This window comes from Alternaria infectoria, assembly GCF_024043175.1.
Source record: "Alternaria infectoria strain BMP 0036 chromosome Unknown scaffold_23, whole genome shotgun sequence".
Lineage (NCBI taxonomy): Eukaryota > Fungi > Ascomycota > Dothideomycetes > Pleosporales > Pleosporaceae > Alternaria > Alternaria infectoria.
The window spans coordinates 1,905-123,800 of record NW_026250712.1 but is presented as its reverse complement, the minus strand read 5'-3'; the positions used below and the strand labels follow the sequence as shown (position 1 = coordinate 123,800).

At 44.9% G+C, this 121,896-nt stretch overlaps 29 protein-coding genes across 29 annotated transcripts; 13 read left to right on the top strand and 16 right to left on the bottom strand.

Annotated features, from left to right (window-relative positions):
- Positions 1-1,129: 1,129 nt before the first annotated feature.
- Positions 1,130-2,878, bottom strand: J4E92_009350 (uncharacterized protein; the record flags this gene model as incomplete). The annotated part of the gene is made up of 4 exons (XM_051500698.1): positions 1,130-2,163; positions 2,219-2,429; positions 2,512-2,602; positions 2,652-2,878. The coding sequence occupies 4 exons, from the start codon at positions 2,876-2,878 to the stop codon at positions 1,130-1,132; spliced, it is 1,563 nt and encodes a 520-aa protein (XP_051349045.1).
- A 908-nt stretch (positions 2,879-3,786) lies between these two features.
- On the bottom strand, positions 3,787-4,734 carry J4E92_009349 (uncharacterized protein; the record flags this gene model as incomplete). The annotated part of the gene is made up of 1 exon (XM_051500697.1): positions 3,787-4,734. One exon carries the CDS (start codon positions 4,732-4,734, stop codon positions 3,787-3,789), a length of 948 nt encoding a protein of 315 aa, XP_051349044.1.
- Positions 4,735-5,101: 367 nt separating this feature from the next.
- J4E92_009348 (uncharacterized protein) lies at positions 5,102-6,652 on the top strand (the record flags this gene model as incomplete). The annotated part of the gene is made up of 1 exon (XM_051500696.1): positions 5,102-6,652. The coding sequence occupies one exon, from the start codon at positions 5,102-5,104 to the stop codon at positions 6,650-6,652; it is 1,551 nt and encodes a 516-aa protein (XP_051349043.1).
- A 382-nt stretch (positions 6,653-7,034) lies between these two features.
- On the bottom strand, positions 7,035-9,485 carry J4E92_009347 (uncharacterized protein; the record flags this gene model as incomplete). The annotated part of the gene is made up of 2 exons (XM_051500695.1): positions 7,035-9,006; positions 9,055-9,485. 2 exons carry the CDS (start codon positions 9,483-9,485, stop codon positions 7,035-7,037), a joined length of 2,403 nt encoding a protein of 800 aa, XP_051349042.1.
- A 2,582-nt stretch (positions 9,486-12,067) lies between these two features.
- On the bottom strand, positions 12,068-13,951 carry J4E92_009346 (uncharacterized protein; the record flags this gene model as incomplete). Its single annotated transcript, XM_051500694.1, has 3 exons — positions 12,068-12,942; positions 12,993-13,536; positions 13,589-13,951. The coding sequence occupies 3 exons, from the start codon at positions 13,949-13,951 to the stop codon at positions 12,068-12,070; spliced, it is 1,782 nt and encodes a 593-aa protein (XP_051349041.1).
- Positions 13,952-15,449: 1,498 nt separating this feature from the next.
- On the bottom strand, positions 15,450-16,694 carry J4E92_009345 (uncharacterized protein; the record flags this gene model as incomplete). The annotated part of the gene is made up of 1 exon (XM_051500693.1): positions 15,450-16,694. One exon carries the CDS (start codon positions 16,692-16,694, stop codon positions 15,450-15,452), a length of 1,245 nt encoding a protein of 414 aa, XP_051349040.1.
- A 380-nt stretch (positions 16,695-17,074) lies between these two features.
- J4E92_009344 (uncharacterized protein) lies at positions 17,075-18,198 on the top strand (the record flags this gene model as incomplete). Its single annotated transcript, XM_051500692.1, has 2 exons — positions 17,075-17,077; positions 17,125-18,198. 2 exons carry the CDS (start codon positions 17,075-17,077, stop codon positions 18,196-18,198), a joined length of 1,077 nt encoding a protein of 358 aa, XP_051349039.1.
- Positions 18,199-18,856: 658 nt separating this feature from the next.
- Positions 18,857-19,648, bottom strand: J4E92_009343 (uncharacterized protein; the record flags this gene model as incomplete). Its single annotated transcript, XM_051500691.1, has 4 exons — positions 18,857-19,224; positions 19,383-19,452; positions 19,508-19,540; positions 19,598-19,648. 4 exons carry the CDS (start codon positions 19,646-19,648, stop codon positions 18,857-18,859), a joined length of 522 nt encoding a protein of 173 aa, XP_051349038.1.
- Positions 19,649-20,140: 492 nt separating this feature from the next.
- J4E92_009342 (uncharacterized protein) lies at positions 20,141-20,855 on the bottom strand (the record flags this gene model as incomplete). Its single annotated transcript, XM_051500690.1, has 3 exons — positions 20,141-20,466; positions 20,588-20,666; positions 20,802-20,855. 3 exons carry the CDS (start codon positions 20,853-20,855, stop codon positions 20,141-20,143), a joined length of 459 nt encoding a protein of 152 aa, XP_051349037.1.
- Positions 20,856-21,305: 450 nt separating this feature from the next.
- On the bottom strand, positions 21,306-22,036 carry J4E92_009341 (uncharacterized protein; the record flags this gene model as incomplete). The annotated part of the gene is made up of 4 exons (XM_051500689.1): positions 21,306-21,664; positions 21,747-21,825; positions 21,897-21,929; positions 21,983-22,036. The coding sequence occupies 4 exons, from the start codon at positions 22,034-22,036 to the stop codon at positions 21,306-21,308; spliced, it is 525 nt and encodes a 174-aa protein (XP_051349036.1).
- A 458-nt stretch (positions 22,037-22,494) lies between these two features.
- On the bottom strand, positions 22,495-26,646 carry J4E92_009340 (uncharacterized protein; the record flags this gene model as incomplete). Its single annotated transcript, XM_051500688.1, has 2 exons — positions 22,495-26,515; positions 26,567-26,646. 2 exons carry the CDS (start codon positions 26,644-26,646, stop codon positions 22,495-22,497), a joined length of 4,101 nt encoding a protein of 1,366 aa, XP_051349035.1.
- Positions 26,647-29,449: 2,803 nt separating this feature from the next.
- Positions 29,450-30,872, bottom strand: J4E92_009339 (uncharacterized protein; the record flags this gene model as incomplete). Its single annotated transcript, XM_051500687.1, has 5 exons — positions 29,450-29,932; positions 30,044-30,227; positions 30,386-30,394; positions 30,479-30,600; positions 30,747-30,872. The coding sequence occupies 5 exons, from the start codon at positions 30,870-30,872 to the stop codon at positions 29,450-29,452; spliced, it is 924 nt and encodes a 307-aa protein (XP_051349034.1).
- Positions 30,873-31,449: 577 nt separating this feature from the next.
- J4E92_009338 (uncharacterized protein) lies at positions 31,450-32,848 on the bottom strand (the record flags this gene model as incomplete). Its single annotated transcript, XM_051500686.1, has 2 exons — positions 31,450-32,410; positions 32,457-32,848. 2 exons carry the CDS (start codon positions 32,846-32,848, stop codon positions 31,450-31,452), a joined length of 1,353 nt encoding a protein of 450 aa, XP_051349033.1.
- A 1,479-nt stretch (positions 32,849-34,327) lies between these two features.
- Positions 34,328-36,127, top strand: J4E92_009337 (uncharacterized protein; the record flags this gene model as incomplete). Its single annotated transcript, XM_051500685.1, has 2 exons — positions 34,328-34,970; positions 35,022-36,127. The coding sequence occupies 2 exons, from the start codon at positions 34,328-34,330 to the stop codon at positions 36,125-36,127; spliced, it is 1,749 nt and encodes a 582-aa protein (XP_051349032.1).
- A 1,682-nt stretch (positions 36,128-37,809) lies between these two features.
- On the top strand, positions 37,810-39,859 carry J4E92_009336 (uncharacterized protein; the record flags this gene model as incomplete). The annotated part of the gene is given in 2 exon segments (XM_051500684.1): positions 37,810-37,817; positions 37,837-39,859. 2 exon segments carry the CDS (start codon positions 37,810-37,812, stop codon positions 39,857-39,859), a joined length of 2,031 nt encoding a protein of 676 aa, XP_051349031.1.
- Positions 39,860-40,744: 885 nt separating this feature from the next.
- On the top strand, positions 40,745-42,457 carry J4E92_009335 (uncharacterized protein; the record flags this gene model as incomplete). The annotated part of the gene is made up of 3 exons (XM_051500683.1): positions 40,745-41,051; positions 41,128-41,156; positions 41,204-42,457. The coding sequence occupies 3 exons, from the start codon at positions 40,745-40,747 to the stop codon at positions 42,455-42,457; spliced, it is 1,590 nt and encodes a 529-aa protein (XP_051349030.1).
- Positions 42,458-43,157: 700 nt separating this feature from the next.
- J4E92_009334 (uncharacterized protein) lies at positions 43,158-44,672 on the top strand (the record flags this gene model as incomplete). The annotated part of the gene is made up of 2 exons (XM_051500682.1): positions 43,158-43,526; positions 44,184-44,672. The coding sequence occupies 2 exons, from the start codon at positions 43,158-43,160 to the stop codon at positions 44,670-44,672; spliced, it is 858 nt and encodes a 285-aa protein (XP_051349029.1).
- A 430-nt stretch (positions 44,673-45,102) lies between these two features.
- On the bottom strand, positions 45,103-47,081 carry J4E92_009333 (uncharacterized protein; the record flags this gene model as incomplete). The annotated part of the gene is made up of 2 exons (XM_051500681.1): positions 45,103-46,983; positions 47,031-47,081. 2 exons carry the CDS (start codon positions 47,079-47,081, stop codon positions 45,103-45,105), a joined length of 1,932 nt encoding a protein of 643 aa, XP_051349028.1.
- Positions 47,082-48,496: 1,415 nt separating this feature from the next.
- J4E92_009332 (uncharacterized protein) lies at positions 48,497-50,224 on the top strand (the record flags this gene model as incomplete). Its single annotated transcript, XM_051500680.1, has 1 exon — positions 48,497-50,224. The coding sequence occupies one exon, from the start codon at positions 48,497-48,499 to the stop codon at positions 50,222-50,224; it is 1,728 nt and encodes a 575-aa protein (XP_051349027.1).
- Positions 50,225-53,495: 3,271 nt separating this feature from the next.
- Positions 53,496-54,400, bottom strand: J4E92_009331 (uncharacterized protein; the record flags this gene model as incomplete). The annotated part of the gene is made up of 3 exons (XM_051500679.1): positions 53,496-53,663; positions 53,713-53,930; positions 53,989-54,400. 3 exons carry the CDS (start codon positions 54,398-54,400, stop codon positions 53,496-53,498), a joined length of 798 nt encoding a protein of 265 aa, XP_051349026.1.
- Positions 54,401-56,680: 2,280 nt separating this feature from the next.
- On the bottom strand, positions 56,681-57,994 carry J4E92_009330 (uncharacterized protein; the record flags this gene model as incomplete). Its single annotated transcript, XM_051500678.1, has 2 exons — positions 56,681-57,727; positions 57,989-57,994. 2 exons carry the CDS (start codon positions 57,992-57,994, stop codon positions 56,681-56,683), a joined length of 1,053 nt encoding a protein of 350 aa, XP_051349025.1.
- Positions 57,995-58,413: 419 nt separating this feature from the next.
- On the bottom strand, positions 58,414-59,690 carry J4E92_009329 (uncharacterized protein; the record flags this gene model as incomplete). The annotated part of the gene is made up of 3 exons (XM_051500677.1): positions 58,414-59,373; positions 59,419-59,506; positions 59,557-59,690. 3 exons carry the CDS (start codon positions 59,688-59,690, stop codon positions 58,414-58,416), a joined length of 1,182 nt encoding a protein of 393 aa, XP_051349024.1.
- A 267-nt stretch (positions 59,691-59,957) lies between these two features.
- J4E92_009328 (uncharacterized protein) lies at positions 59,958-60,722 on the top strand (the record flags this gene model as incomplete). The annotated part of the gene is made up of 4 exons (XM_051500676.1): positions 59,958-59,963; positions 60,042-60,087; positions 60,144-60,418; positions 60,477-60,722. 4 exons carry the CDS (start codon positions 59,958-59,960, stop codon positions 60,720-60,722), a joined length of 573 nt encoding a protein of 190 aa, XP_051349023.1.
- Positions 60,723-61,197: 475 nt separating this feature from the next.
- Positions 61,198-62,056, top strand: J4E92_009327 (uncharacterized protein; the record flags this gene model as incomplete). The annotated part of the gene is made up of 2 exons (XM_051500675.1): positions 61,198-61,204; positions 61,263-62,056. The coding sequence occupies 2 exons, from the start codon at positions 61,198-61,200 to the stop codon at positions 62,054-62,056; spliced, it is 801 nt and encodes a 266-aa protein (XP_051349022.1).
- A 739-nt stretch (positions 62,057-62,795) lies between these two features.
- Positions 62,796-63,508, top strand: J4E92_009326 (uncharacterized protein; the record flags this gene model as incomplete). Its single annotated transcript, XM_051500674.1, has 3 exons — positions 62,796-62,828; positions 62,895-62,976; positions 63,111-63,508. The coding sequence occupies 3 exons, from the start codon at positions 62,796-62,798 to the stop codon at positions 63,506-63,508; spliced, it is 513 nt and encodes a 170-aa protein (XP_051349021.1).
- A 3,783-nt stretch (positions 63,509-67,291) lies between these two features.
- Positions 67,292-68,942, top strand: J4E92_009325 (uncharacterized protein; the record flags this gene model as incomplete). Its single annotated transcript, XM_051500673.1, has 3 exons — positions 67,292-67,339; positions 67,389-68,501; positions 68,595-68,942. The coding sequence occupies 3 exons, from the start codon at positions 67,292-67,294 to the stop codon at positions 68,940-68,942; spliced, it is 1,509 nt and encodes a 502-aa protein (XP_051349020.1).
- Positions 68,943-71,731: 2,789 nt separating this feature from the next.
- On the bottom strand, positions 71,732-75,104 carry J4E92_009324 (uncharacterized protein; the record flags this gene model as incomplete). Its single annotated transcript, XM_051500672.1, has 12 exons — positions 71,732-71,791; positions 71,841-71,991; positions 72,043-72,152; positions 72,579-73,150; positions 73,202-73,254; positions 73,441-73,474; positions 73,528-73,737; positions 73,791-73,819; positions 73,870-73,971; positions 74,058-74,671; positions 74,737-74,956; positions 75,004-75,104. The coding sequence occupies 12 exons, from the start codon at positions 75,102-75,104 to the stop codon at positions 71,732-71,734; spliced, it is 2,256 nt and encodes a 751-aa protein (XP_051349019.1).
- A 659-nt stretch (positions 75,105-75,763) lies between these two features.
- On the top strand, positions 75,764-78,907 carry J4E92_009323 (uncharacterized protein; the record flags this gene model as incomplete). The annotated part of the gene is made up of 6 exons (XM_051500671.1): positions 75,764-75,894; positions 76,366-76,643; positions 76,690-77,295; positions 77,348-77,459; positions 77,691-77,873; positions 77,923-78,907. 6 exons carry the CDS (start codon positions 75,764-75,766, stop codon positions 78,905-78,907), a joined length of 2,295 nt encoding a protein of 764 aa, XP_051349018.1.
- Positions 78,908-81,452: 2,545 nt separating this feature from the next.
- Positions 81,453-82,431, top strand: J4E92_009322 (uncharacterized protein; the record flags this gene model as incomplete). The annotated part of the gene is made up of 4 exons (XM_051500670.1): positions 81,453-81,555; positions 81,610-81,850; positions 81,937-82,211; positions 82,262-82,431. 4 exons carry the CDS (start codon positions 81,453-81,455, stop codon positions 82,429-82,431), a joined length of 789 nt encoding a protein of 262 aa, XP_051349017.1.
- Positions 82,432-121,896: the final 39,465 nt, after the last annotated feature.

Here is a 121,896-nt window from a genome sequence, read left to right as displayed (position 1 = left end):
CGGGTGTTCGGACCGATGGTGGTGTCGTCTTGAAACAAGTTCGCGCAAGGTACGTGGAGGGGAATGAAAAGATACATGAGTACTCCAAGATATCGAAATGACAGCATATAAAGGGAGTTATTGACCCTCTGCACAGGTCGCAGCATCCGCGACGAGCCTGCTCTGTAGGCACCGTCTCGAAGCCCGGGACTAGTGGGATAAGATCCTTGCCTGGTGTGAAGCATAACGGCTGTTCTTCCTCTGACGCGCTTAGCGGCCATGTCAAAAAGAGCTGATCAGCGTCGTCGAATCATCAAAGATAGCCGTGAGAAACAGTCTCATTGGTGCCGTGACACTCTTCCACCGGCCGCAGACACCCGCATACGAGCAAGGAGGAAGACGGCGGACACGAAGCCACAGAGCAAAGCCTCGTAGTTGACGTCCAGGTATATTTCTTGGCTACCTAATGACAGTCCAGGGACGCCTGCTGGGATCCTGGTGATGTCTTACCAGCGCACATGGCTTCGCGGTCACAGGACGGCTGGGGCGTGTGGTTCGTCCGGAGGGAGCAGAGCTGAGATTAGATGACCAAAAGGCAGCAACGGAAGTGCGCTACCGGCGGCATCCGTGCTGTGAGCACGGGCTGACGACGATGCTTCTCTCGTTACCAGAGGAAAGTGCCGATGCTAAACCAAACATTCCGGTGCCCAAAGTGCGCGGCGTGCAGATGCATGCGGCGTAGTGGCAAGAAGGATTCGTACGTCTCTCGATTAGCATCCTTGTGGATGAGCAACAAGCTTCGTGGTGTCGTGTGTGTGCAGGGGGTCACGATGTCAGACGCGACGGAAGTGGCATGAAGCACTGACCACCCGACGTCAGCCCTAACTTCTCTTACTAAGCAAAGAACTACCTAGGTAAATGCGACACTTCCGAGGTCAACCATCACGTTGTTCTTGTTGAGAGTTGATGTTGTTGGTATGGGAACTCATAAAAGCAGCCTTGCCTGCTGATCCACGAAGCATGTAATACGTCGAACTACAACTAAACACTCGCGAGGCGAATTAAACTCGCAAACATCCATTCATAAATTCGTGAATTCTCAAGATCGATCCTGTCATCTCAGACCAGCTACTCCCCAACCCGCAGCCCACTAGTAAACATGCCTCCACCCCCTCTCAACACCCGTATGCTCACTCCACCCCTCCGCCTCATCCAACCTCCTATTCAAACTCTTCGCCCTCATCTTAACCAACGTAGCACTAACAACACAAGCCGCACACCCAAAAAGAATCAACCCCCCACCGAGGCGATAAAACGGCTCCTGACTCGTCGGAAAGAAGTACGGACTAAACCAATGACTAGTCTGACTAATGCAATTCGCAATCGCAATAAGTGCCGCCTTCTTACTCCTAGGCGCGGGGACAAGCGTCGTCTCCCAGCTCAATTGCAGATTGAGGCCGGAGTAGGTGCCGCTGATGAGCAGGATGAGACCGACGTAGCGGGCGCCGATGTTGAGGGTGCCGATGAGGGCGGCGCAGCCGACGGCGGACATGACGATGGGGAGCACGATGTGGTAGTAGGATTCTTGGAAGCGGCCGGATGTGTATGCCATTCCGCAGGCGAAGGCGTAGGCGATGGCGTAGGGAGGGGCTTGGACGAGGTAGGTGGTTAGTTCGGAGAAGTGGAATGTCTTCATGATCTGATTCTTGAGGTTAGCCACTGGAATAAGGAGTAAGTGGTACTGGACATGGGGACGTACCGATGGCAGGAAATCCTTGAAGCTTTGCGCTGTTACGAGCGCGAAGTGCATCAGGCAGAAGTACCAGGTAAATGGATCTGCGGCTGCGGCTTTGACACCATCCCACGTGCCGCCGACACCCTCGTCATGGCCGCCGTTGGACACTTGTACGCGGTACATGGCCATTTCGCTCTCTTCCGGGGTCAGCCATTTGGTGTCGTGCGGCCACGAGGGAAGCAGGAAGTAGGCACCGGCGGCCACAAGAATAGATGCAGCGCCTTCGATGATGAAGAACCATTGCCATGCGTGGAGTCCGAGAACCTCGTCCATGTTTGTCAAGATACCGGCGGCCAAGAATCCAGACAAGATATTCGACATGGTGTTTCCTGCATGCCAGATAGCCATACGCATGGGGTTCTCCTCTTTGGTGTACCAGGAAGATGTCACTGTTGCCCGTCAGTTCCAGCTCATTGAATGTGGGTCTAATGCACGGGAACATACTCAGCGTGATACCCGGGAAGAAAGGCGCCTCAGACAAGCCGATGAAGAAACGACACACGGCGAAGCCAGCTCCACTGGTCATTGCTGGCATACAGATTGTGGCGGTACTCCATGCCATCATCATGGACGGCAGAAGCCATCTTGGGTCGGCCTTTGCGAGCCACAGGTTACCGGGGAGTTGGCCAACGAGATAGCCGACGTAGAAGGTTGACTGGAGGTAGAGGTACAACGTTAGCGTAAGCTCTCAACATCGTAGGCGTAGGGGTAAGCTTGGAGTGGTGGGAAGAACATACTATACCCGTATTCCAGATAGTGTCGCTCATGTGCAAGTCCTTTTGTAGCCCAGCCAGGCGTGCATTGGACACGTTGATGCGATCGAGGTAGCTAGGTTTGGTAAGCACAACAATGCAAGAGTACGCTTCGAAATTCTTACTTCATGAGAAACATCAGAGTGATGCATGGCATGAGTCTCCAGTCAAGCCGCTTGACAAGTCTCTTGTTCAACGCATCCATTTGTTCCTGGCTCAAATCTCTCAATGTTTCGAAGCGAGCCTGAATCTGCTGCGGTGTGATGGGTCCAGATTCAGGAGCTACCTCCTTGAACTCAGCACCTGCCATCTTCTCGTCGATGCTCGTCATCTTCTCGTCGGTGTTCGTCATGTTGCTGTGTCGAGTGCGCCGACGACCGAGCTGTGAATTGATGTTGCATCTTCACGACACCCACCTCGTCGTTATATAGACAATCGGCCATTTGAAAAGCCTTTGCACGATTGGCCGCGGGCTATCTCACGGATTCGGCTGCCAAAGGCGTCTAGCAAGCATACCAAGGGTCTAGAGAGGAGGCTAAGAATGCGAGCAGGCCTGGGGAATGCGGGGCCCCAGGAAACGGCGAACCATGGCAGTGGATATGCGCCACTGTCAGTCCCCGTTTGGCAACTAAGGCTGGTTCCAAGAAGCTAGAGCGAGGGGATGCCGGTACGCGAAGGATCTCGGAGCGTTGTTGACACGCCATGCCTCGAAGCGAGCCCTTCCTTCCCGCGGGTAAGTCGAAGCCGCATTCGTTGCCGCGGGATGTGTAGCCCATGCCGTCCCGCGGCTGGACTGTAGGCTGCAATTTTCATGGGGTTGCCTCTCGCATGATATTGCCGCGGGAGTGTGCAGAGCATCAGATGCGGCGTTCGTGAAAGACAGGAGAAGATGCGCCGTTGGCCACGTGCGATGAACGACGTTGTCCCAGCCCGTCGGTATCGGACCAGATAAGGCGCTCAAAGTGCCCCACCCTGGCACGTCGGATCGTGCACAGTCAGGGTGACTTTAATTTACTATCACAATACAACACAGCGCAAATATGTACTCTCTTGAAAGCCATTAGAGCTATGCAGCATAGCGCGTCTATACACAGTTGATTGATTATAATGTCACATGTAGTCTTCGGCTAGGGTTCAGCGGCACGCGATTTGATAGAGACAATGATGGCAGTAGTAGTAATTTATCGTAATACTAGACAATATGGAGCAAAGCCAAATTCTACGAGGATATAAATCAACGCCACTAAAAACACCCGATCTCTATAACGATGACGGAGTCATAAGAGCTGCGAGCTTCTCATATACAGTAAAGACTATGCCGCCACTGAAAACCAATCGGCCCAGTCGCATGGTACTTCCACTCCAGAACCCGCGAACACCAGCGTGTTGCATAACGCTCCAGAAAGCCTCCATTGTACTCGCGCCTTGTGCGCTCTGGGCGCGCGTCTTGATGGTATCGAAAGGCTGTGTTGCATAGACAGTAATGGTGCCGGCTATGGCACCCAGGCCGAACGTGACGAAGCTATTCTGCGGCAAGTTCTTCTGGCGCGCGACATCCTTCAAGACGTTGTAGGAGCCCATGCGGACGGCAGACGTGGCTGACTGCTTCATGGTAGTGGACACGAGCCCGCGATACAGGCCAGGTAGGCCGTGGGTGTGCAGGATCATCTGTGTGGCGTGGAAACCCCCGCGATAGCGCGCAGCACTGGTGCTCTTCGCGTTGTCGATCAGGGCCGTCTTGACGCGCTCTGTGGGCGTGACAGCGACGATGCTCTCGACGCTGCCGGCCAGCATTCCGGCCAGCACGCCGCGCGCGGGAGACAGCACGCCCTGCTCGTCGGCGAGGCGGTTGCGGATAGAGTCGAAGGAGAGGAAGCGCACGCCAGCTTTGAAGGCGGTGCCCACTATCAGCGTGGAGCAGCCTGTGTAGATGGCGCCGACGCCATGGGTGCGGGCGACGTGAGCGACCACGGCGAAGGGGTTCTTGGAGCCACCGCTGCCGGCCTGCAGTTGGGCGCGCGTCTTGGCAAACTCGAAGGGATAGGTTGCTGTGGCCTCGACGCCGCCCGCGACGGCACCGGATAGCAGCGAGACTAGGGCTGTTGGGGTCTGCTTCTTCGCGGCTGTCGAGGCACGTGACTTGGCGGGTGCGGGCGCGGGCGACAGGGCGCCGACGTCGACGCTGGGGGGTGCAAGTGTTGTGCTCATGGTGTGCGATGCCGGCCCCGAAGAGCCATGTTGCTATCTATATCTTCACACTCCCGTCACCATTCCCGTTACCACTCCCGTCATCACGGTGACCCGTCCGGCCTACTATGAGCGACCGCGGTACTAATGGCTACCCGTCTGAACGGGCCGGATACGCAAACGGGCGGTCGAGTCATGTACATTAAGCCGCAGGAGGAACGTAAGTCACGACAAAGGCGAGTGCAGCGACGTGTAGGATGAAGTGCAGTGCGGAGCACCCCACATGCGCCTGCGTCTTTAACAACCTGCACGTGGGAGAGACTAGAGGCGGGGCCTAGGCAGAGCCTATCACGCAACATTGTAGTAGCACAGTAAGTCATGAATCAATATGCCGCTCCGGGAGACGGACCCCGATTTTCAACGTGAACTCTTCGAACAGACCAAAGCAGCACTCAACGCCAAATACGGGGTTCTGCAATACGATCTCCCATTACCGCTCATCCTCGTCGATGGACAAGCAAGCCCACCACTACCATGCTGTGAACCCGCAGAGGAAACCCTGGCCATCAGTGCCCACACATCCGCACGCATTCATGCCGTTTACGAGCAGTCCGCTGCTGCGTGTATAGCGGTTGAGGACCCGCCATCCAGCATCGCCCTTAACATCGAAATCGAGACACAAAAGTTCGACACAGACGACCTGGGATGCCTGGTGTGCTACCATCGCAGACACCACTCGCACCGCCTGCAGCTACAAAACCCAGAGAAACTACCCGATCTACCCTTCATAAGCAGTCTCTCCATCAGATCAGCGTGCGGCTCCGACGCCGACACCGCAAGAGACATACGCCCTCTATCTCCCCTCGTACCACTGCAATGCCTCGTCCACCTGCCAGCAGTACAAGAATGGACCGCCCGTTGGTTATGGGAAAGACCCATGCCGTCCACCATTTCGAGCAAGGTGATGCGCGAGCATTGGACCTGGCCGTGGGAAGGTCCCTTACGAGACGCCCGCCACGAGTTTGGCGATGCCATCATAGACCAGGAGAAGTACCTCTGCGGCAAAAGGATCCCCGCCAGTCTGACCAGAGCCGCACTGCATTTCTATCCTTTCTTCTCACTCCCCAAGCACGACCAGTCCCTTGCCCGACCAAACCTGATCCACCCCGCAGACAAAGACCCCGTCTCCATCGGTCTGCGCAGACTCGGTGCCCAACTAACCCTATTCGACATCCGTGCCATGGTGACTCCCGACCTCTTCCCCCTTCCCAACGCACCAACCCCGCAGCAATGGTCACGAATGCGGCGCTTCAGACTCGAATTCCATCCCTTGCGTCCAGACGGGCGGTGGTACTTCATCGGGCCCCGAGGCGAGGACCCTCACGACTCTGAACAAGGAGGCTACAAGATCTCAGACACCGCACATTACCTCCGGGAGATCGACCGGGATGAGTGCGGGGATCTCCGTGGTCGGTATGATTACGAAGTCACCGACGGACCCGAATACGATGTAAACATGTTCCGCGTCCAGCCCTGCAGAGAGCGCATCGAGCCGCTGCTTGCGGCGTTTGCGAAGGCGCTGACGAGCGAGAATATGCCGGATCTTGAGGACGCGGAGGTATTTACGCACCTGTGGTGGTGCCCCTCGGACGAAAGAGAAGTGGAGGAGTATGGTTTAAGGATGAAGAAGGGGCATAAATGGGGTGTCAAGTTCATTGCTGGGCGTGGTAGTGAGACGCAGAAGAACGGCGATGCTGCTGCTGCGGCATTGAGACTACCGGTGGTGCAGTGGCAGGTTGGCGACTGGAGACCCAGCGAGGAGGTCATGAGTTTGTTTGAAAGACTTGGACAGCAGGAGTGGCTCGATCTCGAGTGGGGTAGGTATAGAGATACGGCGGGGCGCGATTTGCTGGGTAACAGTCAGTCTACACCTATATAGTCAGGCACACAACATAATACCGAACCATCTCTACATTTCGATCGACTTCAGCAAGGAATTGAGGCAGGACTTGAGAATGTCTATCACCAAGTCACCACATTTCCAACAACACCAGCAAACACAACCATATGAAGAAGTGGGGTATCTAAATTCCTTCTCCTTACTACGAAAAGAAGAGAAGAAAAAAACACGACATGTGCATACATGCAAACAAGCCCACAGCCGTAAGAAAAAAGGCCAGCGAAAAAGACGCGTGGCTGATAAAAACACTCGATCCAGTCGTGACTGTCGTAATCCTCCGCAGTTCAAATACAACATCCCATCCCATCCCATCCCTTTCCCGCTCCCCTTTGTCTTTGTACAATCTCTCCCATCCACCCGTCTACCTCCTCCTCCTCTTCGCACTCGCACTCGCACTCCCACCCCCACTCCCACTACCATTCCCCCTCCTCGTCTCATCCTCCACCTCCTCCACCGTCGCCGCCGGACTAGTACTATTACTACTCCCCCCACTCCCCGCACTCTCAATCTTACCCACGCCATTCACATTCCCACCATTCCCACTCGCACCCCCCGTCGCATCATCCACACCAAGCAACCCATTATCCTCACCCCCAATCCCATTCGCATCATCCGCGAAATCAAACCCACCAGTATCCCCATTCGCGGGATCAACATCAAAAGGCGTACTAGCATCGAATGTGAAATCAGGTAGACCACCGCCGCCGTTGGTACTGGTGTTGATGCCGTTAATCCCGTTTACGGTCACTTTTTGGTCTGCTGGGGGATTCGCGTCTGCGGTGAAGAAATCGTCGTCGTTGACAAAGTGGCCCATGTTGAGATCGAACCCGCCGGGTTCGCCTAGGCCGCCGTCGTCGCCGGTTGCACCGCCAAAGTACCCGTCGTTGCCTTCGCCAAGACCGGAGATCTGGCCTGTGGGGGATAGCGGCAGGATACGCTCGTGGATGTGTTGGATTTTGCTGTTTTGCTGGTCGGACAACTTTTGTAGCATCTCTAGTTGTTGCTGTGTCGCTTGGTACTGCGCTAGGTCACCCAGCAAGCGGTCCATTTCAGGCGGATGCGGGTTGGTGAGCGCGTTATTTGTGTTTTGGGCGGACGTGTTGTTTACGATTTGAGAAAGGACATCATTCCGTTGTTGTGGGGTGAGAGGGACGTGGCCGTCTTGGGTTTGGTAATTCGATAAAGCGGCGGCGTAGTCGAAGTCTGAAGGTGGGGGCTGAGAAGTGCCGGAGTGGTTGGTTGCTGTGGCGTTGGCGTTTTGGATGGCCGACATGATGGCGGAGTTGTCGGCTAGTGGGTTTAGGTTGGAGGCGGGGTCGGGTTTGACTTGGGAGGGGGTTATGCTGTCTCTGGCTTGTTGGGAAAATGGTGACGACTGGGACTGCTGGCGATTCATCGATACTGAGGGCCTGAACACCGATTGTCGACTGCCAGGCCGTGTGATGGGACTAGCGAGTGGCCGGGCTGTTGGGCTCATGGTCGTGGCGCGGCCTGTCGTCGTTGGAGCGAGGTAGTCCTGGTTCGGTGCTGGCGCTGGTAGAATGGCAAGCGGTTTCTTGTTCCTCTGCAATTGCGGTGACTTTTGTGCTTCTTGCATGGGATAGTCGTCAACATCCACGACATTGCCGTGATGTTGTTGTCGTGCTGCGGGGAACATGTCTGCCAGATTCATATTCGCATTACCCTCTAGACTCCTATTATAAAAGGTGGCGAGGAATGTCAAAATGGCGTTGATAGAGTTCTCGTGGCGGTCGTGCAGCGCTTGGAAGGACGTCGCTCGTGAATACAACTCCTCATTCTGGCGTTTGATCTGGGTAAGGACGTTGGAGATGAGCTTCTGTTGCTGCTGGAGTTCCCTGACTTCAACCCGCAGGCTGTTGTACTCGGATCGCGGGATCATGGCCATCTGCTCGTTTCCCCTGACGGCTACTTCCTCAACATAGCCTCCGCCCCCTGTATCTTGAATGTACTTGCGGTCTTCGTCGCTATCGCCCTTGTTTTCTTCGTCCCGTTTCCGCTTCGGTCCGGTAACAGGATTCTTCGGCTTCTGGATCAGCCACAACAACTCTTGTCGACCGCGCTTGAAGTATTTGTTGTAGTACTCGCTAGGTGCTTTCGCTTTTGTCTCGCTGGCTTTCATCGAATTGTCCGAGAGTCCGACCTTCTTGTGGAAGCCGTACATGTTCAGTTGCCGTACGAAGGACGCATAGTTGTTGTGCTTGAAAAGCTCGGGTATCAGGGTCCTCGCAAATTCGTCTTCGTCGAGCACGATGAAGGAGTTGCCGTCGTCCGACCAGCGAATGAGGTTTTCGTTCTTGTTGTTATCGAGGAAACTGTCAACGTCAGTCACGGTCCTGAGTACAGTCTGCAAAGATACTCACCTGCTCAACTTTTGCACAAACGGCGGGATCTGTTTCCGCTTCGCCTGTGCATCCTTCTTGGCGATAGCCGCCTTCTGCTCCAGCTCCTCATCGTCATCCACCGTCTCCCACTGTTGCGTCGGACTGGCAAATCCATCCCATTGATTCCGCCGTGGCGCAGGAGCAAGTTGCTGGTTTGTGTTTCGCCGTACCAATTGCCCCGCCATCTCCGCGCCGTCGTTGTATCCATCGAGCGACACAACGCGGCTGTGGCCTCCGCCCATGCTCTGGCCGTTGTAGTCGTACAGCGGCGGGTCGGTGAAGTTCATGTCTGCGCCAGCCGTGGGGTCATTCCAGTTCATGTATGAGTCGGTCGCGGGGATGTCGTGCTGGTACGCCTGAGTGGGAGCCTGTGGTGAAGCACCCGGCGCGCGCCGCTTGCGGTTCGACATGAGTGCTCGCGCGCCTCGTGTGGCTGGAGCGAGGGAGATGTTTGATGGGTGCGTCTACTGTGTGTATCCGGTGATCCCGCCGGCCTGAAAGATTCTTCGCGGGCCCTCGAGCGCGGCTATCAGCCTTGTCAATTCCGTGCAGATGCGAAGCCGTGGAAGTGCGAACAGACACTCCAAGTCAATGATGGAGTTTAATCGTAGGCCCTAGGTCGCGCGATTCCGTCACGATTATGTAGCGGCGCAGTCCAGATTGTTGTCTTGTTGTCGCAGTTTTACTACACCACCGGGTGATTGTTCGAAACAGTTCGTTGACTCGCACAAAGAATCGGGGGGTGTTCCAGCAAAGGGCGCAAATACAAACGCCTGAGGGGCGGTTCTGGAAGGTAGCGGCGTCGTGATCAGGAAGGGCGCCGCGAGGCAGACATTCGGCGGAGCAAGATGAGTCGGGTCGTTTAAGTTTTGGTGGAGAAATCCGGGGTACCGGCAACCAATGGGTGGGCAGGCAGGCGATGGCGCTGTCGAAGGGTGTGCGCAACGTGTTCAGATGCGGCGGAAGCCTGGCGGCGGGCGGTTGGATGGTGTGCAAGGCAGCGTCGGCAATGTCGCGTACGAACGCTCACGATGAGATCAGTAGACTTCACCGCACCGCCAGCGTCATTCGCTTAGCCTCGCGCTAGCATGACTCGCAACATCGTCTGGGTCCTGTCAGTAGTAGTAATGCTAACGTCCACTTTTCGACGCGACCTACAGCATCCTATACATACTCACTTGCATCTCTCAACACCGGACTTGCAACGACATAAGGGCGTCAAAACTCTGTCATCCCGCCCCCCAGCCACGTCGACCCATGACAGCCGGCATGATTTGCATTCGGCCCGTTTGAGGTGGAACGATGGCATTTCGCCTGCAATTCCCATGCTTTACTACAGATTTCCCATATTATTCTCCGATCAACAGCGCCACTCATCGAGATCCATCCTGCCGCCGGTGGTCTATCATGCCAGGGGCTCAAACGCTGAATGGTTCTGGCTTCTGTACACTTGCTCTACAGTATTCAACCACGCCTCGGATTCCTACCTGGGAATCCTTGAGAGCAGATGCCTCATACATCATCCGATCGACAGTGCATCTTGTCGGGATCTTTGGCAGTGCATGCAGTTGACCATCGCAGCTCACACCTGAATGAGATGGCCATTACCTCCCTCCTCCGCCCCCACCCGCCCAAGCTGACGACGTCCAACGAGAGACCTTCACCCCCTCCCCCACCCATCCGTGCCTTGACCTCCCCTGCTTTACGACAGATCTCCTATAATCCTCCGATCAACAGTGCGTCCCATCATGATCCATCCCAGCATGGCACCCCTTCATACCAGGGACTCCCCATCGAATGTTCTAGATATCACCTGATTTGGTATAATGTTTGTTGACTCGTACGTTGCAAGATAAGTAACGTGGTGTCAGATCGACTCAACAGCCAGGGTACAAAGTCATGCGCCACGCGGCAGCGCTGCGATAGGTAGAGAAAGCATCTCCGGAGAAGTGTGATATGTGAGTTTGGATTGGCCGGAGAGCGGAAGCGAGTGGCCAGAGCAACATCATACACAGAATGGTGTATCGGACATGAGCGGTACTTTGGCTTTGAGGTTTCCATGTAGTTGGGACAAAGTCTTTGCAGCGATTTGTAATACTAAGTAGGAACCCCGACTTAGAACACTGTGTCTAGAATGTGAGGAATAGCAACCAGCGGGGACAGTAGCACAGAAAATCACTTTAGCTTCTGCTTCTCGACTGCCGCACCAGGCACAAGCATGCAATGAGATGGGGCGATTACAAAAGCTAGACATGCACCTCCACCCTGCGCCTCTGCGAGACTGGAACGTGATTAGTAACTATGCAGTCGGATCAAAGTTTAACGCACAGCTAAACACACATTATACTCATAGCAAAACGCACGAACAACAAGGGTAAATCAATTCAAAAATTGCACACCTTCCATTACAATCCTGTCGCACCACCTGGGGGCCAGCACTATCCAAAAGACTATAGTAATAAAAGAATCGCGAATCGAAAAACTGAGAGGAGCAGGGGAAACGACAGACAAGAAAAACGAAACTATCAACCTGAACCCAGTTCGGAAAAAGAAACAGGTTCCAAAATGACAACAGCAGCAACAAACTACGACAACATGAAATCCCACATGTTCATGATCAAAAAATATGCTTTTTGCTTTGCGCAACCCAAATGCCAAATGTGGGAATGAATGGATGGATAGGAGGAGGGCGGAAAATTGATTTAGGGGGGCAGTGGGCCCATATGGGAAAGTTCTGGATCTTCTTGGTGGTTGTTATACTAATGTCTTATCTTTCTACCGTTTCGTAGCATCATTCTTCGTATGCATCGTAAAGGTTCAATCCAGGGTGTGTTTGGCGTGGTAGTGTAGCGTGGGCCGAGGGCGGTTCAAAGGCCGTTAAAGACGTTCTCGTGGTCGTTCATGGGGTGGCGCCATCGCACGTTTCGTTGATGTGATAGGAAGGAGTGAGGATACGTGCGTCGACATTCATTTTCGTCGTTGCGTGATTAAGCTATTGGCCTACGAGGATTTCGACGTTGGATTGACTCGACAGCTCATCGCTGTTGCGGTTCTGATGGCCGTTTTGGCGGGGGCGGCCGAAGCCCTGGCCGCGTTCAGGGAGGGGTCCACGGGGTTGGCGCGACGGACGGTCGTCGTAGTTTGTGCTGAAGGAGCGGTGGCCGCCAATGGGGCCAGGCGCGTCCCAAGACGTCATTTGGCGCAGAGCACGCGGGCTGCTGTTTTGCGGGTAGCCGGAGCTGAGTTGCATTCGGTTCATTTCGCGCTCGAGCAGGCTGTCGTCGCGTTGCGACATGGAGCCCGTCGTGGGGGTGCCGTTGGGGTTGGTCGAACTACCGCTGTAGCCGAGTCCTTCGAGCGAGATGCCGCCTGGGCGGCCGATGGGGTGGCTGGCGGTCGAGGGCGCGGGCGAAGGCGTGTAGGAGCGGAGGTCGGCGTAGGACTTGGCGCCGCGGAGGTTGGGCACTGCGTTCAGGCCGCCGGGCGAGTCGGGGAATCCGAGAAGACCTGATGGCTGCCTGTTGAAGGCGTTGTAGAATCCACCCTCGGCGCGCACATCACTGAAGTCAGTGGTCGCCGCGCGGTTGAGGTTGCGGCGAGGCTGCTCCATGTGGTTGCTGGGCATCTGCGGCATTGGGGGGCTGAGGCCCTGGTTGTCGTGGACCTTAAAAATGTGCACCTGTCGCTGTTCGCCGGTGCCCTTGGACACATGCGCGAGGCCTAGCTGATGAGCCAGAGTGTGGACGGTGCGGCGTTGGAGTGGCGCCAGATTCGGGGGGAACGTCATGCTGTCGCGCTCCTTGGTTTCCTTGAACAAAAGCAACTGCGTGTAGAATTGGAGCACTTGGGGGTCGTTGAGGTCGACATCTAAGTAGGTGTTAGCAATGTTCCCGTCACATGTTCCGTCCCCAACATACCAACAGTCTTTGATGCCGATCCAGCTCGCATGGCGGAAACTGGCGATGGCGATGTAGCGGGCATGTGCGAGGCAAGGGAGCCAAACGAAGCCTGTGATTGCAGACCGCCGCCGAGGGGCCGGTGCTGCTCCTCGAGCTGTCCGCGACGTTCACGCTTCTCCCGCTCAATACGCTCCCGCTCGGCCAATGGCAGCATCTTCTTGTACTCGACACGCAGCTTCCGGCCGTTGAGCTCAAAGTGGTTCATCGACTCGATGACGGCGGCCGTCTCCTCGGCGGTGGTGAAGTTGGCAAAGGCCAGGCCCCTGAAGACGCCGTTGTCGAAGTGGTAGTTGAAGGCATAGGGCAGGGGTAGGCGCAGTTCCGTCATGAGCGAGACGAGCTGCTCCTTCTTGACGGCAAAGGGGATGTTCTTGATGACGATGGCGGTGGGGATGAGCTCTTCGTCGACGTCGTGGCCGTAGCTCGTGTTCTGCATGGCGCTGAGGTTGTTGTTGCCCAGGGCAAAGCTGGGCAGGCCTTGGGGCTGCTGGTCCATCCATCCCTGTAAAGTCAGTACTGACTCCATTCATCTATCGAGTGTCGGGTGTGCTTACCGATGGCAGTGCGCTCCGCCCTCCGCCGCGCTGCTGCGACTTGATGCGGGCCTGCTGGGTGCCCCCGAGGGAACCCAGGCCCTGGTTCTGGGAGAAGGCGTTGGTGTTCCAGCCCTGGGGCGCGCCCATGTCGTAGCCGTAGGCGCCGGCGTGCATGGTCTGGTTGAGGCGCTCGTAGTTGCGCGGCTGGTCGTACCTTTGGTGATCGTCTTGCGCGTACATGGTGTTGGGCTGTTGCTGCTGCACCTGCTGGTAGGCGTCGAACTGGCGAGAGGGCATGCGGTGCAGGGTGCCAGAGTGGGGCTGGTTCCGTTGGGCAATGGGCGAGCGCGACGTCGACTGGTCGTACGCCGACGAGTACATTATATGTGTGCGGCGAGGGAGGGCCGGGGCGGTGTTTGGGTGCAGAGCAAGAAAATTAACAGCGGAGGTAAGAGTAGCACGTGGTCCAAGCTCGTAATGTCGTGAAATGAGCGGAAGGCGGCCGTCGCAAACAGGTCAGGTCGGATCGGAGGAGAAAAGGGGTCGGCGTGAGCTCGAGCTTGCGTGGTCGAGGTTGGCTGGCGATGGTAATAATCAGGGATGCCTGGCGGACCCAGCGCAGTCGTCCCCTTTCGAGCCGCACTTTTCGGTGGGACGCGAACAACAGGCTAGCAGACGTCAGAGGGCTTCAATATCGCTAACACGCGACAGGGTGGATGCGTAGCTGGCTGGATGCGACGACGATGCCCGCCGCTTGGAAGCAAAAGTTGTCCTGACACCCACTAACGGCGCGGGGAGACGGCTGCACACGTGCCCGCGACGACAGAGGGCAGCTGTTTCAATAGTCTCGCGCGCAGCGAACGGCTGGCCAGGTCAGGAGTCAGCGACTTATCCATCTTGATTGGCGGACGCCCATCGTAAACCATCTCCCGCTGCACTCTGCCTAGGTCGTGTTTGGTATTAAGTTGTGTATACGGCTTGTTCCTCCCGCCGTCTGAGGCCGCTACCTCTTCGCCGCCCTCTACCATGACATCTCTCTTAAAATACCCTCGTCCGCACAGATGCCCTGGCCAGAGCCCAACACCCCCCATTACTCATGCCCACCATGTCTGCCCACGCGCCACATCACCGCCCTCCCTGGACGGGCCAGCCTCACAAAAGGGCGACAGAGGGATGGCCCGGCGTTCTGGAAGTCGCCAGGTGGCGGGCCGTAGCGTTAGCTCCCTGCCAATAACGTGGAACAACACCAACTCTGCTTTTCTCTTCCATCAACGCCTGCCAGAAGTGTCTGCTGTCAACGGCGTCGAGACAGGCCAAATCTGCCCCGTCGTGAACTCGAGGGACCTGCTCCTTTGGCCAGAATCCTCCGAGACGCTCGGGGTGCATGATGAGCACACGCGACGTCGTCAGCTGCACCCTGCCACCGGTAATCTCCCCTGGTACGGTTCATCGTGCTGCACCCCAGATGTGCAACTGGAATAAGGCTGCATATTCACGGTCATCGCTTGACACTGCTTGTTCATATTCTATTGTGGTCTACACATAACTCTGTATAATCTTCATCCACGCTGCGCAGTCCACGCCGCACAGCGCACTCACTCATCTCATTTGACAGACCATCTGAAAGCTAGGCATATACTCGGCCATGGAAGACGATCAGGGTCGGCTTCCCGCTTTTATCAAGTTTCCGACTGGCCGAGCACAGCAGATGTGGTTTGTAGGATCGCTTAGCCTGCATGCATAGCTGATCATGTGAATCCGGCCACTGGGCCGAACACCACTCTCGGGCGCGACGTCTCGCCATCATCCCTTTTTCTGCGGACTGGTTACGCGACAGACATCGTGGCTGTGCTTATATCGGTCATGAATTGCATGCCCTTCAGTCCTCAAAGTCGAGCAGTCGCGAGAATTCAGTCTCGCCGACGCGTCGGAACTCGGCTCCTGCTGCGAACTGCCCACTTGCTTCCCACGCTTGCATGGTCGCTTGGTCGTATGGCCCATTAATCTCACCTTCTGGTGCGTTGAGCCAGTGGAACTCCCACTGCAGTGTCTCCGGGTTCGGGTTCTTCCAGTCCTCTCCAGTCTCACGCTTGTACTGCCGCATGATGGATTCGCGGGGCAGTTCGTAAATGTCCTCGACGCCCCGATCAGACAGCCGACTGGCGCATTCGGTTATAGAATCAATCACCTCCTTCGCCTTGATCGCTGCAGCATCCTGCGACGGATCTGAATCGACCTCCATATCCTGGTTCTTCTTCTTCTTGGCCCAGTTTTTGGCTGGCTTCTTCGGTGCTGCCTTGCCGTATCGCACGAGAGCCTCCATGGGTGTCTCGCCAACGTCCAGGTGCGTGATGAGGGTCGATAGAACGTCGCTGGTCACGATGGAGTCTTCGGCTCGTTCTCGTGCCTTTCGCTCGGCATCCAGCTTGTCTTGCGCCTCCTTTGCCTTTTTGATGTCCTTCTTCGATATGCCGTCCAACCACGAGTCTTGGGCAGCTTCAGGGTCAAAAGCCTTGCGCACAAAGTTTCCTGCTTCGTCAAAACGACCCTCTTCCTGCTCGGCGCTCATGTTGAAAGCATCCAGCTTGGGCGCATGCTTCTTCTTGCCACCTGCACCTATTTCCTCGTCGACGTCGGATGGGACGTGGTCGCGCAACTCGTCATCTCCCTCGTCGCTGCTACTCTCTACTTCATCGGTTCTGCTCTTCGGACCCTTGGTGAAGTCGACAGCTACGTGGCCCCCAGACTTGCTGTTCGCTTCCTGGCCTTCGATCTCGGCATCGTCCAGGAAGCGCAACTTCTTCTTCTTTGTCTGATCTCTGCGCAGTCCTTCGTCCATGTCATCGTCCTTGTCATCTTCGGCGAACATGTCGTCGTCATCGTCCTCGGTTTTGGGCGGCTCGTCCTTGTTGGGTCGGGCTTCTGCGCGCGCCTCGAAGTTCTCCGTGGAGCTGTCTGAGTCGTAGCCGTCGATGTTGACTGCGTTCCGCTTGATGCCTGCGCTTTTTCCTATCACGTCAGCCTCGAGAGCAGGATCGTCATCATCTTCTGCATCCGGAGCCAGCGTGGAGGGGTTGCGCGGGTCAAAGCGGGGTTTCTTGGTGGAATGTTCGTCGGCGTCCATGTGGTGGGTTCGCGTGAATTGCTCGCCAGCGCGCTTCGGTCGCGCAGGATTGTATGTTCCACTAGAGCTGGCCATGATGATTAGCGACGTTGCGCGATATTCTGGCGTCGAGGTTTGGCGATATGTGAGTCCAGGCGGCCAGGCAGTGACGTCGGACGCGATTAATTTGAAGCTTGGGCCACGACGCGCTAATCGGAGTTTAGCGGACTTCTCACTGGCTCAAACGGCCCGCTGTACTGCTACCAACCACGGTCGTCATCCCAGGCCTCTCTCATCGAAGACATATCACTTCCACCACCTGCCCGCCGTTACCTAACAATTCCTGACCCATTCACTCCCCCCCGGAAGACCCTCTGACTCACTGACTCCGCACACTTAAAATGGTAAGAGCGACCCCACCACCTTCTTTGTCCTACACTCACCAGTACAGTTCAACCCCAACTTTTACGACCAAGACGATCCCATGGCCATGTACCAGTCCCTCGCCGCACGTCGCGGCGGCGCTCCTCGACGCTTCGATGAGTACTTTCGATGCTATCCCATCGTCATGTTGCCTGGCCCGGAGCGCCACGAGGCAAACCACGGCGGCAAAGTGTTCCTCCCTCCGAGTGCTCTGGACAAGCTCACCAGGCTGCACATCACATACCCCATGCTCTTCGAGCTCATAAACGGCAAGGCGGACGGGAAGAAGACGCACGCAGGTGTGCTGGAATTCATCGCAGAGGAGGGCAAGATCTACCTGCCATACTGGCTTATGGAGACACTCCACCTGGAGCCCGGTGACCTGCTACAAGTCAAGTCGACCGACATCCCTCTCGGCACCTTTATCAAGCTGCAACCACAAGACTCGTCCTTCCTCGAAATCTCCGATCCCAAGGCCGTGCTCGAAAACGCGTTCCGCAACTTCTCATGCCTTACAGTCGGCGACATATTCACCTTTTCATACAACGACAACGTGTATAGCATAGCAGTGTTGGAGGCAAAGCCAGAACACCCAAGCAAGGCCGTGTGTACCATCGAGACCGATCTGTCAGTCGACTTCGCTCCCCCAGTAGGCTACCAAGAGCCCCAAAGGAACAGCGGCACAAGCACACCGCGCAGTGGAAAGGGCGTCATGAGCGGCAAAGGCGGCACACTACACGCTCAAGGCACCATGGCAGACGCGATCAACTACGCGGCTATCGCGCCATCATCGACGACCGCCGCCAACGGAGCCAAGGCCACCTCCTCAAATTTCCTCACCACCGGCCACAAGCTGCTCAAGAAGGGCAGCAAGGCGCCCACCCCACAAGCCTCCACCCCCATCGCAGGACAGTCATCAAACCCACCTCCGACAGTACGACGCACCAACGGCCCGCAGCCGCTCAGACTACCACCCAACAAACTGTTCTTCGGGTACGAGATCAAGCCACTCAAGGGCAAGGAGGAGGAGGGCGAGCAGAAGGATTCGAAACACTTCGAAGGGTCTGGGCAGTCTCTGCGCAAGAAGAAGGGCGACAAATGAGGTAGATACCCGAGCGGATGGTGCTGATAAGATTTGCAATTCGGATGTTCCTCAGAGCAGCATTGTGTGGCGCTGATAACGGGAACTGGGACAAGGACATGGCGTACGGCGTTTGATACCTACAATTCTAGTTATGTGTAAAATACATAAAGCACATATTTCATCCATCTTTTATGATATCCATCTCTGCGTATATGACCAGTTCACTAATTTGCAAGGATAGTCCCCACGTGTCTAATCTGCAGTTTAACATTTCTCAAGTCATACGTGCATCCGATTTTCGCTCCTCCATCCTAGCAAACACACCTCACTTTCAAATACGTCAAACAGCACAAGCATAAACGGATTCAAGAGTATTGTATCATCAATGAAATTTTCTTGCTCAAGCTAGACGATCAAGTCAAGTGCTCAGCGCATATGCACCGCCAAAGTAAATCCGGCAGAGGCAAGTCTGTCTCGCGTACCAAAGCCCCAGTGCCGTCGTCAGACTGTGCATATTCCGCTCAAAATGTCTGACGCAGCATGCACACTCGCTTGCGAAGCGGATGCAGAACCAGTGATTTCCCCTGAACTAGAGAACGGGGGAAAGAAACAGAGATAGTGAGGTGGAGAGATGGAGAGATGGAGAGATGGAGGGATGGAGAGAGGCCAAGACAGCCTAAACCATCTCATCAAGCTCCTCATCAAGAACCTCCTCTTTGACACCAATGTTCTTTCCACCATCACCTCCTTCACTACCATCTTCTTCAACACTCTCCTCCTCCTTCTTCTTTGCCTGAGTCTTCGCCTTCTTGGCTCTCGGTTTCTTACTCGGCGTAGCTACCTCGTCCTCCTCACCATCTGCGCCATCTCCAGCCTCAGCGCCCCTCTTCTTACTACCGGGTGTCTTGCGCGGCGTAGTAGCAGTCTTCTTCGCACTATGACCCGCCCCGCCCTCTGGCAGATCCCAGGCAAGGTCAAGGTAGAGGTCGCGTTGTTTGACGCGGAGTGCGGAGATGCGGTTGCGGATGCTGCCGATTGAGGTACCTGGGTGGAGGGGTTAGCTTGGGTGGAGGGGGTTGGGGGTTGGAGATTGGATGTTGGGAGGATGGTGGTAGTGGGGGAAAGGTGGTGTACCGTAATGTGAGAACAGCAGGCGGAGACGTAAGGCAAGAAGTGTAGATAAGAGAAGAGGGGGAACATACCAGGAAACGCAGAAGACAACTGAGGATACTCATCTGGCTTGACGTAGCGGCCTTGAGTTAACAGGAGGAGCTATCAAAATCATTAGCCGTGTTGCTGTGAGGTGGAGTATGTCGTGATGTAATACCTTTGTATCGTTTGGACCTTCCCATTTGAACGGCTGGAATGGTTGTCAGTTCACTGTACGCAAATGGGAGCTGAGGAAGATGTCACTTACACCACCAGCCTCGCCAACATCGCCGTTGGTAGCTGCCTTCTTGGGTGGCATGGTCGTTTAAGGGTATGTTGTTGTGGGGGTTGAGTTGGGAAAGGGTCCACGGCTTGCTGGGTTTCTGTGGTGAGGTGGATGGGGTAAGAGAGAGGAAGAGTGGGCGTGGAATCAGTCTAAGAGACTGAGTGGGAACGAGGAATTTATACGTGTGTCTCGAGCGGGAGATTAGGCGTGCGAAAGAGGAGAGGAGAGGTGAGAGTGAGATTCTGCTCGTTTTCCTTTTTGGGCGAGCAGTCACCTTCACCTTTTGCATTTGACTCACCGGGAAGAGAAGACACGGGAGATTCGCACTAGTCATCTTGGATTTTCAGGGTAAAAGATAAATCCCGCATAATTGTGCTGAATGATTCATACCGCCCCGGCGGGGCCAGAATGCGCAATAATCAAGGCACTCAGTCATGCTCTAGGTATCGATTCCTAACGAAGTCGTATACGTAGAAACCGACTTATTCTCGCCCCAAGTTTGTCGTCTCAGTATCCCAGAAAGATCTACATATCCTCATCAAGAACCTCATCTTTGACCTTCCCATCATCCTCCTCTTCGACTTCAGCCTCAACACACGCCTCTTTCTTTGCCTTACCCTTTGCCTTAGCCTTCCTGCCACGCGGTTTCTTCGCCTTCGGAGTCTCCTCCTCAACGTCATCTCCCTCTCCCGCCTCAGCTTCAGCACCCCTCTTCTTGTTCTTGCGCGGCGTAGGCGTCTTCTTCAGCACTGCACCGCCGTCTGGAAGTGTCCAGCCGTACTCATCGAAGAGCTTGCGTTGCTCGACGCGGAAACGGGAGACTTTGATTTTTACGCCGTTGAGGTTTGTTCCTGTAGAGGGTGGGGTTAGTGGGTTGTTGTGATACGGGGGTGTGGATGTGAAGGAGAAGGTGTATTGTGGGAGGGTAGGTGTTTGTAAGTACGAGGGAGAGAGGGGGAGTGGGAGATGTACCAGGGAAGACGCTAACAAGACGCTCGTAATCTTCGGACGTGAGGTAGCGGCCTTGGGTTAGGATGAGGAGCTGGTTCCGCTTTGTTAGTTCCAGGTTCAGTATAGGTAGGAAGGAGTTGGCTTGCCTTGTTTGCGTTCTCGAGTGTCCAGCGGAATGCCTAGTCGCAGACGTTAATCAAGTGGTTCGAAGAGTTTGGGAAAGTGAGTAACATACACCGCCTTCAGCCTCGCCGCCCTCAGCTGCTGCGACCTTCTTCTTGGGATGCATCGTTGGTGAAGTGGTTTGTTGGTATGGGGAACCGAGATGGGGGTGTTGGGTTTGTGTGGGTTGGTAGATGGTGTAAGAAAGTGGGAATGTGGTGGTGGTGGAGGAAGAAGAGGGGAAAAGGCAGAAGATATGAGGGACGTGTTAAGTAGACGATGAAAAGTGCGGGATTGAGGATAGTGAGGGTGAGATCCGAATCTGGATCTGTGCAAGATAAGGAATTTCAAGCTCACCTTCACCTTTGCACACTCAGCGCGAAAATGGAAAATTACAGAAGACTGATGTGGAAATGACTTTTGCTTGGCCGATTAGATGCCGCAGATGCTGCAAAGTGCATTTGTACTGCCAGTTTGCTAATGTTCGAGGCAGTGCTACTCAGATAGTTCGCATCATGGAGAATCAGTAGAACCCATCACACGCTCCCACGCCCGTCCTCCCAAGCGCCCAGAACGCCTAAACACCCTCTTCAACCACCTCCTCCTTGACGCCGCCATCATCCCCATTCAACTCACGATACAGCTCATCACCAAGCCCACCATCCTCCTCAACCTCCTTCTTAACGACCTCCTTCTTCCCCTTCCTCGCACGCGGCTTCTTAGCAGGCGACTCCATCTCACCAGCAACCTCAGCAGCACCATCCTCGCCCTTCTCCGCACCACCCTTCTCCCTCTTCTTCGGCGACTTGCCCGGAGTCTTTGTAGGAGTCTTCTCTGCGTCACAAGGGAGAGGCCAACCCAACTGCTCACAAAGCGCACGCTGCTCCTTGCGCATCTTGATGAAGCGCTGGCGGATGGCGTCCCAGTTGGTGCCTGCTGATCGTTATGTTAGTAACTAGATACACAGATACACAGACAGTGCGGATTGGGGAGTGTGGAGTGTGTAGGGGAAACGTACCGGGACCAGGGAAGGCGCCGACCATCTTGTGGTAGTCGTCTTTTGTGAGGGTGCCGCGGTTCATGGCTAGTAGGAGGAGCTAGGAGTTTGAGTTAGTGGGCTGTGAGGAGGGTTGAGGAGGGGGTTTGGGGGATGGGGGATGGAACTTACGGTGCGCTCGTTTTCGGCGGTCCAGCGGAATTTCTGAGGGGGGTTGTTAGTAAATGTGTATGTGAGTGGTTCTGGCGTGTACTTACGCCATCGCCGCCGGTGTCCGCACCGTCATCGCCGGTCTTCTTCTTTGGTGGCATGGTGGTTGTTGAAGATGGGTTGATCGTTGAGTGCTGTTTGACGGTTGCGTGCTGGATGCTCTGCTCAGATTGTCCGACAAGAGAACGTTGGAGGATGGTGTAGAGAAAGAGACAGAAGGTTGTGAGGAAGCAGTATTGAGACAAGCCACTAGGCAACCAGAGGTGACGAGGAAAAGTGAGAGTGAGATACCGTGCTGCGTTGCGCTGTGATACGGACCATCAACAAACAAGCGCGCCTTCACCGTGAAATCCAGCAGCGAAGCACCGGCGCAAAAAGAGCACGATGCACGAGGGACGAGAATATCTACATTCCAGTCAAGTCAAAAACAGCCGTCGTCAAAATCTCATAATATTCTTCTTATCTATCCAAACCCCAGTCCCAATATATACACACACACCCCTCCCCCCGCACCAATCCACCTCATCTCCACCCCCACCCCCACAAAACCCAAACCCCCTCACATCCTCATCCCCTCAGCAATAACCTTATACTCCTTCCTCTTCTTCTGCATCCCTTCCCCGCCAAACCTAACCTTCGCAACCCCAATCCACTTGCTCAGCCCCGGAAAAAGCATATTCTCCCCCACATACGCGGCCGCAAAATTACCCAACCCCAGCACCAGAATAAACACCTTGAACTGCGTATCTAGAAACGTGAGTTCCATCGCTTGCATAACCCACGCGGCGGGGTCGAACAGCATATACAGCGTAATGGCGAGGGTAACGAAGATAGTCGTGATGAACGGCAAATTGCGGCCCATGGGTTCGCGATACGGTTTCCCGACGCTGAGGACGACGGCGGAGAAGATGTATTGGAAACACGATGTAAGGAACAAGGCTGTGTTTTGGCTGTTCAAGCTGTTGCTGTGGTTGGGGTCGAGGACGGGGGGTTGATACCATTCCTGTTTCTGGACGTAGTGGAAAGCTATGAATTGGACGAGGATGCAGAGAACCATTTGGCCCAGTAGCGGCGTAAGTACCTTTCGTGATACGAGATTGGCGGTGGGCCGTTTGCGGCTGAGGATCGGGTAGGCGCCGGACCAGCCCATGAAGATGGCGATGGGCAGGATGAGCAAGAGGTCGATGAAGAGGAATTGGAAGTCGCCGAGGTTGCTCGCGCTGGCGTACAGGAAGGAGACGGAGCAGAATTGGATGGCGCTGTAGAGCGACATGTACTTGAAACAGCTGAAGCTTGTGACGAGGGCGGCGCGACCTTCTTTGATGACCTGCGGGACGCAGGAGATGTCGAATTGGCGGGATGTGAACGGTGCGGCGACCGAGGCCTCAGCTTCAGAGAGGGAGATACCCACGTCGGCTGCTTTAAGGGCACCGCAGTCGTTGGCGCCGTCGCCGCAGAAGCCGACGCAGTAGTCGATGGATTGAAGCTTTTCGACGAGTTCGTGCTTTTCGTCGGGGGACATGCGGGCGAAGACTTGGCCGCAGACGAGCATCTCGCGGAGGACGGATTCGGAGGCGAAGTCGACGATCCAGCGGAAGACGTCACCGCTGACTGCTAGGCTGTAGTTGCGGAGGTTGGATATGTCGTAGGGGAGGGATACGTCGGCTTCGGGTGGCGGCGGCAGGGGCTTGAGGGTGTTATCGTCGAGCTTGAAGACCGGGTCATCCACACTTTCCCAGCTGAGCTTCGACAATGCCGTCCGAGAGTCACCCTCTTCGAAGTGAGGCACGAAGCAGTGAGCAGTCTTGTTGATGAGGCCACACTCCCGAGCTACACTGATAGCAGTGAGGATGTTGTCACCAGTGCACATGACCTTGCGGATGTTGGCGCGTTCAAGCTCTTCGATGACAGGGGCCGTGCTGTCCTTGAGCTTGTTCTCGAAGATGATGAAACCGACAAAATCCAGGTCGCTCTCTGCTTCCTCACGCTTCATTTTCTGAGTCTTGAGCCAGTTGAGCTTGGGGATTGACTTCGTAGCGCAAGCGATGACACGGAATCCACGATGAGTGTAGAAGGCGAGAAGTTCCTCGTAATCGGTAGGAAAGCTGTCAGGTCGGCAGATCTCTTTCATGACTTCAGGTGCACCCTTGACGTATACTTGTCCGCTCTTAGAGCCGAACTGGCGGACGATGACACTAGCCCTTCGTAGCTGTGAGACGAACTCGAAAGCCTTGAGTACGCCAAGCTCGACTTGCTTTCTGTTTGCTTCATCTTCAACATCGTCGACGTCATATTCACGGCCTGGTGGAGGTCGAGCAACAGATGGCGAAAGCTTCTGCTCAGGGTCGTCGTCACCAGCGTTGCCGGCTTTCTGTTCTCCTTCTTCGTAACTCCAGCCGGTAAAGTCGAACATCTTGACATCGAGTGGGTCGCCTACTAGCTCATCATCGATCTTACGGAGTGAATGACAGGTGGCCATGGTGTACAGAATCGTCTTGTGTGCGAGGTATTCGACAGTGGGGTCGCGGTCGTGCTGCGACGCAGGGAGAATGTCGTAGGCATCTGGAAGCAGCTCACTGAACCTGTTCCTTGGTCGCTCGACTACGCGGACTCCCAGAACATCAAGACCTTCCTCGGTAAGGGTTCCAGTCTTGTCAAAGCAGACGACATCCAGCTTGCCACCAACGTTGACTCGCTGTGGACTGATACAGAAGATCTGCTTCTGCTTTAAGCGCGAGAGGGCAAAGCTGGTACCGATGGTGAGTGTGGCTGGGAGAGCAGGAGGAACGACAATGGTGATCAGATCGAGGGCTCGTACAACGATCAGATGCCATGCGAGGCCTAGGTGCACAAAGTTGATGAAAGACGCGACGAAGCCAATCATAGCAATGAATGCCATGACGGAGATGTACCGGAAGGAGTCGCGGTAGAACTTGAACCCAGATGGCTTGGGGAACAGCATCGAGCGGACCAGTGCGCCCTTGGTGGTGTTAAAACCAGTGCGCACAACCATAGCCAATGCAGCGGCTTCGTCATCAACGTGATCTTCGTGTGGTCTGCGAGCGCGGATGATCTTGGTTCCGCTGAACAGCATGTGTCGTGCAACTTCAGGATGGACAGCCGAAGCGCTGAGGTCTAGGAGGTCTAGAGCGTGGTTCGACATGGGGACCTTGGAAACAGGGATCGACTCGCCAGTCAGCATACTCTCGTTGACAATGCAGTCTCCAGAGAGTAGCAGACTGTCGCAGGGGAACAGAGCAAGGGAGGGATCGGTGACTTCGTAGACATCTCCAGGTACAAGCTCTGCAGAGTCGATGTGGGTCCAGAAGCCGCTGCGTAGTACACGAACTTCGCATTCGAACTTTGACACCTCACGCAGTCTTTTCATGGATGCCTTTGTCTCGATAAGTGTGGTGACAATACTGACGGCCGAGATGATGAAGATGGCGCAGGCATAGTAGTAGTACTCGTCCATGGACCAGAGAATCAGACTGGCGATCTGGAAGACGTAGAAAGGATGGAAGACCTCATCAACCAGGAGCTGACCGATAGTCTTCTCGGCGATGTCGATGACGTTCTTTCCGAATACAAGCTCGCGGTAGTCGCGCTCGTCGTTGTCGAGACCCTCGCGGAGGGCAGAGACTTCGGTCCAGGTGGGATCTGTCCAGGTGTTTGCGAGGACGAACTTGTCCTTGATGGGGTGGTATACGAAGCGGATGTAGCGGTAGTCCAGGCACCTAAGCTCGCCGATGAGCGGGTCGTCTTCTTCGTCCCATTCTCGTGGCCGTCCCTTTTCAGGGTCGCCGAACACAGTCGAAAGCGACCGGCCGTAGGTTTGCTTGCTGACATGCTGCACAGCAAACTCGCCCCATTGGTTTTCCGTGACTATCCAGTCGCACTCCTTCAGCGGTGAGCTCTTTCCTGTTATCGCGACTCTCCATCGTGGTAACCATCTGAACAGCAGCCAGCCGAGACCCAGCGTCACGAAGCAGAGCAGCGCATACAGCGCATAGCCAATGGGCGATGTTCTGAAGCCGGCGATGACAATGGTGAGGTCCTCGGTCATGATGTAGATCTTCTGGTTGGACCTGCGCCCTCTCCAGTCGATGCCTGAGCCTGCGCTGCCTGTGGAGGAGTGCCTGCGCAACAACGGCCGCTCGGATGACTTCCTGCTGCCACTCGACTTCCGCCGCGATGGTGACGGTGAATGCGATGTTTCCGACGATATGCCCGCCTCGAGGTCCTCCAGCTCCGATACGGTATAGCCATTGTTGTACGTGCTCTCGCCGTCCTCCAAAATCGCGCTATCCTCATCCTCACCCTGTGAATCCTGCTCTTCATCGTAGAATGCGAAACTCGTCAAACTCGCGCTCGAATCGGCGCGCGACCGGCGGTGGCGGAATCCGGAGACGCTCGTGGGGACGCTCTCGCTCATGGGGCCGGAGAAGACCTGGATTGTGGGCGTCAGCTGCTGGCCAGGCTTCCTTCCACGGGGGTTGTAGGCAGGACGGGAAGGAGGCATGGGGCCGAGTTCGAATACCTCATCTTGCGCCATCTCGACATCTTCCATGAAGCTTGCCCTGAGAAAGTCAATCAGTCGCGCCCGACGCTGAGCTGGCCGTCACACGTACTCGCTCAAGTGGGAGCCACGGCGGTACATGGCGCTCATCCGGCGCGGCCGCCGCCTCTCGGGGCTCTCGTTGTCGGCCATGGCGACTTTTGGTGTTGCGAGTGGTGGGCTATTGGGCCATGGTGAGCTTGTGCGACACCAAGTTTTCTTGTCGCGTCGCCTTGGGCTTGCGAGATAGGCCGTGCGGTGTATGACGTTTGAGCTAGTCAGGGATCAACCTCCGTTCCTGGTGCTCTCATCCCGACTCAACACCCAACACCAGAAGCCATAAGATCGAACACACAGTATGTGAAGGCTGCATCACATCGGCGGGCGCTGGATCTCATGTCAGCGGATAACAAAAATGTCGCTAACTCTACTGGGAAGAAGCTCGTGATCTCTCCGGTCAGCCAACACCAAAATCAGTATCCCCGGACTTCTGGCTCGTTCAAACACCGCATATATATGCACTGCGAATCGCGCATATGGTCTCAATGTCCACTATCAAGGATGAATTGTCTTCGTCAGATGATGCGGGTTGACCTTGCCTATCGCGTCCATGATTGGATCAACCATTCCCCTCACAGCCTCGCAGGATGCAGGATGCAGGCCTTGTCATATGCCGGTCGCCAGCCTATTCGCTATTTCAGTCACCACGCCGCTCTTCCTGTACATCACACGTCTTTCACTCATTCTTTCCTCATCTCCTGTCTTGATCCGACCCGCGCAGCATGAGTACACACGTGTACCAAGCACTGGAAGGTCCAAAACACATCAGGCTGATCGCACTGCACCCGGCCTCCTCCAAAGAAGAACCTCTAAAAGTTGCGTTTTTTTCCTCGACACTGGGGGATCTTGAGGGTCGCTATGACGCCATATCTTATACCTGGGGAGAACCAATTCTCGAGTTTCCATTGTATGTCGACGACGGCACTCAGATCTGCGTTACGCAGAATCTTGACCGAGCTTTGCGATACCTGCGCCGGTCCGATCGAGACCGACTCCTCTGGGCCGACGCTGCGAGCATTAATCAGGCCGATAACGCAGAAAAGGCCGTACAAATTCCATTGATGGTCCAGATTTTCCGCGGTGCCCACAGAGTTTTGGCCTGGCTCGATCCAGGCGGTGATACTTCTATCGAACAGCACGGTATGCGGACAATTGATCACCTATCTCGGATAAGCAAGCATAAAGAAACAGAGTCAAACGCAGACTTCGGTGCAGTCATGCGATTCTTGCATCTTCCGTGGTTCAACAGACTCTGGGTAGTGCAAGAGATCGTCTTCAATTTGGAAGTCAACTTAATCTGTGGCGACACAGAGATTAATCTTCTTCGCCTGGTTTCTGCGCTACCCGTCATACAGAACGGGGTTTCTCTTCTGGGTACTGACGACAGGGTGAGACTGGATGCCATGGCCACTATCGGGAGTCTCTGGACCCACCATTCGCTCTTCGGTACCAGAGTCCCGCGTCACTTTGGGAGTGACAGTAAGGACATCACAAGCCTGGTAGAGGATTTTGCGTCTTATGCATGCACAGATCCACGAGATCGAATATACGCACTCTTTAGTATGGCAGCCAACGTTCAACCAGCTGGATATATCTCCAATAATGTCGGCTCTAGCGACTCCGACAGCGACTCTGACGAAGAGCTAGCCAAGACGAAGAAGGCCAAGAAGAGCGGAAAGAAGGCTGCCACACGCTCGTCCTTAAGCGATTCTAGCTCCTCCGACAGCTCTTCGGAAAGCTCTTCGGACAGCTCTTCAGACAGCTCCTCCGACTCCGACAGCCCTTCAACGTCGCAAAAAGAGTGTGTTGTTTCCATGAACATAGATTACTCGCTCGACGTACGTGAAACATACAAGGCATTCGCGGTCAGTTGCTGGAAAAAAAGAAGAATGCATAGAGACATGTGGACAGCTTTGTTCATGCGTCAGCACTCCTCTCGACCGGACGATTGGCCTTCTTGGGTGCCAGACTGGCGGGTTCTACCAAAGAAAATCCTTCCCATCGATGACAGAATTTTTCCCTATGGCTTCCGAGTAATCAGTGCCACGAGAACCGAAATTTGTTTAGAGGCTGGCAGGTACAGACCTCGGCTGGACAAGGATAATGCGCAACCTTATACTGTCAGATCAAAGATCTCAAGGCAATCGGTCGGTTCTGAACACTCCATTGAGACACAGCTCTTTCAGCTGTGTTCAATGGCCAATGGACCGGAAACCGCGCGAAATCCCGAGCCTCCCACCGATGAAAGACAGCGCCCATCCTGGATGTCGTATGCTACGCGATTTCCCAACCTACTGTACAGAAGAGTCAGTGAAGGCGTACTTCATTTAGATTTAGATGTTGACTCCGAACTTCCCCAAGATGAACCACAGGGGGATCTCTTGCAGAGACTCATTGAGCACCTTTCGTCAGTAACGAGGGGGACCAGAGAATGGGATCCGCGATACAGCCCCACGTCGACAACATTCAGACGTCAAAACCATAGCCATCACTTAGATCGAGCTTCCGAAGATATTTCAAATCTTTTCGTGTTTCACGACCCACGTACTCAGGTAAACTCCATAGGCTATGGGAATGTAGCAACTGAGGTTGGTGATACCATTGTGCCTATGGGAGTTTTCGACAATGGCGTTCTTGTGGATGGAACAATAACGGTGATAATACTCCGCCGTATCGATCTGATGGAGATATCTACCACCAATACCCCGACCTATCGTTTCATCGGCAGCGGCTGCATATTTGACCCGACTATAATGCTCTGGGCGTTAGGAGAAAAGCTTTTTTATCCGGTAAACCGCACATATGTCAGTCAAAAGTTCAATATAGTGTAGAACCTCTCTAGAGAGTGCCATCAGGTACGTCCACTCTACACACCCCACCCCACCAAACTCCCCCCTCAAACCCCCATCTTCGCCCTAACAAACGCCTCAGTATCATCCAAAACCTCCTGCACCGCCCTAATAGTCCCCGGCGGAAACCCAATAAACCCATGCGGCGCCCCCCTATAAATCTTCACCACACTCTCCGCCCCCCACATCCCCCACTTCGCCCCCATCAACACACTATCATCCAACAACGGATCCTCACTCCCACACGTAAACAGCGCCGGCGGCAAGTTCATTCCTCTCAAGTCTTGCCAAAACGGACTGATGGAAGGATCGCGGCGCTCGGCTTCGGTGGTGTTGGGTAAGAGGGCGTCGATGTAGGATTTCATCACGTCGTAGTCGATTACGAGGGATGATTCGTGGTGCAGCACGTGGGGGAGGAAGGAGGACATGTCGTAGCAGCCGAAGTGGAGGAGGAGGCCGCGGAAGGAGAATGTGGGGAGCGTTTTTAGGAGGTGGAAGGCGACGAGGCAGGCGAGGTGGCCGCCTGCGGACTGGGGGGTGTTAGTATGGGTGGTGGGTTGGGTGGGTTCGCAAAAAAAGAAGGAGGGAGTAGTGCAGGGAGGTAATGGAGAGAGGAAGGAGAGGGAGGGAAAGACACATACCTCACCACCCGTAAACATCAACTCCCCACCAAAAACCTCCGGACCATTCTTCACCAGCCATTCCGCAGCGTCGTAGCAGTCTTCTGCGCCGGCGGGCCAGGGGTCTTCGGGCGCGAGCCGGTATCCGATTGATACGACTGTTACTTCGAAGTGGTCGGCCATGTATTTTAGGTAGGGGTCTTGACTATTCTCCTCGTTAGCTTTAGCCTCAAATCACATCCCCATACTCCCCTTTCCTTCCCATCCCATTCCCCCTTCCCATCTCCATCCACCCATGTACTCCTCCACCCCCCTCCACCCACTCACAACATCACAACAAGGAAAGAAATGAAACCAACTTACTAAGCCTCACTCATCAACACCCACCCCCCACCATGAATATGCATATGAATCCCCCTACTCACCACCCCTCCACTCGGCTTAAACACCCTATACGGTATCTCCCTTCCAGCGTCTCGAGAAGGGAGCGAGGCGTTGTAGCCTTCGGGGAGGACGACGGGTTTGGGTAAGGGGGTTTTGCCTTCCCAGCGCATTTGGCGGTAGGCTGCTGCGCCGACCTGTGGATTCTTACGTTAGCATGGGGGTGGAGGATGTAAGATTGGGTGGTGCGGGTAGAATGGTGTAGATATGAAGGGGGGGATGGAGATGGGATGGGATGGGGAAGGAGGGGGGATAATGGGTGGATGGGAGGGAATGGGCATACCTCATACCACCGCGGTCCATCCGCCCAGATCTTAATCAACTTCTCGTTGAACTCCAGGGTCTGTTTGTCGATGCCATCGCGATCGAACTTCGAGGCGTCGACTGTGACGTCTGATTTTGGATACATGGTTGTGACTTGTCACGGTTTCTTTGTGTCCTTGCTCTTTCTTCTTTGCCGGCAGGTTACTTGAACGTTGCGAAACGGCGCCTTCACAACCAACGTCTAAAAAATGTAGAATCAGGAGGTGAAAATCGAAGATGAGTCAAACAGAACGAGACGTATAGAAGTAGTAGTAGTAGGAGTGGTAACCATGCGATTACCACGTTACATCACCCATCGGCCGTACTCCCTCGTGTTCCTCCCTTTCGCACGTATCAAAGTGGGGGCGGGGTACACCTACCACGTCCACAACACCCATGCCAACGCCCAGAACGTCACTAGTGTCTTTGATATGGTTGGCCTACACGCTGTTATTATCTCCGAAGAGAGGTGTGTACCTGCATTTTCGGGTTACTGTTTCGGAAGACTCCGGATGTTTTGCGGTTGGGGTAAGATAATACAGGTGTTGTGGCCGGTATCGGCGCGCTGGACTCACTACCATCTTGGACATCATGCGATAACATACAACCCAGTTTACGCGCAGATAGGGCAGAGCTGGGGAGGTGGAGAAGGTGTTATTAAAGTATTAATAGGACGATATAGACTACCGCACAGGTTTCGATTGCATCCGACTCGTCGACATACCCGTATGCCCATTACTCTGCCCTCCCTTCGCCCTCCGTTTCGCCTGCCGCTCATCCCGGACAAACAGCGATTTAGCTACCGAGACTGCCACCGCTGCTGTGCGAAAGGGATACATGGCGATGTCCCAAGTCATCTGCAGCATGTAGCTGATAGTACCGGCTATCCAGCTCAGCGTCATAGCAATCACGCCCGGCCGCTGACCGGTTCTAGCAGCCGCAGCAGCTAAGGCGAGTGTGTCACCCAATCTAGCCTCTAGGTCTTGGAAGCGGGCTTCGATTTGTAGGGATTGCGCCATGTGACGTTTTTCGTAGCGCCTAACTGCGCGGTTCAGGGCGTCGAGTTGGAGTTGTGTTGTTTGGCGGACTTCGGCGCTGAGTTTCTCTACGTCTACCTCGTTGTTGTTGGCGGATGGGGGGCTATCGAGCCGTCCTTCTAGTTCCGAGATTCGCTGTGAGAGTTGCTGGGTGTCGGCTGAGCGGACGGGCTCTCTTGGGGCTTCTCGGACGATGCGCTGCAGGTGGAGGATTCGCTCTGTTCGCATCTTGATGAGGCGGTTTACGGGGGGTATCTCGGCGATGAGGAGGAAGATGCTGAGGTTCGCGTCGGATACTATGCCTTCGGCGCGCATGAGCTGGCCGCGGATGGTGTGCATAAGAAGGGCGCCGAGGAGGGGACCTAGGAAGCAGCCGACGAATGCCAGCATCTCTGACCGCTTTAGGGCTTCACGAGCCTCCTTCTGCGCTCGCGAGACAGGCGCATCGGTAGTGGTGGTGTTGACCTTTGAGTCTTGCGTCTCGCCTGCTTGCTCTTCTACAGCCTCTGGCGCATCCTCCTCCTCCTCGTGTATCGTGTCGTCATATGTCGCGTCATCCGTGTCGTCGTTCAAGTATCGTCGTTGTTGTGCCTCGTGGTACCAGTCCCTGCGTCGCGTCAGCTATGAATCTCACCTATGCTTGCTGCACTCACCATGGCACCTTGACGCTCCAATGAAGGAACCATCCCGCCAGTACCAATATCAACACGTCTGTCGCGACATCTGCGCCGTTCTCTACCGTCAATCCAATGATGGCAGGGACCACGGCGGCCACTACAGGCAGCGCAATCCATCGTGACGGCTCGTCTGGGGATGCATGTCGGCCCATGTCATTCTTCCCGCCCGCTCTAAGAAGATTGTCGCTGGAGGAGCGCAGGGAATAGCGCGAGTCGGAGAGGTCGGAGACGAGGGAGCTGCGGCGTCGAGGGGCGGCTGTAGGAGGAGTAGAAGGACGCGCACCCTCAGCAAAGGTGGCGGCGCGGTTCAGCATCCTCTGGCGCAGTTGAGGGTGGATGCTGGGACTGTCGACCGGCGCACCGTCCATGGCGAGTACCGGTTGAGACGTCGGGATGGAAGAAGCAACGTGGACGACGTCGCTGCCAATGGATGCCTAGACGCCGCTTCAAGAAGGCGCGATGTGGTAGAGATGCGAGTCACCTGATCGCGATGGGTGCAGGCGCCGCGGAAGCATCGCTGAGGCTCTGGTGACGCTCACACGTACTAACGCGACCGTCGTGTGCCGTAGTGGAAGACGCCTCGGCGAGTCGTTCGTCTTACGTCATGTCTCGATGCGGTCAATTGTAGAGCTGGGACCCTCACCGAGCTTCTTCACACATGCGCTATGGCCTAGCTTCCCATGGTTTGCAAGCGATTCACTGCGAACACCATCTCGACACCAACAGGTATCCTGTGCGCATCCCGCATTCACGGCCATTCAGAGCGTGACGACCATGCCACACGTGTGCAGGCCCTCCTGCTGTGCAACCAAGCCTACACCATGACCGAGGAAACGACCAAGCGCTGCAAAGGCTCGCACAGCCTCATGGACTATCTTCCATTCGATCAATACACAATCTCGCCACTTGTTGTTCCCCGATGCTTCACACTGGGACGCAGCCATCTGCCGTAGAGTACCCCATCGTCCCAACGCACTCGTTCGGACTCCGACAATGTAACAGATGCCCACCAAACCGGGCAGGTAAATACCGGTTCCTGGATGCTCGAAGCGGGTGAGTAGGATAATCTGGCTAAACCCGCCACGTACAACCCGACCTGCAACCATGCCGCAGCAGCGGGGACTTAGCACCTCGTCTCCCCATGATTCCCTCTCTGATTGCGCTGCTACTTATCACAGACATGTCTCGTCTCTTTCTCGTTGGTTTTCTATTCAGAAGTCCTCTTTTTCTATTCAGACCCAAATGCGGACAGGCAAAAGTCTCACTTCCACTACCACAACCATACCGCCGCAACCGAATATCACGGGTACCAGGCAGCGCCCTGTCCATGCGACGGGTCAGCCCGTTTCAAACAGACTGTGATTGACGTGGGCGAGAGCGTCTGCCGATATGCTGTTCTAGCGGCATACTCGTTTTCACCACTCAAGTGAACGTAAGTCCTATTGAGCCTTATTGAAGCTTGAGACACGCATTTGCTCTATTGAGGATTTCCATATACTCGGTATCGACGGGAGTGATGGGGCTTTCGAGGCTGCTTGCCGCCTGTCTATCTCTTCCGTTGCTTTTCGTTCTAATCTTAATCTTTTCCATATCTAAACCCATCAACACTACCTGACACTATCCTGGAGATAGCACAATCGACAGCTCGAATTCCACTTTATCAACGGCTACATTCCTGGACTGGATTCAGACCTGCCGCTTTGCAGCATCGAAGATAACTGCCCATCTTCGTTGGTTGCTCCCTCCTCTTGACATCCGCTACCATGTCAATGACATCTGCTGCTATGGCAATGACATCTACTGCTATGTCTTTGACATCTACTGCTATGTCTTTGACATCTACTTCTATGGCAACCAACACACACTCCTACGAAGCTTACTGGACTGGAGATGCGGCGGGGACGTATGAATACAGCACCAACATCACCATGGAGGAGATGAACGCACCCGTCTCCACTCAGGCCATCCTCTTCATCACCCTCTCCTTTCCAGCCTTCCTCCTCTGCGTTGCACCAATGATCTGGCATTTCCGTCAAGCCAACGTCGCAGCCGGGTCACTCATCTTATGGATTGTCCTCCACAACCTCTTCAACTGCATCAACCCGCTCCTCTGGCCCCGCGACAACCTGACTGAATGGTGGGACGGTGCGGTCCTGTGCGACATTCAGATCCGGCTCCAGGTCGGCAGCTACGTGGGATTGACCGCCTCGTTGGCCCTGGTATTACGCAAGCTCGCCAACGTTATGGATACACGCAATATCACTGTTTCGACCAGCCATAAGAGCAAAGTCAAAGCGAAGATCTGGGAAGTCTTTTGGTGTTGGGGCGTGCCGTTGTTACTGATGGGCATTTACTATGTCACCCAGTACAATCGCTATGCAATCGTCGGTATTGCTGGGTGTTGGTCTGTCCACGATGCTTCATGGCCTAGCATGGTCATTAGTTTCATGTGGTCAGCCGTTGGCATTGTGATTGATTCGTACTGGGCAGGTAAGTCTCATCTGCTTCCTCCATCATATCACCCTACTAATCATTCAATAGCCCTACTTATCTGGCGTCTTTACCGATACCGACGCGAATTCCACCGCCTTGTTGCAGCGCGAAACACCACGTCCTCACGCTTCATCCGCCTCTTCCTAGTCAGCCTGATCGTCATCTCCTTCTATCTGATCTACACCATCGTACTGCTCATCCAGATGGCCGGAAGACTCCACGACCATTACTCCTGGGACAGAGTCCATGATCCCGAGAGATGGAACAGAATCACAAGAGAGCCCGGGCTGGGTAAGATCAGTATTGAGAAGTGGGTCCAGATCGCCACGGGATTCATCATCTTCGGCTTCCTCGGCACGGGAGTCGATGCAAATGCTCATTACAGAGGTTTATTGGTCTTTATGGGAGCTGGCAAGATATGGCCCAGCCTACTACCCGGATCGGCCAACAGGAGGAGACCGACTAGTTTCACCGCTCCTCGTGGTTGGACTACATACTTTTCCAGCAAAGCAAAGAAGATGTCGTGGTTCGGTGCTTCTGACTCTACACAGTCGACATCAACGAGCGCGGATTTCAAGAACGATACTTGGACCGCGTCTACATATAATAACCCCGTGGCTCTCGATTCGATCCCCCGCTTACACAGCGTCACAACGCAAGATACCTTGATCTCACAGAAGAACGACGGAGACTTGCCTTCGCAGAAGCACGATCACTCCCCTTCTCCATCATCATCCCCAACAACTCCCCGCCCCCCATTCTTCTCCCGCTACTTCACCCGCCCCTCTCTAAACGGGCCTCTCCTCCCCTTATTCTCCTACCGCAACATCACCGAGATCGCTTCCAAATCCACCAGTCCTTCCACCCACCCAACCACCAAACCATCCAACTCTTCCACCACCCCCACCGCATCCACAAACACAAACACAAACCCCCCCAAACCCCCGACCCCAACCCTGCCCCCCGGCGTCCACACCCGCGCCTGGGCCGAAGACATCTCCTCCTCTCCTCCCTCCGCTGGCATGAACAATGAGGCACACGGATATGGAAACGGAAGGGGTGTGCATGTCGTGCGGGAGGTGCATCAGCAGCGGGATAAGAAGCGGGGAGGTGAGTTTGAGAGGGTGGGGAGGGAGATGAGGGAGTGGGCTTGAGGGTGGGAAGGAGGATGGAGGAGTGGATGGGTGGGGTGGGAGGATGGGAGGACGAGGGAGGTATGGGAGGTTGGAGGGGGGTAATGAGCATGGGGTTTATGATATCTTAGCTGGACTTTGTTATTTCTACTTTCGATTTTTAGGCTTGGTGAGGGAGTGTGGTGGAGGATGTGGGAGTGATGAGATCGCATGGGTTGGTAAATCCGTGGACTCGAATGAATATATTGGTATCTTGAGTATACGTATGGACTTGGTGATTGTTGTCTGATGGTAGTCTTCTGAAAGCGTGACGATGGAACATAGTGCGTGAGGTCATACAGCAATGAGTGTAAACACGATGCGATGTTGGCCCGCAGTTAAGCTACGCGATCTAACTTAATCACCAGAAGGCCCATCGGGTTTGAATGCGAAGTCTAGAACCTCACGCGTGTGGAGTGCGTATCAACATCGCCGGCGGGGCCTATTCACACAGCTGTCGGCTAAAACTTTGGTCGCGCACATTGCATCATGTCAACCTGGGAAGGGCTGTCGCGTTGGGGAACATCACGTCATATCAGTTTGATCACGCACAAAGAAAGCAATATTGTCGTGAAGCATTTTTGATTCCGTTATCGCATGTCCACATGGCGACGTATCAGTCAAAGGCAAGCCTCCACAAGAGGTAGCGAGCCGGTGTTAGAGTGACCGTCGTAATCGTGTTCAAGTAAACTCCCAGAGAACCCCAATGTGCCATTCAGGCGATTGACCAGCATTCCATGACATTCCTCAGTCCAGCACAGTCGTCACCTCCCGAAGTAGTAGTTGAAAGCTCGCGTGCCGCAGTCCGCCGTGTGACGTAGCTTGAGGGCCGAATCGCGCGGTGGAGTAGAGTGAGTTGCGAACCGGTCGGAAGGTTGTGCGTAGAAAACGTGTCGTTCAGTGATCATTTTCGTTCAGAACTGAGGTGGGTGATGCTGAGATTGAGGGGCGAGACGTTTATTTGCTGGGGGTTTGTTAGACGCGAGGGAGCAGGCGGTGGTAATGTGGTAGAACTTACGAACGAGCCCTAGTCTTTCTTCTCTTGCGCTTGAGACGGCGAACGCGCTTCTTCCTCCATTTGGCTCTCATCTTGTCGGCGGGCTGTGGTATGAGGTCAGCGGCTGCACTTGAGAGTGTAGAGGCGCCGGCGGGTGCAAGGACACTCGAAGAGCAACCATTGCACTCAATTGAGTGTCGCGAGCGCCGCCATGGCCTGGAATATAGAACTTACATTGCTGTCGAGATGAGTGTCGTGAGTGTAGAACAAAGGTAGGAGCTCAGCGAGTCGAAATACCTAGGTGGGTGCGGGGCTCGCTTAGCTAGAACGGCTTAGCGCCCAGCCCTGAGGCAGGCGCCAAGCGTTCACGCGCGCCGCGTCACCTGCCTTACGTCAAACCTCAGTCGCGTCATCACCAAAATCATTCCAGGGCAGTGTTATCGACGGCGGAGGAGTGTTGTACGATGGCAGGTGAAGCAGTGGCATGGCTGCAAATTAAAGTCGCGGGTGACGGTGCTTACGGTGAGTCGATGTCCTTCGATTCATGATCAACAGACTAACGCATGCAGGAACGCACGGAGGCAGGATCGAAGTGTGTGGGAATGAGCAGTTCAATCTCGGGAGGGATCCAGAGCTCTGGTCAGAGCACTGTCTTCCTCGCTGTGATATGAGCTTGTTCTAACCCTTCCCACAGTCGTTACTCATGGGCCGATGACCTTACCATTTCAAGGAAGCATCTTCGCATCCATTGCATTCTCTACGAACAAAACCCGATCGCCAAGATCGCACCGTTCGTCTATGCAACTGATCTCTCTACAAACGGCACTCACCTCAAGAAGAGCAATTCGGAGTACACGGCGTCCCAGGACGTGGGCATCCTGATGGGTCCCAAGAGTACATTTCTCCTCGAGGATGGGGATGAGCTTCGCGTTTCAGAAACCGTCACCCTGATCTACTGCTCGAACACGCCGGTAGAGCTTGTGAAGTTGACCGACATCCAGGAGCGAGAGCGACAGACGTTTGCTTCGCGTTACCTCCTCACCGGTCGCTTGCTCGGCGAAGGTGGTAACGGCAAAGTCCTCGTAGGCATCAATCAGGAAACACAGCGACAACTTGCGTGCAAGATCGTTCGACTAGACAACATGTATGACACCTTGGCGTTGTCGAACTTACGCCCACCCACCGGAAAGCGAGCGAAGCATCAGAAGTCGGTAAAGCAACAACTGCCGACCAGGGTTACCAACTGTTTCCGCGAGTTTGACATTCTCAAAGACCTCAGCCATCCGAACATCATCACCATCGAAAAGGTCTTTCGGAGTAACAATACCATCTACATCTTCGAAGAGCTCGTCACAGGCGGCGACTTATTCTCCTTCATCGAGTACAAGGAGGGTCAGATCGACAGTTTCCAGGCCGCCACTATCATCTACCAGATATTGAACGGAATAAAATACCTTCACGACCAAGACATCGTACACCGAGATCTAAAGCCAGACAACATACTCATGTCGTCTCTCGAGGACAGCGCTCGCGTCGTCATCACCGACTTTGGCAGTGCTAGGTTTCTCCCAGGGAAGAGCAGCCAAAATCCCGCAAAGGCCAACAAGTACCAACGTATGTTCTCGCTCGTGGGTACCTTGGAGTACATGGCGCCTGAGATTCACAAACGCAATAGGGCCATTCCAGCCGAGCACGGCTACTCAAGATCTGTCGACATGTGGTCCATCGGCACGATTGCAGCCACACTACTTACCGGAGACACGATGTTCACTGATCGCAGACACCCGGAGTACCACACGAATCCTCAAGCTGTGATCATGGGTCTTGCAGCAATCTGTGACCTAAGTCACCTGGACGACCCGCATCATCCTTCATGGGGCGGTGTCGGCGACCGACCGAAAGACTTCGTCAAGAATCTACTCATACTCAAGGAAGAGGACCGAATGACAGCGTCGGAAGCTCTTGCGCATGATTGGTTCTCCTCCTACCCCGAAGATCTTGAGGACATGTACGCGGACTCCATTGCAGACTGGGAACCTCGCGAAACAAGCCACGATCTGGTCGAGATGATTCCCAGGTCTATGGCGAATAGCGCCGCTGCAGGTATGACCGGCGGAAGTCAGGCTCCAGCGACGACTTTGCGCTACTTCGCTCTTCGTCAGCCTACAAACACGCTCCGGAAGCCTTCGTCCCAGCGCTGGCGTGCAAATACCCCGTTGCCGTCCATCATGCAAGACCATGAAGCAGCCCAGTTCGCTAGTCAGTTGCAGGCTCCGTCATACGACAACAGTGATCCATTTGATCAATACCGACAGCGTCAATCACTCTCGGCTATAAGCGCGACTGGAACAGGTATGTATCATTCACGTGAAGATGCAGATGATGATTCCGAAGGCTCCGAAGCGAGCTTGAACGGTGTTACGGACGACTACTCGCAGCAAGAACATTTCGAATATCTGCCGCCGCCTCCAGAGCATGATTCCGTTCTGGTAAACGAGACGCCCATCGACGTCTATCATCAACGACAGTGGAATGAGGATCAAGGACATGATTCGATACTCGTATATGAGACGCCGCCTGAATTCCTTCGTCAGCATACCCTTTCCTCAGATGATGACCTACCGACCTACGATATGTGGGCTTATGATGACGCGTCAAGTGTGCGCAGTGCAACTCATGTCGCAGGAAAGCGAAGGAAGCTCTCGCACTACGCTTGATGATATTATCTTCTTGATCTCGAACTAATCTACAGCGCCACTAACGCTAAGCAAAAGCAGTCATGGGTATATAATGTGATGTAGCTTTCTTACTCATGCCACGGTTTTTTATCGTCGTCGATGCACACTTCCTCACAGCCTCCTAGCGCCGTGACTGCCGACATGTGCCTCGTCCCGCGTGAAGGAGCCTTTGTTAGTAGCAGCTTGTTCATCGTTGCAAGCGCTTGCTAGATGGTGTTCAGCATGCTACATCAAACACTACACTGCTAACACTGGTAGACAAACATGGCTTCTCCCGAGTTTCCCTATCGCAAACCATTTGACTCTACGCAGGTCTACGCGTCCAGCAGAGGGGTGTACCGCTCAATCCGTACACCATAAAGATTATCTGAAGCTCGGAACCAATACTCTGCTCTATATATCGACAACGCCACAGCAGTGCGAATCCATCTTGGTAATCCTACCTTCCTCATCTTTTCGCATGATATACGTATATAGCACGAGAAAGCAGCGCGTCATTCCTACCCGGACTCCACTACACCGGAAAGCTCACGACCCTCCGCCTACATACCATTCACTCCAGTTGCAACAGATGCCATGGTTGCGTCTACACGGACCGCGATCTCAAGCAGCGCCACAGTCATTCACCACACGAAGGGAGTCATCACATGATGCGCTCAGCGGCACCCTAGGAGCATATAAACGCAGGCCAGCCGCCCGATGAAAGACCTTAACACCCATCGACCAGCTCAACCACTGCGATCATACTTTTCTATCTTCCATCTGCTATTGCAGTCTTTACCAGCGGAGCGCGCTCGGCACGATCTTTCACTCCGATCTTACGACCACCCACTCACACTACCACAAAACATCAAGAGCTTCACAATGTCTTCTTCGTCTAGCCACCAGACGATGAGTTCCGCTGAGCTTCTGCAGAGAGTCGGTGACACAGTCGCGCGTGGTGTCACAGGCCTTGCGACCAAGGCTGAAGTTGACGAGGTCAAAACTAGGCTGTCAAAGATAGAGTCCTTGCTCATGCAAGTGCTGCAAGACCGGACATCTGCGCATCATGCGGGACCAGATCGCGAAGCTCCAACGGTCCCTACGTGTGGTCTCAAAGTCAGTGAAGATTCTGCAACAAATGTTCCATCTGAGACGCAGACCGACGTAGATCACTCCATCGCTGCAGCTTGTAAGACTTCTTGCTAACCAGATCTAGTTTATCACACCTCAGAGAAATGTGAACAATGTGCATGCGGCGCATATAGCCTCCGTGTCCGAAGAGCAAGACGTACCGGTAAGTTCGTGATCACAATCCTTTCGCTTCGTTCTAACAGCTCCAAGCCTTCCTACCAGCCTGCGTATACTGCAACTTTCGCCGAGCCAGCAGCCCAGGGAACTAATGAGAGCTCTCTCCCTAACACACCTACACCGTCAGCACGGCCAGCGGAACCAAGCGCGCCTACGCTTAACGAAGAGACGGTCTCCGCCCAGTCCGCTGCTCAAGCTGAAGAAGACACACTGTCGGATGAGGAGCTGAGGGAACTTCGGCCGCTTCGTCAGCAATCAACACGTCTACTCTGCATTAATGAGGACTTTCGTTTCAAGACCCTAGTTGGCCTGTACTGCGCTCTCAAATTGAGGAACCCAGTTCAATCGTCATCCCGGACCCGCCTCCCCGAAAGCGAGCTAATTCATATGGCGCGCCATGCAGAATTCGACATTCTTCGAGCCATAGATCGAAGGGTCATAAGGAGGCAATTGGCTCCGGTCCCATCGCTCATACTCAATGAGTACTCAACTGGTCGGCAGAAGATGTGGAGCAGCTTCAAGAATAGCAGCAACTTCTCCAAGCTGATCCATAGATATCAGCGGTCTGTGCGTGAGGCCTTGAGGCAGAGTAGACGAGTCAACCGGTCGCAGTCTCCTCAGCAGATAGGAGCTTTCGTCACCGTTCCTCGTGGCCGTGCTGGATACCGCTATCGATCGGCGTCGAGGTCTGCGAACGATGACCGTGGCGGCAATGCACCGGTGACTGGTATAGATCAGGGCGTTAACCAGCCGGCGACAAGCAACAGTGACTTCTCCTTCCCGAGCGCTCCTACTCGGATCTTCTCCTCGAAAGCACTTGATACGCTGGTGGCGTACAGCGACATGCTCATGGACGCCGATCTGGCCATCCTCAAAGAGCCCACGTCGGCTAAGCCATACAACATCAAACTCGCCAATGAACTTCGCAGCGGTACTCTCGTCGACTTTTACGACAAGCTCGTGGAGGCCAACACCTTGGTATCCTATCTCAAGCACGACGAAGCCATTCAGCATGCACTCGTTGAGGTCTACCAGAGCATGGGCACAGCGCCGTTCTGGAATGACTTTATATCGCTCGATAGCCAGGATCTCGTCAGGCTCACGAAGCAAGTCGAAGATGACATTTTCGGCCGCCTGCTAATGGATATACGGGGTGGGAAGCTCGATGTGTCTCACGAAAACGCGTACATTCGATTGACAGCGAGGTATCGTCCGGGGACGGATGCCATGGGCCTAAGGAATTTTGCAGCTATGGCTTCGAAATTTTTCGACCGGATGGAGACATAGGGTGCAGAGTCTCTTCTTCGGATGCGCGGCACGCTACGGGGATAGCGCCAGCGCCGCAAACTCTAAGGCAGACCTGTTACCCAGGCGGGAGGGTAGAAAGGCTACGAAATGAGATGAATGGATCGATTCGTACGCAGCTAGTCGCAGCAAGAAGGAAGCTATACAGCAAGCGAACGGCGGAGCTCTCGGGTTCGATACAAGAGTGGAGTTTGGCAAAGTCTCGACGCGCGACGAGATTGGCGAGAATGACTATGTGCATGTTCGAGATGGCGGGACTTAAAGCGCGTGGTGCGCGGAACTACCAAGAACGACTCGTGCAAATATATCCCCAGACGATCGACGAGGCTATGCAGAATCATACAAGAAGGGAAGCCGTGTGACAGTCTGCTAAGCGCAGGCGTTCGCGCATACCGCTATGAGAAAATATGACCTGCGGCATTGCAACGAGATTCAATACGACTCGTTGCAATGAACATGCGTTCCAATAGTGCAACACGCGAGGCGCGTCAATAGAAAGGACTAGGAAGGCGCGTCGGACCAACGCGCACCATAGTAGTCGCGCTATGACGTATGCCAACCCAAGCGCCCATCCTCAACATCTTCCTTCTCGAACCGCACGATGACAATTCGCACTATTTTCGTAAGCTATAAAATTGATCACCATCAATAGAAATCATCAGATTGTTATAATTCCACAACCATGACGCCAACCAAAAAACGCCTCGAAAAAGAATACCAAAGCCTACGCAAAACCCCCGCAGCCGGCTACCACGTCGAGCTAAAACACGGCGACATCTTCGAATGGACAGGCACCCTCCACGGCCTCTCCGCCTCCCCCTACGAAGGCGGCACCTTCGCCTTCCACATCCAATTCACCGACGAATACCCCGAAGCACCACCCAAACTCAACTTCCTGACCAAAATCTACCATCCCAACGTTGACGCCAGAACGGGCGTTGTGAGTTGGAAGATGCTGGGCGAGGAGTGGCATCATAATAATACGATGGAGAAGGTGTTGATAGGCTTGAGGACGTTGTTGGATCATCCGGAGTTGGAGAGTGCGGTTGAGGTGGGGATTGCGAATGAGTATGCGAATGAGAGGGGGGTGTTTGAGAGGCATGCGAAGGAGTGGACAGGGAGGTGTGCTAAGGAGGGGGTTGGGGCTAGTGGGTGAACGTGAAGAAAGGGAGGGTGACTTGGCGTGTGGGAGATGGTGAGATGGAGAAGCTTGTTCAGATGCGCCTTTCTTGCGGAGAAGCGCATCTTCATGCTGTTATCCTTTTCGGTTGTGGGATATCCGCAATTACTCCGCAAGATATCATTTTCGGGGCTCATGCTGGTAGTGTATAATCGCTCTTATAGTATTATATAGCTACAGGCATTATCAAAGGCTTACACGAGGACCGTTCAAGGACCGCCCCTGGACGTCGCCTGATTGAGGTCTCAAACTCGGTATGGTTTCGCTCGGCTTCCACTCAACTTTCACTGCCTCACTGTCACCCCACAGAGATGATAGCTTTCATTCGGATACATCACCACGTTGTCACAATGGTGATGCGGAACGCGCCGATGACTACCACCAAGTAGCAGAAACATAGTGACTGAACAGTGCACCATAGTGTAGTTGTCCCACAGCAACAGAGTACCACCGTTCATAAGGTCAACAAACCCGAATCCAATCATCGCTCCACCAATTCACCCCTTCTCTTCTTCACCTCGGAAGCAGAACAAGTACAAGAGTCTGCCTCCAGAACCAGACTTACAAGGCCTTCACACTCAACCGGATTTACTCATCATGGACCAAACCCGCGCAGAGACAATCACCGATTTCTTCCAAACCCTCATGGACATCAACGTCAAGATTCCCAAGCTAGCTCGTGGCATGGAAGTAAAGCTACTAGCTGCATGTATGGATGCGGGTGTAGCTCCCTTCTGGGATGACTTCACTGAGCTCTCTCTACCGCAACTCCTTACTCTGGCTAGGAAGATGGAGCATGAGGCGGCGGATATGGTTAACGCTAGAATACAGGGCAATAATTGGGATAATGAGGATATGAGGGAGCAGAAGATGGAGTACCTCAAGGCTGTAGCAAAGGTTGGGCCTAATTGTACGCCGAAGGGGTTGGAGGAGTTTGCGGAAAGGTCGAGGATGATGGTGGAGATGGGGAAGATGGAGAGGGATATTGAGAAGGGTATGTCGGGATTAAAGGTGTGAGACGACGGGATGGAGATGACATATACGAAGGAAGGAATGATAGAAGCAAACAAAAGCTTTATCGACACTTTGTAGTGATGAAACGCGAGCACTAGTAGTCCGAATGTTCGTTCCTGCCAAAAGTCAATCCAATGCGATGTGAGGTTGAACAGTAGTGACTTACGGACTAACCTGAATGCGACGAAGGTAGCATCATTATCAACGACCCAAGCCACTTTGGTCTTGGATCATCAATCCAACTCGCTGTTTGAACATCCAAACACATTCTCCGCACCGCTTACACAGCGATAGTCGTATGCTGCTCCGCCTCCAAACACAATATTTAGCCAGAGCGTTGCTTACTTCCAGACCAGAGTTATAACATATCCCAGTTGCGCAACACAAGATCGATGGGGTTTGCATCGTAATCACGCCGTCACCGAACATGCCCTCAAGATGTCAACTGACGATACTCCTTGACCGTCTCACGAAAGCAGTGGGTATCTTGTATCCGTTGTAGACAGTGGTTGGCAGCTTGAACATATTCTCTCTCTTGCTCCTGGTATGTCAAAGGCGTGTCGATGTACTTTTGTTCAAGATCGCTCCGCATGCGAGCTTCCAGTCTAGACACGAGATCGGCTACCTCGGCGGGCTGGAGAAGGAGCTGGTCAAGGTTGTGTGTGATGCTCACGCTAGAGTTCATGGCGTTGATAGCATCTGTAAGGGCGGAGATGAATGAGCCCTTGATGTCTTGGTCTGGTCGAGGAGGGGGAGAGTGATACTCTGCATCAGCAGTATGAGCAGCACCGCTGTCGCAACGCAACCCAAACGCGTCGACAACATGGCCCTTCGCCGAAGAGATGAAGTTCCTCAGACGCCGATGGTAGCCCTTCACTTTATCCACGAACGAGTTGAGTCTGCCGCAATCACGGAGCTCAGACTCAGACTGGGCATCATACGCTCTTTCGATTGCCGCATCATCTCTCTTGAAGATTGAGCCCTGCATTGCGGAGTCGATGCGGTGAAGGACTGCGAGTTCGTCTTGATGAACCATATCCACCATTTCTGAAGGCTGTAACCGCTCTTTCTGCGCTGATCTTGCTTTGGCGTTCATGCGCTTCGCTTTGCGTAGCATACGACAGAGAAAGTGTCGGCGCTTGTCGACAGAGATTCCTTGAAGCGAAGATGGGGCTTTCAGAGGGTTGAGGGCGTCGAATTCTTCTTGGTTGAGCGTCGGATCGGCCCAGCTATCGTGAGCGGATACGTCGGCCATCTCGACGTCTCTGGAGTACAAGACCTCTTTTACTCTTGCTAGGAAATTGCTTGCTTCGCCCAGGGCGATAAGCTCCGTCTGCACCCCGTTTTTGTATTTCTCGTCAAGCCACGTGTCTGACGGAGGAGTAGAACGAGATGACACTTCCGTGTCTATGTCGTGGAGAACCTTGGCATCCAGACTATGCATCAGCTCGTAAAGCCCATTCTGATCGAGCAGCATGCCCTGAAAAGGGCTCAATTTGCAGTGCATTCTGTCCACTTCGTCATGGAAGAACTCCAGCCCTTTTTGGCGGAGCTCGTAAGAGATTCCGTCGAGGTAGCCGTGATCCCCTTGCCGTGGCGCTAACTTCGTGTGTGCAGGTGAAGTCGACTCCGGGGATGCATTACCAGGCTGGAATGTGAAGACAGCGCCAAGAAAAGGCGAGGTTCCGGATCCTGGAGCGTGATCGGTCTGGACATCTGGAGCACCATCGAAGTCGTAGTCCATGTCGTCCGATTCAGCTGCAGTGGTTGCATTACCCTCATGGCTGTCATTCCAGTTGGAGCCAGTTTTCATCGGAAGTGTGTTGGTCTGCCAGTGGCCAGCAGCCGAGCCCGAAGTCACATTCCGCTTGGCAGCGAGGATGGCTGCAGGCACAGGCACCCCCGAGCAATCACTAACCTTGGAGACGAAACGACCGATGAGAGCGAAGAAAGCCTGCTTGTCTGATATGTGTTCAAGCTCGAACTTGACAGCAGCGGTTAACTCCTTATACCGATCGTCGGTGATCGCGATGTCCGTGGCGGTGATGTGGTAGTCAATGGCTTTGCTCAGTATGCCCTCAAGCGAATCCAAAGCCTCTTTGTCGTTGTGGAAAATCGTCTCCCTGCGGAAGATGCTGTTCAGGGATGAAGCGATGTCTTTGACGCCTTGCTTGCGGACTCGCTTGGGAAGAGTAGAGCCGACGACGTATATGATAGTGGTGCGCTCAATGTTCTTGTCGATGGCGAGGTCGGTGAAGCCGCTGAGCGCTGCCTTGAGGTGGGTGAGATCATGGCTCGCTGGGGGTTGTGCAGGCTATGAGATGTTAATCACGAGTCTGGTTATCATGACGAGATACCAACCATAGACAAGCCATACGATGCGCCGGTAGCAAACATGGTAGCAGAGTCCATGGCTTTTATGATGTCAGTCTTGACCCATTGATTTAATGACAACGCCCTTACAAGACTGCGGTCGACAAGTCTGTGCTCGGAGGTGACGATAGTGGACTGTATACGCGTCTGTAATAAGGAGTGGCGAGGCAGGACCAGTGGGGAGTGATCTGTCTAGCGAAGACTGAAGTGCACAGCGGATGGAAGTCTATGATGGAAGCGATCAACCGATGGAAGCGCTGATGGTTCAGGGAGCGTGGGTACGAGAAGTGCGTCTGTGCCAGTGGTGTTGAGCTGGGTAGCAGAGGGGCGATGGTAGTTCACAGCGTCAGAAGCGGCGCGGGTTAAAGCATTATTTGAGTCGCCAAGACTGCCGGCAAAGCGCGCTGCGGACCAGGTGCTATTGTAGCTATTGTGGCAGGTATTCGTGGTAGTGAAAGTGCAAAACGGCCGAGCACCGGCGCAAAGTAAGCTGCAGAGCGTGGAATGCTGCTCCCAATCTTCTATTTGCTGAACCATTTCCACATGCTCACCCACAAGGTCACCAGTATGAGCATTTATCGATGGCAATGGTACGATTGGCATGATCTTCTTGGAGTTCTGATTTCTTGGCGCTGTCTGCGCGGGATATCACAGCTACCGGTCTTGGTTTCCGCATCCTGCGTCATCCATAGTATGTACATCCGCTATGCTTGGTATTTCCTCCTAGTCGCATTGATGATTCCCTACTCCTCGACTCCTGGTCATCAAGAGCTCAATGGTCCCATGGGTGCTTCCAGCCGAGGAGCGCTGGTCCGTCCTTCTTCGCGCGGTACATCAACTGCCATTGTCAGCGCTATGCCACCTTCAACCTGCTCTTTTCACATACGAAGAACCACATGGACGCGCCGAGGCCGGTGGCCATGAATCGGTATAGCGGTCGGACCGGGTGGATGTGGATGGGGTGGTTCGGGTGCGGCGCATATTTGGGCGGGCCCATGCGGGCTCGTGTGGGTTGCATGATGTTTGTGAGCCTGGTGGACTATCAATATCGTGAGGTATCTTCGGAGGGTAGTAAGGTAGCGTACCTGGTTGCTATGGGGTGCAATGGCCTGTTGACGTCTTCGTGATGGAGGTGTGGTTAAGGTCGATCGGAGGCTACGCTAGCGTGCGGCGCCAAGCCAGTGCCATCAACCGTGGATCGCGTTCTTTGCTCCTTCACCTACGATAATGTCTTCGCCTATCATCATGCACGCACAATAGCTTCTGCCTCCTAACTCCCGTTCATGGCAGCGCATGCCATCGCGACCACGTAAATCTCGCAACATCACGCCACCGGGTTCGAGAAATAGCCCGACTCCCCTGCGGACATCTGCGCCGAGGACCACTAGCAGCCGGTACAAAGCGTAGCCGCGAACATTCCATCGCGAACCCAAGCCACCACCACCGCCGCCGACATGGCGAACTCGGCAGGCGCGACGCCATCACAGACCCTGCAGCGACGGTTCAAAGGATGCAGCAAGATCGGCGAATACGAAATGATGAAGAAGCTTGGAGAGGGCACTTTTGGTGAAGTCCACATGGCGCGACAAAAGGCCACCGGCAGTATCTTTGCGCTGAAGAAGATCCTGATGCACAACGAGAAAGATGGCTTCCCTATTACGGCGCTGCGAGAAATCAAGCTGCTCAAGATGCTATCGCACGACAACGTCCTCAAGTTGGAAGAGATGGCCGTGGAACGACCGAAGACCGAGGGCAGGAAACGCGCCATCCTGTACATGGTCACGCCCTACGCCGATCATGATCTATCAGGTCTCCTCGACAACCCCGAAGTCCAGTTCAAGGAGGCGCAGATCAAGTGCTACATGCTGCAACTGTTCAAGGGCCTGCGATACCTCCACGATAACCACATCCTACATCGAGACATGAAGGCCGCCAATCTTCTCATCAACAACCGCGGACGTCTACAAATAGCAGATTTCGGTCTTGCGCGACACTACGACGAGGCGGTACCACAACGAGGTAGGGGCAACGGCGAAGCGAAGCGCGAATACACTACATTGGTTGTGACTAGGTGGTATCGGCCTCCAGAGCTTCTTCTGCAGCTCAGGAAGTACACCCCAGCTATCGATATGTGGGGTGCGGGTTGTGTCTTTGGCGAGATGTTCAAGCGCAAGCCCATCCTCGCCGGACAGAGCGACATTCACCAAGCCCAGATCATCTTCGAGCTTGTCGGATCGCCAAACGACGACAGCATGCCGGGGTGGCGCGATCTTCCTGGCGCCGAACCCATACGCGCATTCCCCGTTCACACCGGTACTATTGCTCAACGGTTCCGCGAACTCTCGCCCGTCGGACTATCGCTCATCAAAGACCTCATGAGGCTCGACTGGCGGAAACGGATTAACGCCATCGACGCTATCGACCACCCATACTTCCGAGAACAGCCACTTCCCATGCGCGAGGAAGACATCCCTACCTTTGCAGACTCACACGAGCTAGATCGACGGAACGCGCGAGGCCAGAAGCAAGCGCTACCACCAGCACCACAAGGCGGCACAGTAGGCGGCGGACCAAACGGCGAATGGACCGGCCAGGGCCCACCCCCACAATCATGGCAGAATGGCGACCGAAGATACGGCGGCCCGCAAGACCGCGGTCCACCAGGCGTCGACAGAGGCCAAAGAGGAGGCTACGACCGCCGCTACGAACACCGACCTCCACCCCCACCACCAGGCGGTGACCGCCGACCGAACTGGGGCAACGGCGCAGACAGAGGCCACAATGGCCTCCCACCACCCCCCGCAGACGGCCGTCACCCCCTCCCACCCGTCCCCCGCTACGGCCCCGATGGCGCAGACCGCCGAAGACAACCGCCAGCTGCCGCCGGCGGCGACACCTACATACCCAGCTACGGCGCAGAAGGCCCTCGCCGTTCCCGCGAACCAGACGATCGACCTCGCCGCGGCTCGCGCGACTCCGGTAACTCGAGAGAAGGATACACAGATGATCGCTCAGACCGCAATCGTGCGTACAGGGACCGTCCCGATCGGAATGACGCGAGAGGCTTTGCGAGGGAACGACGAGATGGACGGACACGATCACGCAGTCCAGACCGCAGAGATCAAAGACGCGATGGCCGGGACAACAGGGAAAGAGATGCGGATATCTACCGTAGACGATAGGTCTGCTACGGTTGCAATAACCGAAAAGCGCACGACGGGATCTACGCCATCGGTACCTGTACTGGCACAAGGTTTCAACAGACACTCGATGAGCGGAGTAAGACATGGCAGTTTGAGAGCTTCGTTGTCATGATGCGCGTGCGTGAGAGGTGGGGTGCTGCGGCTGTACCTGTGGTTTATTAGGATGAAGATCGGGTGGCTGCGGAGATGGGTATGGGCGTTTCTGGTTGAGCATTTTTATGGCGTATTTGACTTCTTGGCTGGGGGAGGGGGTTTTATTGATTCGATTATGGGCATGAATACCAAGTTCTAGTGTATGATAGGATGGACAGACAGACAGATAGCATGGCGTGGTTTAGGTAGTTTGGGGAAGTAGTGGTAAAGAAACAGATCACAATATCTTGATGCCTTTGTGATCTACCAGCTTCCAGTCTGTGATTACATCGAAGAATATCTCGGACTTATTCAACGTGCATGCGCATGATCATCAGCGTAATGTATGCATGATGGGTGGTGATACAGCCTCATTGTCCACCTGGGCAGGCAGCTTTTCGATTGTTGTCGAGCCTTCCGCGTCTGGTTCTTGGCGGGGCTGCTGGACAGGCGACAAGCGGGAAGCCGCGCCTCAACTTCACTTTGCCTCCTCCACCTGCATCATCACGCACAACAGCTGACGACAGGCCGCAGCTCAACACACAGCGATGTGGTGCCATTATTGACACCGATACTGATACAGCATGTCATGGGATTGATAGGGCGCCTGAAGATGCAGGCGCAGCAAAGGAAGCTTGGCGGGCTCAGCCTCAGCGTCTCGGTGGTGCACCCCGCGGACCGGTGAAAATGGCTGAGCCTTGTCTCTTCAAATCTCATGTCCTGTAACTCTACACTTACCATACTACAACTTCGAAATCTGCTACGCTACCGTCGGCATGGCCACTTCCTGATTCATCGATGCCAGCCTCCGCTTCTCGAACCGGCGATCACGATTCAGACGAAGACGCTCATACTCATCCCTTGAACGCGGTCTAGCCGTCCTACAGCCTTGTTGCTTCGACTGTAGATTTTTTTAGATCATTGGAGTTTTTCAGCTTTTCCGAACCGTAGCTCTTGCGGGATCAAGAGCATGCCTCGGTGCTACGAGTGCAGCAAGGTTGTTATTACGAACCAGTGGCCATTGGACGAGGGTGCTCTTCGCACATGGTCCTCTGGACCGGAACTAATCAGTTCTGCCGACAGTGGATGCGACCTGTGCTCCTTTATCCGGAAAGAGATAGAGAAGGTTTCGACCGCGAACCTAGCACGCATTCACGATAAGCCCCCGATTGTGCTCCGAAACCACCATAAAGCAATCGTGTTGGAGAAACACCAAATCTACTTCTGCAAATCCGACTTTTTTTCCCACCCCCTCCGTATAGCGTTAAGGTCGAGCTATCACTGGATTGGCATTCCCGCTCTGGAACCTCCCTGTGACCCGGTCCTGCGTGCTCACGAGCTTCTGAAAGCATGCATGCTTGGCGAAAAGGACGAGCATGACCTCTGTAAGCCATGCGAAGTTGATCCATCAGTGAAGGCGTCCTCGCTTCCACGTCGTCTGCTCGATCTCTCCCACAGCAATAGCATTCTCACGCTCGACACGCAAGATTGGATTGCTAGGAACCGCGCCACAATAGACGAGCTTTCCAAATACTGCACGTTAAGCTATCGCTGGGGCCGACAGCCACCACCTTGCATGTTGCGTACCCAACCCACTGCGGACCGGATCATATTTGAGGTTAGCATGCCACAGACGTTCCAAGATGCAATCGCTGTTGCACGAGAGCTTGGAATACGCTTTCTCTGGATTGACGCCTTGTGCATAATTCAACCCAGCGCACACGGCGATTACACTGACTGGAATATGGAAGGACCACGTATGTGGCTGGTTTATCAGAATGCGATCTGCACCATCGCTGCTACTTGCTCCGACCAACCCAGCGACGGCTTCTTGCATAAAGTCGGAATTGACTACAATCCGCCCTGTAGCATTCCTGAAGCAGGTATCACAGATAGAACGCGAGAGCCTTTGTTGATGTTCACGGGTGTCCGGACACAATACGCCTCTGTCGTCGCTTCCAATCTGAACAGACGCGGCTGGGTTACACAAGAACGCCTGCTTTCGCGAAGGATACTACATTTCTCTGAAGAGGGAGTCTTCTGGGAATGTAAAGCAAGCGGGAAAGAAGTTGAGGACGCAAAAGAACTCGATGACGATGAAGAACCCGATCCGGATAAAGATTATGTCGGGGGTGAGAACGGTGAGAACATAGGACCACATCACGCTTCCTTCATGGTGTTGGGCACTTGGCTAGCTTTCATTGAACTCTATTCAATGTCGAAATTCACATTGCAAGTGGACCGTTTGATCGCTCTGTCATCGATCGCAAGGTGTGTACCAACTGAACGGTTTGGACATGAATATCATGCTGGCATGTGGGGATCACAACTCCTCAGCTGCCTCTCTTGGAGCTCTAGAACTCCGTGTTCCGTAACAGCAAGAGAATCGTGCCTGACCATTGCGCCATCTTGGAGCTGGGCATCGGTAGCTGGTGGTGTTCGGTATCCCAGACGTAGTTTGGGTCCGCATTCGAAGTCTTTGCTAGAGATAATTGACGTGCAAACGTCACTAGCTGAAGCCAGCAATCAGTATGGAAACATCAAGAAGGGCGCTTTGAAGCTGCAAGCTATCCTATGTAATCTTTCTCTGCCTACAGATGGCAAACTTTCTTTGAGATTGAAGGGGCCAGCTTTTTCGGAATCGATATACGGCTACGGATCGCTGGCCTGGGATGAATGCCAGAACCATTCCACGGTGATCGAGGCATACAGTGTCATCCCGCTGGGCATATATCCTGAAGATAAATTATCCTCGTACGACGCCTTGTACGAAGCCTTGGTTATCACCCCACTACTACCAACAGGTGATGAAGTCACAGGCGATTCGTGTGGAGTATATCGGCGTATTGGACACATCTATTGGCAGCTCATTGAATTCAAGTGTGGAAGGGTAGAAGATCCAGGCGATGTGCGATCTAAGCTTTCTGTCTGGTTCGATGCTCTGTTCCCTAATGCCAAAGAGCAGACTATTGTTATAATATAATTCCGTGCGATATAGAGGTCGTCCATGTCCTATACGCAACTGGTAATTCTTTAAACAAAAGTATATGCTACACATCCTCTTAGACCTTTATTGTGCGCTAATTTGAGAGCGTGGTCTTTATTATTACCTAAATCACTACTTCGTGATTAACGACGACGTGTCATTTCTCAGATCACGCAGCGAACTACTCGACTCAAGGATCTTCAACAGCAGAGTCGGATAGTCCCATCCCAAGCCAGCAGCAGCCAGTGCCGTCAAACTAGCTTGGTTCTCTCTACCAGGCCTACCAGGACCCGTCATGTTCTGATCACACTTTAGCCATGTTACCAACAGCAGGTCTCAATTGACCTACCGGTTTCATGTTCACATCAAAGAGAGCGAATGGCGACGATCCATCCTCCGTGAACCGACGAGCGTCAACTCGAATAGGAGCAGTACATTGGAGCAGCTTTGCTACTTCAACACACTGTCGCTGTACCTCACCATACTGTGGATCGGCCAGGTGTTCGTCTTCGGAAAGACAGCGAGAGTTCTGCATAACAGCGACTGTGCCGTTGTACGGTGCGACACCTGCAAATAGTCAGTAGACATCGCAGACGCTTTTCCCAAGTCAACGCGGCGAACCCACCATCAGCGTGATTAAACCGTTCCACAACCGGCATCGCCCAATACCCGTCCTGTCCCGATGCAGGCGCAGGCGGCATCACAGTAACAGTGACTTCCTGACCCGCAAGAAAGTCCTCGACGATCACGTACACATCCTCTCCCAGTAGATCGCCGCAATGGTCGATCAGTTCGTCTTCGGAGCGACAAACTCTCACTCCATAACTCCCTCGTCCTCTAACCGGCTTAGCGACAACAGGATACCGAAGATCTTCCCACAGTATCTCCCTAAGATCTTCCTCATCAATCATCACATCCCGCGCATCCGGCAGCGTAAACCCACCACGAGAACGAAGAAGATCGTTAACAAACGCTTTATCGTCGCACAGCTCCACCAGCTTCGGTGGCTGTGCCACAATCTTCAACGTCTCAGCCATACTCGTTAGGTTTTCCGCCGTCTGAAGCGGATGCTTCGCAAAGAGTATAGTGTTAGCCCAGAGATGCGTCGCTCCCTTCTCCAGTGCCCACGCAATCTCAGTCTCTGTATCTCCAAAACACCACTCTTCATCTTTTTGTGGATCTGGGGCGGAGGCGGGCGTGATGACGGAGACGGGGCTGTGGTGTTGGTGGGTTAGTGCGTGGGCGATGTCTGCGCTGGAGTCGATGTAGCCTTGGTGAGGTCGTTAACGGTGCGGGAAGGGCTTGTGTATGGAGTAAGACCAAGTACCTCCGGGCTTCTTGGGCTTGCGCACCCCATTGATTAACGGTGGATCGAGTTCTTGGTATAGCACTGCTACGCGTGGCGCGGTGGTGGTGTACATGTGTCGACGGGTAGTGGGCACACTCAGACGGCGTCCAAGAGCTGATTTCGCACTGCGCTTCGTGAGACTGATCATGACTGATCAGCAAGCTAGAAGTATTAGGGAATGGTCGAAATGGTGGTATCGAAGAACAAGATCGCGCTCGGAAAGGTCCGACGAGCGTTCGGAAACGTTTCCGAGCATCCCGTGCACCAGAAGGTATCACGACTTCTGCACGGACTCGGGTCGCACAAGCAACTATGACTTCATTGTGGAACCAGTGAGTGCTCTCAATTGTAGTACGCACGTGGCTGGAAGGCCTCGTCCAGGCTAGATATTGCAGTGCAGCACTGTTGGGACAAGGATAGAGTGCCCGTTCGAGTCAAAGTGCGCCCGGCCAGGTTCTGGTTCGGGCTGGTCATTTGGATTGTGCTTTGGTATAATAACTACGTCGCGATTGCGAACATAATTCTGCAAAGAGCCGAATGACACGGAATGTTGCGCTTTTATGTTGTCAAAGCCGTTTCGGTCTTAGTACGTTGGTGTGACGGTCTCTCCCACGCTAGAGATTGCAGTGCAATCAGCTTCACCGGTGGGCTGCAGTGCCCGTCATCCTACCACCGTTTCTGCGCGTCCGTTCATACATAGTGATGCATGACAGGGCGGCAAAAGACGTGGATTATTGGCTGCTTCTTCGACAGACATACCCGCCCCTTCGCGCTAGAGATTGCAGTGCAGTAAAGGCTGGGTGGATTGATGAGCTGCGGACGTACGCATTGACGGGAATTCAATATTGCTGCTCCAATGAGGCCAAATACTAGTTAATTCGAGGTTTTTGAGTGGCCCAAAATCCCTACCGGAAGCTCTTCCCTATTGGCAGAGCAATAATGAATTTCCGCCATGGAGTATGCAACCATCACTTGACCCCACACCCTTACAGCTCCTCCATCAATGGAGGTTCACGTTCTTGTTATAGCACTGCCACGCGTGGCGCTGAAGTCACGTACACGTACCAACGAGCTGCAGCAACACTCAGGCGGCTTTGGCCAAGCAACGCTCCCTTCCCGTTAGATCCTCGCAGCCGAAGACGTCTAAAGCGCTTGAAGATAGTTGGGAAGCTGACGTTGAAGTAACGAATCGAGCTCGTATAGGAATGAAAAGCTCTGGGAATCTTTGGAGACATTTTCATGCCCCGAAGCACTTTCTACCCTGGTGCATATGAGGCTGAGAAGACTTCTTCCACGCTAGAGATTGCAGTGCAGACTGGGGTAGTGCCGCCTCATTTTTGCGCGTCTCTCCAGACCAATGGTTCCCGAAGCCGACGTGGTATGAACTCGTGTGGCTTGTGGCGGTGTTTTACAAGGCTGTGCAAAAAGAGCGTGGATTATTGGCCGCTTCCGCGAGATACATATCCGCTCCTTTGCGCTAGAGATTGCAGTGCAGCGTCGCCTGAAAGCGCAATGTTAATGCTGACCGGTCACTAACACAATCCGGTCTGGACATGCGTGTGGCTTCTTGTCATGACCAACTATAGTGCTCTGCGAAAGCCTTCTGTCAGCCTTCGAATCCTTAGAGAGCTGTATGGCTGGCTACTTTAGTTACATACCTTCTCTTCCACGCTAGAGATTGCAGTGCACCTGGAAAACTCTGCACCATGTGGTTACATCCTGAGAGAGAGCAGCAGGGTTGGCTAGCTTCCCCACGTACATGCTCGTCCACGCTAAAGATTGCAGTGCACTCGGGATGAAACAACATATCGTGCCGAGTATGTGGCACGAATAACATACCAAGGATTTGGCTACTTCTCTTACACGTTTGCTCATTCGCGCTAAAGATTGCAGTGCAAAAGATTAATCGCGTGTGATAACGACATGGATTATATCCTGCGCCATCCCACCCCCACGCTTACTCCCAACCTCACAGCCCCTCCCACTCCGGCCGACACCGACACCCCCTCCGCCTAACATGCAACACCCCCCTCTCCGCTGCCCTAACCATCCACTCCACCCACTCATTCTCATGTTCCACAACCCCACTCCACTCGCCCGTTGCAATCCTCTCATCCCTACTCTTAACCAACCAATCCCTCAGCCTCCTCACACACGCCTCTAAACTCTCCGCTACACTATCTTCCGTCGCACCCGGCTTCTGTTGCTCCAGATACATCATGCGTTCCATGCGCGTCAAGAGGGCGAGTTGGATAGAAGCCGACTCTGTGTATTTGGAGAAGAGTAAAGTGGCAGACGCGCGGAGGGCGAGCGCATCTTCGCGCGTTGCGGTTGTGCAAGGGAGGTGGCGTTGTGGGCGGGCGAGGTGGAAGGAACCTGGAGGGCGGAGGACGACGAGGTCGTCGAAAGAGGTGGTTGGAGTTGGGATTGTTGTTGTGGAATCTCGTGATGTTGGCCTGGTCGAGGACTGTGACTGTTGGGATAGGTGAGATTGTTGCACTTGCTGTGATCTCATTGTGCCGTCCCAGTTAAGATATGGATTACTATCCAGTGACCTCGTGGTGTGTAGTTCAGACGCTTGATCCTCAGCGTCCCCGCACTCCGTGTCGGGGTAGTCGTCTGAATCGTACATGAACGTCTCTGAGTAGCTGAATCCATAGCCTTCTCTTTTCTTGCCCGGTTTGATCAAGACCGGAGGTTGGTGGTAGATGGACGTTTGTGGTTGGATGGGTTGGACCGGCGATGCTTTGGTGGTAGATTGTGAACTCGAGGAGGAGAAGCTGGCACCGGGGGTCATCGTCAGCCCCGAGAAACTCTGGTTGAAGTTGTTCTCGGAGTGGAATTGTCGCTCGACATCATCGATGAAGGATTCGGAGAAGGAGAAGCGGAGTTGGATGTTTGATGATGGTGGTGGCTGGCTCTCTTGACTGCTCTTGAGATCACGTGCTGGTATCGATTCCCGTTGCGATGGCATGGTCGGCGCTGGCCTATGGGATAAGGGATTGTTGTTTTGCTGCTGCGGGGATATAAGCCTGGGTGGCTTTGCGCCATGTATATATAGTACTTACAGGCCCTCGCCACCTAGGCGGCCGCTTGCTCTTTCCCTCGATTGCTCGACGCTCTTGTAACTTTGTCTGTTCTACAGATACTGGAAGAGCAAGTACATCGATACTTCTACTTCTGCGCAGACTGACTTGTCGCTGTTTTGTTGGGCCTTCTCTTCTCTGTTTGACGTTAGTCCCATGATCGTTCATCGCGCAAGTTGACTTACCTTTACAGGCATGATGTGTATATGCATGCGCGTCGCGCGTTTTCGGTTATTCGATATACCAAGGTGGTCGCACGTGTTTCGTTTAGGAAGCAGGGACAAAATACCTTCGACTTTGGGGAACGCGACTAAGATAACTGTGTTGATTGTTGATGCGTCGTGTATATATCCCGGGGTACATCTGTCGGAAGGCGCGTCCGAGTCGCGTGGGTGTTGACTAGCGTGGTTAGCGCATAACACGGCTCTCGTCCTATCACCACGGTGATTCTGAGTATCCTGAGACATATTGCCCCACTTTCTTGTAGTGTATCATCACGGCTGCGATCTTTGGGTGGTGCGGATGTAATCTTGTCGCATTACTTTCGCGCATTCCAATGGTATCATTTCTAGCAATTCGCTGTTGTCCTCCTTTCGCAACTAGTGTCGCGAACGTGCTACTTCTTTCCAGTCTCCAACAACTCCACACCTGTTCTCACAACGCCGATCGCCGCACCGGTCTGTATGGCTTCGTTACCACCTCCACTCAGCCTATACTCGATGTCTGCCAGACCTGCCATCCATGTCACCATGACCTGCGGCGGCACGTCGTTGCTGACTAGCTCCTCGCTGATCGCCGTCAGGATATCTGCCAGCGCGAGTCCCTTCATGATCTTCAGGTTATTGACCGTGCGCAAGCACTCTGTCATATCATTCTTCGATAGTAACGTCTCGATGATATACTTGATGTCTGACGGGTGTGGTGCTGCTATGCAGTCGTAGATGGTCGTCTGCGTGATCTCGTCGCGCACGATCGCGGATGGGTCGGGTGCGGGCTTGCCGGGTGTCTGAAGCGGCGTGCTTGATGCGTGGCAGGCCTGTAGTACGTTAAGTGCTCGCCTCATGTCTCCTTTGCTGAGTGTGACGAGCGAGTCCGTCGCGTCTTGCGTGATGTTGACCTTCTCCTCCTCGATGACTTTGTCGACCAGATTCCTGATGTCCTGATCCTTCAGCGGGGAGAATCGGAACCTCGTGCATCGTGATAATAACGCTGGCGAGAGCTTGTGTGTGTAGTTGGCGATGATACAGAAGCGAGTGTTCGCAGTGTACTTTTCCATGATTCGTCGCAGGGCCATTTGCGCGGTCGCTGTCATGGCATCGGCTTCGTCGAGGATAATGAGCTTGAACGTTGCAAGCGAAGAGTCTCCCGCCTTGGGTGCTGCAGAGAAGATCTGCTTTGTGCTACTGAATGTCTTGATCTGCTCCCGCACAACGTCGATACCTCTGTCGTCTGAGGCGTTCAGTTCCAAGACCATCTGTCGCATGTTCTTGTTTCCGTATATGCGACGTGCGAGTGCGAGGACGGTCGACGTCTTTCCGGTACCTGGAGGGCCGTAGAGGAGGAGATGGGGTAGTCGCTGAACGTGTTAGCTTAGCTTCTTGGAGGCAAGTCCTGACCGTACATTTGAGTCTACAAACTTGTTGATGGTCGCTATTATGTCCTTGTGGCCTTCGACGTCATCGAGGGAATTTGGTCGGTACTTCTCTACCCTGTCTGATAGTTAGCAGGTATGCGAAAGACAAGACAGTTTTAGCCTCACCATGGCAGGGAATCCTCAGCTTCAACGGGTAGATTTGCAGCGCTCCTCTTGCCCTTCTTCTGGTCTCCACCGAAAGTAATCGAGTTGTCTACCGCGGGCGCATCCACGTCCATCTCATCTTCGTAGTCGGACATTGCGATAGCTGTAATGAAGATTTAAAGGGTCTCTGGATGGATTGAGGTCGAATTGAGGTAGCTAGAACGTCGATTGGCGGTATGGAGGCTGTTAGTAAGAAAATCGAGGGAGACGCGCCGCGCGCAGGGACGCGTTGATGGGGCGGCTTAGTCACCCCCCGCTGCTCAGCCCTACCAGCACACCTCACCGAGCGGAGCTGCGCCGTCACCTCCGCCGAGCTCCCAGAACACCGCCAGACACCAACAAGCTAGGCGACAACACTCAAGATGCCGGTGAGTTAGAGCATTCCCTCATTAAAACGATGCCTCAGGGTAGTATCGAATATGTTGAGCGACAGCTAACACACCCAGGCCTACCACTCCGTCTTCCTCGATGAGCCCAATCAGCAATTGATTGGTACAGCTACACCCTCCAGCTCCGGCATAGGCAAAAGTGACTGACGGGCGCATCAGGCAACTTCGCTCTCCTCCCCCTTCGTACACGCACCCGCGGCCCTGCCATCCAGCTGCCAGCTCTACCTGCCGATGTCACAGAGCTCACCATCGATGCCTCACACGAGTCGTACGATCCGCTAGACGAGATCCTTGCCCTCTTCCGCGCCAACACATTCTTCCGCAATTTCGAGATCAAGGGCCCCGCCGACCGTGTCCTCATCTATGGCATCCTATACGTTAGCGAGGTACTGGGAAAGATCAAGCCGGGCATGAGTCGGAGAGAAGCCGAGAAGGTATGCTGTCGGGAAGACGGATGAAGAAGGTGCACGCTGGAAGCTGACTACATGGCAGGCTGTCATGAACATTGCGCTGGACACGAACTTTGCGATTCCGGGCGACGCAGGCTTCCCGCTCAACCAGGCCTTCGAGGCGCCAGCGGACAGGAACGGAGCTGAAGTGCTGCGACAGTACATCATGCAGATGCGACAAGAGCTAGCGACACGGTTACTGAACAGGGTATACGCGGACGAGACAAACACACCCAGCAAGTGGTGGCTCAGCTACACCAAGAGGAAGTTCATGGGCAAAGCGTTGTAGATGAGCATGGACTTGGTTATAGCATGGTTGAGGTTGTGTGACAGATGTCGCAGTCAATAAACTAACAAGACATCCTCTGGTTTGCGGCAATGGTGTAGTACTACCTTCTCATCATGTTCATGTGTCGCACCTGTCAAAACGTCCTGGCCCAATCTCGACATCCCGTGATTTTGTATAATTCCCAGGGTCTAGTCACGCGCTGACGTCATGAGCTCTTCCAAGGTTGCCCTGCACTACCTGCGTTTGGGCAGCAGGCGCGGACGCTGGCGTTCTATTTGCTTGATCGCCTAAGCCTGCACTCCCGCCGCAACATCAACGCGCAACACCCATCTTCTAATTTCTAATTCTTTATTGTGCACGCACTCGATTCGGCGGGGTCATCTTCAGCTGCCCTTATCATCGCTCGCTACACATGCCCCGGCTGCCCTTTGGACCTAGCCACATGTCAGCTCCACCGATAGGCCAAACAACAGAGATGCAGGGTATGCCAAGAGTTCCGGAAGGCTTACGCCTGATGTTCAGCGCTAACACTTGTTGAAGAAGAAGATGAATGGACCGATGTGTCCGACGACATTGCTGGACTTGGTCTAGACGGCCATGGCAAGCCTGATGATGAGAGCAACAAACCACTTTCTGAGGAAGAGCTTGCGCTACTACCCAACAGTAGGTCTTTCCACCTCACGAACACCATTCCCGTGATAGCAAGCCCCGACGCACACCATTCCAGTTGGTTAGCTGACCGCGCAGTGCCTATTCTCTTCAGCAACGATCTACCACCATGCGGTCTACTGCCGCAACTTGCATACGAAAACACTGTCCGTCGGCTGCGCAAACTCTGGCTCGAGCGCGCCCACCAAGCATCCGCGAACATCCCCCTCCCGAGTCTCTGCCGCTTAGTCCTGGACGAACTCAAAGCCGAAGAAGAGGAGCTCCCAGCCGGTAGCCAGGCCGGAACCAAGAACCGCACTCCTTGGCGACGCGAAACAGTCTTCCAGTACGAACTCCGCTGGGCCAAGTACTTCGTCCGGGAAGCCGAGACTGCGGAGAAAAGAGTTACGATGACGGAGAAGCAGCTCGACAAGCAGGACTTCATGGATAAGATGTACCCGATACCTAAGGAGTTGAAGATTTATGTCAACAACAAGAAGAATCAGAAGATGGTGTCGGATATGTGGAAAGAGTGGCATCACAAAAAGAGAGGGACTGTGGAGCAGGAGAGTGCGGGGCTGGGTGTTGGGGGTGCGAAAGAGGTCGATGCTGAGCCTGCTGGGGATGATGGAGAGGATGGTGAGGAGCAGGATGGGCAGAGACAATTTGTTGATCCGACGGCTTAGGAGCTGAGTCGGCAGGAACTTCATGAATGGCTGCTGGGTTTGGGATTGTGAAATGTCTTGTAACATTATCTTGCTTTAGAGAGTATTCGGTACCTTAACAACTTGCTTTTACACCTTCTTCCGCACCCAAAAAATACAGCGCGAAGTGTTAGGCTCGTGTCTGTGTCTTTGTGCTTGCAACAAGGATCTGATTAAAAGAAGCCAGATATATTATCAGGGAAGCTTTGGCAGTTCTCCGGTGGTGAAGATGACTGGCCAACTGCTGCCAATGTCAAGTACCCTCAACACGCGCGGCCCACTCATCCATCTTCGCCAGACGATTGCGTTCCTCGCTCTTCTCAGTACTGTCCAGCAGCCCATGCTGTTCAGTTCCGCCTTCACCTCGCCTCCACCCTCATGGCTTATCATCAAGCGAGCTGTTAGCGCCATCTCCACTGCCAGAAATGTGCCAGTCTCTCACCTTCACCTCGTCTTACGCTCTACGTCCACAGCCCCGCCAGCAAGATATAAAACCCTGCTCTCCCACTTTCCTTCCCTCTCTCCCTTCCCATCCCCATCTCGCACCATTAAGCGCCCACAACGCATCTTTATCAAGCCTTTCTTTAGCTTTTGCTCTTGCATAGCACTCAGTTTCGCTCACATCTTATAAACGAAGTACCACAAAGTAAGTTCGTCCAACTCATGCTGTTGCACATATACTGACCGGTGCCGCAGACCAACCTTCAGCATCACCGTCAAGATGGTTAACTGGACCGCGGATAAGGATCAGATCGTAAGTTCATCTTGCGCGCCACTGGCTTGCCATCCACGTCCTCGCAGTTGCTTACTAGAATGCTAGATCCTGAAAGGAATCTTCAAGTTCCACGACATCAAGAGCAGCGCGCCGCTTCTCAAGTACCTGTCCGAGGAGATTGGCGGTGGTGAGTACATTCCAGCTCTTAAGTGCTATCGCACTGCTTGTGTCCACGCTCTATCGCACCCCCCGACTCTTCCCTCACAGCACTTTCGCTTCCCCTTCCACACAGAACATCCCCAGCTAACATGCAACCCTCAGACTGCACCCCCAAGGCTGTCTCCCACCGCCTCACCAACATCCGCAAAGGCGGCACCACCCACGCCGTCGCCTCACCCACCCCCGCTGCCTTAACACCCAAGACCCCTCGTTCCAAGGCCAAGCCCGTTCCGCGTAAGAAGAAAGCCGTCTCAGAGGAGGTCGACAGCGACGGTCCCCAAGGCCTCATGGATGACGATGAGGTTCTCTCTCCGTCTGCTGCCCGCGGCAAGCGTACCCTCAACGGCAAGCGCAAGCCTACCTATGACGAAACTAGCGACAAGGAGGACGAGGAGGGCGAGGTCGAGGATGAGTATGTTCCGATGGCTAAGCGGGTTAAGGAGGAGCCGGTTGATGAGGAGGATGTCGTCGTCGAGGAGCTGGTTGAGGAGGAGGTTTAGTCAATTTTCTGAGGGCCTTGGTTGGTGGCGTATGTTTTGCGACGCTGCGAACTTTGTCCACTGATGAGTTTGAGGAAAGGTTTCATGGTTTGCAATTCGGCGTTCGGTGGTTGGAATGACGGATTTATGAACTGGTGAGCACTTTCGGGCTTCGGCGTCGGGAGTTTGAGCTGGCGTTATCTAAATGGGCGAAGTCATGAGGCTGAATGGGCCTATATGGAGTGCATCAACGGCACGTATAGTATATGCGCATTCATGATTGACCAACTCTTTACGATCACGGACACAAAGCTTCTGAATATATCTCCTCCCGAAGTCTATTCGCATGAGTCTCTTACAGATAATGTGATCATTTTCATGATGTTAAAGGCTATAGAAAGGATATGTGGTAGGCTGAAGATAACTTCCGGGGGTGGAAATGCCCACAGCTGAGACTATTGTGCTGCACTGCAATCTCTAGCGCGAATGAGTTTGTGATGGGTGCCAAGCCCAGGTGCACTGCAATCTTTAGCGCGGACGAGCCTGTGTGCCTGTGTGCCTGGATGTAAGCTAGAAGTCATTGGCCAATCGGAAAGTGGGATTCCCCCGACCTTCAGCGTTCTGACTGGTGTGCACTGCAATTTCTAGCGTGAACGAGGGCTCAGGTCGCGCCTGATGTGGTCAGCCACCTGAGAGCAGCGACGGGGGCTTTTTCTGCGAGCCGTTCTGACTGGTGTGCACTGCAATCTCTAGCCTGGACGAGGGGTCAGGTCACGCGTCTTGTGATTAGCCATAAGCCATCGTGGGCCAGTGACTTCGGTCTGTGAGACTGGAAGACTCTGTGTGGGCTCAAGAAGAGGATTGCGCTTCATGACTTGCTGGGGGTATCGTTGGTGAACATCCTGTGGAAGTTGCGTTAGTGTTGTGTCCGGCGCGTGGGTTCCGTGGACTCCAGGGCTTTGACTACACTTCAGCCGCGCATTTGATCGTATGCGCCCCGCTACCCGATGCCGCTACCCAGATGAGGTAGGAGATGGTTACTGCACTGCAATTTTTAGCGCAGAAGAAGAGGCATCTGGAAGTAGTCGCTAACCAGATCCGGAATCGTTCTGACGTGCAAAGGGATCTGACAGGTGTGGACTGCAATTTCTAGCGCACACAAGTGCATATGCGAGAAGACGGCCCTGCAGCAATAGTTAAACGCTTACCGGGAGTGGCCGGGCGCCTGCACTGCAATTTCTAGTGCGAAAGAGCACTTGACGAGATGGAAGTACAGGGTGTGCTACATCTCTCGACCAACGTGCCTCGCCACAGTCACTAGCCGTATAACACCAATCACACTTCTTAGGTCTCTAGGGTGAGGGAAGCCTGGGGCGCAGCACGATGGAGGACTCTCGCTTCCAGAATGAGGCGCGCTCTTTTGGGCACAAATTGCTTCAGCCTGCTGTCATCTTGGGCACGCTGCACTGCAATCTCTAGCGCATATAAGTGAGTGTGTAAGGAGGTGGCCCGTTAGCCACAGCTAGAACAACTCCAGGCGTGCATTCTGCACTGCAATCTTTAGCGCAAAGAAGCACCTGATAAGAGGCAAGGCGCAGACATCAAACTTGGACTGGGCTTCTTACTTGCACTGCGTTTCTAGCTTAGACAAGGAGGACGTATGAGGTAGCTAAACGTTATGAGGCATCAAAGGCAGATATAATGTAACATCTAGTGCGAACGAGCACATCTGGATGTATCGGTTGCTGTTGAGCTAGAAACGAAGGTTACTTGCCTGAGGATAAGCCTGCACTGCAATCTCTAGCGCAGACGAGCGTAGGTAGACGAAAGAGATGCGCTTGATTGGCTGCCATGTTGCATCACCGGTGAACGTCCTCCAGCGGAACGCTCAGCCACCACCGTCTCGGCACGTAGGATGCGTATCCCTTGGGGCCTGGGCCATACGAATGTGACTGCACTGCAATGACTAGCGCGTACGAGTGTACGTGGTGGTAGAAAGGTTCGCTTGATTGGCTGCTGTGACACTGGTGAACGTCACGCGGCGGAACGCTCAGCCACTGTAGTCTCGGCGCGCAGCATGCGCATCCCCACCAATGTCAGCTCCGCGAGTGGAAGTCCTTCGCAAAGGCCCTCAAACCGGTCAGAGACTTTTTCAAGGGTGGGCGTTGCACTGCATTTCTTAGCACGAACGAGACAATATACGAAGTATGACGATGACGAATCGGCTGTTCAACGTAGCGCGTTCCTGCTGAAACGACAACCGGGGTTGAAGAAAAGGGCAGTTGGTAACGATAAGGTTGCGATTAGTCCGGACCTACGTGGACGGTAACGTTGGCGTGGGCTCTTGCACTGCAATCTCTAGCGTAAACGAATACCCATTTTGTGGGAGGAATTCACACCTTCCCACGTCAACGAGATGTGCATCATCATCAACGCGGTTTGACTGCTATGTATCACAGTCCTCAGCGAAAGCGTTGGTAAATGCGATAGAGCGGCCTCCCGAGCATTGCCTTGATATGGACTGGATCGTACGTTCGGCGCAGGAAAGGGCATCTGGGTCGATAAAAGGAGTGTGTGAGATGAATGGTACTCGTTCGGAAGTCATACAGTGCTGGTTTTGGCGTTGCGCTGCAGTCTCTAGTGTGAGAGGGGAGGACGCGGGTATGGACTGTTTTACCGCGGTGTCGCTGCACTGCGATTCTTAGCGTCGAAGAGCACATGTAAGTCACGTGAGCGGAGAAGCATGAGCTGGACCTTGGGAGCTGCCGGCTGGCCTGACTGATTTCGTCCGATAGCTACTGCAACGGCACTGCAACCTTGAGCGCGCACAGTACGTCTGCACTGCATTCCATAACGCGCCAGAGCACGTGAATACCTACCTTTGCATTGCGATCCTCCGTGCGGAAGAGCAATGATTGTTTTCCGAGACGCGAGTGCGCGATATTCTGGGTGTCTCGACCAATATGCGGCGACATAGCGACAAGGAGTTCACCCTGCGCGTACCGACGGGCTTTCGCACTGCTTTCCCAATACAGATAGATCACGTCTTCGTTGAGAAAATGACCGACGGGATGCTTGGTGGATTGCGAGGCTGAAAACACCTCGCGCGGAACAGATTTGGTGCGGTAGAGAACACATCTCCTTGGAGGCTGATAACGTTCGTCCTACGTACCGGCTTGGCGTTGGGCACAAGAGATTACGCCGATCGTGGGGTATGTAGAACCGAGCCAAAAGCTTGGCGCGACCGGATGGCTAGCAACGACATCCGTTTGGAAGCACTAGACGAAGAACGTACCTGCTACATCCCAGCTTAACACTCGCACTAAAACCTCCAATACGGTATATGCGCGCTCAACGACGCAACGGCGCGTGAATAAGGACGGAAGCCGGAGCAGTCGCGATCCGACCCTAGCGTTTCCCATCGGAGATTTTGGCAGATGTCACTCTTCGAGGCTAGCGCCCGGAAACATTCGAGATCCGACCGTTGTGCCTGGTCGTTCACCACAGGATCATCCTCTCGCGTACGGATGGGGTCCACGCAAGATGTCAAAGCGAAACGTCGGCAGGCATCATACAGTCTGTAGAAGCCATGGTTGAAGAGACAGGGTAAAGAGTCTTGCTACCCAGGGGGTTTTGCCGCAGGGCATATATAATGTCGTCCTCCCGTGTGGAGTAATATCGCCATCGTTCTACACATATCCGCATCACATCTCACGTCGCGGATTCGAGGATCAGGATTTCTGTCTTCCAAGCCGCCGTCGAAGTCACTCCACATCTGGTATCATCTTCAACCTGTCGACAGCGATGTCGTTTCAGAAGGCTGCAGCTGCTGTGCTGCTTCTAGTCGAAATTGTAAGTGTTCTCATCTCGCTGATGCAGTCACCCTCTAACGCTTTCTCAGGGTGTCGTCAGTGCAATCGGCATTGCAATCTATCGTCTCTTCTTCCACCCCCTTCGCAAGATTCCTGGACCGAAGCATTTCGCCGTTTCCGGGATCCCTCTGGCCATCGAGAACAGCATCCAAGGAACTTTCGCCAAAAAGGTCCTGAAGTACCATGAAAAGCACGGTGACATGGTGCGTACTTCGCCCAACTCCATATCCATCAACGGAACTATTGGATGGCCTGAAGTTTTCGGATTAAGTCGCAGTGGCCGACCCGAATTTGGCAGGTGGCATGAATTTTACCAGGGCGGAGACACTTCACGCAAGTCGATCTTCCCTAGCAGCAGAGAGGACCATCGACGTCAACGCCGTGTTATGGCACATGCTTTCTCCGATGCTGCTATCAAGGGTCAGGAGGCGTTGATCATGGAGTACGTCGACAAGCTCTTTGCCCACCTACATAAAGACGCCGCGCAACACACCCCGACGGACGTAGTCAAATGGTTCAATTTCACCACCTTCGACATCATCGGCGACTTGGCCCTGGGTGAATCGTTCCACTGCCTGGACAGCAGCGATTACCATCCATGGGTTTCCATGATATTCGCTGGCATCAGAGCTGGCGCGCAAATCGTTGCATTGATGAAGATGCCTGGCCTCAGCTGGATCCTACGGCTGATGATCTCTAAAGAGGACATGCAAACGCGTCATAACAACAGGATCATGAGTGACGAGAAGGTAGAGCGAAGGCTGGCACTTGGCGCAGCACCCGGCGGTCGGAAGGACATTATGACGTACATCCTTCGCAACAACGATGAGAAGGGCATGAGCCATGCAGAGATCCTGGGCAACTCCGAGGCTTTGATCGTGGCTGGCAGCGAGACGACAGCCACAACACTGTCAGGCTTCACCTACTTCATGTCAACGAACCCGCAGGCTTTCGAGCGGCTCCAGCAAGAAGTTCGGACGGCCTTCGCCAACGAGAAAGACATAACGATGTTGTCTACTGCGCAACTCAAGTACCTGCATGCCTGCATTGAGGAGACTTTACGAATGTACCCGCCCGTTGCGGATACGCCTCCACGTGTGTCTCCTGGCGAGTACGTTAACGGCTATTGGATTCCCAAAGGTGTAAGTCATTCCAGATCACTTCGCCTGTCATCCATCAGTCAGAAGAAGTACTTCGAATAAACATGGACAGTCACAGCTAACAACACCTCTCAGACTCTTATCACGATCTTCCAGTGGGCCGTCCACCACAACCCCAACAACTTCGTCCAGCCCGACTCCTTCATTCCCGAACGCTGGCTCGGCCCAGACCATCCTTACCACGACCCACAGTTCAACGCAGACAAGAAGTCTGCCTTCCAACCCTTCTCTTTCGGCCCTCGGAATTGCATCGGCAAGAATTTGGCTTATAACGAGCTGCGCATCATTGCTGCTCGCTTCATCTGGAACTTCGACCTTGAATTGCAAGTCGGAAGTCACGGTTGGCCGGATAACCAGCGGGCGTTCTTCGTCTGGGAGAAGGACCCGTTGTGGGTTCAGTTGAAGGAGGTGGAGAGGAACTAGAGGCGTGTATTTGAGGTTACTCGGGATGCGGAGTGTGTTGTCAGGTGTCGTTTGAGGGTCTCGTTAGATGTTGTGCTTATGTTTGGGCTGCGCCGCCTTGTGTGAGAAGCGTCGAACTCATCTCCTACTCTTGGGCTTTGTAATAGAAAGTAAATATACAGGTGTTAAACTGCTTCTTTAAATCTCAACGTACGACGGTAATCTTTTTGGAGGCAAGACTCGTCGCAGGAAGGCAGGTAGCTAGATTTACAAAACATGACAACGTAGAGAACGACTGATGGAAGCAGAAACACGTGTGGTGAGGTTATCCATCCATATGATCAGCTTCAGTGCGGAAGCCACTATGTAGCCGGGACAAGAGCGTGCGCTGCTGAGCAATGATCTCCGGAAAGGTACCTAGGTAGGTACGTTGGTCGGCTGATCCAATCAGGTCATGAATTTTTCGAGGATCTCACCACCTTTGCACTGCATTCTTTAGCGCAGATGAGTGCGTAGTCTAGGAGGAGTGAACAGTCATTTCAGTGCGATGACAAGGACTCAGGGCGCAGCATCGGCCCGCGCCGCTATTAGGCTTGCACTTCATTTTCTGCGCTAGGGATTGCAGTGCAAATAAGGCCACCAACTATGCCGGCGCTCGAGCACGAGGCTCTTTAACAGGGTAGATTGCTGTATGTGTTAGTGCGTCGTGCACTGCAATCTCTAGCGTGCAAGAAGGGGTATACACGCATGTCAGTCACTCCATCTCCCGCGCTAGAATTTGCAGTGCTGTTCACCCACCACACCCTCAGCCCTGACGCATGCTGGAGGCTGCAGTGCTTGTCCAATTCCGTACCAGCTCTACTGCGGGCGCGCATCGAAAGTCTTGCAGTAGCACTTTGCAGTCTTTGCACTGCAATCTCTAGCGTAGAAGAGAGGCAATACGCCTATGCGAGCGAATTTGCCAGGACGGAACAGCCCGTCTGTCGAGCCTGTCGCACCGAGAGAATACCATGAGTCTAGCTCGGAATCGAAGTTTACTGATGTATACGACGCGTTCGACTAGCTAATGGAATTGACGCGCACGCGCGAGTGTACTATGGTGATGAGTCTACACTGTAAACAGTAGCGTTGAGGATGGCCGAATGTGGAGTGTTATCAGCTGAGGCGGGGCGGCACGGCTCGCGGTCGATGGTGGGCGAAGCCTGGAACACCAACTATTTGTGCGACAGACCATGGATGGCGCCCGTCATAATGTGCATGTGCACTGCGATTTCTAGCGCGGAAGAGGAGGTAGAGCGCATGTGCGGCATGGAACAGCAGGGGGAAGGGCGCTGCGCGCTGCGCCCCAAATGCACCTGTGGACCTTGCACTGCAATCTCTAGCGCGGAAGAGTGGTGATCGGGTTGAGTTGATAGTGCAATGGTGTGCTCACGACGCTGAGATTGGCACTGCGATCTCTAGTGTGAAGAAAGGGGATGTCTACTCTCAAATGAGTGTCACTGTTAGCACGCTTGCTGCTTCTCATTCCTTGAGAAGATACCTATCCATAGATGCGCGAATAGCCTTGCGAGCCCGTCACAACCGCGGAATACTGCCAACGTAGCTGTGAACCAGAGTCTCTCCGTATTTTCGACGCTTAAGACTGCGCATCGAAGTAATCCCATGCATGCAAGTACAATATAGTAGGGTGTGCACTGTGACCATTCGCGTTGGAGTGACGGGCGGGCGAGGGCTGCGACAGCTTACTCAGCAGCGACGGGCCGCGGCCAGCGTGGCAGAAAGCATGGTGGGACAGCGCCTGAGCGAAGTTCAGCCCCCAAATTTGCACTGCAATCTCTAGCGCGTAGGACTACGTACTTACCCAGCCTGAGAGGCCAAAAGCGATGCAAACACGTGCAGGGCATTGCTTTGCGGAGCGGGCTGGACAGGTCAATACGAGCTGTCAAAAGTCGTCAGTGGAACGTTCAGAGCGCAGGCCGCATGTAGTGCACGGCAGCGATCAGCGCTGGAGAGAGGCCATGATCCTGTCATGAAGCTCGCCTTTGATGGCGATGGTATATGCGAGGTATCATCGTAATTTGCCGCGTAGCATGTGTGCTGTGACTGAAGCAGACACGCCGGAAGATAATGTTGTGAGACGTCATTCAATCACAGCAATTTATGAATCAAGAGTGCTTGTGGATCCATCCTTATTACTGAAGAGAAAGAGTGGCGATGCGATGTGCAGCGTGACCCAGTCTCGAGAAGAAGCGGCCGCAGCTGCTGTTGGAGCGCGCCGAAGGGGACCTCGCACATTATAAGATGCGGGTCTGCCCTGCACTGCAATCTTTAGCGTGGACGAGTGATTAGTGCCTGCACTCCGACTGGTGTCATCCGACCACCACTGGATCATTCGTTGCTCGCTCGTGGACGCCACACAAGCAGGACCGGTGGCGCAGCAAATACCGGTCAAGGGCATGTCAGCCTTGTGACTCGTCACACCCATGTGAGTTCAATACTCACCGGTTTATTATGCTATACACGGTGGCTTGCAGGCGTGACAAGGCATACGATGCATTGTGAAAGGCCGATTTAGTCAGAATATAGAGCGCGCACCTGCGGGAAGAAAAAACGCCTCTGTCAATTACAAGTCACTTCAAAGCCTATCCCGTTACCACATCATCTTATCAGGAACCGATAGCATGTAGCCAAATGATTTGATGGGGTCGTCAATAACACATCCACTGCATGTACAGTACGGAGCCCAGATCGTGCCAAGATGGTGCGAAAAGCGCGGAAGCGACCGTGGCGATGCGCCTGGCACACATCACTCAGCCACTTTGAATGAGATTGGCTCTTTCCAGTTTGGTGTCCTGCAATGCGCGCATGTCCTGCTAAAGTCAACAACAAATCATAACAGCAGTCCTTTGATGTGCTTACCTGCTCCACCGTCTGTTCCACAACGTAACGTGTGACCAATACTGCTTGCTTCTGTCCGAGGCGCAGGGCTCGTGCCACAGCTTGGTTTTCGACCGAAGGGTTCCACTGAGGCTCGACAATGAAGACGCGGTTTGCGGTTGCAAGATTGAGTCTGCAGGACGAAGTCAACGACGGCAGTCAATAAAAGGTGTGGCAGACTTACCCTACGGCGCCGGTGCCGGTGGTCATGATCAGTACTCGCAAATTGGGGTCCTCCGTGAATTGATGCAAGATACGTTCGCGTTTGGTCGTGGAGCATTCGCCGTCGATGCGCTCATGGGTCCACGTGTTATTAGACATGTAATGAAGGTAGCTCTCTAGCAAGTTCAAGGTGCGAGTCCAACAAGTGAATATAATGCTGCGAGTGTGTTAAGCTTGCCCTTCGTATGCGAGATCTCATCGTGCATACCTTTTCGTATCCCATATATCGACGGAGACGTCGTTCATCAAGACCTCCATCTTCGAAGACCGTCCGTTTGCTCGAAAGTAGGTATCTTCTTGTGATTCATCCATGAAACGAGGTGCTTGAGTAGATGTATTCCACAGGGGCTGACAAAGAGGGCATTTGGTGGGTATCTCGTCGTGACCACTAGGCGTGCTCTGGATTAGGCATTGCGAGCACAACACATGCCGGCAATTCTCGGTATAGCGATGAAACATGGAGCCGCTGTTGAAGGCGGGCATCGGTTGCCGGCATACTGAGCAGGTGATCTCACCGTCTCGCCCTAGTGAGATCTCCAAAGCCTCCCTCTCGTCCAGTAAGTGCAGTTTGCGACGATTCCAGGAGAAAGGTTGCTGCCAAGTACCATGGTTGCAGAGAATCCGTAGTTGAAGTTGTACCTGGAACATGCCCAGCGTACTCTTTTGATCGAATGTGCCATTCTGGTTGCGAACAGCTCGGAACATGATCTCTTTGGTCTGCTCGTATTGCAATCGCTCTTCTGTCGAGAACGGTACCTCTCTCACTCGGTGCTGCTCAGCCGGCAAATGCAGGACATCCTTGGTTCTGCGCAAGCACATGGAGTCCAGAAGGCGAGTGAAGCGCTCAATCGCAATGGTACGTCTCTTACCGCCCTCATCAAAAGGTATAGCAATCGTCTTCCGGAAGTTTGACAAGCTGTGAAACGGGTTTACTCTCAAGAAGGCGAACAAGGAGCCGATGTCCTCCAGGCGGTTTTGTATAGGCGTGCCAGTCAGACACCACCTCGATCGGGCCGCGATGTCAGCTACAGTGCGGTACAAGATGGTAGATTGCCGTCGTATAATGTGGGCTGCGAGATAGTCGTCAACGGTGAGCGGCCAACGTTCGATAACTTACTCACCTTCATCAATGACGAGACGATACCATTCAATATGCCTCAACTCGTGCTTGGTCCTGGCAAAATCTGACGCGAGCGTATGATAGGTAGTAATGACAAGGTCTGCCTCCATGAGCCTCTCTAGGGAAACGTGTCGATGAGGGCCATGGTACTTGATCGCTTTCAAGGCTTTACGAGTAGGCTCGTCAAAATGCCTTCCAAGGTGAGCAGCTGGAGAGTATGCAACGATCTATGTGACTTACTTATCTAGTTCCTGAAACCATTCATTGATCATGACTGCGCCGTCAGCCCAAAAGCACTAGCGTGTATCGCAAGGATGGTATACTCACGGTCTGATGATGCAACGATCAAGGTCGCTCCAGAGCGGCGTCTCTTCTTTGGTATTTCCGAAGTCGCATTGTTCAAATCATCGACGCGAATAGCCCAATCGTGCGCAGTATTTAGCGTCCGTAGTACAAGGGCTAGTACAGAGAGAGTCTTTCCCATCCCCATCTCGTCTGCCAGGATACCACCGCCGGTTTCCTTAGGCTCAACCATGGCTTTCGAATTCTTAGTATGCTTCAAACTCAGAGCGTGTAAAGAACGAACTCACAACGTCCTTTCGTCAGAACATGACGATAGCTGTCAGTGGTGTCAGCAGTATCATGCAAGGCCGTTTGCAGGATACATACCAGTGGACTCCATCTTCTTCGCTCGGCCTCCAGAGGGTGTACTCCTCTGGTATGGGCCCGTCTTCGCGCTGCATCATGAAAGAAAGTGCTGTCTTCTGGTGCCTGGGCCTATCAGCGGGCGATCGCGAAGCATCGATATTCGGAAATGAGAGCAAAAGGTAGACGGAGGCGAATTGAAAGGAACTTACAACAAAAGATCGGTGTTGAGGCGCTCGTCACCCTCTAACCCGTGCAGGTTGCGATCTCGCGTCAAAGAGGAATACACGTTTTGGAGGGTGCTTCTCAAGGTCTGCAGACCGACCTTGTCAGGTAAAGGTTCTTCTGCGATGGTTGGTATCTCAGGTGTCGAGCCTTGGAAGCCAGGGAGGGTGAGAATGTGGGGGTTCTCGTATCGATAACCATCTCGTATGTACACAGGGCGTTGCAGGTAGATCTTTTGCTGCGACAACTCCTTGCCGATGTCGCAAGCGGCTGTCGATGGACCGTACACATTCATCTGTACTCTTACTACGGCTTCTTTGTCCTTCGTGGCGCGACCTATAGTCTCCTGGATGACCACCGTTGGAGCAAAGACCTCCAGATCGATCTCATAGCCTTGCTCTGCAATGCTCGTTAAAGCTCCGTCTAACTGCGCGTTCACATCTCCTATAACAAATCCTTCCGGAAAAGCGACAACGAATTGGGCTTCGGGTTTGATGACAACCATTCGCGCATGGCCTGTGACCGGGGATGATGCAATGTTGTTGAGCTTACGATGGAGCTCCGCCATGTCACCTCGGAGGCGAATAGCGGCCCTGAAGATCTGAATGTGTGTCAGCTCGCTGCGAGATGTGACAACGTCTACGCGATTGTTGGTTCTCTACTTACCATGCCATAACAGATATGTTCCTGCCCAGCTAGATTTTGCTCTTCCATGGACTCATGCTGCGCTTGCCCGGTCGTCCATTCTTCAATATCGGCGCTCGTCTCTTGAAAAGAGCCATTTATGTCGACTCCATCCAGTAGTGGGTCACATTGAGCGTCTTGTGAGCCAAGAAGTTCGTCTACGTATTGATCCCAGGATTGAGTTGGTAGAGCTGCTGTAAACCTACGACGGTCAGCCTCGCCTCCGATCACCATTCTTCAATCGCATACTGATCCAAGGAATCTTGCTGGCACCAGTTCAGATACGGGCTTTGCCTCTCGTGGTGGAAATGGTCGACATCGTCGTCGTTGAGTAGGTGCTTGAGCGCCATGACGCGTGACGTAAGCGCGTTCCGTCCTAGCGGCTCGGCAATGATGCGACCCGAGTAGACGATCGGTTCGCGGAGAAGGGTCTACTTCAACCAACTTCTGGACTACACTCGAAGTCTGTGACTCAAGATCCGTGAGACGTGCGAAAGAGGCGCTGCTTGGTATGCTGCGGATATGTGGTCTTTTCAGCTCGTCGCACCCGGGAGGCTACGTTGCAGCCTTTCGCCGCGTCCTGCATGCCGATAAGCCACACGCACATCTTCAGCCTTGCTCCGCCCCCTCCACAGCAATGCAGCTGGTCAGTCGTGGTCTAAGCACACATTTTCGACTTATTATCAGTGCTGCCTGGCATGGCGGCACAACCATCCCATCTGTGACTGGCATACCCGAACTTCCACACGACGTTTGATGAGTAGGTTCAATGGCGGGCCCAATACCTTCGCAATCGGCTAGTCGCACTTCGACGGGCGCTCTATCCCAGCAACCGACCCTTGTCGGAGGGATCACCCCACCACGGCATGCGACAGGAACCGCCTTGACCCGTGCTATTACGCAGTTTCGCAACAAACTCACAGGCTCGGAACTCACGGAGTTTAGCACGACGACGTACGATCAGCTCTGCAAAGCGTTAATCCAGGTTCAACATGAGCAAGAGCACCGAATGGAAGCGATGAACCTCGCTCGTGTCAAATCATGTCTGGAGGCCATGCACCAATTCGGCCAAGTCATAGAGATCTTCCTCAACGTTTCAGACGCGGTCGCCTTCGTCTGGGGTCCTATGAAGTTCATCTTGTTGGTAGGTACACTGACGGTCAATGAGGAGCGATGCCTCAGCTAACGCATGGCATAGACGGCTAGCACATTTGCCGACTCATTCGAACAACTTCTGGACGCATATGAGAGAATTGGCGAACAGCTACCGTTGCTGGTCGAATACGAATCATTGTTTCACAAATCGCCCCATATGATTGACGCCTTGGAGATGATGTATCTGGACATCTTGGATTTCCATCAACAAGCGCTCAAGTTCTTTTCGGGCAGATGTAGGCTAGCCCTGCCGGATTTCCGCGCATGCTTTAGCTAATTTTGATACAGTATGGACTCGGTTCTTCAAATCCATGTCAGTATCCTGCGTGCGGAATCCAGGAGAAAATGGCGCTGATGCTTAATCTTGGGATACAGGTGGAAGAACTTCCATACGAAGTTTGAGGGAGTTTTGAGTAGTCTTCGCCGGCACAAAGACATAGTTGAGTGCCGTGCTAGTCTCGCCCAATACCGACTCTACCAGGACGACGTAGCCGACTTCCGGGCGAAACTGGAAGAGAATGTCAAACGAGAAGAGACCAAGAAGCTGATGCTCGTCAAAGACTGGCTGGCTGTTGGAGACTTACCTCGATTCGATCATGACAGCTTCTGCAAGATACGGAGCGAATGCGCGACCACTGCCAAGTGGGTAACACAGCACGAAACCATCAAACATTGGATACACTCCGATATCCCGAACAGTCCCGTCGTCTGGATCTACGGAATACCAGGAGCCGGTGTGTATTGTCACTGTGTCTGCGGTGTGACGCTGATTGACAACAGGCAAAACGATACTGGCATCGGCCATCGTCGAAGAGTGCAAGGCCAGGCCTGACTTCATCACCTGCTTCTTTTACTGTCACGATGGCGATCCAACGAGTAGCACCGCGGTCGGTATACTGAAGGGCCTGGCAGATCAACTACTAGACCATTATCCACAGATGCTGCCTCCCTGCTACACACGGCGTAGCTCGAGTGGAGAACCGTCCCTCAGATCTCTCAACCAAGCGAAGAGGCTTCTTGAAGACTTTTGCTTCACCATATCCAAACTCTTCATCATCGTTGATGGGCTGGACGAGTGTGAAGGGGCGGAGAGAGGCCAAGTGTTGGATATATTAACCGAACTCGTAGGTCAGCGTGATGCGGTTGATCCGGGCACTATCCGCCTTTTGATCGCGAGTCAAGACCACGCCGATATAAGGAGAAAGCTTCACGGCTCCGCTATTACCAAGATGGCGCCCAAGATTCTGCAGATCTCGGAAAAAGACAACGAGGGCGACATCAAGGCCTACACCAGGATGTGGGTAGATCGAATTGAGGCAAAGTTTCCATTGTTCACGGAAGACATGAAAGAATACCTTCGTAACCTTATCGTGGCTAACGCGAAAGGTGAGTCGCTTAATGAATCACTACACGCAGTCAGGGTCTAATTCCAAGGCAGGCATGTTCCTTTACGCCAAATTGGTTTTGCTCGACCTTCACGCGTGTATGACGCTAGCGGAGCTTTTGGACTATATCAAGACCGAGAACTTTCCTTCAGGACTCGCACAAGCGTAGGTACACACCGAAGGGAACCCGCGACATCTTCTGGGCCCGATATTCGTACATTCGTCACGGACATCCAGCGTTCATTAACCGCGTCGACAGATATGAGCGGATAGTCACACGCGTCAAAACAAGATCTGGCAGAGGATGGCCAAAAACCAAGCAATTACTCGGATGGTGTGTTGTCTTCTGATCCCATGATCTGCCTATTGTATTCTAACCACGACTTTGTCTTCTAGGTTAGTGTGTGCCAAGCGCCGGCTTACTTGGAAGGAGATACAGGTTGCACTTTCGATCGATGTAGATTGTCAGATCATCGAATACGAACACCATCATCTCCGCGATCACATCTACGAAACATGCGGCTCACTAGTGCTTGTTAATGGCGACCGAGTGTCTCTCGTTCATAGCACAGCTAAGACGTACGTCAATCAGTCTGTGTTCGTCAAGTCCTTATCCTGACGGGAACAGGTACATCACCAGTATCACGAAAGATATCCACGAGCCATCCATCGAATGCGAGTTGGCGACGTTGTGTCTACAGTACCTCACCTTTCCCTGTTTCGACGTCGACGACCCGGGTGATCAAGCGCAACGTCGACAATACGTATTGGACGGATCGATTGCTTTCCAGGACTATGCCATCGCGAAATGGTTCCACCATGTCAACGCTTGGGTAGGCCAAGGGGAGAGGTTCCTCGACGAGGCAAACGACGTGGCAGGTCAATTACAAAGCATCTTCAAAGCCATGGATGATTTCATGACGCGTTATGGCGACGTGGACTGGTCCAACGGCCTGGTGGACGACTGTAAGGCCAAGTGCAGGGTATTCGAGCATCTCGACCTCCACGATCATCTAGTGGGGCTCACTAGCCACATCTACACGTTCCAGCAGAAAGGCTTCGATGCACAACACAAGATCAGCATTGAAGACCTCTCGAAGGCCTTGGATCGGAATCGGAAGGCTCTTGAGATATTCCCCAAGAGCAAGCCTGGCCCAACTGCACACGAGAAGGAGGCATACAAAAGATTCTACGACGAGGAAAGGCGATTCAAATGCACGAGGATCACATGCAGGTACTTCTCAGAGGGCTTCAAGGATGAAAAGGCTCGCAACCGACACGTCAACATTCACGAACGACCGTTCCAGTGTGAAGTTCCAGATTGCCTGGGCGCTGAAGGGTTCGCCAACGCGAAGGATCTGGAGAGACACACACGCGCGTTCCATCCCGAGATGAGTGACTTAGCCGAGAAGTTCATCACTGCTACAACAAAACGCGAGGCATCGACCCACGCCTGCACGATGTGCGGAAAGACGTTTTCGCGCAACTTTCACCGCAAGAACCATGAGTTGAGCCATCGAGGGGAAAGGCCACACGAGTGCCCGGAATGCGGCAAGGCTTTTACGAGGCTGAACGATCTCAAGAGACACCAGAAGATACACGACAGAAAGTAATGAACCTGGCCACATGATGGATGTCGTACCTGTCGCTTCGCTGCACGCTCGCTACTAGCCGTCAGGCTGAGCCAAGTGACAGTTTCTCTCTGCCGTGAAGCTGATGCGTCGAGGACTCATTTTTCGTACCTTTTGAGTCTTCTTGCTATCAGACAACATACAAATTCCAAGTACAGTACAGGCTCTGAGCCGGTGAGAGCCGGCAAATGATTACCCGGGAGCGTGAGCGGGTACAGGCACCTCGCTTCTCATCATGCACCGGTCAACAAGGATCTGTGGCGTGATCCGTCCTTTGTACATCCGGGCCTCTCTTTCGTGCTAAGAATCGCAGTGCAAGGCCCGTTGTGGTAGAGTTTCAAGCTGCTTGTTGCCGGCATATGTACTCAGTGATCACCGCCGGGAATGACGATTAGTGTCACGCGTCGTCCCAAAAAGAACGACTTGGTGCTCGTGCGTCCCTCTTCCGCATTAAAGAATGCGTCGCAGCCGTGATGCAGAACTGTGGAAAGGCCACTATGCTCTGCGGCCTATGTAGCACGTAGCCGTGCCTCTGCTTCATTTGAAGGAAAATGCTATAACGCCACATCATGGCAGTTCCATGGGTATACGATTCCGGAGATATTCATGCCTTTGACAATCACCGGGGTCTTAATTCTTCTAACCGTAGCTGCTATCGGCAAAAGGCACGCAAGGCGGCCAAAATCCGATCGCCAATTTCCCCACATTTCCATCGGAAAATGGCACGAGCAGCGGGCGCGATAGAAAGTAATAATTTTAGCCACGGGATAGCCGAGACACCTGCATCTGCACTACTCGCTGACTACCACTCGTGATCAGAGCCGTTATGCATACAGAGCTTTGCTAACATGTCAGAGAGAACAGCCAATACCCTTCGCTGTGAAGCCAATGCATCATGTGTCATATCTCAGCACATGCTTTAGACTTACCTGGTGATAAATGCGCCGTGAATCAAGAAGAAGGTAATAGTCCTGGGACCGGTGAGAGCTGACGACCCATTGTCCGGTTGGCCCGTGCGAGTGCGGACAGCGCGCGTTCTGATGCTCAACATCTGACAGGAATATGGACTGTTCACACTTTGTACGCCTGCGAGTTGTCTTCCGCGCTAATGATTGCAGTGCACTGCCCCGTGCGATGGTGTGGGCGGGCTGCATATGTGCACATTTGCCGTAGTGTCGCACCTCATGTAATAGCGATTGGTGTCAGACGTCGTACCCAATAGAGTGTCGTGGTGCCTGCGCACTCCAATTCCGCACGGGAGGCTGTGATGCAGCTGTCATTCAGGGTTGAGAGAGGCTGACCGCGTTGTGAAAAGCCATACTTATCCCTATCTATATACTGTTGCTTGCAACACCCAACTCGATGAATTCAAAATACGCGTTGTGAAAAGCGTTGCGCCCGTGTCGTTGATGGCTTCCGCTTCGTTGCGTGTGAGGGTGCGGGATGCAAATGACATCACTCGATGCATCTCGAAAGACAGCATCGCAATTAGAATGATCAGACCCGAGATTTGTCTACCTTTCGCTGCGAATGAGAAAGGACTGCAAAGGCAGGACCTATCCGATCGCCGAACTCCCCACAGATCCTCATCGGAAGAGGACACGGGAAGCGGGCGCGGCGGTCTTGGCGTTCCGGTTCTCGCGGGCGGGAGGCTGAGCCGCCGAACAACGCTAGTTCACGCGTCCCTCGCTACGCGACGCTCGCTGCGCCCCAGCCGGTGCCAAATTCGCGACTTTGCCCATTCCTGGACCGCATGTCGTGTGCCTGCATATCTCATGCTTCGAGACGTGTCTGCTCTGCAGTGCGTGCATACTGTAGATTGAATTGTCAAGAGGGGAATGGGTCAGTCAAAAACAACGAGGTGTCTGTTGGGGGTTCGAGTGGTGATTTCAATATGTTCAAATGGTAGCGAAGGCAGCTGGACCATGAGTGAGAATTCCGTGACGCCAAAAGCAAACCCACCTCAGCGTGCGCGTAGAGAGTGTGACATCAGCGCAGTAACCATCTATACCCTCGCAGACACTAGGGACCCCCCATGTTTTCCGAACGTCCCTTCCGCGGACGCCAACAAGGACCTACCTGGTCGCGAGCAACTAGTGAACGCGCAATGATTGTTAATACGTACAGGTCACTCTCCACTGTTTCGAAATGTCATCACATCCACCGTACCACTGCTCGGGGTTTCGGGCACCGAGAGTGCCTCAGTGATGACCAAATCTAGGGGGCCTGAGTACGCTTGTCTCGCGTGATGAACCGGAAGGGGGTTAAGTCGCGAAGTCCACGTAAGTATCACTATAGGAATGTTTGAGATGCCATTTAGGATAGAGCGACTTTAGTTCAGGCCAAGATAACCGAGTGCGGGCTATGCGAGTTTGCTCATCTTACTGTGATGGAGAAAGTATAAGAGAGATCTCAAGCGGGGTTTGGTCGGATTCGTGCGTCCTCTTCTCATTCAGTGCGACAGTGCGACATCCTCAACTTACGACTTCTCCTTCACTTCACATACCGTTTCTTCGTATCGAACAAGATGACGCGCATCCCTTCTCTAGTCGTTGTCGCACTTGCAAGCGTTGGCTTCGTCAACGCTCAGGGCTCTCTCGCCAGCTGGCACCCAGCAGGTCCAGGAGAATGTACGTTTGATATCTTCCCAACTGCTCACCACAGCAAATACTGACATGTTCCAGCACGAGGCCCATGCCCAATGCTCAACACACTGGCAAACCACGGCTTCCTCCCTCGCGAAGGGCGTAACTTTACGCTTCCCCAAATCAAACACGCCCTGGGAAACGCCATCAGCGTCGGCGATGACATCTCAGAGTTGCTGTACAACTTTGCGCTGACGACGAACCCCGGCCCGAACACAACGACTTGGGGGCTTGACACGCTCGGCAACCACAACATCTTGGAGCATGATGCTAGTCTGAGGTAAGTTCTGCAGCCCTTTTCCAAATCCCCTGGTCGATATAAGCCTACACTGCAAAGCGCACGACTAACGCGACGTCACCATCTAGCCGCTCAGACAAGTACTTCAATGACGATGCCATCTCCTTCAATTCCACCATCTACGATCAAACCCGTGCCTACTGGACCGATGATCTCATCGACATCCAAATGGCCGCTAACGCCCGTCTCGCCCGCATGATCGATTCGGTCAAGTACAATCCCAAGTTCGCTTTGTCAGAGCTGGCTGCAGACTTCAGCGCGGGCGAAGGCGCTGGGTACATGCTCGTCTTCGGCAACAAGACGGAGAAGACGGCGAGGCGTGATTTGGTGGAGTACTTCTTCGGTATGTATTAGAACCTTGTGTACCGCTATCTTGTGCTAATCGTCGTGTAGAGAACGAGCGCTTGCCGACGGAGCTGGGCTGGAAGGCCCCTGACGAGGTGATCAGCCTGGACGATCTTTTGGGCTTTTCCGACGATATCTACAGTGCGACTTCGTACGACGCTCTCGAGACGAAGGAAGCCATAATGCGCAGGAACGGTATGGTGGGCAGGGTATTCTAGTGTATCAAGCGACGTGAATAGCATTTGCGCTACTTGATGGGCACACGAGAACCTCTCTTCCGCGCTAGAAAGTGCAGTGCAGGCAAAGATATACAAGGTCTCGAAATTTCCGTAGGGCTTGTAAAATGGGGACTAGCGGCATGTCAATAGACCTTGTGATCTATCGGACGTAATTTTTTAGCAAATGGTCATGTGGTGTAATACTGATGGGTTGTACCGTGCGCCCTGTGAGAGTGTGCTGATAGCACAAATCATTGTCAGACGAGGCGATGATGTAGCAACCACCGGTAGCCTGCGCCGTGGCCTGCGCGCACGAAATTTTGAAGCGTCGCACTGACAGAATGTGCCGTGCCAGAACCAAATTGACTCCTGAACGAGAGAGGATGTTGGTTTGCTGCTGTGCGAGTTGACTGAATATTTTCGATTGATGTGCAGCAAGCAGTTAAGACAGCTGCGAACATGTCATGCACGAGAGAATGCGATCATGTGGCTGTTTCATGCTCTGCTAGGGCTATGTAAATGAGGCGCAGTTGCGCCGCGGTCAAAGCGAGTGAAGAGGCGTGATCTCTGCCCAACCGGGCTTGCCGGTGTTAGTCGTACTCGCGAGAGCCTTCAGATTATGTATAGTGGCCATGGCGGATTCATCGCATTACCAGCATCCCGAGGTGAGTTCGTGTGATGCCCGATCAATTACCTTGTCACTCATCAAGTGCGAAGCCGCCAGCATGCGATCCACCACCGACTTACTCCGACCCAGCGACCGACCCAGCGATGGGCGCGCCAGTCCATGCTTCAGCTCAGTACATGATGGATTATGGAGCCTTTCCGGCGGCGCACTACGTCGGCTCACGACACATAGACCGCAGCTCCGACGAGTGTACTCCTTGTAGAATGATCTTTGCTGTACTCTGGCTGTTCGGTGCGATCACCGTGGTGATTCTCGCAATTCGCAATGTTGCATGGTGACGCTGAACGACGGCGAGACGTGGGGCGAAACGCAGCGAAGTGGACCTTTGTCTGCGGATGATTGATGGAGGACTAAAAGGGGTTTGGATTCGGGATACGATGTCGCGTCGGCGAGGTGGTGTAGGTTGGTCGACATGGGGCGGTGCTGAGGTCGAAGCCGCTCAATGACAAGAGACTTCGGTTATGATGCGGCGCACCCTCCGTATCTCACAACGCGTATGATGGATTGAGTCATCAATCCTAGACTCGCTCTCCTCGATCAGAGCCGGCCGGATGTTGTCGCAATCAATCTCGGGTCCCCTGGGCTTTCACGTCAACTGTCCACAGTACACCATGACCACCAAGTGTTATCTCAACGAGAACAATCCGTATATGCGCACACATGCCTTCGTCCGCAATGCCATCGGGCTCAGTCTTCGCTCGATGGGGCTGCGCCACGCCGGCTTCACAAACTGCGCGTTCGACCGACCATACGTGTGGAACGACCTATCTTGATTCCACTCCGCCGAGCTGTCGCTCCGTTGTGTGTATGGTATCGCGGAGTGGTAGAACGTGGTATTCGGCGATTCGGGGGCCGGGAGGGGGTAGGCATGACGCTTGTGATGGTAGGATGATGTGAAGCGGTCAAACTCGTGCTGTCAGACATGTCGCAATGCTAAATAGCCATGGTTCCGCCGCCCTTCTTGCCCATCTATGTGATGCGCTCATAGCGGAGGCAACTCGATCGATCGATGGTTTAGCGGAATAGATGTCGTCGCTGGATATCGGCGTGTATGCTGGCATCGAGGCAGTAGGAAACCGGCTTTCGCCCACTATCCATCCTGTCGCCGACATGACTATACGCGCATACGCCCTCTCCTTCATATACTACAGTGCGACTGCCTCAAGCTCCTCACACTGGTCTTTCTTGCCCTGTCGACTGAGAAATAGCATTTGCACCTGTCACTTCGCATCTTTCAGAGCTTATGGCGCTCTCATACGGCGTTATCGGGCGTAGGAAGACTGCAGAGAAGGTATGCGCCGAATATGCCGCCGGCGCGGAGGCTATCGAGGATGCTGTCTGGGCTGGGCGAGCATACGTCGAGCTCTCGGGCGGGTTACTGACGGACGGGGGCGGGCGGCGACAATGTAGGACAGACAAGCCCCCTACTCGTGATTTTATGTCGCGCTCGCCCGGTTATTGTCGCGCACGATGCTTCTAAGCTGCCAAAGACTGGTGTGGGCGAAGTGCATGCAGTTGCGGGGTGCGGTACGGAGCGCTGGCGCTGGCGGCGGAAGAGCGGGCTGCCCGGAGATTTATGTGCCGTGCCGAGTCCAAGCGCTTGCCGCCAGGTCAATTCAGTCACAACTACCACCATCACGACCATCACGCTCACGACCCGGTCCTTGATGCGCGCATGCGATAGCACGACGACAGGCATGCGCGATGCGCTGCCATTGATCTGTAGCTAACAACAGGCTGTGTACACGCGTCCCGCCCGTCCATACCGCGCCGCAGCAACCCGCCACTTCCAGCTCCCGCAGACCTCGTTATACTCCACAGCCTCCGCCCAATATCTTCAGCAGTCTCGGGCTTCGCAAGGGGGGCAGGACCGCCAAGGATTACCAAAGAGCCTGTTGTACAAGAACATGGCAAGAGCGGTCACCAGCTGGGAGAAGATGAATTTGAGCCACCACGTCGATCTCTCGCTTCGCAGTCCTGTTCCTACAATGTCGCGGTGCATCTGGTTCTCTTTATCCTTCGTCTTCGGATGTGTCGCGTCGTCGATGATCGTTTTGTCGTCCGACGGAGATTGCGCAGGCTGAAAGGCGTGGTCGCTCGACATGTTCGCTCTCTTTCGAACGGTGTTGGTAGACCACAGAATACGGGAGTCGGTGACCGGATGATATGTAAGTCGGTGTCTGACTTTGAATGATCCAGGCGATTCTTGCGCAGTAGTCACGGCTACTTCGTGTAGAGGTAAGGAAGCGTGGAGGAGGTTGCACGTGCGAGGATTTCCCATCGGTACGCCGCAGCATATCCACGGTACTCCATCTCGCCCGCAGATTACAACATCACTCGGAGATCCGCGCTCCAACACAAACTCTGCTCCTATGACGTTCGCCGTACCTTGACCTTGACCGGGCAACTCTTGCGAGGAGCCGTCATATCCGTTTGAGCCTCCCCATCTGGAATCGATCTGCATGTCCATGTCCTTTCCCGTCGCAACGATCGCAATCCGCATTCCAACACGACGCGAATGTTGGATACCCACATGCCAAGTTGGAGTCGATTGGTCAGTCCATCAGGCGACCAATCTAAGGGTAAGGCCGCCACGTCAAGCAAGCGAAGAGACGGAGCGTACCTTTGGCTACCGATAGATCAATGCGGCTCTACTTTGAGCCTAAGTCTAAGCGCCCACGTAATAGTTAGACGACATTAAGTCTAAAACTATAGCTACTAGAGCAACTACCGCGTTACTCTAGTATTATAGATAGAGCAGACCTATTGTATAGTAAGAAATAATCTAGACACTAATTCTAACAAACAAACTTTTAATAGGTCTTAATACAACGTCTCTATATACTATATATTATATTTCTATAAGCTAATAATAAATTCTTAAGAAGTATACTATTAGTTATTTAATAATAAAGTAGAAATATATTATTACCTATTAATTACTACTATACTTAGATTACCTAGTAGTCTCTTAGTACGTTAAGCTTTATAACTATCTACTACTACTTTTATAGAGCTAGTATCTTTTAGATATAAAGTAGTTTACTAAGTTATTTAGTAGCTATTCTTAAGAACTTTAGTTTCTATCTAATACTTATAAACTTCTAGTTATATTTAACTATAATAATAGAATACTATAGTAATATTTATAGATTAGAAAGAAAGCTCTTTTATAAATATTATATCTAGAAGTAATAAGTTAAAGTAATTAATAAGCTATAACTTAGTACTTATTAACTAATAGTAGCTAAACTAAGAATACTAAGTACTTTCTAAAAGTTAAATATATAAGCTAACTCTATTAGAATTCTAACTTCTATATCTAAAAACTATTAAAACTAGTTAAAGTATTTTTTCTATACTAGATCTAAGATAGTATAGTATATACTATAGTATAGACTTTAGAGTTAGATTTTAGAAAAAAATAAACTTTTTTTACTTTTTTTATAAGAATATTATAGAATAGTAGTATATATTATAGTATTTAATTTATTAGCTTTAAAAATTAAGTAGTTACTAAGATAAGTTAGAATAAAAGAAGTCTATACTTTTTACTAAGACTTTTTATTAATCTATTCTAGAGAATACTTTAAAGCTACTAGGTCTAAGTAATTTTTAGTAAAGATAATAAGTACTAATAAAAGATAGAGAGTAGCTCTAAAGTAGTAGCTCTAAAACTTTTAAACTCTACTACTAAAAAGCTTAGATAAAATCTAAGTAGACTATTTTATATAAAATAACTATATAAATTTAATACTTTACTTAGTTTATTAATAGCTACTTATATTATAAAGTTATAGAGTAAAAAGGTTTAGAGCTAAATTTTAAAGTTCTTTATATAATTACTATACTTACTACTAGTATAGCTTATATATAGCTAGAATTTAGCGCTTATAGTATAGTAGTAAAACTAGTAATATAATAATAGACTAAATAGCTATTAGACTTAAATTTTAGTATACTAAAGAAAGCTAAGTCTAACTATATTATATAAAGAATTAAAGTTAGATTCTTTACTTTTACTAATAAATTACTAGTACTTACACTAGCTATCTACTATATTTCTTTATTCTTTATAGCTATAATTATTTATACTTAACTATTAAAATATATCTCTAGATTTTAATAGTAGTATTATAATTATATACTATTATAATAGGTGTTTAAGTACCTATTAGGTTAATTATATACTTTTTCTCTTTTATACTAGTGTTTTACGCGCTTACCTATATATATTACACTACTCTTATCTAATCTAATAAGAGTAGTAATTACAATTCTAATTACCTAAATTTATTATTTCTAGCTTAATTTTCTCTATAGTTATAAGCCTAGCGCTTTAAAGTATAGGTTTTATTCTCTTTACGTAATAATAACACTATAAATAATATATTTAAATACTTCTCTAATTTTTATTTAACTCTTCTTTTTATAATAAGTAAAGTAACTAGCTATTACTAGCTCTCTACGCATTAACTATATATACCTACTATAGTACCTTTATATTAACTACCTACGCCTATAGTAGCGCTTCTCTCTAATATCTCTAAGTATATTAGTAATATATACGCTACTTACTACCTTCTCTATAAGTAGCTATAAGTAACTATAGCCTCTTAGTAAGCTTAACACTTATTCTAATAAGTAGCGTAATTCTTAAGAAATACTCTACTTAGTCTAAGTAGTTTATGTAGCTTAAATTTAACGCGCGCTCTCTAGAAGTATAAAAGAAAATTAATCTAGTAATACTTTTCTCTAGAAATAGCCTTTTTAAAGCTTCTAATTATTCTATCTATCTAGAGAAAGAAACTAGTAAGCGTAATAAGAAGGCGCTTTAGAATAGAGAACTAGTAGTATAGAAGCTTAAGTCTACTTTCTTAGTAAGTATCTAAAGTAGGCTTAGAAAGCTTAAGAAGTAGATTAATATAACTATTAACTTACTTCTACTACTTCTAGTATAGATTAAGCTAGCTAAGAGCTAAGACTAGTTTCTTTATATAATTATAAAGTCTTTTAAAACGTAACTATAGTTTTATAATAATATAACTAAGAAGTAGATTAGAAAAAACTACTATACTTACTTAGGTAAGGCTAAGCTAGTAAAAACTAATCTAGAGTAGTAGTACTATAAGTAGAACGCGCTCTATATACGCGTAAAGACTTATAAGCTTTCTAAAGTAAATAGTACACTTACTATCTATAACTTTCTTAACGCGCTAATACCTAGAATAGTAATAGACTAGGTAATTTAGATAAAGTATAATATAATTACTACTTAGACGCTTAGTGTAAAGATCTTTATACTTTCTTAGCTTAAAATCTTCTTTTTAGCGCTTATATAGTATTAGATAGCTTACTCTAAGTTATATAGAATTTTTACCTTTATTAGAGAAGCTCTATCTACTAATAAAGCTAGCGCTAAGTCTAAGTTACTAAACTAGACTAAGCCTACTACCTACTCTTATACTACTCTAGAATCTTAGATCTACTACTAGCTTATTAAAAAGTGCTATAATATACTTACTACTATTAGAGCTAAGTAGAAGTACTTCTAATAGCTTTTATAAGAGAATAAAAACACTATTATTATATACTTAGATATAAAGTACTTTAGAAAGACGCGTATAAAGCTTATTAGTAAGAGATACTCTATTCTAAGCCTTTTAGAAAGCTTATATAATAATAATAAATACTCTAGAAGTATAGTTACTACGCTTCTTAACTTAGGCATACTTTAGCTAACACTAGGTATTTACTCTACTATAGACTATAACGCTTACTCTCTTTTAGCTAGCACTATTCTTAATAATAAAGTAGTAATCTACTTAGTTAACTACTTCTCTCTATTATTAGACTTTAAACTAGCTAGAAGTTTTAAAATAGTTAAAGTAGGTATATAGACTTTTTCTATTCTTAGTTATAGTATATATATTCTAAAAGGCTTTATTAAGCTTATAAGTAGTAAACGCGTTAATCTTATACTTACTAGTATTATAGTTATAAAGCGCTTCTATATTAATATAGTCTTAGAAGCTTACTTTAATTAATCTAGAATCTAGTATCTAGGTCTTAATAATACTTTTTATACTAGCTTACTAGTAAAGAGTACTATAGTAGCTACTTTATAGTATAAGCTAAACTTTATATTTATAGAATATAAGCCTATTACTATTTATAACACTTTTATTATAAATATAATATCTAGAACTAGACTTAGCTTTACTTCTTAGCTACGCAGTAACTTAGAAGATCTTTAGTATACTTACGCTAGGTACTTAGACTCTAAGACACTTAAAGTACTTATACGTAATACTTAGAAAGTAAGAATTAAAGAGCCTATGTACGTATAGTGTAAGTTCTATACTCTAACTTATATAAAGTAAGTTATCTTTTATTAGCTAAAGAAGTAAGCTCTCTAACCTTTCTAGAGAATTATATAGAACTTTTTTAATATACCTAAAAAGTACTTAGAAAAGAAGTAGATTCTACTTATTAAGAATAAGTATAGTAGTAAAGTTTACTTTTATTTACTTTTCTCTAAGAAGATAGAGAAGATAATAAAAGCTCTTAAGAAGTTTTAAGCGCTTATTTAAACTTATTATTATCTACTTATTATAAGAATTAGCTTTAATAATAACTTTTTAACTAATCTATAGTGTAGTAACTTACGCTATAAAGTATAGATAAAAGAGTATAGTATTATACTAAAGCCTACTTCTTTATATATCTATAAGCCTAATAGAGTAGCTAAAAGAGCTAGATAAGAAATTATTACTAAATAGATTAAGATAAAAGAGAAAACTAATTTATCTAAGTACCTCTAGATAGAGGTAGCGCTTACTACTACTTAGCTTTATAATATAAGCTCTTTATATACTTATACTCTACGCTCTTCTAATAAGAAGTTAGAGTAGTAGTTTATAAAATACTTTAGATAGTATTAGTCTAAGCTTATAAGAAAAGCTTCTACTAATCTATAATCTAATTAGAGTAGTGTATATATCTATAGGTATTACACTTATCTCTTAAATAAGAATAGAGTAGCTAGACATAAGCTAAAGAGCTTTAAAACACTACTTAGAGAATATATTAGTTATTTAGTAGACTATTAAGCTTCTAATATATACTATATATAGGTTCTATTACTAAGAGAAGTGTTTACTATACGTAATATAATATTTAATAAGTAGCTCTTTTATAGTAGTAGAGAGTAGAAGCTTTCTAAGAAGAATACTTATATTATAGTTAATATTCTCTATAAGAATAAGTAGAAGAACGTAGTAGAGGCTTATAATAAGCTTCTATTACTCTCTTAGTAAGATAACGTAGATAATAGTAAGCTACTATCTAACTAAATAGATAAGCTACTTAACAGCCTATTAGAAGCTTATCTAGAAGAGTTAGGTTTTATATAAGTAGATTTCTAGGCTAAAGAAACGTAAAGAGTATATATAAGGCTTACTAAACGCGCTATAGAACTACTATTACTAAAAGCTATACTAGAGCTTTTTAATATAATAAGTATTACTAAGTAGCTTAGTAATAGACGTGTTAATTCTAGTAAGTACTAGTCTATAGTAACTAGATTAGTAAGCTTATTAAGTGCGTAGAGAGATAACTTCTAAGGTAATAGACTTCTATTATCTATAGTAATAAATATCTTTTAGAATAAAAGAGTACCTAATAGCTCTCTACCTAATCTATAAAACCTACCTACTAAGTATAAGTATATAAAAAAGGTTTATAGACTTTCTATACGTAGAAGTAAGTATTACCTAGATAGTTATAATAATTATAATAATCTTAGAAGTATAAATATCTACGTCTTACTATTTAACTCTAAGTAGCTTAATAACTTAGAAACCTACTATAGCGCTTCTAATTAGTTATTAGACTACGTGCACGTAATACTATATTATATTATTACTACTATAATTATAGATAAGTCTAATAAAGGCTAAGTCTATTAGAATAATCTTCTAGCGCTTCTAACGCTTTAGAAGTACCTCTATAACTATTTCTATAGAGATAAGTTTAAGATAGTAATATATTAGAAGATTAATACACTACTTATAACTAATATCTAGAAGAAAGTAGAGTACTTAAGTAGTAAAGAATACCTTCTACTACTTAAGTAGGTCTTTATATACAAAGTAGATAAGAATAGCTACTTTATAAAGAATAAGATACGCTTTATAGTATGTAGAGATATATAAACTAAGAATATACTCTACTTAATCTATACTACTACGCTTACTATATAATTTTTCTATCTAGTAATAGCTATTACTACTAAATTTAATATAGAGATCTAGTAGCTTAATATTATAGTAGCCTTTTTAAACGCTAAGATTAGTAGTAATAGACTAGTATACTATAAGCTTCTAGATAGCTTTTAGAGAAAGAGCTACTACACTAAGCTTAAGAAAGCTTTTTATAGTATACGTAAGAGCTCTCTTTTCTAGTATAATAACTTCTTAAATACTCTTTTAAAGCTTAGTCTATAAGCTAGTAAGAAAAAGCTTTATTTATACTATAACGCTACTTAACGCGTCTTTATACTCTTTTATATAAATAATATTCTACTTATATTTACTAAGTTACACTACCTAGAGGTAACTAAGCTACTTAGTAGAATTAAGAAGATCTATAAGATTAATAATAGAAAAGTAGTAAACTAGTTCTTAGAGATACGCGTTATACGTAATTACTCTATAGATACTATTTTACTACTTTATAATACTTATCTTAATAGAGTTATAAAGAAGTTTAGTTTTAAAGATAGTAGCTACTTTCTAGAGATACTTCTACTAGCTAGTAAGCTTCTAAAGTACTAAGAGAACACTTTAAAGTAGAAGATTAAGGCCTATTAAAAGTGTATTAGCTTAGTATTATACTCTACTATTATAATACGCTCTAATATTACGTATATAGTTTTCTAGCTCTTTTAGTTTCTAACTAATTTTTCTTTAGCTTACTTTAAAGTAGTAGAGTATTTTATTATATATCTATACTACTTATAATATAAAAGTATTATATATAGTAGAGAAGTAAGATTAGATAAGAAGCTCTAGATCTATAGAGACGTAAGCTTTATAGATAATACTAAGACGTGCTACTTCTTTTATAAGTTTATTATAATAATCTTTAGAGGCCTAATTATATAGTAGACTACTTACTAGTTAACTATTATAATCTTAACTACTAAGGTAAAGCTTCTTACTCTTAAAGCTATTACTAAAGAAACTATAGCCTTAAAGCGCTTATTTACTAAGTTTTAGCTACTTATTACTAGCGCTTAGTAGATCTTCTATAATAATTAATAAACTATTAAACTTATAGTAGAGAGTAATAAAAGAATCTCTACTAAGCTCTACTATATTAATATCTAGAATATATAGCTTTACTAAAAGTATAGTAAAAGCTCTTTTAAAGTACTCTATAAGCCTACTATTAATATATTAGTAGATAGACTTACTAAGTACTTATCTAAGTAGAAGTTTAAAGCCTTTAAGAAGTAGCTAAACCTAAGATAGATAGCTTATAAAGATACTAATTAAGGCTTATAGATAAGTAATAAGTATAAAAAAGATTAGTAAGTCTAATTATATATTTATAGAGTAGTACTAGACTCTACTCTAAGCGCTCTATAACTAGATAAAAAGATTTTACTTTCTCTCTAGATACTTACTACCTTTCTATATAGCTAGCGTAAAGAAGCTTCTATTAAGCTACTATATACTCTAACTATCTAGCCTTACTAGTTAAAACTAAGAGTATAGGTAGAGAAGATACTTACTTAGAGCTTTTAACTTTACTAAAAGCTATTAAAGCTACGTTATCTATCTTAGTCTTAGCTTCTATATAACTATAAGCTACTTTACACTACTTAGCCTATATTAGTAGAGCGCTAATTCTATAAACTCTTTTTTTATTTAAAAGAAACTTAATAGCTATATATAGTCTATTCTATTTCTACTTACTTCTAAACTAGAGAGAGTAGATAAACTTAAGAGCTATTAGCTCTATAATCTTAGGTTTATAAATAGTTAGTATAAGTAAATAGTAGTCTAGAAGCTTAAAGACTTATATAAGGTTATATAAGTACTTATAACTACACTACTTATACTAGATATTTTTCTTATCTATTTAGTTAAAGTAAAGTTTTTTACTATAACTAGTAAGTACGCTTTAGACGTATCTAATATAAAGTATTACTTTTAGTAGATATAATAGAGAGAGAGCACTAATAGAGAGCCTAAGCTACTTCTTCTTCTTCTCTTATTCTTTACGCACTACTATATCTAAGGCTTACTTCTTCTTATTCTAAGAAGTAGAGACCTCTTTAGTAGTAGTAGTAGTAGTAGTATTATAGTAAGCGTAGATAGCTTAGCTAGTAGCTATAGCTACTAGACGCTATTAAACTTATTTTTACTACTTATTAGCTAAAGAATTTATATAAATAGCTATAGTAAGCGTCTACTAATAGGTTAGGTAGCTTATAAACTAATAGGCTATTAGCTTATAGTTAAACTACTTACTAGAAGTAGTAACTAGCACTATAAGCGTCTAGAGTACTTTAAAGATAATTTTATAAGCTACTAGAGCTTTATATAGTAACTAGTAGACGCTTTAGAGTAAGATAGAAGCTTCTAGAAAGTACTTATAGTTAGTATTTTTAGTAATTATTAAAGCTAAAAATATTAGAAAGTACTAGCTTTATTATTATTACGCGTGTCTAGATACGTATAGCCTTACTTAATTACGTAATACTTACGTAAGTAGTGTATAGCTAAAAATAGATAATCTATATATAATATAGCTTATCTAGAGAGTATATTATAATAGGTATTTAAGTACCTATTAGGTTAATTATATACTTTCTCTCTTTTATACTAGTATTTTACGCGCTTATCTATATATATTACGCTACTTTTATCTAATCTAATAAGAGTAGTAATTATAATTCTAATTACCTAAATCTATTATTTCTAGCTTAATTTTCTCTATATATATACTTTCTTTTTTAATACTTACTATACTTTATATACTATTATATATTATTATTAGAGTTATACTACTATAGAAAGTTAAAGTTTATATATAACTCTAAGTAAACTATATAGATATTTTATAGTATATTAAAAATACTAAGTTTATATATATTATCTTTCTATCTACTCTTTAGTATTAGTACTTCTATATCTATTTTATAATAAGTAGACTTACTATATAATATCTAGCGCTTCTATTTACTAATTACTAGTCTTAGTATTATTATTACTATAGCGTACGCTTACGTTATACCTACTATCTACTATAGTAAGCCTATACTAGATATTATAGATTACCTCTATCTACTTAAGATATATCTTATCTTAGTGTAATAAATTAATACTTATAATACTTTATAGTTTATCTATATATAGTATATCTATTATTTTTCTTATTTATACTACTATATTAAATATATAGATTTTATTTTTTAGATCTATATAATACTATATAAATTACTTTATTTATATTATTATAATATTTATATAGATTACTCTATTTATATTATTATAATACTTATACTAGTTACTTTATTTATACTCTTACTACGCTTACACTATTATCTTACTTAAGTTTCTATACTATTTTTACTAGTTCTCTAATCTATACTTTTAAAATACTTATAGAGTTTATATCTCTTTAGTTTCTACTTTACTAGTATAGGTTATCTAACCTTTATTACTATATTATTATATATATTAGTATACTTCTTTTACTTTATTTTAACTATAAGTATTTCTATCTATATTATTAGAGTATATATATTAATTTCTTATTTATATTATCTAACGCTAGTTTATCTAGCGCGTAAGATTAGAGAATACTAATAGTTTTACTAAGATAATTATATTACGTCTTACTTTATAAAAAACTAAAAGTAAGTATACTATATTTCTAGAGAATAACTTAATCTACTATAATAAAGTATTAGAAAAATAATATATATAGTTCTTTCTTATAAGTTATCTTAACTATATAGATTATTATACCTATTTTATCTAACTATATATATAGATTACTTTTATACTATTTTTTCTAATTTCTAGTTTTCTATTATACTCTTTTCTATAGTTAGCTTATACTTCTACTATACTTATTCTTTAACTCTACTTAGCTCTTATTAAATATTAAATTCTATTCTATTACTAATCTTTTTTACTAAAGCTTACTAGAATAAATAAATCTAGTAATAATAGTTCTTACTAAAGTTTAGTAGTCTAATTATTATATTCTAAAGCGCCTATATCTATATTCTCTTTATCTTTCTTCTCTAAACTATTATTTTTATCTTTACTTTTATCTATTTTATAGATCTTACTATAAGCTATATTTATTACTATTTTAATACTTAGTATAGCCTTTTTAGAAATTAGTACTTCTCTAATACTTTCTAAGCCTAGCTACTCTTCTAATACTTAACTAGCTTTCTATATATTAGACTTTTTCTTTCTTACTAGCTAAAGAAATAGATTTAACTTATCTATATATAATATATATTTAAACTATTAGTTTAATATTTTCTTATATAGAATAAAAAGTAAACTACTCTAATCTAAGTTCTATATAATTATATACTACTATATTACTAGTTTAAGTCTTATATAGAATACCTATTAGTATTAGATATATAGACTTTAAGTTAAAGTCTACTATAATTAGTTTATACTACTTTAGTTTTTAGTGCTTACTTAGATTAAAGTTTATAAGATTCTCTAAATAATATTTAGATTAAAGTTCTAAACTTTAATCTTCTTATAAGTATTCTATAACTACTAATTCTTTTAACTTTATATAAAGTAGATATACTTTTATATAAGTAATAATATACTTATATATTCTATATAATTCTAACTATAGAGTAAGATATCTACTAGTCTATAGTTAGAGTATATATAGATACTAAGAACTATTTACTTCTTATCTAGATATAAAACCTTTACTATCTAACTCTAATATTAAACTTTACTATCTAGACTAAATATAAAACCTTTCTACCTTTATATAATACTAACTTTTAGTATCTATACCTAACGTAAACTTATTATATTTATTTAAGTAATAAAACTTTTATCTTAAATATTACTATATCTAAGTATAAATTTATTATAAAATTTATTATCTTAGTTTTCTATTTTACGCGTATAATAAGTAGACTAAAGTTTATAATAAAACGTAATATATTATATATATATAATAGTAGTATATTATATAGAGAGTATATTAGAATAGATAGATTTAGCTTATATTAGATTATTTTATATATAAAGGTTCTTATAAAAAGTAGAAGATATACTAAAATATAACTACTATATATATAGAAGAAAGTCTATATTATATAAGTATAATATATCTTCTAGAATAGAGTTATTATTTTTCTATTCTAGCTATTATATACTAAAGCTTATTAATTATTCTTTACTTTACTATTAATAGTAAGTATACTATTAGTATCTAAATTAGCGTAGTTAACTTTAGTAGTATTATTAGTATTAATAATAGTTCTATAGCTTTTAGTAATCTTATAGAGTATACTTTTACTTACTTTAATATAACTATAGAGTTAAGCTACTTCTACTTTAGCTATATTAACTTTATCTAAAGCTTTAGCTATCTTTAGCTTTTCTATTATAATATTACTTTATAGCACTACTACTACCTTCTCTAAGTAGACTATTTCTACTTAAGTATAATATAACTTTTTTTAATCTATATATAGCTTTTCTACTAGGCTTTTTATACGCTTAAACTCTACTTTAATTTCTATAGAAATATACTTAAAGCTTAATATTCTATAGTAGATATATACTAACTTCTTACTATTCTAAACTAAAGTAGAAGTAGTAATATATTTTAATAACTACGTAGAGAGAAATAATTAGCGTAGAGTATAGATATAGATAATATTTTTAATAAATATATTTTTTAATAGTATAGTAGTATATATAGTATATTTATACTTAGCTAAGGTAAAACTATCTAGTAGCTTTCTTTTACTTTAGAAAAGCTTTACTATATCTATAGCTCTAGTTCTAGACGCTATATCTATTTAGTTATAGTAGACTAGAATATTAGTAAATATTACTAGCGTAAAGCTTTATTACTTATAAGATAATTATAGATATATAATAATAGAAGAAGATATAGTAGATATAATATAGAAAAAGACTAGAATAAGAAATATATTACTATAACTAAGTTTAGCTTTCTATATAATAGTATATAATACTAATATTAGAGATTACACTAAACTTATTTAAACTTAGTATAATATAAAACTATTATATTTACTTATACTCTAAAAATAATATATTTTTACTTAAATACTTCTTTTCTACTATATCTCTAGACTCTATAGTACCTAACTTTAGAGTTAATACTATACGTACTACGTATACGTTATATCTATAAGTATATTTATTATACTAGCTCTAGAAGCTATAATACTAAGTTAAAAGCTAATTAAATATCTATATATATTTTCTACCTCTATTATAATAACTTACTTTAAATTCTATATATTAGTCTATACGTCTTGTATAAAGTATACTTTACTACTAATACCTATATAGCTAATAATACTATCTTTCTATAGATTACTTATAATTAGAAATAGAACACTATACTTATAACTATCTTTACTCTATACTAAGAGTAATAGATTCTATAAACTTATAAAAATAGACTAATACTATAAAAGTTTATCTATCTTTTCTCTATAAATATTCTACTAGTTAATATATATTATCTTAGTATATAAAAGCTACTTACCTTTATATATATCTACTAGATAGCGCTCTAAAATAGTGTATATTTAGTAGCTTAGTATTAGTACTTTTAAATAGAATATACTATAAAAACTACTATTTAGAGCTATTAGCGCTATTAAGTAGAATAGATAATATATAGTTAACTTCTTAACTATATTCTCTACTAATACCTTATATAGTTTATAGTTTTATACTACTCTAAGTAGATATTTTATAAATATATTACTAATATAACTAATTATAGATATAGTGTAATATATATATAAAATAATATTAGCGTACTACTAGGCTAGCGCTTATTCTAACTATACTATAGCGCGTTTTAGTAACTTAAACTCTAAAAGCTTTACTTAAAAACTTCTTTACTTTATTAGCTATATTCTATCTTACTACTTCTATAATATACTTTATATAAACAAAACTAAAATATAAGTATATATAGAAGTTATATTAATTAATTACTATAAGTAATAATAGCTATAGTTCTAGGTATTATAGAAAGTTTATAAACTCTATTTAGAAGATAGGCTAAGTTAAGACTAGTATTATTATAGTTTGTAGTAAAAGGTCTATAATAAAAACTAAATTATCTATTAAAGTAGTGCTTATATCTATAGCGTTCTTAGTACTCTTATAACTCTACTCTACTATAGTTATATTTACTAAAGTTATAACTAGTCTTAAAGTAGTATTTATTTAGAATAGAACTATAAACTTTATATAATAAACACTACTTATCTATAGCTATAGTAGATAATAGATTATTTAGTTTACGTACTAACGTAGCTTTACGCTACTCTTACTTCTTATAATTATAGCTTATCTACGCTTTAGATCTATAATTTATATTAACTTAACTAAATTAAGTTATATTATTTCTATTAACTAAGCTAGACTCTAAGTAAAGAAGTATAGAAGTACTTTGTCTATAGACTTAATATTAAGTAATTTACGCATAGTAATATCTTTATATTAAGAATAGTATAATAATTATACTAGATATACGCTTAGTAAAAAGAATAACTTAGGTTTATAGTAATAACTAGAGAGATACTATAGTATAAGGTTTTTACGTTATTATTATATCTATAGATTAGATAAAGTATTCTTCTTATAGAGCTATTTAGCTAAGTAAGAGTACTTATCTACTAATAGACTAAGTAGTATTAAAAGCGCCTTACGTTACGCTAAAGGTTTATTATTCTAAGTAAGATTAATACAAACTACGTACTATATCTTATTAGGCGTAATTAGTAGTGTAGCACTAATAGTAGCTATACTATAGAAAGAAATAGGTAGATACTAACTTTAGTTCTTTACCTTCTATAATAATTAGAGTAGTAAGCTTTATTTTTAATACTAGTATAATCTACTTATTATATTCTATAGTGTAGTTCTTAATTATACTATATACTTTATATAAGATTATACTTCTTACTATATACGCGCTATAATGTTTTTACGCGCTTTATATTTAGCTCTATTATCTCTATAGCTAGTATACTATATTAAACTACTACTAAACTTTATTACTACTATAGTAGCTTAATATTCTATTACTCTTAGAGCTAAAGTCTTATAGTAGTATTAGTACTTATTACTCTTATAGTGCTATAGTGTATAGAAGTTATATAACTATCTTTACTAAAATATAAGTACTACCTAAGATTATATTTTCTAAGTAGTTATAGAGAAAGATAGTCTTTAAGTAGTATATTTATAGTAAGTAATAGAGTACGCTCTAGACGTAGACTCTTATATAGATTAAGATTATACCTAATCTATAAAGTAGAATAATAAAGCTATTTCTATTATAAACGTTTTTAATATTACTTATAGATTTATTAGATTATATTCTTATAGTGCTAGACTATATTATTAGTAGACTATCTATACAACTACTAACCTCTAAATTCTCTATCTCTTAAGTATACGTAAGTAACTTTATAACTACTATATTTTATATATTACTTCTATAATATTAAAACTACCTTATAGCTAGTAATATTTCTCTAATCTATCTACTTTATAGTACTTCTATAACGCTAGCTCTTATACTAATATCTATAATTCTAGTAGCCTTTTAAATAGATAAAGTTATATCTAATTTTTATTATTTATACGCGTATATTATTAATATAACTACCTACCTCTATTATAAAGTACTAGGCTCTTTACCTTTTTTACGTTAATATTATAAAGTTAAGCTATTTATTATACTATTAAAGCTATAGTAGAAAAGATAATAAAGTTAGTATTTATATATATGTATCTACGTAATCTATAATAGTAACGCCTCTTTACTTATTAATACTATTAGTATTCTTTAGTGCGCTATTTACTTTTTATTCTCTAATATAAAAACTACTATCTTAAGTACTTAACCTTATATTAGCTTATAAGAGATAGTGCCTTCTATTTTTATTTTTCTTAGAGAAGAATTATTTAGTTACGTCTACTAAGCGTACTATAAGATCTAACCTTTAGTTATAATCTTTTCTATTATACTTTTTTCTATTAGGTATATATTTTATTCTTTTTAAAAGAGCTTTAGCGCTTAGTAATATTAGACTTATTAATCTATTTATATCTATACTATCTAGTAGCTAATTCTATATATTCTTCTATATTATATAAGTTATCTATATATCTATAATAATATACTACTATATATAGCTATAGCTACTATACCTATTATAATAAGGCTTAGAGGCTTTATAACTATAATACTCTATATAGCGCTTTATCTTCTAGCTACTCTTTTACTCTACTTTTATCTATAATTATAATATAATTTTATAGTCTATAGTATAGTATATACTTTAACACTCTACCTTAGTATAATCTAGTGTATCTTTACTATTAAGTGCGTAAATAGCGTAGTACTCTACCTAGAATTCTAGTATTAATTATACTTACTAGTATCTAGTTAGCGTATCTAGGCCTTTCTATACTACTATCTATTACTAAGTATTTCTAATTCTAGTATAATTATTATCTATAGATACAGGTTATATTACTATAACTAGACTCTAATAGGCTAGTAGAGATATTATAGTTATATTCTTATTAATAAAGATATACTACGTACTTCTTCTACGTAGCTATAATAAAACTAGCGTAGATAGAGATTACTATACCTAGATTCTATAAAGTATTATAAGTAGCGCTTATATTTTCTTAGGTAAAGAACTAGTAATCTACTTTTAACTTTAAGTAGATATTACTTATAAGTAGATAAAGAAGCGCTACTATAGTATTATAAGTAGAATTTATAGCTAGCTAGAGTTTTAGCTCTAAGGTAGTAGTGTTAGAAACGTACTTAGCGCTTAGACGCTACTATATTTTACTTACGTAGACTTCTATATAGTAGATATATTACTTTATTATTTCTATAACACTAGCTCTAGAGTATCTACTATACTCTTCTCTACTATATTCTTATTATTACTATCTACTTTATCTAATTCTTTCTCTTTACCTAGTAATACTTATAACCTAAGGCTAGCGCTAAGCTAGATATAATATATATATATATTATAAAGCTACTCTATACCTATAATATATCTTTTACGCGCTTTATTTCTATCTATATATATATTAATTACTTTACGCTAGTATATAGCGTTTACTACTAGTACTATTAACTAAGTAAAGCTATCTATTATATATTAGTTTTAGGCTTATATCTTTAGTAGTAACTTACTATTTATAAAGTACTTTACGTCTATAAGTATAATTACTTTTATATCTTAGCTATCTTAATCTATATAATCTACGCCTTATATAAATAGCTCTAGTAACTCTAGTAGAGTAATATAAATTACGTTATTAATATTACTTATATCTAGTAAATACTCTACTACTATTATTATCTATAAAACTATACTATCTATATTCTAAAAGCTATTAAGAACTTTCTATTTTCTTTCTAGTAAAACGTTTACGTAGTATATAAAATATTATAGTAAAGTACTAACTTTATTATTTAGCTTTAGTTTACTATCTAAGAATATAATTATTTTACGCTCTTTTCTATTAGTATTATATTTAGTACTTAAGTAATATTTATTTATAAAATTAGCTATCTAGTCTAAGCTATATATACTTTTTTAACTCTTAAGCGCTTTAAGCGCGTTTCTTACTAAATACACTATATTATAGTGTCTAGTAGATACCTATAGAGTATATATAAAGTAGAGTTTAAGTTTTATTATTTTAAATAACTCTACTTCTTAATTAAAAGAAAGTGTTATACTAAAAAATAGTAGTTATGCGCTTAGTTCTATAAGAATAGATATATTAGCTAGCGTCTTTCTCTAGTATCTTACTATTAGTATAAAGTAGGCTTTATTAATAACTATCTACTCTAAGTACTTTACTATAGTAAGAATTCTTAGCGCTACTCTAAAAGAAAGTTTATTAAGATACTCTACTATTATAACTACTACTCTTCTATTTAGAAATATACCTAACTCTAGTTCTTTAGAAGAGTTCTATAATATATACTTAATATAAGCCTATTTACACTAATATATAATATTATAGTAAAGTATAATAAAAGGCGTAATTACTATTATTAGGCGCTTCTTAGAGTAAAAAGTAAGTAAAAGTAATAGTACTATTTTACTATCTCTAGTTAGCTCTACTACTAGTAAGTACTTTCTATAGCTATTAAATAAAGTATTAAAAGTCTTCTACTACTACTTCTAAAAGATAGCTATATTATTCTACACTAAAGTGTGTAACTAAGATAGTATCTACTTCTTTACTACTTTACTTTTTTTAATATAGCTAATAGCGCTATTACTATTACCTTTACTTCTCTTTACTACTTTATCTACTTAAATTACTTTATAAAGCTCTCTAACTCTTAGCTTTACCTAATAAGCTTTTTTATATAACTCTAGCTACTATCTTTTTTAACTTATACGCTACGCTACTAATATATTATAGTATCTTAGCGCTAAAGAGAATTATAAAAGCTTATACTAGAACTTACCTACTACTATCTATTATAATATTACTAATTTATTAATATTAGAGTAGATACTTTTATTACTATTATAGTTATCTAGCTCTATTTAGAGAGAGTAGCCTAATTACTCTACTAAGCGTAGGCGTTTTTATACCTTCTAGCGTACTACATTAAACTATTCTACTCTAGTAGTAGTAATAGTTTTTCTATTTATAATACTTATCTATAATAGGTTATACTTATTAATATTATTACTATCTTCTTTAAATTTAAATATATAAAGCTTATAGTTACTATTATTCTTATTAAAGCTACCTCTATTATTATAGTAGCGCTTTTAACTACTAAGTACTCTTTAGCTAGAATTATAGAGATACACTACTACTACCTACTTTCTCTTTTTAAGCTTATCTACGTAATATATAAGCTTTTATAGATTAACTATATCTACTAGTATATATCTAAGTACTAACTATATAACTAGTTACCTTATAGACTACAATATTATTTCTTAACTAAGAACTCTAGCTATAGTCTAACTTACTACTAGTAATACCTATTCTATTATATTATTTTACTTTTCTTTTAGTATATAGAAAAGAAAACTTTAGTTCTACTTATTATCTAAGCGTAAGTAGAATATCTATAATAGCTTCTAAAATAGTAATACTAGCTAAATATATAAGCTTTATACCTCTACTATTTTATTAGAGATAATATATATAAAAGCTTTATATCTAGCCTAAGATATCTTAGTATATTCTTTAACTAAAGTTAAGTAGCTACACTATACTACTAAGTTTTACTTCTTACTACTATTATTACTATTACGCTAGTAAATTACGCTAGTAGTTATTACTTATATAAATATTATTATACTAAGAATTAATTATACTATACCTAAAGACGTAAATTTCTCTATACTTATATAGTATTAGACTACTACTTTCTTTATTATATATAATTTAGTAGCATTTCTAAATATATTTAGATATATAGTAGTAATATATTTTATAAGCTAGTTATAGCTAGGCGTAAGTACTACTTAATTAACTTTAGCTATCTAGTAACTACTAAATATATTATTTTATATAATATTAACTAGCTTATACTATAGTATTAAAAGCGTATTCTTTAGCCTTAGAATTTATAGTAACTTATTATAAAGAATTTACTACTACTTTTCTAGTATACTTATAATAATTCTATAAAGGTAGTAAAGGCTAAGCTTATATTTACTATATAGAAAAGCCTTTTTCTTTTTAAGCTATATTATCTTTCTAGATTAGTAGTACGTAGCGTAAATCTAGTATACTAACCTTTTCTTATTAATAACTTAGGCTATTAGTGTATTACGCCTTATTATTATAGTCTTCTCTACTATAGCCTCTACGTTATCTATTAACTAAGTATAAACGTTAATAGTGTATTACGCTATTTTAATAAAGTAAGTTATTATTAAACTATACTTATTTATACTTTAAAATCTATTTTCTCTTAGTATAATCTCTAGTGTAATTAATACTACTATAAGGCCTAACTTAGTAGTCTTTTCTTTTTTAGCGCGCTACTATAGAAGTTAAATAAATAACGCTAGTATAAGTTTCTCTACTAGCGTAAGCTAGATGCTCTTAGATAAGTATTCTTAGTTTTATATATAGGCTATTACTCTATACTTTAGATATTTACGTAAGTTAGTTTAAGTAGTATTAATCTTAGCGTTAGTTTTATATACTAGTACTACTACGTAAATCTTACGTTACTATTATATTTACGTAAAGAAGAATAAATACTACTAAATTACTTTTATAGCTATTTTAACTATAGTAGATATTTAGTAGCTTTTAATAGACTAGATAGATTACTTTCTAGAATTTACCTACGCTAATACTTTCTTTTAAAATACTTTTATTTTCTTTAACACTTTATAATACTTAGATAATAGTGTATCTACTATATTATATATAGTTATAGAGACTTTATCTATATTTTAGTCTATATAATTAAGTACTTATCTTATATTAATATAGTTAAATTCTTATATTATTTTTATAAACGTAATTATCTTTACCTATAGATTTATCTTATATTAACTAGTAGGTATAACTATCTAGTAATTCTACTCTTTATTTATTATAACTATCTACTATAGCCTTTTAAAGATATCTAGTAGATTCTCTACTTAAGTAGTTAGCTCTACGTTTAGCTAGAAGGCTAGTGTAAGGTATAGCCTCTAGCTAAATACCTACTATACTTTAATTATAGAACTATACACTATTCTATTACTACTAGACTATTTATTATTTTAGCGCGTTTATAAAGTAGTTATATTACTAGAATAGCTAGTATACCTAAACTTAGTAATATTATACTATTTTCTTATATACTCTTTCTAGGTAGAGATTAGCTTCTTAGTTCTACTCTTTAATATAGAAATTATCTTCTAGATATAGTTATCTAAAGAGTAATAATATATCTTTATTACTATAATATATAGAATTTACTTAAGCAGCGTCTCTAGAGTAACTTATATATCTTTATCTAGTTCTAAATTTAGATAATTAGCCTTCTAGATAGCTACTACTATCTTAACCTTTTTATTAGTTATAAATACTTTATATCTATTATTACGCTAGTAACTCTTTATAAGATATTTAGAGCTTATTAACCTTACTATAAGATAATATAGCGTACATACTAAGAGTCTATATAAAGTCTAAAGTACTATAATATAATACGTAATAGTATATTAGACTAGTAGCTCTTAGATAGAAGTAGCTATATTACTACTATTACTATATAAGATAGAAAAGATTTACTTAAGGCTTATTACTAGAAGGCTAATTTTAGCTAATCTAATTACTAAACTTATTAGTATTATAGATATATTATTTAGACTATAGAGGCCTAAGTTATATATATTATTACTAAAGTTAAGATTAGGTAGCGTACTTTTCTATCTACTATCTACTATATCTATTAGATTAATAGGTAGAAATACTAGGTTTATCTACGCGTTTATAGAAGTAAATAGTAGATTATTATTATCTAAATACTATTAGAACGTGTTCTTACTATATATACTAGTTATTATTACTTACTACTAAAGATTAATACGTCTAATATAGAGTAGTTTATACTATAAATAGAGTTTATAATACGTACTATATATACCTCTCTAGTAGTAGGTATATAGATATAAATAAAGTATAAGAAAGTATAAAGTAGTAATATACTACTTAGCTATATAAATAGATACTATTATAAAAAAGCTCTATCTATAGTATAGAGTAATACTATTATATCTAGTATCTACTATATATCTTTATTTATATATATATTTTATTATTCTTAGTAATAATTTTATAATATATTCTACGCTATTCTTTACTCTTAGTCTATAGTTATAAAACCTTACTCTTTTTTCTAGAACTATTAGTAATTTATAAAGACTTCTAGTGTATATACTACTTCTCTTAGCTTTATAAGCTTAGAAATATCTACTTTAGACTTCTACTACTATAGCTCTAATTTAGATACTTCTACGCTCTAGTATACTAAATAGAGAATCTCTTATAAGAGCCTCTTATATACTAGACGCGCTAGGCTTAGCTCTAGAAGCTAAGTATTTTATTTTTCTATTAGTTTATATCTTTACTTTCTACGCTTTTAATTAACTAGATAGCTATATTACTTACTTTATTCTAGTTATAAAAGTAGTAAGAAAAATCTTACTATAGTTATTAAACTATAAGTAGTATTTACTATTTATATATCTTACTATTAAGGCTATTTCTACGCATATATTATTACGCTTTCTTCTTTCTATATTCTTTACTTTTATTAAATCTACGCCTCTTTAGAGCTACTATAACCTTAGGTATTAGAAAGTATACTACTCTTAGATAACGTAGAGTAATATTAGATAGTTATACTCTACTTTATTTATTTTAGTGTATTTATTATAGTATAAACTCTTAAAGCTACTATTATCTTAAGCGTTTATATAGATACTTATATATTTTATCTATTACTAATACTTATATATTATATCTACTATAGCTACTATATCTATCTTTTAGATAGAATATTAGTAGCTCTATCTTACTAGGTAGCGTTACTTAGTCTACTATCTTTAGAAGAGTAGCTCTCTTTCTTATATATTTAATATAGTTTATTATTTTTTTTATCTAGAATTACCTACTTATCTATATTCTATTCTATCTATACCTAGTACTTATACCTCTACTACTCTAGTTCTAATAGCGCTAGCTACTTCTTATTCTTTTTCTTATTATGCTTATCTAGAATATAGAGAATATTATCTTAAAATACGTTATCTTCTTTCTATTATACTACGCTTTACTATCTTTTATTCTAGTAACTTTATATTCTTATCTATATAAAAATTATAGTTATACTATTAAGTTAGCTTAGAGTTAGTAGCTTATATTACTTTTATTTTCTAGAACTCTATACTAGTATAAAAGCTTAATTTAATAAAGTCTTTATAGTACTACTTTAAAACTTACTTTATATATAATATTACTTTTATTTACTACCTTTTATAGTAACTATCTAAATATATCTTTTAGTTAGTAACTATAGTAAGGCTACTATAGTAGCTATACTCTAAGCCTTCTACTACGTGTACGCTATAGCTAATAGTACTTTCTACTAGTTACTAGTACTACTACTATACCTAGAGTCTACTAGTACTATACTATATTCTTATCTCTAGGCGCTACTTAGAGCTAAGATAGATACTTCTTACTTTTATAGTATTATCTTTCTTTTCTATTATTACTTTACTCTATTACTAGTTAGAATCTATACTATTATATATTTATTATATCTAATATTACTATATTATTCTTTTTATATAATTATAAGTAGCTAGTATAGATAGTAGAAGAATTATAAATACTTACTACTATACGTAATTTTAGAGATAAATAAGTATTTTAGCTACTTAATCTATTAGACTCTAATAAGTTTATATTTATTATACCTATATCTTAGATAGTATTATACTAGAATTACTATATTATATAGTAAAAGCTTCTATTAAAGAGTATTTAGAATCTAAAGAAGTAGTTACGTAATAAAGAAAGTTCTAATAATAAGTTAGATAATAGCTAACTTTCTAAGTAGATCTATAGTAGAACGTTCTTATATACCTAGAGTATAGATTAGAAGTAGTAGTTAGAAGCTAAGCTATAATATTATAACTTTTAGTATAACTTATAAGAGGTAGTATAAAATATATATAATAAAAACCTTTTTAATAATAAGTATATAAAATAGCTTTACTACGCTAGCGTATAACTAAAGAGCTAGAGTATTAGTAGTAAACTTATAGCTAAAGTAGTGCGTTATACTACTATAATTAGTAATTTAGATATACTACGTAATTTATAGCTTAGTCTATAGTATTAGTGTATATAGTACGTAGAGTAGGTATTAATATCTTCTTTCTAATAACTTTTATAAACTATAGTATACTACTCTACTTAGTAATAAAGCTATCTACTATCTTAGTACTACTATTACTATCTCTAACACTATAAGTAGGTAAGCGTAAGAAAATCTATTAAATATTACTACTACGTAGCGCACTTAAGAGCTAAATATAAATCTTACCTTAGTAATAAATCTAATAATATATTAATATATAAGTGTTAATGTATTTAGATATAGTTTTTTAAGAAGCTAGAAGCAAAGCGCTTAAATTCTAACTTTCTCTAGTTCTAGCGCACCTTAAAATATAGTAAATAGTAGCTTACTCTAGAGTAAGCCTTTAGCTATAGTATCTTTATTTTATTACTATCTATACGTATACTAAGTATATATATTAAACGTATATTAATAGATAAGTTATTTATGCTATAGATTTACTTTCTTTTATATTACTAGCTATAGGTTAAAATTATATTAGAGTATATTAGTAGTATAGTAGTAGGTTTTATAGAGAAATAGTTACTACTAGTAGATTATCTTATTCTAGAGCTTAATAATAAAGACTTATACCTAGATATTAAAGTATCTAATAAACTTATATTTCTTCTAGAATCTTATACTATATATAAGCGCGTTTATAAGTTAAATTAGTTAGATATTAAGTCTACTCTAAATAGAACCTCTCTGCGTTGCTCTAGTAATACTATTATATCTAATAGCTAGAAAGTAGAAGATAACGTTTAAGAAAAAAGTAGTATTAAGAAGATAGAAAAGAATAAAAAAAATATATAAAGTAAAAAGAAAGAGAATAGTACTATAGATAAGAATACTACTATAGAGAAAGTATATAGGTTTCTAAAGCGCTAGCTATCTTAACTATTCTTAAACTAGCGCGCCTTAGTTATATTATAAACTAATAAAAAGTCTCTTAATAATAAGCATATTACTATATCTTTTAGTAACTTCTTAGATAATAAAGATATTTTATTCTCTTAGTATTTTATATACTAGTATCTTATACTACTTTTTATTTTACGCTATATAGTATTTCTAATATTTACTTTACTAGTCTAGTTCTATATATATTATATCTTATCTACTATATTTATAATATAAGGTTTACTCTATTTTATATATATACTTACTCTTATATATATATTATTATATAGTAATTAAAAGTATAGTAGAGTAGTATTTTTATTATTATATAGATATAGTATATTTATTTTATTATAGAGCCTAATACTTATTTAGTTTAATTTCTTTTCTTTTTTACTTTTCTTATATAAGTATCTATATATATAGCCTTTAGAATTTATTTATAATACTACTATTCTTTACTATATAGTTAGACTTACTAGATAGAGCGCTAGTCTATCTTAGTTTAGGTATATAGTTTTTCTACGCGCTACTAGCTCTACTTATTCTAACTCTATTCTAATATTTTCTTTCTTTCTATTTATAAAGTAAAGTAGTCTTATACTTCTATCTCTTATCTATTCTACTTTTAGAAGTAACTAGTAAAGGTTTTCTATCTTTCTAATATTACTAGCCTTTTCTATAATACTCTCTAGATAAAATATATTATTTATCTATTAGTTATCTATATAATAACTTTCTCTTAGTTTTTCTTCTAGTCTTATCTTATTATATCTATACTACTTTTTACCTTACTTCTTATATACGTTTTAGCTAGGTCTACTATATTAGAAAAGAGCTTAAATTATATTTATATAGATATAGTAGCGTATTATAGTATTAATACTATAAGCTTTTTATACTAGCGTAGAGTAAAAAACCTAGAAAATATATATCTACTAGTAGAGTAATAAATAGACTATCTATAGAAACTATATACTACGTATATAGATCTTCTATATACGTACACTTTATAGCTAAATAGGTTATAACTTATTCTTAAGTTTTCTTATCTATTAGAGCGCGCTAGCGCTTCTAAACACTACTACTATCTATATAGTTTTGCTTACGCTATAAATTAAAAAATAAGCACTAGTAGATTACTATATTCTTACTACTAGAAAGTTAATTATATAGATAGATAAGAAAAGGTACACTTAGTAGCTTATTTACTTAAAGTTAAAGTAGTTTTTTATATAGCTAGAAGGCTATTAGCTCTTCTATAGTAGCTATAAAAAGCTTTTTAACTATACTTTATATATTATTTTATATAATAATAAAGTAACTAATACTAAAGCCTTTATCTACTATTTCTCTAATTCTACCTTTTCTTAAGGCCTAGGCGCATATTATTTATAGCTTAGTAGACTATCTATACTATCTTATCTAGGCTTACTACTAGTTAGCTTATATCTAAATCTAAACTTAGCTATAGAAAGAGATAGGTTAAAGTAGATATAGCGTCTCTAATAGAGGCTCTTCTCTCTAAGAATTTCTATATATATATATTATAGTATACTAGACCTAACTCTTATATAATATAAAGAAGATATACACTACTTATAAAACTACTATAGTAGCTTTACTACTATACCTAAGCTATTAATTTCTAGTAGCTAGTAGTAGAGGTAAAAAGAGGTAACCTAGTATACTAGTAGTGTAATAATATAACTCTCTCTTATTTCTACGTATAGTTAGCTTTATTCTAGACTTAATCTTATCTACTTACTACGCTATTCTATTTTTTTAGTTTTAACTACTCTTTTAGTGCTTATCTAAGTTACTCTTTCTTCTATTATTACTATAGGTAATACTTAAATACTATAGCTTTAGGCTATACTAGGTAGCTTCTAATTACTATTAGTCTTCTTCTCTACTATATCTTTTACCTAATTAGCTATAGTTATATTATAAGTACTCTAGTTCTTTACATAGCTTAGTTCTTACTTACTTCTTTATTTTTAGTGTTTACTAAGATATAACTTACTTACTATTTTAAGCTATAGCTATCTTTACTATTATCTTTATCTTAGATTTTATTACTAAGTAGCTTAGATTATATTCTTATATAAACTACGTATATTTATTCTAATATTAAAATCTTTATATTCTTTTCTCTTCTCTACTCTATAACTTTTACTCTAAACTATTTTTATTAATTAAGCTTTATCTAGTTTCTAGTATAGCGCTTTAATTATATTATTAGTTAGGTAGTTTTCTTTTTCTTTCTTCTAACCTACTAAGGTACGTCTACTATAGTAGAATCTACTATATAGTTATTATTACTAACTTTACCTCTATAGTAGCGTAGTTCTAAATCTTCTACTATTATATTTCTTTTTCTACTTTTATATAGCTAAAGTATATTTACTATATTTTACTTTACTACTTAGCTATAGTTACTAACTTCTACACTATAGTAGCCTAGCTACTAGCCTCTTATAGCTCTATCTACTTCTTTCTCTATTATCTAAAGTACGCTAGTTATACTTAACTTTATTATATGCTACTAGCTACTAACTTATACTTATAGTCTAGTTACTAGCTCTTTACTACTACTACACTATTCTTATCTCTTACTATCTAAGGTATATTTATTCTATCTAACTTTATTATGTTATTATAGTTACTAACTTATACTCTATAGTAGCGTAGTTACTAGCTTTCTACTATTACTTTTTACTTTTTCTTTTTTTTTCTTTTCTAAGGTACGTTTAGTATACTCTATCTTACTATATTAATACTATTACTAATTCTACTTCTTCTTTATAGAACCTCTACTTCTACTATAGTAGACTACTTTACGCCTAATAAAGTTTATAATAAAAAAGAAAATTAAGTTTATATTAATAGCATTCTAGTTATTATCTTAGATAGTAAAGAAACTTTTATTCTAGGCTATATCTTTTCTATTAAACTACCTCTATTACTATATATTTATACTTATTATAAGTAAGTTAGCTATAATTTTAGCTCTTACTTTTATAAGCTTTATACTAAGATATATAACCTTTATAGAAATCTAAAGTATATAAAGTACTACTATTCTTAAATAGAGTATAATATCTATAGTAAACTTAGCTATAAGTAATACTTATATATAAATAAAAAGCGTAAGAGTAAGTACGTATTAAATAGTTATTACTTTTATAGTAGCTATATCTATAACTAAGTTAACTATAACTTATAGAAGTATAATTACTATAGCGTAAATAGTTATATACGTAACGCTACCTCTAACTCTAATACTACTTCTAACTCTACTTCTAACTCTAACACTACTTCTAACTCTATAGTATATAGTAACTAGATTAAACTCTCTCTAGCCTTACTAACTTCTAAGAATAAGATTATTTATATTAAGTTTCTTTTTTACACTAGCCTAAAGTATATTATCTACTTTAGTCTAAGAGTTAATATAACGTATATAAGTAATAGTTCTTTTACTAAGAATAGATATAAGTATAAAACTATAGATATATACTTTATCTATAATAATCTAGTTATATAGACTAGTATAGAAACTATAGCGTTTATCTCTAGTAGTAGAGATATTTCTAGTACCTTTAAGTATTATCTTAATAAGTATTATATTAAAGAAGTCTAGAAAGAACTCTCTAATAAGCTAAACGTAGTACTTATCTATATTAGTATTACTATTACTACTAACTCTATTTATAGTAATTATACGTTAGCTTTAAATATCTATTCTTTTTTTAGTAAAAGTATATATTCTAATAATAGTTTTAGTAACTATTTTAAGCTTATAGTTACTTCTTTTTATAATCTAGTAGCTATATAAAAGTAGATTACTTTTAAGTTCTTTACTATTATTAATTAAGCCTTTCTAGCTTAATTCTATATATTATTTAATTTATTAAAAAAGTAGTATAAGCGTTTTACTATTATACACTAGTAGAATTTAGACTATATTAATCTATAGACTAGTATATAAAAGCCTACTACTAACTATTCTACTAATTTTATAATCTAGAAGCGCTTTACATTTTTCTTCTTTATAGAATATATAACTATTATTTTTATAAAGCTAATATTAGAGTATAAGTTAATTATAAAAAAGTTACCTACTCTTAACTACCTTTACTTAGTAACTATTCTTAGTAGTAGAAATTAGCTTTACCTAGGTAAGCTTAATATATCTACTAGTATTTACTTTTATAAAAAAGACCTTATTTATATTAAAATTACTAGCTCTAAAGCGCGTAATAAAAAAGACTAGATATTCTATATCTATAAGCTAACTAACCTTACTAAGGCGTATATAGTGTTAGGTATTATTATATATTCTTATATTAGCTAGACGTTTCTTACTCTTAAAACTAAGCTTATTAAAAGTATATACTATATTAACTCTTAGTACTATATTACTAAATAAAATATATAAAGCGTACTTAATAGTCTATCTAGTATTAAGTACTACTATAGTATTAGTAAAGTTTTAGTTAGTATTAAGCGTATTACTAATATACTTAACTACTTCTTTTATACCTAAAATAAGTTTCTAAAGAAGATAAAGCTTCTCTTAGACTAGAACTTCTATAGTCTCTCTAAATATAACTATTTCTAGGTAGTAGTTAAATACTTTACCTAGAAGATTATTAATAATACTATAGCTAAAGTCTTATATACGTATAGTTTTATATAAGTATATTTCTAAACTAAGATTTACGCTATTACTAGCTATCTTACTCTTCTAAATAGTGCTAGTAGTACTAGTAAGTTCTTTCTCTTTAAATAGCTTATCTATATCTACTATTAACTATAAATATATAAGTGTTATCTCTATCTACTCTAGTTTATTACTAATCTTAACTTTTTACTTAACTATATAGCGTTCTCTCTCTTTACTAAGCTTTATAATCTATATCTAGCTACGCTTACTTAAGAAAAGTACTCTAAGTTTTTTATTATTATCTATAGATATACTAGCGCTATAAAGAGCTTTATAGTAAAGTAGAATACTACTAAATAATATACTCTAGTCTAGAGATAGCTATAGCCTCTATATTATAATAAAAAGAAAGTTCTACCTACTTTAGTAGCTCTTTCTTATCTTTATACCTATACTCTAGAGAAAAATAAGCTAGCTATATCTATTCTTACCTTAACCTAGCTATATAAACTTACTAAAGATTTATTCTTCTATTATAGTAACTAGCGTCTCTATAAAAAGCTTCTCTTACTTAAATAATAGATTCTAAATCTTATTAAAGCTAACTAGTCTAGTATAAACTAGCTTTATTCTATTACTAACTTTAATAACTCTAAGAGTATAAAGTTACGTCTCTACTTAGATAAATTCTATAATAGTAACTACTTTAATAAAGATAAAAAAGCTAATATAATAATATCTATTAACTTTCTTAGATAATATATTATTAATAACTACACTTATACTATATTTATAACACCTAATTATACGTTATAGTTAGTAGCTTATTCTAAGTAGTATCTATATACTATACTTATTAATAAGGCTAGTAAGCTTCTAGAAGCTAGTATTATTCTAGATCTTATATACGCCTATAATTATAGCACTTATAGAGGTTTATAAATCTATTAGTTACTTACTATTTTCTACCTTTTAGGTAGAGATTAAAAGTAGTCTAAGCCTATTAGTAGTAGGTCTAAAGGTAATTATCTTTTTAAGATATAAAATAATATATTAGTATTTACCTAGTTTATAAAAGCTAGCGCTAACTATATTACACTAATAGAGATATTCTACGTAAACTCTAATTTTATAGATTTTATAAACGCGCTACTTTCTATTAGTTATTTATAGTCTAACTCTATAGTAGAGTAACGCTCTAAGTTTTAGATAGTAAAAAATCTTATATAGGTTCTTTATAGCTATATATACTACGCTCTCTATATTAAGACTATAGAATTTATAAATACTTTTAGCTCTATAAGCTCTAAGTATAATAAAATATTTCTACTCTATATTATTTCTATAGTCTATTATATTCTTAAGACTAAACTCTTTATAAACTCTTAGATAACTATTCTATTACTATATACTACTTAGACTAGCCTATATTAAGCTATTATCTATAACCTTTATAAGTTTTTTCTTTAACTCTTTTCTAACTTAAATAGCTACGCTATTAGCGTTTAGCTATAGTTTATTACTATTTCTACTATTAATAATACTTAAGACTATAAAGCTAATATAATTATCTTTAACTTTATAACTTTAGCTAAGCCTAGCTTTACTAAGAATAATAATTACTACTACTTTACTTATAGTTAAGTACGCTCTATCTATATTACTATAGATAATATTAAAGGTATCTAAAAGTTTATAAAGTAGGCTTAGAAGTATAACTCTACTAGCTACACTAAGGTCTACTAATACCTTTATAGTAAGTAGGCTATTATTAATACTTACTAGAATAATACACTATATAACTATTAGACTATACTTTCTAATAGATTTAATATAGACGCTTACGCTACTACTTACCTTAAACCTCTATCTACTATAGTTTCTTTTTACCTTAATTCTAATACCTACTATAGTCTAGTAGTAGGTAATACTAGTATTATTCTCTATACTAAAGGTGTTTATACTAATATATATACTAACTATAATAGAACTTACTACTTATAGGCTACTACTCTAGTTTCTACGCTAGAGTAGAGTACTAATAGTAAACCTACGCTAGAGGTTATTTCTAAACTTTAGACTAGTTTCTAGAATAATAATAGTTAGAGTAGCAAAGCTACTTTTAAAACCTAGAATAGTTTTTAGAATACTAACTCTATAGATAGTAAAGCTACTTCTAAGCTCTAGAATAGTGTTTAGAATATTATTACTTAGTAGAGTAATTCTATTTAGAAAGTGTCTACTAGTTAATAAAGTTTCTAGTAAAAGTTATAGCTATAGTGTTATTAATAGTATCTATAGAATAAGCTTATAAAGTTTAGTAAAGTATAGATATATAAAGTATAGATAGTTATAGTCTTAGAGCTAGTAAGAAATATATAGCTACTATATAGCCTAGCGCTTTAGCTTACTAAATACTATATTCTTATTAGAATAGTTACGTCTTAAATCTAGCTTATCTAGTACTTTAGTTCTATCTCTAGCTATAGTTTATAATATATTCTTTATCTCTACTACTACTACTATAGTACTATTTTCTATATCTATACTTCTAGTGCTCTTTCTTCTCTTACTATTATAATAATATAATTCTACTTAACTAAAGCGCCTAAATTAACTAATAGTAATATCTAGCTAACTTCTAGTATAAGTATAAGCTCTATATAGAGACGCTGTAAGCTAGATATATTTTTATATAAGTTATATATACTAGATCTTATTTAAGATATTATATATATAGTTTACTTTACCTTTAGTTTCTTTCTACTAAGTTCTACTACGCTTATCTTATATTAGCGTAAGTTTATTATATATTCTTTCTTCTCTATAGCTTTAGCTTAACTAGGCTATCTATATCTATATTAAAATAATATAAATTAGAATTAGTTTAAAAGATTATAGAATCTATAGAGTAAGATATAGCCTATATAGTCTTTAGGTAAGTTATTTACTACGCGTGCGTAGTATTAGCGTAACCTTAATTTTTATTAGTTCTTATCTATAGTTCTACTTATATATAGTTAACTATATCTATATAGAAATAATATAAATTAAGATTAGTTTAAAAAGTTATCTAATCTATAAGATAGAGTATAGCCTATCTTACTATTAGTAAAATTATTTATTACGCGCGTCTACTATTAGCGTAACTTTATTTTATATTATTTCTTATCTATAATCTTATCTATATATTATTAGCTATATCTACGTATAAAGAACGTAACTAGTAATATATTTAATAGATTATAGCTATATTTATACTTTCTCTTCTTACTATTATTATAGATATAGTAGCTCTAATTACTAATCTCTAGAACTTTTATATAGTAATTAGACACTAGATAAGCTAGTTTATTATAAAGAAGATTAAATTCTAATAATAAGCTATTATAATACTAGAAAAAAGTTAGAATAGAGTAAGTATAATCTTATAAATAACTATACAAAGCGCTATTAAAAAAAAAGTATTATATTATTATATTATTAGATATAGAAGTTATATTATATCTATATTAGTGCTTTTTCTAGCACTACCTAAAATAATAATATATAGCTAGTAAACTAAAACACTAGTAAACTTTTATTAGATAGAAAGTTTTATATATATCTATAAACTTATACTCTATAAAATCTTATAATAATTACTTTAGTAGGTAGCTACGCAGCCTTATTTCTAAATATAAATATATTAAGTAGTATAGCTTATTAGCTAAACTAGCTTATCTAGTGCCTAATTACTATACTTTAGCTTTTAGCTTTCTTAGTAAGTATCTCTTACCTTTACTTTTATATCTACCTCTTACTCTAGCGTTCTATTATATATATTATATTATACTTTTTTTTATAGCTTTATTATATCTAGAGTTACTTTTTTTCTATTTTAATTATAGTTTCTTTTACGTTATAGTAGAAGAAGTAAGTTACTTAGTTATTAAGTAAACTCTAGAGCGCCTATATATAGACCTAGACTATACCTAGACTTACCTCTTTATAATTATAATATTAGACTTTTTACTTTTTTTATTTCTAATAGAAGCTATAAGCTACTATTCTCTACCTCTACTTCTAATATAATAGTAACACCTATAATAATACTTTTATCTCTTTTTATAAAATATATACACTTTACTACTAGTTCTACTTAAATACTATATATTACTATAATTCTAAGATATTTTTCTTTTACTTTATACTATATCTATAAGAGTATATTATATATTATTAGCGTATACTCTACTACGTTACTATCTCTATAACTAGCGTCTTTAAGAAATTCTTTTACTACTTTAGCTTTACTAGTTAGCGCTAATATTATTTATCTTACTATTTTTCTCTACTATACTCTACTATACTAGCTTACTATTACTCTAATATTATTCTCTACTTTCTCTTAAACTATATAGTTAGATTCTTCTCTAGCTTTCTCTTTAGTATTTTATTCTCTTTTATAGATTTTTACTTCTTTAAAACTATCTACGTTAGAGCTTATATTCTAGAGTATATTTTTATATCTTATAGCTAAACTAGATAGCTTTTTTTCTTTTTTCTAACTACTATCTTATTTCTATACTACGCGTATTACTATTACTTTCTTACTTCTAACTTACTAGATTAGCGCCTCTAGTTTTATATTATAGTATCTACTTACTAAGCTAATACTTATCTTCTATATTAGTAGTTTATATTTATATAACTTCTCTTTACTTTTAGCTATATTCTTTCTAAATTACTTATTTAGGTAGTTAATAATAAGACACGCTTACTTTTTACTTCTTACTACTTTTACTATCTAGCTTATCTTAGCTATACTTACTATTTTTCTTTTTTTTTTATTAACTTAATCTTTCTCTAATATACTTACTCTATCTAACTCTTTACACTATTTATACTTTATAATCTACTTTAGATATAGCGCTACTAAACTACTATATAAATCTATCTAATCTTTTTATAAAGCTTACACTATTTATATATTAGTACTTTCTCTAAGCTAATTTCTTATATCTTACGCGTATATATAAGGTTTTAACTATTCTAGCTAAAGAAATACTATACTAGAATCTATCTATTAATATTATTTACTTCTATTATCTACTTTCTCTTCTAAACTATATTCTTACTAGACTAAGCCTTCTCTATAGTATAAATATGCGTAGCTTCTATACTTACTATAATACTAGTCTAGATATTAATACTACTATTTTCTACACTAGCCTTAACTATAATAATATCTACACTCTTATAGACTATTTTCTATCTACTAGATTAGATAACTTACTATTTATAGTATTTACTTATAAGCTTTAGCGCTTTATTCTTAATAAAGTCTTAGCTAGACTAGTAATTATTACTACTATAGTTACTATTACTACTTCTAACCTCTATACTTTTTACTAGACTATAGATAGTTAGCTACTAAATATTAACTTTCTTTTACTATTATAAGCTTTTATCTATACGCGTAAAGTAGTTAGTAGTAACTTCTTTCTAAAGCTAATATTACTAGCTATTACCTCTAACTATAATAACTATACTATACTACTTCTACTACACTTAACTAAGCTTTATATTAAAAGTAAGAAGTAATATTAAGTACTTAGCTTTCTTACTAATATCTAACTAAATATCTTAACTAAGATATATCTACTACTATATAACGTAGCTACTAGATTTATTAAGTTTCTTAGCGTAGACTCTAAGCGCGCTAATCTTCTTAAAACTTTTTACTTTATAAAAAACTAGTACTATAAAAATCTAGCGTACTACTATAAGTAGATTAAGAATAAGCTTACTTATATCTCTAATCTAAAGCTAAAGAAAGTTATATTTAATCTTTTATATATAACTATAGATAACGCTATTATAGATATATATTAGGTTTTAGTAAACTTATACGCATTTACTAATATATACTATATTTACTTCTACTAGAAACTAGTTATAACTAATATTAGTAATATATATCTTTTTAATATTCTTACTACTACTTCTCTAATAGCTTATATTATTAAGATTACTAGTCTACTCTCTAAGCTTTACGCTACTAATTTAGATAAAAAGAATTTAGATAAAAAAGTACCTACTAATATCTCTACTACTATAACGCGTATTACTATTAGAGAGTTAGAAGAGTTAGAAGAGTTAAAAGTATATAATAGTATTTCTAGTAGAGCTTCTAAAGTCTATAAGAATATAGATAAAGAGAAGAAGTTTATAAGTAGTAAGTAGGTAGTAGGTAGAGCTATAGACCTACTAGACTACCTCTACTTTAACTAACTATAATCTTTCTACTTTATACTATACTTACTTTACTTTATTTATAATTTTAATATTTCTATACTTAGCTTTAATATAGTCTCTAAACTAAAGAGCTTTTACACTAATATAATATCTATTATCTAAGCTACTTATTATTATAATATTAGTTATAGCGTATATTTCTATTATATTAGTAAGTTAATAGTAGTTAAGTAGTAGTTTATTAGTAACTATACTAAGAATATATAAGAATATATTTTTTTTTTTTTTTTTTTTTTTTTTTTTTTTTTTTTATTTAGAGTCCTAAGCTTTTACTCTTACAAGTATACTACTATTCTGTTTTTATTCTATATGTTTATAGCCGTAATTAGTACTTTACTATATACTTTTAATTAATAAATATATAGTAAGAAAGATTAGTTTTTTTGTATATAGAAATAGTAGTAATTTAAACTTCTAAGCTAGCCTAAAAGAGCTATAAGTTAATAACATTCTTAATACATAATTCTATAGGCTCTAGCAAGCTTATAATAGGTAGAAAGACCTAGAAGAGTTTTATAGCCTATTCTATTATATTCTAAATAGTTCTAAGTAGCTGCTCTACGCAGCTAATACGTAATTATCTTAAGCTTTAAGACTTCTAGAGTGTTAAGCAAAAGTAATTACGCAATAAACTATTACGTACTTACTATTAGGCTAGAGTAACGCTATAGGTAATATTATAATTAGTGTTATACCTATAGAAGTAAGAGGTAAGAAAGAGAAGAGTGTAGTAGGCTAGAGACTTAGAGTTATAATAATATATTATTAAATAGCTATGTCTAAAGTGTAGAGTAATAGTACGTAATACTTTACTAAGTAAATAAGTATCTATAGAGAGAGGTATCTATATATCTTATGCTATTTTCTAGCTCTTCTACACTACTTCTTTCTATACTACTTTCTATCTCTTCTAAATTCTATATAACTTTTCTTCTTCTTATCTATTTAAAATAAAAATATAATAACTCTAAATATTAATAAATAACTACTATAATTAATACGTAGATACGCTACTACTTTCTATAATACGCTTTAAGAACTTTATTTATAACAACGTGCATACACTACGCACCTAGCTAGTATAGCTATTCTGTAATCTTAGCTTATATAATAAGCTAATACTAAACCTTTACTACCTTAGTACTATAAGTAATCTCTAAGAGTTAATTATTAGCTATATTACTAGAAATAAGCTTCTACGTATACTACTAATTGTTAAGAAATAAGCTAGGCTTCTTAATAGTTAAGACTAGGTAGAACTAGCGTGCTTTTATAATAAAAAGAGTAACCTATATAGTATACTTGCAAAAGTAGGTACTAAGAGCTAAGAGTTTCTAGACTAGAAGAAGAAGTTTCTTAAGTATATAGCTAATAACAGCATCGCTAGTATATAGCTTAGGTAGTTTCTTTGCCTTCTAGTCTTTCTTAAGATAATCTAATCTAATAGTATAGCTTCTGTATACCTTTATATATAAATTAAATTAACTAACTAAAGCGCGCGCCTTTAATAATATATAGCTAGAATTAATAAGGTAGAAGAATATATTAATAGGTAGGTAGAAATTAAGAGTTAAGCGTAGGTATTAGGCTTAGATAGGCAAGATAACTAGTAGAGCATATTAGAAAGAAAGAGAAAGAAATAAGCTATTATTATTATTATTAGTAT